The sequence below is a fragment of the Muntiacus reevesi genome, chromosome 1, assembly GCF_963930625.1.
Source record: "Muntiacus reevesi chromosome 1, mMunRee1.1, whole genome shotgun sequence".
In the NCBI taxonomy this organism is placed as follows: domain Eukaryota; kingdom Metazoa; phylum Chordata; class Mammalia; order Artiodactyla; family Cervidae; genus Muntiacus; species Muntiacus reevesi.
In genome coordinates this window covers 53,288,850-53,406,776 of record NC_089249.1, presented here as the reverse complement: position 1 = coordinate 53,406,776, position 117,927 = coordinate 53,288,850, and the positions used below count along the sequence as shown (strand labels likewise).

The 117,927-nt window shown below is 54.7% G+C and overlaps 4 protein-coding genes across 7 annotated transcripts; 2 read left to right on the top strand and 2 right to left on the bottom strand.

Annotated features, from left to right (window-relative positions):
- Positions 1-56,381: 56,381 nt before the first annotated feature.
- On the top strand, positions 56,382-66,956 carry SOX10 (SRY-box transcription factor 10). Its single transcript, XM_065943727.1, has 4 exons — positions 56,382-56,606; positions 57,132-57,640; positions 62,445-62,713; positions 65,150-66,956. Exons 2-4 carry the CDS (start codon positions 57,210-57,212, stop codon positions 65,851-65,853), a joined length of 1,404 nt encoding a protein of 467 aa, XP_065799799.1. The 5' UTR covers positions 56,382-56,606; positions 57,132-57,209; the 3' UTR covers positions 65,854-66,956.
- Positions 66,957-70,626: 3,670 nt separating this feature from the next.
- POLR2F (RNA polymerase II, I and III subunit F) lies at positions 70,627-79,185 on the bottom strand. The gene is made up of 5 exons (XM_065943729.1): positions 79,035-79,185; positions 78,465-78,534; positions 75,604-75,734; positions 71,311-71,382; positions 70,627-70,815 (listed from the first exon to the last, which is right to left on the bottom strand). Exons 1-5 carry the CDS (start codon positions 79,052-79,054, stop codon positions 70,725-70,727), a joined length of 384 nt encoding a protein of 127 aa, XP_065799801.1. The 5' UTR covers positions 79,055-79,185; the 3' UTR covers positions 70,627-70,724.
- A 44-nt stretch (positions 79,186-79,229) lies between these two features.
- Positions 79,230-88,158, top strand: C1H22orf23 (chromosome 1 C22orf23 homolog). Of its 2 annotated transcripts, none has more exons than XR_010664335.1 (7): positions 79,230-79,409; positions 79,709-79,820; positions 80,738-80,800; positions 84,690-84,872; positions 86,051-86,182; positions 86,355-86,507; positions 86,656-88,158. XR_010664335.1 is itself a non-coding variant. In XM_065943728.1 (7 exons), exons 2-7 carry the CDS (start codon positions 79,718-79,720, stop codon positions 86,725-86,727), a joined length of 654 nt encoding a protein of 217 aa, XP_065799800.1. In that variant the 5' UTR covers positions 79,230-79,409; positions 79,709-79,717; the 3' UTR covers positions 86,728-88,158. The 2 variants fall into 2 exon arrangements, 1 of the variants encoding a protein (XP_065799800.1); XM_065943728.1 differs by having other exon boundaries at positions 86,407-86,507.
- A 1,136-nt stretch (positions 88,159-89,294) lies between these two features.
- Positions 89,295-116,032, bottom strand: MICALL1 (MICAL like 1). Of its 3 annotated transcripts, none has more exons than XM_065943723.1 (16): positions 115,526-116,032; positions 111,246-111,294; positions 110,633-110,774; positions 106,240-106,331; positions 105,033-105,175; positions 103,347-103,792; positions 101,130-101,187; positions 100,087-100,445; positions 98,276-98,691; positions 95,019-95,153; positions 94,340-94,466; positions 94,109-94,199; positions 93,881-93,954; positions 91,403-91,517; positions 91,183-91,229; positions 89,295-89,936 (listed from the first exon to the last, which is right to left on the bottom strand). In XM_065943723.1, the coding sequence occupies exons 1-16, from the start codon at positions 115,669-115,671 to the stop codon at positions 89,815-89,817; spliced, it is 2,562 nt and encodes an 853-aa protein (XP_065799795.1). In that variant the 5' UTR covers positions 115,672-116,032; the 3' UTR covers positions 89,295-89,814. The 3 variants fall into 3 exon arrangements, with proteins under 3 accessions (XP_065799795.1, XP_065799797.1, XP_065799796.1); XM_065943725.1 differs by having other exon boundaries at positions 94,109-94,196; XM_065943724.1 differs by having other exon boundaries at positions 106,240-106,328.
- Positions 116,033-117,927: the final 1,895 nt, after the last annotated feature.

The window sequence follows — 117,927 nt, the reverse complement described above, 5'->3', positions numbered from 1 at the left end:
ATTCACCATTTTAAAGTGTATAATTCAGTATATCGTCACAGGTTTGCACAACCATCACCTCTGTCAAATTCCTGAATATTTTCATTACCCCAGAAAGAAACCTGTATCTGTTAGCAGTCACTCCTCATATCCCATCCCTGGCAACTTAATCTACTTTCTGTTGCTATGGGTGTGCTTACTCCAGGCATTTCACATCAATGGAATCATTGGCCTTTTGTGTCTGGCTTCTTTCATTTAGCATCATGTTTTCAGGGTTCATCCATTCAAATGTGTAGCTGCAATTGTTTTTTTATATTGATTTGATATAGGAATACCCTATCTCTAGCTCTGTGACATTTTCTTCATAGTTCTAATAATTTGCCTCTGGATTATTTTGGATTCTCTATATAGACAATCATATCACCTGAAATAATGCCAGTTTTACTTTTCTTATCCAATCCTTATAGTTTGTTGTGTTTTTTTTCTTGTCTTACTGCCCCAGCTAGGACCTCAAGTACAATGTTGAATAGATGTATGGATGAGGGCCAACTTGTCCCTGATTTAGCGAATTTGTATCTGTTGCCCCTTTAAGAACTATGCTTGTGCTGCTTTTTGTAGGTAATTTTTTATCAGTTTAAGGAAGTTCCTTTCTATCCTGAGTTTGCAAAGACGTTTTTATTGAAAGTCGATGTTGAGATTTAGTGCCAGTGCTGAGATGATCATGAGTTTTCTCCCTTAATTTATTAGTGTGATGAATGAAATTATAGACTTTAAAACGTAAAACCAGCATTACCTTTCTAGGATAAACCAAATTCTGTTACGGGGTGTATTTCCTTTTTATTCCATGCTGGATTTGTTTTGCTAACATCTTACTTAGGGCTCTCGCATTGAATTTCACAAGCGGGACTGGTCTGTAACGTTTCCTTGGAATGTTCTGTGTAAATAGAAAGGAACCATCCCTGAGTGTAATGTGTGTCTCTCAGAATCTCTTGGACTCTGTCCCTCGCTCTCTCAGGATCCCCCTCTGTCTGTCCCCAGACACACCCGCGGGGAGTGCTCCCGCGGGTTGCAGAAAGCAGAGGCGCCACTCAAGTCTCACTTCCAGCCCGGAAGACAGAGCTGGCAACCTGGGGCCTCAAGCTTTGGGAGGGACACGGAGCTGAGGTTCCCCAAACCAGCTGAGGGGTCTGTGTGCCTGGGCCCCTCATTGAAGAGAAAGGCTTAAGAGAAATCTTCCATGCCTTTCTCCATTGGGAGGGAGAAAGCCCTCCAGAGGAAGTGGCTGGAAGGGGGCAGGGGGCAGGGGTTAATGGTGGCATTGTGCTCAGGGCTGACGGATGGCTGGCTTGTCAGTGGCAGTGGTCCAGCCTTAGCAGCCCCAGGGAGATCCCCTCCCCCTCCCAGTCATCCTCTGAAGGAGGGGGCCCTGCTGGCCTTTGATAATGGCTGGGGGCCGCCCTCCCTGCTGTGGGGTCACCGGGCCCTTCTCTTTGGTGGGGCCTGGTCTGCGGAGGCCCAGAGTGCACCCTCCACTCTGGCCCGACCATCAGGCGCTGCAGGTGGCATGAGTGGGCGTCCTGCCCCAGGGCCCCTTGCCCTGCTGGGTCTCGGGCACCCAACACAGGCCATCCCGTGCCAACCCTGCCTGTCTTGTGGATGACTGGGTTTCAGAAGGGATCTGGTGAAGTCCAACTCCTTGACATCTGGGACAGGGAAATGGGGCTATGACTTGTCAAGGCTCTCACGGGAGCAGGGGGATAACCAGTCCTAGGACTTTCTGCTCAAATGTCCCTGGATTGGGGCCAGGCTGATGCTGAGATGAATGAGACACAGTCTGCCCTCAAGGGGCTCAGAGGCTGGGAAGAAGGGAATCATGACGGGAACAGAGAAGTATAAGTGTGGTAAACGCAGCAAGCACCCTCTGGGTGCAGAAAATGGACCACTAGCCTAGCCAGGCGGTGAGGAAGGCCTCCAGGAAGAAATGATGCTGGAGGCTGATTTTCAAAGAGTGAGTAGAAGTTACACCAAAGAAGGCGGCAACAGCAGGGAAAGGCATCCCAGGCAGAGGGAACAGCATGAGCAAAAGCACAGAGTAAACTGGGGGGTACGTGTGAGCCACAGCAGTTCAGCGCTAAGTAGATAAGTCAGCAGGGCCAGGTTTTCTGGGGCCTCACGTGCCGCCTCAGATGGTTAGACTTGGCAGTGTGGGGAAGAGTTAAGAGCCAGGTTCTAATCCTGCCTTCTTTGCAACCACCTATCCTATGGTCATTCAACTCACTGAGCAGCAGTGTGACCTTGGGCAGATCTCTTCCTCTGGCATAGCCTCCCACAAACACACTCTGCCCTGGGCTGCCTGGTCCCCCTGAGGTTATCCAGCATCAATTTCAGGGTGGACCACAGGATGTCTGCTTCTGCCACAGCATCACTTGTCCACATCAGCCCTAGCTGGCCTGACAGGGACTTCCTGTTACGGGAAAAAAGCAACCCTCTCTCTGTTAGTGGGATTTTCTGTTACTTGTTCTCAAATGCTCCCTTGATTCAAGCTCATTTTGTTGTTCAGTCACTAAGTTGTGTACGACTCTTTGTGACCCCTTGAACTGCAGCATGCCAGGCTTCCCTGTCCTTCACTATCTCCCTGAGTTTGCTCAAACTCATGTCCGTTGAGTCGGTGATGCCATCCAACCATCTCATCCTCTGTTTCCTCTTTTTCTCCTGCCTTCAACCTTTCCCAGCATCAGAATCTTTTCCAAAAAGTCGTTTCTTCATATCAGGTACCCAACATATTGGAGCATCAATCCTTCCAATGAATATTCAGGGTTGATTTCCTTCAGGATTGACTGGTTTGATCTCCTTGCTGGCCAAGGGACTCTTCAGCACCACTTTTTTGACGTTCAAAAGCATCAATTTTTCGGTACTAAATTTTCCTTATGGTCCAAGTCTCACATCCATACATGACTACTGGAAAAACCATAGCTTTGACTATACAGACCACTGTTGGCAAAATGATGTCTCTGCTTTTTGATGCCTCAGACTGAAGAATAGAGAATATAAAATACACTCCAAGAACTTACACATCCACATAAACATTTTTCCAGAGAAATGAGACTTTTTCTTAAATTCAGGATACACTCTTTGTCTTTATTTCAAATAACTTTAAAACTTGAAAGTATTTAGTGTAGAAATTTGGAAAGACAATAAAAGACAAGGTATTAAAAAATTTTTAATAACTCAAAATCCCACCAGCCAGAAATAAATAAGGCTAGAATTTTTGGGTGTTTTCTTTCCACTTTTTCCTTATATGTCTTTAAATGAAGACGAGCTCACAGAATTTAGTTTTTCCTTTCTTCTTTTTATTGATGTAACATACATGCACATATTGTTTGATATTCTAATTTTATATTACACCAAAAGCGTTTCCTATGTCATTAGAATTTTTTGCTAAGCATCATATTTACTGGCTGCATCATATTCTGTCACAGGAAGTGCTACGATTTGTTTCAACAAGCCCCAAGGGACTGCTGAACACTGAGTTGGTGGCCAGTTGCAATAGACATCTGTGGGCAAAAGTCCTTATTTATACTTAGTTTGCTTTAACAAAATGCCCTTGAAATGCAGCCTCCCCCGTGTCCCGAGGTATTCAGCAGTGACAGCCAAAGCAGCATCCACAGGTCCGGGGATCAGCCACCTGGCAGTACCCTCAGCTGACCTGTGGTTACACGGTGGCTCTGGGTCCTCCCTTAGCGCATGCGTGCATGCTCAGTTGTCCGACTCTGTGACCCTATAGACTGTAACCTGCCAGGCTCCTCTGTCCATGGGGATTCTCCAGGCAAGAATACTGGAGTGAGTTGCCATGCCATCCTCCAGGGGATCTTCCCAACCTAGGGATTGAACCCGTGTCTCTTGCATCTCCTGCATTGACAGGTGGGTTCTTTACCACAGACCCTCTTAACGAATGTTTAGATTTTTTCAACTGTTTCCCTTTCTTCCTCTATGCATATTTCTTCTCCTTTTTTAATATTTATTTATGTGACTGCGCCGGGTCTTAGTTGTGGCATGCAGGATCTTTGATCTTCATTGCAGCATGCAGGATCTTTAGTTGTTGCATATGGTATCTAGTTCCTTGACCAGGGATTGAACCTGGGCCCCCCTGCATTGGGAGCACAGAGTCTTAGCCACCAGGCCACTAGGGAATTCCTGCCCCTGCATGTTTCTAATGATCTTCTTTTATTCTGCTCTGATCTAGGAAATCAAAGCACTAAGGTATCACAACTGCATCAAAAAGGAGAAGAAATAGACACTGAGTGGGCCCATGAAGGGCTCCCCAAGGAGAAGTGCCTGATGGGGGTGGGAGGACTCCAGCAAGACCCCTCTGAGCCTCCGCCTCCCTCATGGGAGCCAGGCCCCACAGAGGTCCAGAGCCTAGGACTGAACCAGTCTCCCTGCATTGCAGACACAAGGCCTGAGGTCTAGGATAGGGGGCGAGGGGATACAGCAGTACTGAATGGACCCCTGCACAGAAGGGGCATGCTGGCCTGCCCACAGCCACCACCTCTCCCGCTCTTCAGATACCGCATGCCCCGCTCACACCCAGGGGACCCCTGGAGCCTCTCCACACATCTCCACCCGTGGCTGGGACCACGGGTCAGTCACAGCCCTGGGCACTGGGGCAGTCTGGATCACCCCTTCTCAGTCGGGAGGCCTGGGCATCTTCCTACTGGTGACTGCCATCAGTGTCAGGAGGGAGGGGCACCGCAGCACCCCAGTCTTCACTTCGCATCCTCTCGTCCTCCTGGTCTCCCAGCAGACATCAGAGCCCCCTTGTGGGAAAGGCTGAGGTGTGAGGCTTCCGGGTGAGCTGTTGACTGGGGCTCTCACTCCTCCAGGAAGACCCACCGAGGCATTTTCCTACCCCCAGCCCTCCGCAACCTCCACCCCAAAGTCAAGGGCAGCAAGCCTCCAAAAACTGCTGATGGAAGGTCAGCTGCTTCCTAAGGTGGAGAAATCTCCATCCAGGGGCCTGGATGTCCAGGTCTAAAAGGATGCCGTGCTCCTATGGGATCTCCGCTCCCAGAAGGGCCTGTCCACCCGCAGGGCTGGGTCCCCCGCCAGTGTGGACCAGGTCACCTGGGAACCTGGACTAACACCAGAGAATGTCCAGGTGTCACCCCCGGACCAGCTGGGAGCAAATCAGCGCTGCAGACAGCATCCTTCCCCAGCTTCTCACCCTAACTGCCTCTGCCCCATGCCCGGGCTTCCCAGCACCTCTGTCCTCCTTCCAGCTCCCAAAGCTCCCCTGCCCCCCACGTCCTGCCTCCCCCTCTGCTGAGTGCCTTTTTCTCTCTCAACTTTTTTTTGTATGTCACCGGATTTTCCTTTTGGAGTATAATTGCTTTGCAGTGTTATGTGAGTTTCTGCTGCATAACAAAGTGAATCAGCTCTATGTATACATATATCCCCTCCCTTTTGGGCCTCCCTCCCACACCAAGCTGAGGTCTCTGTGCTATTCAGCCAGTTCTCTCAGCTTTGGTGGTGGTTTTGTCGCTCAGCCGTGTCCTACTCTTGCGGCCCCATGGACTGTAGCCCTCCAGGCTCCTCTGTCCATGGGGCGTCCCAGGCAAGCATACTGGGGTCGGTTGCCATTTCCTTCTCCAGGGGATCTTCCCAACCCCGGAATCGAACCTAGGTCTCCTGCATTGCAGGCGGATTCTTTACTGACTGAGCCACCAAAGAAGCCCGCTTTATTAACATGTAATTCATGTACTGTATAATTCACATATTTAAAGTACACAATTCAATGTTTTTTAGTGTATTTATAGAGTTGTACAACCATCATCAGCACAGTCATTTCAGAACATTTTCATCACCCCCCAGAAATAAACCCTGTACTCTTCAGCCATCATTTTTCAATTCCCTAGCCCTAGGTAACCATAGTCTACTTTCTGTCTCTACAGATGTACCTGCTCTGGACAGTCTAGACTGAATTCTTACCTGTTCCCCCTCTATAAAACAGGGCTCGTGATGGTTCCTCCTCACAGGGTTTGGTGAGAGAATTAAATAACACCTGGACTTAGGATCATGTCTGGTGTAGAGTAAACGCTATATTAAGTCTACTGTCGACATCATCTCCAGGGCCTGGGCTCCTCCGCCCACCCACATGCCTTCCACTTGCCCTGTGAGCTCATTTCACCCTCATCCAGACCCCCAGCCTAGACACCAGACCTCCCTGGCATCCCCACCCAGACACCCCGACAGCCTCTCAGACTGAGCGTTTCCTGCCTCCCCAAGCCTGCCTGGCCTTCCCATACTGTGTCCCTCACTCAGGAAATGGAATGACAGTCCACCTGACCGTCCAGACCAGACACGAGGGGTCCCCTCCCCCATGCCTGCCCCCCGCCCCCCGCCACCTGGTCCATCAGTCTGACGTCCCCACTCTCCCTCCCCTGGAGGTCACCCCGACCTGCCTCCATCACCAGTTTAGTGGTCACGAGCTGGGCTCTGATGTCTAATGCTGGGCTTTGGTGTCCAATGCAGTTCTGTCTATCACTCACCAGCCGAGGAGCCCCAGGCAAGTCACCTCGCCTGCTGAGTGTCAGATTCCTGGACAATAAAATTGTTGTTGTTCAGTTGCCAAGCTGTGTCTCACTCTTCGCGACCCTGTAGACTGTAGCACGCCAGGCCTCCGTGTCCCTCGGTAGATGATAAAATAAAAATGTCCTATAAAAGAATGTCCTATAAAAGAATGCTTTCTTCATTCGCTTGTGTTGAGGACTATATGAATAAAATACATGAAGAGCTTAAGTCCTTGATAAGCATTATTGTTGCTGTTACTATTACTCTCTCACCTAGGTGACCCCACTGCTCCTGACCCCTGTCCCCACCTGCATCTTGCCCACAGCACCTCCTGTGCTGGTCATGGCAGGCTGACCACATGCGGACACTAAGGAAGGCCTTGCATGTGCTGCTTTCTTTAACCATCACAACATTCCCAGGAGACAGATGCTGTTACCCTCATTTTACAAATAAGGAAACTGAGGCTCAAGGTCCCAAAGCTGGAGTCAACCACTGCCTCCAGTGGTAAACATGTTGGTAATCATGTATTGATGGAAAACATTTATCGAGACCCTACTGTGGGCCAGTTACTGAGCTGAGTCCTTGCTAAGCCGCTTCAGTCGTGTCCGACTTTTACTACCCTATGGACTGTAGCCCTCCAGGCTCCTCTGTCCATTGGACTCTCCAGACAAGAATACTGGAGTGGGTTGCCATGCCCTCCTCCAGGGGATCTTCCCAACCCAGGGATCAAACCTGTGTCTCTTACGTCTCCTACATTGGCAGATGGGTTCTTTACCACTAGCACCACCTGGGAAGCCCATTACTGACCTGGGTGCTGGGAAAACAGTAATAAACCCAGCATAGACCCAGCCTATAAGATCTTCCTAGAACACAAATTGGACCCCTCTAAAATCCTTCAGTGACCACCCACTGCCCTCAGGATGCAGTCCTTGTACCTTATCAGGGCACCTGGGTCTTCAGGAGCACTTCCTGCCTGCCCTCTGCAGCCTGCACTGCCCCTCCCTTCTATCTAGCTCTCCCACTGTTCCTGCCCCCACCCTGACCCAGTGCACCGGCCTGGTGGGGCCTCCCCACCCTGACACCCACCACTCACCTTCTTCCCAGAATCACCTCCAACACCAGCTCCTTTCCCACCTTCTCCCTCAATTTCTTTGCCTGGTGAACTTTTATTCATCTGTTGAGGCTCCATGCACGGTCACCTTCTCCAGGAACCCTTCCGTCCCCAACCTTCCAGCCTGGTGATGAGTTCCCAGGCTGGCTGTCTCCAGCATGCTGACTCTTTACTGATTTGTCTCTCCTCCTGGATTGTGGTTTCTGGAGGGCAAACCTGGGGGCCTCCGTCATGCCCCATCTATCACCAAGTCAACTGATTTTACCAGTCTCACCATGACCCAGAGGCCCCAGCCCAGCCCCGAGGTTACATCTGAGGGCACGCTGCTGGCGTCGTATGCATGCTCCATGCGGAGTCACTTTACTCTGTTTCATGTCACTATAAATGCTGGGACAGCGTGAAATGGAAGAATTGTTGAATGGAGCATCTGAGCACAATCTCCCCAGGGTTCTGGCTTCTGTGATTCCAGACAAGAGGACCAGAGCTGTCGGGATCCCCCAGCAAGCCTCCAGGCCTCTCAAGGGGTGGTGGGTGGGTTGCAGCCTTGGAGAGAGATGACCAGGGCTGGAATCACCTGGGTGAGCCCCAAGTCCTGGCTGGGCAGCCTCTCTGTGTCTCAGTTTCCTCATCTGAAAAATAGCGACTTCAGCTCATCCCAGCCTGCCTTGCGGGACTCTCAGGAGGAGAGAGAGACTGTGTTCCCTGAAGGCAGGCTCTCCAGTACCGACTGGCTTCCTGACACTCCCATCTCAGACACATTCTGTTTCATTAAAAAAAAAAAAAAAAAAAAATCCAGGAAACTTGGTTCTAGGCATTCTCTGGAGGCCCACACCCGTCTCAATATTTCCCGACATGCGGGCTCTTTCTCAAGGAGGTTTTGGGAAGCGGGGCACATAGCTGGGTCCAGCTGAGCACCTGGTTGGGACACTCACCTGCGGAGCCTCAGTCTCCACCTCCGAAAGATGGGCCGTCCCTCCCATCCCGAGGTTGCTGTGCTGATGAAGTGGGATGGTCCACGAGAAGGCGACTTGTCTCAGCGCAGGAAGGTGGCCTGGGGTGGAGGGCGGAGGGTCCCCCTCTCTGGGGACCGGACGCGCACCGCAGCATATTACCTCGCACGCCGGCCACCCCACGTCCCGCCGCCGGCGGCCTCCCCGAGGCCGCATGGCCGCCCACAATATGGCCGCCGTGGCCACCAGGCCCCGCGCCGCTGGCGGGACGCCGGGGGACGGAGGGCGCCACGGCCAGGCCACGGTCACTCCTGGTGGCCCCGGGGGTGCCGCGCGGGGCGGGAGGCGTGGTCGGGGGGAGTGGGGTGGGTGGCTGGATGGGTGGGGGGCCGGGAAGAGCCAGGGAGAGGGGCAGGGAGGCGAACAAAAGGTCCCTTTGTGGAGCGGCCGGGAGAAGAGGAGCGCATTACCCAATGCCCAGAAGCCATGTTGGTAACAAGAGAGCCATTCTCTGCCTCGCTTGGAAAACAACTCGGAGCAGAGAGAGACCGAGAGCGAGTTAACCCCATGGGCGCGGGGCACAGGGGCCCGAGGCCACCGTGGGAGGCGGGAGGGCGCAAGCGCCCACCGGGGGCCTTGCGGCCCAGAGCCCGTGATTTCCTGTCTCCCAGGCCTGGTCTGCGGTCGGAGGATCCAGAGCCCCAACACGGCCGCTTGGCCGCGGCCCAGCAGCCTTCGGACAGGGGACTGGAGCCCTGGCCTCTGCTGCCTGGGCCTGGCCAGACGTGTGACCTCCGCCTGCTCCCCGCTCCTGGGCCTGGCCCACCCCGAGGGCGCCCCCCTGCCCCCCAGCCCCCCAACTCCCAGTCCAGACTCTACGACTGCGGGTCCTAGGACTGGCCCTGCTTCCAGGGCCCCACGGCCTCCACAAGCCTCTCTTGGCTGACAGGCGGCAGAGTTGCTCCTCAGCAAGTCCCTTCCATCTTTGCACAGTTTGGTTGTTGAAGTTTTTCCTGAAACTTCGTTAAATCTCTTTCATCCCTGTGCAGCCTCTACCCACCAGCCCTGGTTCTCAGGCTCCTAGAGACCACGTCTGATAGGAAGGGGAAGGATACCCGAAGAAGCAGCTGCTGTGTTTTCGGCCCCTCACACGCATTCGGGGCCAGCCTGGCGGGAGTGAGCTGTGACCCTGTCTGCCGACGCCACTTGTTCTAAAAGCAGCTGACACAGGGCCACACGGAGGAGGCACCCCATGAATAAGCAGAAGAAAGAGGTCCTTCCTTCCTTCCATCCTTCCTTCCAGAAATACAGGCGGAGCCGTGTGCCCGGCTCTGTCTTAGCTCTGGGACTCAGCAGTGGACCAAATAGACCACCCTGCCCCCAGGGAGCGGGCAATAAAAAAGCAAAGACACAAACTAATGGCAGGTGGCCACAAGCTTGATGGTGACAAATCTGGGCAAAGAGAGTGACAAGAGGGGTAACTTTAGCAATGGTGGTCGGCAGAGGCCCCCCCAAGGCTCTGCTCTTTCACAAAGATCTGAATGGAGAGAGGAGAACATTTGGGCAGAGAATTTCCAGGCAGGGGCACAGCGTGTGCAACAGTCCTGAGGGGGACTGTCCTGGGGAGTCTGGGAAGAGCCAGGAGGTCAGAGTGGCTGCAGCAGAGACATCAGGGGGTCAGGTCGTGGGGAAGGGTGGAGGAGCCCAGGCGTGTGGGTGCCTGCAGGAGCTTGGAGCAAGGTTTGTGTGGTCAGAATTCCATTTCCACAAGGACTCTGGCTGTCTTGTGGGGAATAAACTGCAGGGGTCAAGGGTGAGAACTGGAGACCTAACAGGACTTTTGTCATACCCCCCAACCCCTGTGTGCTCCCCTCCCTAGCATGCCTCCTCCCCAGCTTTCCCCCACCCTCCCATTGTAGGCGCACCATTCTCCGAGTAAATGTTGGCGTAGCACCTTCTAGTTGCTAAGAATGGTGTTTAGTCTTTGGGCCAGGCAGGACCCTAAAGGGAGCAAGGCTGCCCTGCGGGGGTGGGGCGGTTCACAGTTGGAGGGGTTCCAGACACCCAAAGGGGACCCACTGAAGGACAAGCCTTGCCTGTGGACCCCTGGTTAAAGGATGAAGCCTGGGCAGATTTTCAACTTCACAAAGGGCTCTCAGGACCCTCCTCCCCCAGCCCCACTGGGTTGTGACATCAGAAAACAGCCCAGAAACGCAGGGGCTCAGTGCCCTGCCTCCCACCTCAGGCAGATCCCTGGCCTTCCAGAGCCTCAGTTTCCTCATCTGTAACACCGCATGGGCCTCGCAGGTCTGCTGAGTACAGCTTAGCCCTCAGGGGGCAGAGACAGGCTCTAAGAGGTGAGTGACGGCCTTGGTCACCAGCTGGAAGGGGCAGTACCTGCTGACCCCTAATGCCAGCCCCTTCTCTGCGTGTTCCCGACACACCTGTGGGGCCTCAGCTCCGCCCCCTCTAAGGCCCGGAGCTGCGTGCTAGAGCAGGGCAGATGCTTCGGAAAGTAGTGACAGTATCGAGGGGCTTCAGATGGCAGAGGGGCCAGTGGGTAGGAGTGAAAGTGTGAGTCGCTCAGTTGTGTCCAACTCTTTGTGACCTCATGGACTGTAACCCACCAGGCTCCTCTGTCCACGTGATTCTCCAGGCAAGAATACTGGAGTGGGTTGTCATTTCCTTCTCCAGGAAATCTTCCCGACCTAGGGATCGAACCCAGGTCTTCTGCATTGCAGGCAGATTCTTCACCGTCTGAACCATCAGTGGGTAGGACAGGGAGGCTGTGAGGCTCAGGAAGATGAAGCAGGACAGACTTGGGCGTTCCAACCTAACAGGAAGCACCCCAGCCCTGGCAGGGACCCTGGAAGGGTGAGAGAGAGGCCCCTTGTGATCCTGACTTCCCCCCACCCCCACCCCGACCGGCTGTAAGCAGCCTGGCCTCTCAAGCCTCTGCATCTTAATTTGTCAAACGGGCCACCTCCTCTCTGGTCCCAGAGGGTGGTGACGAGGATCAGATGAGTGGGAAGCTGGGCATGCAGGGAGCCGGCGGGGCTTTATACTGGGTTCCTGCTGGCTTCCAGGCTTGTACACCCCTGACAGAATGATCTAACACAGTCGATTCGTGCAACAGGCAGGGCTGCAGAGGAGAGAGGGTAAACAGGGGCAGGAGAGAGACGGAACAGGAGAGGAAGGGGGGAGGGCCATGGCATGGAGCAGGAAGGGCTTCCTGGAGGAAGCAAGTTGTACGTATCATGGGGGATGGGAGGGTTTGCACAGGCCAGGAGGCGAGGGAGGGCTTGTAGCAGAAGGGCTAGCACAAGTAAAGGCACAGAGAAGGGAACCAGCAGGGAGACAGAAAAGAGAAGGGCAGAGCCCTTGTTAGCAAGGTGGCGTGAGGAGGCTGGGGTTGGGATCCTGAGAAGCCCAGAGCCTCCTATGCCAGAGCTCTGAGATTCACCTCCACCCCTTCCAGCCTTGAGCTTAAAGCGCCTGATTTCCATCTCCAGCCTCTGCTGGAATCTTACTCTTCCTATGGGGCACGTTCCCCATGTCTTTGCTGGCTGTTGAGAGCTATATGGCAAAAAGACTCCCTCTGGGAAGTCCTCCCTGAGCCCCAAGCCAGGTTGAGAATCCCTCCCCTGGAAGTAGTTCTTGCTGTCCCAATGGGAAGGAACTATTAATATATCCATTTTACAGAGGAGAAAACTCGGGCTCAGAGAGATATCCTCATGGCTCAGGGGTGAACGACTGGTGTCAGAGTTGAGATCCTAACGCTGCGAGAGGCCTGGCATCTGTGAACTCTTATGTTACCTCCCCCGCCCCACCCTGTGCTGGGCACCTTTTTCTCCTTGGATCCAGAGAAGGGCTGATATTCAAGTGCTACCATGCCGCCAGGAGGTGGCGGGGCGGATCCTGAAGCCGGGAGTGGCTGACCCCAGTACTCTCACAACAGGTCTGAGAAGGTGCAGAGAGGCCCAGGACGTAGGGGTGAGTGAAAGGGGAGAAACCGGGCCTGAGGCCAGGGACCACGGGCAGCCCTGGAAGGCAGGGAAGACAACCTATGGGGCCAGAGCCCAGGTGGCAGGGGGCCGATGGCCCGTGGCAAGGCAGCAAGAAGAGGGGGAGCTGGCCACAGGAGGAGGAGGAGAACTGGGAGATCTGGGGTCCCCGGTGCCCGGCCCTAGGCTGGTGCTGGGAGCAGGGGTCAGGCGGCGGTCGCGGGCACTCGCAGGCTGAGTGGAAACAGCACTGGAGACGCTGCGGGTCACGCGGGAAGTCACCCAGCGCGGGCGCCGTGCCCGGGGCCCACGTCACACCCTCGCCGGGGCGGAAGCCTCGAGGCCCTTCCACGCGGCACTGTCGTCAGCCAGCGGAGTCACATGGGGGGCGGGCCGCGGGCCGTGGCGCCTTCCGGTGGCCTCTCCGCCCCCGCCCCGCCCCTGGGGATCCTGCCACCACTCTTGGAAAACAACTGAGGAAATCAAGTGGAAACACAAATCCGCCACCCCAGTCCCTCCCGCTCCCTTGGGCCAGGCCCCTGCCCCCCTGCGCACCCTGGAATGGGGCTCAACACAAGAGGCCAGCCAGCCCAGCAAGGTTTGCCCTGGCAAGACCCAGTGGGCACGATCCTTGGCCCCGGGGCTCCCAGCATTCGGGCCTGTCTGCCCATCTGGTCCCGCAGAGGCTAGCCCTCCCCAGGAGGACCTGGGGCACCGAGCTTGAGCCCCCTCCCTCCCTCTCTCCCTCTCTCCCAACTTCCTCTAGACTCTGGGATCGAGGGCCAAGGAAATCCCAGGCCTGACTCTGCCCTGGAGAAGCTGGTCACCTGGGCAAGTCCTTACCCGCTGTGGGCCTCAGTGGCCTCATCTGTCAAATGGGAGCAACAAGGCCTGCCCAGACCCACCTCACGGGCTGGAGAGAGAGACCCGGCCTAGAGAAGGACAGTATGTGTGAGCTATAAAGGGCCAGGCCCATGGATGGTCACTTTGATGTTTTACAGAGAGGACTTGCCTCCCCGGCTTGGGAGTCAGCTCCATGCAGGGGGACATGAATTATAGGTGATGATAAGGGGTCCCTGCAGTTGCTTACCCCTGAACAGAGAAGAGCCCGGCCCTGGCCCACCCGGTCCCTCTCAGCACCAGCCACTCCCAAACGCCTCTGTCCCCTCCACAGACAGGGTGCTCGCCCCGTGGGACACGGTCTTTGCTCAGCAGAAGTCCTCCTCGTCCTCCAAGACCCAGCTCAACGGTCCCTGCTCTTGGAAGCGTCCTGACTCCAGGGGGTCGAGCAGCACCCACTTCCCCGGTACAGGATGAACACGTCAGGTGTGGCGTTAGCCATCTTAGCATCCCAGCAAGTGGGTGAACTCCGTCCGGGTGGGGCCTGTGTCTTTACCACCCTGGAGTCCCTGCCCCATGCTCAATGCTGGGCCTAACAGCGTCAACAGGTGTGAGTGAGCCGATGTGTGTGTGCAACGTGTGCGTGAGTGCCGGGAGAGCTGGTCAGGAGGTGACCTGTTCAGGAGAGGACAGGGAGGGGTCAAAGTTTACTGCGTGCATCTCCAGCCTCCACTCAGGGCCCCCTCTACTCCCAAGACCATGACCCCCCCAGCCTCCCCTGTGCCCACTCAGCCCGAGGGAGCATCTGGCTCCTTGCCGACTGAGTCAAGGTCAGCTCATCCCCTGACGGGTCACAGGGGCGCGCTTCTAGGAGGAGCGTACTGGTGGTATTTCCGGAGCTCTGCTGGGCGTGATGGAAGGTGAGGGGACACTGGCCTGTTAGAAAGTGTTCGGAATCATCCAGACTTCAGACAGAGGGGACTAGACTACCAGGGAGGGGACGACGGATGTGAGCCGCGTCCTGAAGGAAAAACTGTCGTGGTTGATGATTAGCTGCGGGGGGGATGAAGGGGCGGATGAGTCAAAAATGACTCTGAAGTTTCACGCCGGGTCACTGGAGAACAGTGGGGCCATTGATGGGGGCGGGGAAGCAGGGCGGGGGGGCGCTGGTTTGGGGGCAGGATGGTGACTTGGGTCTGGGACAGAGACGCACAGCATTTGGGGCTGGAAGCAGCCTCAGAGACCATACAGGTCACACGTGAGGAGACGGAGGCTCTGGGAGGAGCAGCCACTTGGCCGGAACACCGCAGGGGTCGATGTCATGACCGAAGCAGGGGACCTGGTCAGTCCCGGAGGCAAGTCAGGCCCAGTCCTCACCTTGGGAGACTGAGACCAGAGTCATTGTCCCCTGGGAGAGACAGACATGGGCCTCACTGCAACCTGATTGATGGGGTGTCCATGAGGCAATGTGGAGACGCAGGGGGTGTGAGGGAAGGGGGAGTAACCAAGGAATAGTCATAGCAGGGTTATCAGAAGTGGGGCCCCTGCCCAAAGTGCATCTCCTGTAATCCTAGCAACTGTCCCACAAGCTATGCAGACATATTGTTCCCATTTCACAGATAAAGTTGAGAAAACTAAGTGGCTGGTCCAGGGCCTCATGGGTCCGATGCTGCCCAAACTAGCACCTTTAAGGCCTGCTTCTTGGATGCAGTATTCTGGAACTGAGGCCTGATGGATGAGTGGGAGTTTTCCAAATGATAAGGAGGGAGGGGTGACATGGGGCAGAGGAATCAACATGCATCAAGGCCTGGAAGACTATCCATCCAAGAGGGCTTGAGGTGTTGGTATGGAGCCCACCTTCATACCTCTCACCCAGGCCTCCTACCCTGATCCCACCCTGTTCCCAGGCCCCTCATTTTACAAGGCCCCACTTACCTTACCCCACCCTTTGCCGGTGATTTGTCAGATGAATGAGCCGGGGGTGGAGGGGTGGGGGTGTGGACTGTCCCCTCTCCCCTGCTCCCAGGGCTTCACAGCTCAGTCCTGCCCTTTCCCCTCTTCCCCACGGCACCATTTTCTCATCCCAGGAGTGATCCCACAAAAAATGAGTCAGCCCCATGGAGGCAGAGGTTGGCCTGAACCACTCAGCACGTGAGCAGCTGAGCTAAGGCTCAAACCCGCAGGGCCTGGGGTCTCAGACCCTGGAAGAGCCCTCTGAGGTCTGGACAAACCAGGTCGCTCTCCACACTTCTCCATTCTTGGGGCCCCCTCTGCGGTCACCCTGGTAGTGAACCAGGGAGGACTGAGTGCCAGAACCTATAAGGACAGCTTATAACTCAGGGTGCAGTCACGTGCTGGTGTCGGCTCGTGAGAGCCAATTGCTAAATCTTCTGGAATTTTCCAAGCCTGTTATGTCACCTTGGAAGCTTGAAATTGGCCCCAATGAGAGTTTTACAATGTGAACATTGGCAGTCCACCCCGCTAGGGCCACCCCCTCCCTGACAGAGCTGGTTGTTAAGCACTTACCAGCATACCACTGCCCAGGAGTCCCACCTCCTGACTCCCCCGGAGGTTTCTGGGTTCTCCCAAGCACCCAGCCCAGGCTTGGGCTCTTGTGCTAAATCCAGTGGCATCTCCTGCTCACCACAGGGCTCTCCAGTCCCAGCATCAGCCAGTCTTTCCTGCTGCATCTTGGACTGCTCCCTTCCTGCCCCCGTGCTCCAGTGGCAGAAAAAAAAGGTGCTTCTTCCTGAACAGGCCTTTGCTCACGCCATTCCCCACTCCTGGAATACACTTCCCTCATCTCTGCTTCTTGAAATCTTCCCTGCTCCATCAGGTTTATTCTTCATTGGTGGTCAGTAAATATTCCTTGACTAAATAGAAAGGGGTGGATTGAAGCCTCTACGTCCAAGACTGAACTGGGGTCTTGGCAGAGCCTGGGGCTCTGGGAAACCCTGAATCCATTCCCCTGCATCAAGATGGAAACACACCAAAATCCTCCTGCCAATCCCAGCCATCTTGTGGTCTCCAGGGTGATGGGGTATTAATGGAGGACAGACTGAGAGCTGCCCTCAGGGGCGGCAAAAGCAGGAATCAACTGAAATCACCCACGTTACCTGGAAACGAGTCCCTTCATTCCGTGTTCAGCCTTTTGAACTCCTCTTCATCCTTCAAAGCCCAACTCACGCGCTACCTCTGCCAAGAGGTCTTGCCCAGATCACGGTCCTCCATTACCCCCTCGCCCCTTTGCCGTTATGACTGCACCCATGGTGCTGGGCAGTGCTTCTCTGTCTGTATGTCCATCATCCCCTAGACCATAGCCAGTTGAAGCAGGATAGGCCTTCGGTGGCTCAGATGGTAAAGAATTTGCCTGCAATGCAGGTCTGATCCCTGGGTTGGGAAGATCCCTTAGAGAAGGGAATGGCAACCCACTCCAGTATTCTTGTCTGGGAAACCCCAGGGGCAGAGGAGCCTGGCGGACTCCAGTCCATGGGGTTGCAAAGAGTCGGACACAGCTGAACGACTAACCCTTTCAGGCTTTATTTAAGGCTGAATCCTCAGCCCGGAGCTCCACAGACCTACGGTCTGCTTGGGAGATTTTTTGGCCCCACTGAGCAGCACACAGGATCTTCCCACCAAGGATCAAACCCTTGCCCCTGGCAATGGAAGCGTGAAGGCCTAACCACTGGACCACCAGGGAAGTCTAGGAACTGCACACTGGATTGACTCCATCACTATTTTGGGCAAATCACCTCTTTTCCCCCAGGCCTCTGCTCCCCTGCCCCCAGTATGAATTCAACTTGAACGAGGTTAATCGCCAAGAACCCACCTCTCACATTCCAGGACTCTGAGACTATGCACCCCTCCCCAGGAGTCTCTCCCCTTCTAGTCTCCTTCTCTAACTCCCCAGTGGGTGACACCCCTTCCCCAGCCGCCTTCACCTCTCCCCCAAACACCCCACAGCAGATGCACTGCTCGGGCCTGAGACCCCTGCACTCCATTTTTCCGGGTGCCCATTCCCTCTGACTAGAGGTTCCTTGAAAAGAGTAGAGGTCTCGCGCATCCGCAGGCCAGAGGGGCAGCATCCATAAGTACCCGTCAATGGACCGTGAGGGAGCAGCCGGGACTTGCAGGGCCCTTTGGCAAGCCTCAACATCCCTGTTCAGACTCGCCCAGAGCAGCCGGCCCCTCACAGCCTAGCTCTCCCTTGAGCCCCGGGGGCTAACAGCCACATCCCAATCTCTGCCTGTTTTGCTCCGACTTTCATAGGGGGTGTGTGTACAGTAGTGTGTTGGGGGGGCAGGTAGATGGCAGCCCTTCCCTCCCCACCCCACGCAGAGGACGCAGGTGGCTGTGAAACTACTGTCCCCTCTCACTCTCTGCCCTGTCCTCACCTCCTGAGCACACCCAGAGGCAGATGCAAGAGCACACACGTGCACACACACAAATGCACTCAGGAGAGTTGTGAAGCTGCAGATCTGTCTCCCTGTGCCGGTGTTTGGAGAGGTGTCACTCGTGCCATCGGGCATGGTGACCGAGAGGGGACCTGATGGGATTGTTAGAAGGGGCTCTGAATCCCTTGTTGGTCCTGAAATCCAAGGACCAAAGGCTGTCTCTGCCCCCAGGCAGCCTTGTGCAGCCACCGCCCCCCACCTCCACCCATCCCGGTCCTGACTCTTTGTCTAAGTCACCAAGCCACTCGCAGCTCTTTTGAGCCAACCCCCTGCAGCAGGACTCAGAGTCTCACCATCTCTCACAGGCTCCTGGAACAGACTCGGCCCAGGGATGGAGTTGGACGTGAAGGGAAAAGGCAGTGTGGGCCTGTCAGTCCAGAAAGCTCTAGGGAGCAGTGGCTCTCGGGTGATGCAGATGTGACAATTTGCAGCCCAGACTCTGATGTCTCCTCTCCCAGGAGCTGCATGATCTTTAGCTAAATCCTAAACCTCTCCGGATCTCAGTTTCCCCATCTGTGAACAGTGCTAGGTCACAGCTCCGGCCTTACTAAGTTGTCACGGCTGAACGAGTTCACAGATGTGTCCACATCGGGTGTCTGGCGAGCAGTAAGTGCTCAGGAAATATTAGTGATGCTGCTAGAAGTGGGGGGGTGGAGGGGTGGGCAGCCCTCCTTGCTCCTTTCCTGAGCACGGCCCCTGTGTGGGGTGCTGCGAAGACACCCACGGTCCTGCCTGCTGTGACCTCTTGAAGGTGGGGGAGGGTGCGGAGTGGGAGAGAGCAGCTCCCAGGCCTCCGTGTGAACACACGGGCATCTGGCTCCGCGTGTGCTGGGGAGACAGCCGAGTCAGTTGATGTGCCAGCCCTGATGGCAGAGGGTCAGGGGGCCAGGAGGAGAGGTGGGGCCTCAGCAGAGAGTGAGAAGAGGGAGTTCCAGGTGGAGGAGTGGCCTGAGCAAAGGTGATCCTGAAATCCAAGGACCGAAGGCCTTGGTGATGAGGAACAGTGGTCCAGAGCGGGGAGGGTCATGCCGCAGAACCCACCAGCTCCAGGACCATCACCACCAGCACACGGCAGGGGGCTGCTCTCCGTCCTCTGTGCCCCCTTATGCACGAGGTCCCAGCCTCACGCAGGACGACGCGCCTGCTTTTCAAGCCTCTGCACCTTTGTTCGTGAAGCCCCCTGCCCATCGGCTCACCTCCTCCAGACAGCATGTAAACTTAACCTGCTTTCCGGTAGTCACTGGGGTCTCTCTATCCCTCCCAGACAGGAACGCCCGAGACCTGCCCGCGGCGGGGATTCGGTAGCAATCAGTTGCTACTGAATGAATGAATGAACAAATGAACGAGTGAACAAAGGCGGTGACTGCCGCATCCCCCACACCCTGGCGATTCACGGATGATGGACCCCATCACGCACCCTGTGACCACAGGGCCCAAGCCGCGGGAACTCTGACACACACTGCGCCAGGCCCTCACCACCCCAGCGAGCCACGTGGAAAGCTGCTCTCTCTCCTCCGGGCCCCCTCCCCATCCATCCTCCCACCCACGCACACTTTCCCTCTTGCCTGGGGCAGCTGGTGGGAGGGTGGGGGCTGGGGCGGGGCAGGGCCAGAGGGGCCTCGGTGGCGGCAGTGGGGGCAGGGGACTGGGGGAGGCTGGGAAAGTCCAGGCTCTCTCCTGGGGGGCGGTGGGCGGCGTGGTGAGGCGCTCGAAGGGATGAGGGAGGAGGGTCTCGGCCCGGTACAGCTGCGGTCCCCTCCCTAGCAGCCTGCACGGGTGCAGAAAGGCCTCTTTGTTCTCCGCCTTTAAAGGGTAAGAGAAACACTTATGCATGGCAAATTAGCCCAAAAATGTATTTCTCTAAAACACCCAATTGTCTCACCAGGCCTGCAGCTGCAGGGAAGTTCCAGGGAGCCGGGGAGGGGGTGTCTTTGGGGTGACCCTGAGGGACAGGGAGAGGTGGTGGGGAGAGGGGCCATCACTCCTTCCCGCCTCTGCTCTCAGAATCTCACAGTCGCAGGAGGACACAGCTGGGGAGGGCCCGAGGGTCAGGGAGCCCTCCCCCCTTCAGTGGTACAGAGACAGACACTGAGGCCCAGGGAGGTGGCAGAGAAAGGGCTGATCCAGGACCCTGGGCTCTCGCATCTGTACCTACTGCTTGTCTGTGCTGGAGAGAAGGGGCTTCAGGGAAGGAACCCCAGGTCCCCAAGATCAACCAAGCTAGCTGGCCTAGGAATGAAAGAGAGAGAAAGAAACTGGGTGGTTCTGCTCGCAAGCTGCCCGCTTGGGGCTTCAGTACCCAGGAGGATGGCCAAGGGCACCCACCGAGCCCGCCTGTTCCCCATCCTAGTGCATCTGAAGGTAGCATGCATGGGGCAATGGGAGATTCAGACAGTGGCGCCAGTCGGGAGTCCTCCAGCAAAGCCTTCCCAGGAGCAGGCAGGAGACCTCGCTTCATCTGAACCAAATGCGCGTTTGGAAAAGGTTTGGGATCCCGCATTGATACCCCACTCAAGGCACATTCTTCAGGAGTCGGTTCTGTGTGGACCCTGGGAGCATCTGGGCCCCCAAAGGTGAATGAGAGACAGCTCTGTCCCCAAGGAGCTCCTGGCACCCCAGGGGAGACTAATGAGTAAACAAGCAACTAGCATGAAAGAGTCCTGAGCGGAGGTAAGGTCCAAACCAAACCCTGAGAACAAGGAGGAATGGGATTTTCAGGGCAATCTCCCAAAAATGGCCCTAGGGCTGGGCCCTGAAAGATGACTTTGAGGCTGGGATGGGTGGACATTCCAGGCAGCAGAGACAGCACAAGGGCACAACTGCGACTCCTGAGACCACCACTTGTCCTTGGAGTCATTGATTTAAGAGAACTTATTGAGGACTTCCCTGGTGGTCTAGTGGCTAAGAATCCACCTGCCAACACAGAAGATATGGGTTCGATCCCTAGTCCAGGAAGATCCCACATGACGCAGTGCAACTAAGCCTGTGAAACTATTGAGCCCGCGCGTCTTGGAGCCTGTGCTCCTCAACAAGAAAAGCCAATGTAAAGAGAAACTGCACACAAGCAAGAGTAGCTCCAGCCTGTCACAACCGAGGAAAGCCCAGAAGCAATGGAGGCCCAGCACAGCCAATAAAGAATTTTTTAAAAAAAGAGAGAGAATTTATTGAGCATCTCCTGAGTTCTAGCCCATGTAATTGGCACAGAGGAGAGAACATGATTCTGACCCTGGGGTTGGGGATCTTGCCAACTAGACAAAGTGAGTTTATGACAGACGAAAAAAACCCTGAGCTGGCCATGAAAAGCGCATGAGGGTGCAGAGTTAGGGCCCAGCAGCTCCCGTGAGACTGCCAGCTCCCCAGCTGTTTGTGCATCTGTGGGATGCAGGGATGGTAACCACCCAGGAATACTGCCCTGAGGACATGGGGGAAGAGCCAAACCCAGTGACTGACACCCCAGAGTTTCTCAAAAAATATCAGTTCTGCTGCCCCACTCCACGCCACCCCTGAGGAGTCTGGAAATGAGAGAGATGGGAGCAGGGTTGGGGAGGGGAGATTGTGTGTGTGAGAGAGTGTTGTGCTCACATATGTGCGTGTGTATGAACAAGTGTGTTGATGTGCAAGTGTGCAAGTGTGTGTGTGACTGTGCACGTGTGCGCATAGGAGTGAGGGGTGTTGTGAGTGTGTGCATGCACGTGAAAGGGTAAGTTGTGCATGTGGGGGGGGGGCTGTGGTTGTGTGCAAATGCACATGTGAGTGAGAGCGGGAACAAGAGTGTGTGTGCGTTTGTGTGTGTGTATGGACACAGGATCATACCCAGGATGCTTCTTGGGGAAGGGAACGGAGCTAAGACTGAAAGGTCAGATGTTCAAAGTGGCCAAGCAGCTGGAAAACATTCTCTCATCATGGCTGGAGGGACCAGAAAGGAGACCGGGCCCCTTGGGTGAGCAAGAGGCCACGAGGCACCAAGAAGGGAGAGACTGTCTGTGAGCTGAGGCCTCTTCTCCACCAGGCCTCCCCAGTTCAAGGAGGCACCAGCAGTCTTGGGTGGAGCTGTCTTACCTAGGCCTCCCTCCCATGCTTATCCAAGACTCTCCCCGGCTTCCTCTTCCCTCCAGGAGAAACCTAGGTTCTTCAAAGTGTCGACCACACCGTCCATGGTCTGATCCCCACCTTGCTCTTCCCATTTTTCAGCCGGGTCGATTCACCTGCCCTGTGCACTGGTTTCCTTTCTGGTCCCTCCAGCCACCCTCCTGCCACACTCTGAGCTTTGCCATCCCCCGGGGATCTGACTGAAGACTCCTAGTCACTCAGCAGCCAAGTGCTGGTCCTCCCCCGAGTCACCCCTTTCCCCGCCTTCCTACATCCCTATAACTTTGCCTTGTGCTCGCACATACATCTGAGACCATCCTCATGGCATGCCGTAATTTACAAAACTGTGGTCCCTGGACTCAGAATCATGGGAAAACTTGTCCAAGAATCCTCTCTGTAAAAGGCACCAGGAGTTGAAAACAGGGATTCAAATAGGCATAGGTACCCCTGTGTCCATAGCAGCATTATTCACTATAGCCAAAAGATGGAAACAACCAAAGTGTCCATTGACAGATGAATGGATAAACAAAATGTTGTCTATACATACGATGGAATATCATTCAGTCTTAAAAACGAAGGAAATTCTCAAATGCTAGAACATGGTGAACTTTGAAGATGGGGGGCTAAGTGAAAGAAGTCAGGCCCCAAATGGAAAGTAGTGTTAAAGTCCACTCATATAAGATACATAGAATAGTTAAACTCATAGAGATAGAAAATAGAACAACTGTTATCAGGGGCTATGGGGTGAGTGGAGAATGGGAAATTATTGTCTAATGGGCAGAGTTTCTGTTTAGAAGATGAAAAAGTTCTGGAGGTGGGTGGTGGTGATAGCTGTACAATAATATAGACATACTTCATGTACTTAAAGTGTACTTAAATATACTTAAAAATGATTAGCATGGTAAATTTTATACCGTGTATAGTTTACCAATGAGGGGAAAAAGCACCAGGCAAAGAGTTTTTCGAGGAAGTTCTTTTTAGATTTTAAGTAATAGTTTTCTTAAAGGGAATGCCCCTACACTGTTGGTGGAAATGTAAATTGGTGCAGCCACTATGAAAAACAGTATGGAGTTTTCTTTAAAAAGTAAAAAAAAAAAAAAAAGTAAAAATAGAATACTGCAATCTGGCTCCTGGGTTTATATCTGGAGAAAACCATAAGTTAAAAAGATACATGCACCCCAATGTTCATTGCAGCACTATTTACAGTAGCCAAGACATGGAAGCAACCTAGATGTCCATAGACAGATGAATGGTTAAAGAAGATGTGGTACATGTAGGCAATGGAACATTACTCAGCCATAAAAAAGAATGAAATAATGCCATTTGCAGCAACATGATTGGACCTGGAGATTATCATCATCACTAAGATTTCATCATTACTAGATGAAATAAGTCAGACAGAGAAAGACAAGTATCATATGATACCACCCATATGTGGAATCTAAAGGAAATGATATAAATGAACTTGTTTACAAAATAGAAACAGACTCACAGAAATAGAAAACAAATTTACGGTTACCAAAGGGGAAAGGTGGGAGGGAGGGGTAGATGAGGAATTTGGGAGTAACAGATACACACTACTGTATGTAAAATAGATAATAACAAGGACCTACTGTACAGTACAGGGAGCTATACTCAATATTTTGTAATAACATATATGGGGAAAGAATCTGAAAAAGAATATGTATATATGCACATATATATCTGAATCACTTTGCTGACCTAAAACTAACACAACATTGTAAATCAACTATACTTCAATAAAAAAATAAATATTTTTTTTTAAATAGAAGGAAACAGTTTTCTTTTTGTGTAACTTGATAGGAATAATAGAAAAAGATGAATGGACATCACCCACTCCCTTCAGGCAGACGTGTCTCCTCCTTGGTGCCTCTGGCCCAGCACAGGGTGTGGATGGCTCCGATGCACAGTGAAGTGTGTTGATGACCAATGACTTTGCTGACTATGTTCCCTTGACCCTCTGGGGTAACCACTCTGGATGCATCCTTCCCTCCCCACACCCCTCATTTCAGCCCAGGAATCTTCTGAGAGGGGTAGGGCACCTAAGGGAAACCCAAAATGACCCAGTGGCGTGCAGAAAGGTTAGCATTTCTTTCCATTTATATGTTTACTCTTATTCTTTGGAAACTTCTACTTTGTGTATGTTTCTATAGTAGTTGTTGTTTAGTCGCTAAGTTCTGTCCGACCCTCTGGGAGCCTGTGGACTATAGCCCGCCAGATTCCTGTCTGTGGGATCTTCCAGGCAAGAATCCTGGAGTGGGTTGCCGTTTCCTCCTCCAGGGGACCTTCCCGACCCAGGGAGTGAATGCAGGTCTCCTGCAATGGCAGGTGGGTTCTTCACCACTGAGCCACCACAGACTTTCTACAGTAGTATATGTACATAATTTGTAAATAAATAAACAAACAATGCCTTTAGATCTGACTCAGGAACTGAACAGATTCTGAAAAAGTCTTTGTGATATCTTTCACACCCCAAACCCAGGAACCATATGTATTTCAATAATGTCCTCAGTAATCAAACTTGGCCTCTGATTTTTGCCATGCAAACTCAGGACCCAAACAAATTTTGATAGTGAGGAGTATTTGTCCAAATTTGGGACATTGTGCCCCTACATTCTTACTGAAAAGGATATACAATCAAAAGCACCAGGGGCATCCCTGGAGGCCCAGGGGCTAAGACTCTACACCGTCAAAGCAGGGGGCTCAGGTTCCATCCCTGGTCAGGGAACTACATCCTACATGCTACAACTAGCGATTTGAATGCCATAACTAAAAAAGATCCCATGGGCCACAACTAAGACCTGGCGCAGGCAAACAAATAAATAATATTAAAAAAAAATTTTTTTTTAATCAGAGAGAGCTGCTTGGACCATTGGAGGAGTGAAGTCTCATGGCCCCATTAAAAGGATGGAAGAGGTGAGATTATAATTTTCCTAGGAGACATCGATCCCAGGAGACAAATGCCATTATGCCCTTTTATAGATAATGAAACTGAGACTCAGGTTCATTCTTCAAGGTTACAAGGCTAGAAAACGTCAGTCAAGGCTCAACCCACCTGGATCTAATCCTTAGACTATACTATTCCGGTCGCAAAGAGTCGGACACAGCTGAGCGACTGAACAACAGCATACTGTTCCAGAGTGCCTCCCAGCGCACCACGAGGAGGAGCTTGGCAAGCCCAGTTCCCTCTTTATCAGCAAGTTCTGGGCTTCTTCTCCACAACACACACACCCTGCCTGGCCAACTCCTTATCTACACACCTGAATCAGGGTCAAGGTTGCCTCTCCCCAGGTGGGCCTTCCCTTTGCTGGCTGTAGTCCCCCGAGGTGGCAGTGGGCTCCCTGAGGACCCTCCACTGTGCCCTGGATGCTTGGCCAGGGGCCTGGCACTTCTGGTACACGATGGGGCTCAGTGAATAGTTGAGCGAAGGGGTAGGAGTGACACACGCAAGCAGCCTTCTTGCTCAGCCACACGTGCGGGTGTGGGACTTGGGTCCCTTCGGACAACACCACTCTGCAGGGACCCTGACCCCGAGGAAGGTCATGTGTAGATGATCTTCGGATCAGAAAGAGACCCCAGAGGAATGGGGGGAAGTAGTGGGAAAGAGGGGCTAAGAAAAGGAGAAAACAAGAGTACGAGGGGGCAGAGACGTCCAGGGGCCATCTTCCATTTGTTCCGCCTCTGGACATTGACAGCAAAACAGAACCAAGAGAACAGTGGGGGAGGGGGAGGGACAAGCAGGAAATCTTCAGAACCACCCGACCTTCTCAAAAGGCACTGAAGGGACTTCCATGGTGGTCCAGTGGCTAAGACTCTGCACTCCCAATGAAGGGGGCCTGGGTTCGATCCCTGGTCAGCTAACTAGATCCCACATGCCACAACCTGACACAGTCAAATAATTTTTTTTTAAAGACCCTGATGGTAGTGGGCCACATCCATATAGCAAGGGAAGGCCATCCTGCTCCCTGACAATGGCCAGAGCTCAGCAGGTGCCCCCACTCTCTGCCCACCCCTGTCCTCCCACAGCACCCCCTCTGCCTGCCTTGGACTGGTCTATTTCGCTCAGCAGATTCTTGTAAATGGTGCCAGTTTTAGGCTATTCCTGAGTGACCTGGGAGCTGTGTGGTCCACAGGGTGATAACCATGACCTGAGTCTCACTCCCCCACCAGCTCCTGAGGATGTTCTTAGCAAGGTCATGACTGTCTGAGAGGTCTGCGCCCAGAGTACCTCCTGCTACTAGGCAGTGGGTCACGGGCTCTCAGCTGATGGGTTGTCAAGGGTTCAGATGCCAGTCATGAGGGATGGCCAGGGCCCTCGGGGCATGCAGAGGCTGGGGGCTGAAGAAAGGGCGCCAGCAGCTTGGGGACAGAGCGGGTGGAGAGGGTAGAGGACAATGTCAACTGACTCTTCGTGGATGCCACCCACAGCCATACCTGTGTGCTAAGGACTGATGCTGAAATTGAAACTCCAATACTTTGACCACCTGATTTGAAGAACTGACTCATTGGAAAAGACCCTGATGCTGGGAAAGATCAAAGGTGGAGGAGAAGGGGACGACAGAGGATGAGATGGTTGGATGGCATCACCGACTCAATGGACATGAGTTTGAGTAAACTCTGGGAGTTGGTGATGGACAGGGAGGCCTGGCATGCTGCAGTCCATGGGGTCACAAAGAGTCAGACACGACTAAGTTACTGAACTGAAGTCGCTTCAGTCATGCCCAACTCTTTGTAACCCCATGCACTATAGCCCATCAGGCTCCTCTGTCCATGGGGATGCTCCAGGCAAGAATATAATATTGGAGTGGGTTGCTATGCCTGCCTCCAAGGGATCTTTCTGACCCAGGAATTGAACCTGAGTCTCTTACGTCTCCCACATTGGCAGATGGGTTCTTTACCATCTGGGAAGCCCACACAGCCATACTTGTGCACCCAAACACATGTGTGTTGTCACCATCACACTTTCAGACATAGGTACATCCACACACTCAGGCTCACAGGCACAAGTGTTTCCCCATCAAAGCCTTCCCAGCCCACACACAGACACACAAGCCTACGCACGCATTCACAAATCATCAAGCAAGAAAGAAGGGCCAGATGCCCTTGAAATCATTCTTTCTCTCCTGTTCCACCCTCTTCCACCTACACCCCACCCTGGTCATTCTTCTCCACATTAGCCAGGTTTCCCAACCACGATACCACCCCCAAGAATCTGTTGGTAATCCTGAGGGTAGTAGCCTGGTTCTCACACACCTGGTGAGTCAGGATTTTACGTGCCCAGGCCATCTTGACCCTGACCCTGTATCTGACCCCCAGCCTCCTCTGCTCACATGCACCACACCCTGGGTTGCATGGAGAGATGTGTCTCCCTGCTGGGCTCTCATGGCACACCCTGGTGCCTCCAGCTCTGGTGACGGCTCCTGGAGATTGGAGTTTGCCATGAAAACCTTGGTGAGCTGAGCCATAGGGAGTAAGATGCAAAACATGCATGTACAGGGGACTTCCCTGGTGGACTCGTGGTTAAGACTTCACCCTTCTACTGCAGGGAGTGTGGGTTAGATCCCTGGTCCGGGAACTAAGATCCCACAAACTGTGCTGTGCAACCCCAAAAAATTTAAATTAAAAAAATGCATATTCAGGAGTTCAACCCCAAAGAATGTCACCTAGTAGTTAAAACACAGCCTCCAACCAAGTCCTGACCCATATCACAGTGGAGCCTTGACCTCAAACCAGCCACAGGTGGAGCCTTGACTCCAGTTAGAGACTGGCCATCAAATCTGGCTGATACCCTGAAACTTGACCCTGGTCTCCTGTGCCTACGGCCTGACCCTGCCTCTGACCACAACCTGAGGCCAGACCCTAAACCAAAAATGAATGCTAAAAAGCCTTGATCTTGGCCGCAGTCTGGATCCTGATCCTGACACCCAACACAAACACTTTCCTAGCTCACAACCTGAGCCGTAATGGCAGACTGAGCCATGACTCTAACTCCAAAATCAACTATTTCACTGTCTATAAACTGAGCGCTGTTCCAAAGCACAATGACCCTGATCTTGACCCCAGTGAACCCTTATCTTGGCCCAAGGTCGAGTTCTGATCTTGACCCCAGATGGAGCCCTTACCCTCTCCCAGAATGAACTCTTACCCCAGTGACAGCTGCAGCCTTGACCCTGGCCCCAGACTGAGTGCTAACCCTGACTGCAGCCTGGCTCTGATCCTGACTGAAGCCCGAGGCCTTCTCCTGAGCCAGTCCTCTCAGAAAACTCGGCCTCTGTTCACAGAGGACTGGCCCCACCTTCCTCTGCCAAATTCAGGACACCTTAGCTGAAGCCTAGGAAGACCTGCAGAACTTTCCACGAGAGCCACATGACAGCCTTTGCCACATGGCAGGAGGTGGGGTCTATCCTCATTTCACAGGTGAGGAAACCGATTCTCACGGAGGCTTAACTTGGTCCACGTGGCTCCAATGAATAGACAGGAAGTGAAAGGCAGACACTATAGGGAGACATTTCAGAAAGCATTTCCCAAACTTCTGGGCTGGGCAAGGAGAGAATGAGCCGCATGCGGAGGCCTGAGCGCCATGTCACTGGAGGCGTGCCAACAGAGGCGGGGGACTTGTTGGCTGGTGCTACAAGAGGCCTACAGGAAGTGGAGGGCCCCGCAGCCCCGAGATGTCAAGGAGGCTTCACGCCTCATTCAAGAGCTTCCTCCCAACCGTGATGGCCACACCTGGAAGGCCTCTAGAATCCTATCATCTCAGGAGGGAGAGACCCAGCCCCACCAGGTGGGACCAGAGCCCCACCCTCCCCTGCTCAACTCCTCTGACCAGGCCTTTACGCTGTCTGGATCAGGCATAGATGGGAGACAAGGCCCACCTCGCCAAGCTGGCCATCGGGCATGGTCACTCCGTCCCAGACAGGCTCTCTGTCCCAGTGTGAGTCCCTGCTCCGCCCCAGGCTCAGAAATACACACCCAGGACTGGGAGGACACATGCCACCGTTTTCAAAATGCCCGAGCAGCCTTGCCCTCCGCTCATCCTCATTTTGTCGACTCGGGACACAAAGACCAGAGAGGCTGAGCAGCCCGGCTTGGGTGGCACAGCCAGGAAGGGGCACGTCAGGATGCGGACCCCAGACCCTGGCACCTGCCCCACTCACACGGCCCCACAGCTGCCCCAGCGGGATTGGAGGATGGTAGGGGGACCTGGTGCCAGGCGGCAGAGGCTGGGATGGGGGGCTGGATGGCCCCTTGTGCCGCCGCCCCCCCAGGCGTCCCGGCCTGGCTCCATCCACCGGCCGCCCAGCTGCCCGCACATCCGCCCAAGCCCAGACATCAATCCACACCAGGGCCCTCGCTCCCTCTTTCTTTTCTGCCCTCCTCTTCCCTCCCCAACTCGCATCTTTTTTTTTTTTTCCCTCCTCTCTCTCTTCCAACATGTCATTACAGTAGAAACAAAAAGTGTCGGGACAATGCGGGCATTGACGAAGGCCCCCTCGCAGCCCCCTCCCCCCACGGTGCGTGCCAGCACTCTTTCCACCCGCCCAGGGCTGGAACCGCTGCCAAAGGAGCCCTGCTAATAAACAAGAGGAACCAGATAAACCAGGAACACAATAGAGGGATTTGTTGCACTTAGAATGGTGGGAACAATGTCAACGTCGCGCGCAGCTGCTTCTAAGCCCCCACCCCACCAAGTCCTGCCAAGCAGCCCCCTTGTCCCCCATCCCCTCTGATTTATGAAAGGTCAGAGGGCATCATGGCTAAAGGGCCCCTTCCTCGCATCCCTCATTAACCCTTCGGACACAATGATCCCTTCTCTGGGAGGTGGTGAGTGGGGGGCGTGTGTCATGCACAACACTTCCTGGAGCTGCCTGGCCATGGTGCAGAGGGAGGAGGAGCAGGCTCCAAGATGCCTTCAGGCCACGGGCTTCATCTGGAGTCACAGCCTTATTGATGGAGGCCTTCTTCTTAGTGACCCCCAGAGGTGTGACCAGAGCTGCAGCTGGATCTACAAGATGGTGACACAGGCTGCTTCCTGAGCCGTGCTTCAGGGCAAAAGATTTGTTCTCCAATGTCCTAGTGGGTGCTGAGTCCCTCCCTAGATGTTGGGGTGTGAGGATAAGCCAGACATAGTTCCTAATTTGGGAAAGCACAGGTTGATGGGTGTGGGGGAGCCCAGGGAAGTGGGGCTCACTGCTGGTCACAGCAGGTAGTAGGGAAGAAAATCAGGGGAGATTTCTGCAACGAGGTAATGTTTGAGCTGAGGAGGCAGCACCAGCAAGACAGACAGTCCCCGAGAGGGGTCAGGAATCACATATCCTGCTCCATCACTTGACCACAATGTCTTCATTAGCAACTTGGAGACAAGAAAAATACCTACCTCAAAGGATACTTGGAAAGACAAACTGATACAAATAAGGTACTTAGAAAAGAGCCTGGCATGTAGTTAAATTTCAATAGGTGTGGCCATTATTATTACAGTTGATGGTGGTGATGGTGTGGTGCTCCCAGACACCCTGAGCTTCATAACATGGTCCCATAGATGGGCAGATGAGGCTGGGACTCCCCTTGGATCACAGCTGGTACTTACAGACTCAGGATTCCAACCCAGATTTCCAATCCCAGGAATCCTGCTTACTCAACAGTTTTGGGATGGACACCCAAATTAGGAATCTGGGATTATGGGACAGAAAAGTGCTTAATGACCTAGTTGGGAGTTAATCTCAAAATGAACTTCAGCCTGTCTTCCCTCAATAAAAAGAAAAAATTACATGGAATCCTCTTAGTCCCTTCACATTTAAGCCCAAACTGGAAGAAAGAAGCTGCATAGGAAAGTCTCCTGTTCAACCACCTCTCACCTCTGCTAAGCAGGGGTCTCTTGATAACACTCTGATCATTCCTGTCTCCCCCCCCACAAACCATCCCCACCACCCCTGCTGGGGCCCCAGGCTACTTCTGTGGGCGTTGACTATTCCTCCAGCAGAAGAAAGCCTTATTCATAATAATCACTAAACACCAATCCTTTGGGAAATCACATTAGCTCTACCTTCAAAACATATCCAGAATGCCTGTTCTCACTTCTATTCTACATTGTACTGGAAGAGCTAGCCAGTGCAATAAAGCAAGAAAATGAAGTAAAAAGCATATAGCTTGGAAGAAGCAACACTATCTTTTTCATAGGCTACAGAATCATCTCTATAGAAAATCCTAAATAATCTACAGAAAAAGCCTACTATAAGAAGTTATTGAGTTAAGCAAGGTTGCAAAATACATCAATATACAAAAAAAATCACCTGTATTTTTATATACCATTTAAACAGTAGAAGTTTTAAGATTTTCCATTTAAAATAAAACTATAAAATATGAAATAGGGATAAATTCATATTATAAATTCATGATATAATAACACTTAAGAAGTAGAGAAGACCTGACCTAAGGAACTTCATACAATGATGTTTTCACTAGACACTGTAAAGTGAGAGACAAAAGGAGCTGTTTATAAATACCATATATTAATTGGTAAATTTGCTTTTTACAAGGCATGGGTTAGTAATTCTGAGGCTGTTTTATATGTACACTGTTTGAACAAATAGGTAACTTTGCTCTAGATAATAAGAGCTCTATTTCTCTCTGTTAGAGAAACAAATTACAAATAAGTAATAGGGAAAGTCTAGAACAAACTCTGCTGTGCTGGAAAGTGAAAGTGAAAGTCTCTCAGTAGTGTCTGACTCTTTGCAACCCCATAGACTATACAGTCCATGGAATTCTCCAGGCCAGAATACTGGAGTGGGTAGCCTTTTCCTTCTCCAGAGGATCTTCCCAACCCAGGGATCGACTCCAGGTCTCCCATCCAGGTCATGCTGGAAGTAGAGCTTAATTTCCATCTCCTAACTGTCAGTCGGACTTACTGACTCACTTCTAATAGAGTATGAAAAGAGAAAACAGTATCCTTATAATGGAAGAGCCTGGCAAACACAACCTAAACCAAGGAGTCAAAGTTAACATCACCATTAACAAGCCATATCAATATCATGTTATCCCTAATATGAGGGGCTTTTCAGATGGCGCTAGTGGTAAAGAAATTACCTGCCAATGCAAGAGATATAAGAGATGAGGGTTTAATCATTGGGTCAGGAAGATCCTCTGGAGAAGGACATGGAAACCCACTCCAGTATTCTTGCCTGGAGAATGCCACGGACAGAGGAGTCTGGGGGGCTACAGTCCATGGGGTCACAAAGAGTTGGACACAACAGAAGTGACTTAGCATGCACATACACCTAATATGATATGATGAGAAGGGGACTGCCCCATGTAGTGTTTTTCCCCAAAATTCATACTTTCAGATTAATAACAAGAAAATATCAGAAATAGCCAAATTGAGGGACATTCTACAGAATGTCTGACCAGTATTGTTCAAAAATGTTGAGGTCATGAAAGGAAAGATTCCTGAGAAATTGTCACAGATGGGAGAAGACTAAGGAGACATGACAATTAAATGTGATGTGGGATCCTGACCTGGATCTTGGAACAAAAACAGGCATTAGAGGAAACCGGATGAAAGATATACAGGGGCTCTTTGTACTGTCTTTACAACTCTTCTGTAAGTCTAGAATTATTTCAAACTAAAAAGTTTTTTAATCATATCATTTAATACAGCATAAAATACAAAGTACTTAGGGATAAATTGGACAAAATGTAAAATCTATAAAACATTGTCAAGAGAAATTAGAGAAGACATAGATGGAGAAATATAACACATTCATGGATTAAAAGTCTCAATATTATTGTGATATCATTTCCCCCCAAAACTGCTCTATAGATTTAATCAAATCCTAGCAAAAATCCCAACAAGCTATTTTGGAGAAATTAACAAGCTGATTCTAAAATTTATATGGAAATTCAAAGAATCTAGAATAGTCAAAACAATTTATAAAAGAACAAAGTCAGAAGAATTATACTGCCTGATCTCAAGACTTATTATAAGGCTACAATAGTCAAGACACTGTGGTATTAGCATAAAGAAAAACATGAACAGGAAAACTAGAAAGCTCAAGAACAGACCACACATATGGTCAATTGATTTTCAACAAAGGTGCACAATCAAGACAAATCATCAGGGAAAGAAGAATCTTTTCTACAAATGGTACTGAAACAATTGAATAGCCATTTGCAGAAGAAAAACAAAAACCTCAATACCTCCAAACAGATCACTGTAAAACTTCTAGAAGAGAATATAGGAGAAAATCTTGGGGACCCTAGTCAGGCAAAGATTTCCTAGATACAATGCTAAATGCACAACCCATAAGAAAAAAAAATGATAAATTGGATTTCTTCAAAACTTAAAAATTTTGTTCTTCTAAAGACATCTTTACAGGCCAAAAACTTGGAGAAAAATATTTGCAAGTTTTATAACTAACAAAGAACTGTAATCAGAATAAATGAAGAGCACTCCAAACTCAATAATAAGAAAATAAACTCCATTTTTAAAACGGGCAAAGATTTGAAGAGACACTTCACCAAAGAAGATATGCAGGTGGCAAATAAGTACATGAAAAGAAGGTCATGATTCCTCACTAGGGAAATGCAAATTAAAGTCACTACACATTTACTAGATGGTTAAAATCTTCATTTGAAAAACTGACCAGAGGACTTCCCTGGTGGTCTAGCGGCTAAGACTCCCATGCTCCCAGTGCAGGGAGCCCAGGTTCAATTCTTGGGCAAGGAACTAGATCTGAAATGCCTCAACTAAGACCTGACGTGGCCAATAAATAAATACTTTTTTCAAAAAAACTGACCAGGGACTTCCCTGTTGGTCCAGTGGTTAAGAATCTGCCTTCCAAGGCAGGGGACGCAGGTTTGATCCAAAGCAGAGGAGCAAGTCAGGAAATTAAGATCCCACATGTCTCAGAGCAACTAAGCTTCATGCCACAACCAAAGTGCCCAGGCACTCTAGAGCCTGTGATCTGCAACTAGAGAAACCCCACCTGCATTGCAATGAAGACCCGGAGCAGCCAACTTTTTTAAATTTTTTAATTAAAAAAAAAATCATACCAAGTCTGTGGAGGAAGTCAAACTCTCATACTCTGCCAGGGAGAATGTAAAATGGTAAAACCACCTTGGAAAATGGTTTGCTGGCTGCTTAAAAAGTTAAATATACACCTTGTACACAACCTAGACATTCTACTCCTAGTATTTACCTACTAGAAATGGAAACATATGTACACAATGACTTTACATGAATGTTCACAGTAGCTTTATTTGTAATAGACAAAATCTGGAAACAGCTCAAACGTCCATCAACAGGTGAACGGATAAACAAATTGTGGTCTATCCATACAATGGAATATTCTTCAGTAATAAAAAGGATAAGCTGTCGATATACACAGTGACATGGATAAACTCAAAACAATTAAGTTGAGTGAATGAAGCCAAGCCAAAAAAAAAAAAAAAAAAAGAGTACATACTGTATGATTCCATTTACATACAACTCTAAAAAATAAAAATTAATCTACAGGTACAGAAGCAGATCAGGGTTGCCTGGGGATGGGGTGGAAGTGGAGGAAAGGATGACCAAGGGACAGGAGGAAAGTTTTGTGGGTGATAAATATATTATTTTCTTTCTTTAAAAGGACAGGACAAAATTTTATTTTGCTACGTCAGGCCTTTACAGCACGAGGGCTCCTCCCTGAAGCACTGGGGCTTAGTTACTGGGCAGCAGGAGCAGTCAGGACACAGGCCCTAAGGTGGGGAGTGCGCCTGAGCCCTGGAGGGACAGGAGCAGTGAGTGAGGAGGTCTGAGACCCGCCTGAGGAGCCAGGCAGAAGCAGGAGACCAGTGAGGAAGCCGCTGAGGTAAGTCAGAGGACATGTGGTGGACCCAGTGAGGCTGACCAGGGATCAGACCTAGGCACACTGCATTGGAAGGCAAGACCCCAAATATGTTATTTTCTTGACCATGGTGATGGTTTGACGTGTGTATACGGATGTGTCAAAACTCATCAAAGTGCACATTTCAAACACCTGCAGTTTATTGTATGTTAGTCGCTCAGCAGTGTCTGACTCTTTGCAGTCCCATGGACTGTAGCCCACCAGGCTTCTCTGTCTATGAGATTCTCCAGGCAAGAATACTGGAGTGGGTTGCCATGCCCTCCTCCAGGGGATCTTTCCAACCCAGGGATCGAACCCAGGTGTCTCATTGCAGGTGGATTCTTTACCATCTGAGCCACCAAGGAAGTCCATTGTATGTTAACTACACCTCAATAAAGATGTTAAAACATAGCAATTTTTAAAAAGGAAAAACAAACACAGCCAGGAATCTGCCTGTCCTCTGAATTACCTGTGCCCTGACTGCTCCTTCTGTCTGGAATGTTCTTTCCAGAGACCCCTATGCTCAACTACCCTGGAAACCTCAGTTCTTCACTCAGTGAGGCCTGCCTTAACGGCCCTGCTTAAAGCTGTGGCCATCCTTCCCCCTACTTGTGACACCCCTTTCGCCTTATCACACCATATAGAATTTACTTATTTGGGGCTTTGTTTCCCTCAATTGGAGTTTATATTTTTGTGACAGTTCCCTGATTTAATCTGAGGATCCAGAGTCGGTGTTCCATAGACGTCTGTTAAAGGAATGTTTATTGCATTCCAGGAGTTCTAAGTGATTTTCATAGATCATAGTGACCTCCAGAAGTGGTGCTATATATATTTCCCATTTTGCAGATGGGAAAACTGAGGCACAGGGAGGTGAAGCATGCCCAGAGTTTCTCCAGAGCCTCGCGGTTAAGCCGGTGCTCTGCCGCCTCCTCCCCAGCGGCCGGCTCACCAGGTCACAGCTGTCCTGACAGCTACAACCCGATTCCTCCCAACCACGGCAGTCCAGGCCCTGCCCCCACCCCAGTTCCAGAGGTTGAACCAGATCTTATCACAACAATCAGAACCCTTCCTGGTTTCCTCTTGGTGTTCTCTCTGCCTCGGTCCAAGAGGAACGTGAGGGAGAGTAGGAGGGTCCAGAAAATATAAACCACTTGGGACTTCCCTGCTGGTCTAGGAGTCAAGATTTTGTGCTTCTACTGCAGTGGGCGGGAGTTTGATCCCTGGTCGGGGAATGAAGATCCCGTATGCCTCGTGGTATGGCAAACAAATAAGGAAATAAATAATTTCAGGCTCTTTATAAGATTAAAACAACAACAACAAATGTCTTCGATAGAAGGGGGGCAGGACCATGCAGGTAAGTGGGCAGCACGCAGGCCACACTCCGAGTGGGGCTCCATCCTGCCCACGGGTCAGGGTCAGGGACCCGACAGGGCTGTAATTCTCCAAGTCCTCAGGACAGAAGCTGGCCTTGGCTAGAACTGGTTTCCCTCTGCCCCTCATTCAGGCAGTCGTGTGTTCACGCTTCGCTATTCAGCAAGTATTTACAGGCACTGTGCGCACAGTCCCTGGAAGGAGCAGAGGGCCTCGGGCCCACCTTCCTGGGAACCAGAGGACCCACGGAGGCAGCTCTGCCTTTTGCCCCCCAGCCGGACCCCCGGGAGGCATCGCCCCACCCTCATCTTGCGGTTGTGGGAGCAGGGCTGGGAGGCTCCAGGGCTGCCCCAGTTTGAGCTGGGTCTGACCCCCTCCTCTGACCACCAGGTTCTCCGGCTTCCTCCTTCTCTGCTAGCCTGGCTCCTGCACCGCTCCCACCTCGTCTGAGCCCCGGGCCTTCCTCTTTCCGGCTCATCCTCACGGGTCAGGACTCCAGTCCCTGCAGCTGGGTGCCTCTCCTGCCCGGCAGCCACCCTGCCCGCTTCTCAGGGTCTGCCCTGTCCCGGCACCTGCTCCCCTCTACCTGCCACCCCCTCAGGAGGTGCCCCCCACCCAGGTGCAGTCCAGGACAGGTGCTGTCGGGGACCCTGTGAGGAAGGGGTCGGTGGGGGGTGGACTGCTGAGGACAAGGCCCCTGCTGTGATATTGCTCCGAGCGGGGTCCCGGGGTGCCTGGCGCTGGGTGCTGGACCTCATGTCAGGAGTCAAGTTCAAGGACTCAAGTTGCTGCTCCCCACTGGTGACCTCAGACATATCCTTGACCCTCTCTGAACTGCTCTGTTTAATTCACTGAGAAATGGAGCGTTGTGACTGGTAAAATCCAAGTTCCTTCCAGATTTTTCGAGTCCTCGGTCTTCCCCTAAGACCTTTGGGCTGCTTGCCTCCATTCTCAGCGCTCCAGCAGCCCTTCCCCCAGCCACTCCTGTAGAAACTGGGTGCCCCACCTGGCACCATGATCAGTTCTGCGTGTGAATATGCTCGTGCCCCAGGGGCCCTGGAAGTGGCTGCATAGAAATTCCCAAACTGCCCTCAGTATAAGGCCCTGAGACAGCGGATGCCCACTCATGACAATCTTTTATTTTTAATGCTGGACTTTTCTCCTTCAGTCACAACAACCCTGTGTAGTTCTTATGAGTCTCTTTCATTAAAACTGAAGATTTGGGGACTTCCCTGGTGGTCCAGTGGCTAAGGCTGTGCACTCCCAATGCAGGCGGCCGGGTTTGATCCCTGGTCTGGGAACTAGATCCTGCATACCGCAACTAAGACCCAACAGCGATATAAATAAATTACTTAAAAAAAAATTTTTTTAAATGAAGATTTAGGGACTTCCCTGGTGGTCCAGTGGTTAAGAATCTGCCTTCCAATGCAGGGGACACAGGTTCTATCCCTGGGCAGGGAGCTAAGATCCTACATGCCACAGTGCAGCTAAACCAGCCCACCACGACTAGAGAGAAGCCCAGGCCCCGCAGCCACTGCGCCCATGCACTGCAGTGAAAGATCCTGACTGATGCAACTAAGATCATTGAAGTCAAGTAAGTAAATAAATTTTTTAAATGAAGATTTGAAACTTTAAAGGACTCGGTTACACATCCAACAAGTATCAGAATCAGGATTCCAACTCAGTTCTATTGGCCTCTGGAGTTCAAACGTTTAAATATCTATAGTACGTATTTGTTTGCTGATGGTGAAGGCATACCAAGAAAACACAGATGACCAGGGCTTGCAACCTTATGATCTGACAAAGCTAAATTTAGGTCAAAGACCATTAAAAAATGATGAGAAAGTAGACTTTAAAAAGCTAAAACTAAACACAAAGATATAAAAATATAAATATTTATGCATCAAATAACATAGTGTCAACATCTATAAAGTGGAAACTATAGAAGATTCAAGGAGAAATTGAAGTATGCTAAGAATAAGGGGGAATTCCCTGGCAGATCCAATTAAGACTCCATACTTCCATTGCAGTGGGCACAAGTTTGACCCCTGGCAGGGGAATTAAAATCCCAAGTGCCATGCAGCCAAAAAATAATTTACAAATTAAATTAAAAAATAAAGTGACAGGGTAAATGTGTGTTAAAAAAACAAACAAACAAAAAGTATAGGGAACTTGACCCAGCTTCTCTCAGTTCCTGACAGATGCAGTGAGTAAAAAGTTGTTTTTCTAGAACAGCTTGCTGTCCATGAAGCTGATGGAAACCCAAACACTCAGAGCCACAGGGTACAGAGATGAACCCCAAACATCGACCTTGTCTTCCACCTAGAGACAAGCCCATCTACTGTGCACTGAACTGCTCAGGCAGACAGACACACAGGAACATTCAGATGTACACTCAGTTGCACACACACAGGGATAAAAGTTTAGAAACATTTATACCAAATTGTTACCACTCTCCAAAGGATGGAATTAAGAGTAAGTTTTACTTTCTTGTTTTTGCTTCTCTATATTTTCTAATTTGTCTGTATATCATTTACATATGGGCTTTTTTTTTGATATTTTAAAAAATGCAGGGCACATAAGACTATGGTTAGTTGAAGGATCACACAATGCAGATTTCCATTAAGAGAAGCCCGCCTCCTCTTAAGGGGATTCAGCCAGGAGATACACCATGAAAATGTCAGACCCACAGAAGTCTCAGCAGATGTTGGTATACCACCTGTTTCCAGCATCTTTCACTCCAATCACTGCCTGATTACTTCCCAAATCTCTCCTCCTCTTCTCTCCCCATCTTGACCCTGCCCAGCACAAGTCCTCAGCTCTCACTGGGATTAACACCTCAGCTTTCCAACTGGTCTTCCTGCCTCTATTCTCTTCTAGCACCTCCCTCGCCTCCACACAGCATGCATCTTTCATGATGCTTTGACAGTGAACTTTAAAAAACACTCTGGGGACTTCTCTGATGGTCTGGTGGTTAAGAATCTGCCTGCCAATGTAGGGGACATGGGTTTGATCCCTGGTCCAGGAACTGAGATCCCATATGCTGCAGGGCAACTAAACCCATGGGCCACAATTATTTAGCCCAAGCACTGCAACTATTGAGGCTGCATACGCCAACTACTGAAGCCCATGTGCCTTAGAGCCCGTGCTCTGTAACGAGAGAAGCCACCGCAATAAGAAGCCCACGCACCATAACTAGAGAAGGCCTGTGCACAGCAACAAAGACCCAACACAGCCAAAAAAAGAAGTCTGACCATGTCACCACCCCCTCTCCTTCCTAAACATTCTCCTTGGCTCCCCACTGTCCTCAAGATAGTGTCCTGCCAACCTTCCTGGTGTCACTCTGGACCTTCACTTGTTCTCCATACCCTAAAACCAAAACATCTTGCTCTTCTCCCAAATTCTTCACATGCTTTCCTTTGTACCTTTGCTTATGCAACTCCTTCAATTACCATCAGGCTGCCTTTCCCTCTGTTCAACCCCTCCTCTCTCTTTCAGGTTTGCCCCAAATATCACTTCCACTGAGAAGCCCTCCTTGATTGCCCCCAGACAATCAGACAGCCTTGCACCCTCAATTCCTGGTGTGTAGAATCATTTCATCAGACCCTCAATAGGTACCAGACTGATCCCACAGCATAATCAAACACATTAAAATGTATTCATGTTACATACTAAATATCATCATTTGGCTTTAAACAAGTTTTTAAAGGATGTTTGTAATTCTTCATTTGAAATTTTGATTCATTTCCCCATTTTTTGTTTCTTTACATACTTCGAAGCTAGTGATTTTCTCTTTAGCTCTCAAACATTTTATGGGTCAATAAAAAGCCTGCCAGGGCCTTCCCTGGCCATCCAGGGGTTAAGCCTCCGCACTGCCAGTGCAGGGGGTGTGGGTTTGAGCCCTGGTCAGGGAACTAGGATGCCAACACTGCAGAGTGCAGAAAAAAAAAAACTGGAAAGAAAAAAGCCTTTCCTACCGAAAGTTAAGATGATTCCCTTGGTGCTGTTACCCCGCCCAGTGCTGCCCATGTATTGGGTGCAGTGAATTAGGTGTTTATCTACCTATCTCCTCCTCAGGACCATGAACCTCAGTGTCAACACAGTGCCTAATTTTTCTCTGTATGGCCCGCAGCCAGACAGTACAGAGCAGGCACTCAGGCACTGTCCATAGAATGGGTAAATTCATGAAGTCCCCTAAAAATCTGTCTTTCGTCTCTACGAGTCTAAGACAACGCAACTTGCATTTACTTCTGCACCTGTCAGCTGTGTTTTTATAATTACATATTTCTGTAATTTATATCCATTCTCCCCAAAGACCTCTGTTCACATCACACCGTGTGAGTGTCCAGCATGCATGCCCTTGAAAGCCTGCACATGTTACCTCTCTGGAACCTCAGGACAACTCCATGACATAGATCCTATTAACCCCATCTGACAGATAAACTGAGGCTCAGAGCAGGGAGCTAGTTTGCAAGTAGGAGCTCGCAGAGTGAGGTCATGAACTCAGGACTGTCTGACTCGCTGCCCTCAACCTCCCTCCCCACCCCTCCCTTGCTGGCCACAGGGTCCACTGTCACTCCTCACTCACTCCACGTCCATCACTGTGCTTCCAGGCAAGCTGCAGACCTTGCCTCCACCTATATACTCCATCACCCGCTTCAATCCCATAGACCTTCCCTGAGTACCATGAGCTGAGCACCAGGCTGAGAACTAGAACTAAAATAATGAATGCCATTAGTACTCAGCACCATGCCTAGTGCTCAGGAAAGGTTTATGGGATTGAATGAGTGATGGTCAAGGAGCTGTGAGCTCCTCAAGGGCAGGGACTGAGCCCAGAGCAGAGAGATCTCGTCTGCCTGCCCTTTCCTTTGAGGATGTTGGAGAATGTCACCTTCAAACACCGGGCCCACCTCCCAGGCTGGGCAGGGAATGCCTGGGCTGCCCCACCTGCTCTACCAGTCTGTTCCTCTGGGAGGGGCCTCAGTGCAGCAGCCTCTGGACCCTAGACCACTACACGGGGTTTGCAGAAGAGCACAGAGACAGGCCTGGCCACCTGCTGCCCTCCTCCCTGGACCTCTAGGCCAGCGGGGCCCCAAAGGGGCCCTCCTGAGGACCTCCCAAATATGGAGCACTTTACAGTTTGCAAAAGGCTTCCCCTCCTTTCTCTCAGTTGACCCTCTCTCCATCCCAGCTAGGGGTAAAGGAATTTTCCAGGTCCCCTTGGCTCCTCAAGGCAGAGTTGGGGCCAGGATCCAGGAGTCCAGACTCCAGCCCAACACAGAGGGGCCTGGGAGCTCAGTTCAACTCTCAGTCCCTCAGAAAGACCTTTTTCTTGAACCTCCATTTCCCACCTCTACCATAAGAGGATCCAACCGGACAACTTCTAAGATCCCTTCAGCTTCAACATGCCCAGAGGCTACCACAGTGAGGAGGCTGGCCCTGTTACAGAGGAGAGACAGAGGCCCAGAGCTTTCCAGAGCTCCCAGGGCGGCCGCACACTCTGTCCCCGCACCTGGCTATCAGGCGGAGGGGAACCAAGTCCCAGCAGGACCCGCGGGGTGAGTCACCAGGTGTGGAAATGATGCTGGCACCAGGAGGCTCGGGGGCTGGGAATCTCACCCCCACTGAAACCACAGCCCAGGAGCGGCGACCATGGGACTCCTAAGACTCACCCGAGAAGATGCACGCAGCCTGCCTGGACTGGATTTCAGCCAAGGGCAGTGGATGTCACCCAGACCGCCAAAAACAATGATAATCACAATAGAAACAGCAACAGCTCTCAGCAGCCTCCATTGTGTCAGGCACTATACGCCTGTCATCTCCTCTCACTTCACAACAAAGCTTTCAGGTGAGTGTTCCAGGACCCCATTTACAGACGAGACCCCCAGGCTCAAGAGACTAAGGAACTCTGCCCCGTCACACAAGGAGGAAGCAGATCCCCTGCTCTGACGGCCCCAAAGCCCACAGCCGCTGCCCAGTGGCCTGGGAGGCCCTCAGTGGGGTGGGGTCAGGGCACTGGGCTGAGAGGGACATGACCCAGGGGGCAGGCGGTGTCTTCTTGGGCCTCAGCCTGCAGGTCTGCAAACCGGGGGTCTGACCTGGAGCTTCCCCAAGGCTCTTCCTCGGGCCGTGACATTCAGGACATCTCAGAGGCCTGCAGGCCCACGGGCCATGGGCCACGGGCTGAGGCTGACACAGAGCAGGGAGGCTGTGGCCTTGTGGTGACTTAAGTGCCCCGGTGCCCGCCACAAGCACGCGGCCAAAGGTGCCTGCTGTCACCAGGCAGGAATGTGTCCGAACGGGACCCGGAGCCGGGCCACAGGACCCCGGGACAGAGGGGACCACTCGGGAGCCCAGACCGGCACTCCACGGCACCGGCCTCGGGGCTGTTCCCAGACAGAATGCCACACCAGGGACCCTCAGGCGGACGCGGGCGTGGACCAGGGACGCCCAGAGAGCAGGCCCGAAGGCCCGCCCCGACAGGCCCACGGCCCGGGCTGAGCTCCAGGGCTCGAGGGAGACAGTCACGTGGGGGTATGGGGTACAGCCATTCTGGGAGAGAGGGAAGACAGAAGGAGGAGACCCTTGGTGAGGGAAGGTGGAGCGGGGTGGAGGGGCGGGGAGGTCTCCAGGCTGAGGGGCACATCTGTGACGAAAAGCAGGACTTCATCTTAGGGCGGTGGACCCTCCCGCCAGGACTGGCTCCGGTTCCCAGCCGGACCCTGCTGCCCTTCCTCTGACATCTCTGCCTCAGGCCTCATCTCCACCACCCCCCCACCCACCCACCCCAACTCCTTTACTCTCTCTCTCCCTTGCATTCCTCTGGGAGCCGATCAGGGCTTGAATGACACCCCAGATGACTCTTTGCTATTAATTCCCACACACAGAAAGGGCCCCTTGTTCTCCTCTCCCGGAGGAATCGCCGTGGCCAAAGCCATCCCAAGAGTCTGACTTAACCCTTCTCCTGGCCGCTCCTCTCTGCATGTCCCCACACTCAGGGCCAGAGGGCTGGCAGGGGGTGCGGTGCAGAGAGGATGTCGAGGAGAAACAGGGGCTCCTACAGCCCACAGCTCCTGGAGAGACATCCCCATGATGGGAGAGCAGGGCCACCTCAACCTTCCTGGGGGAGATTGACCTCAGCCCCTCGCCTGAGAGCTCTTGCCAGATCCTGGTAGCCAGAAGGCCTTTCCACCGAAGTGTGGGAGGTCCAGGGTCTACAGTCTCCCCTCCTCCGCCGGGGCCAGCCTGATGTCCCTGGTCCCCAGAGAGGCTCCTTCAAGGGGCAGCTGGAAGGCATGGGCCCTTGGCCCCGCCCCGGCCTCGAGGGGGTTAACAGGACTGGAGGCCAGACGCCACCTGTCCTGGCAGGTCACTGAGGAGAGACAAGAGGTGCCCGTGGCCTCTTTTGATCCTCCGAGCCTGGAGGACAGGGAGGAACTGGTCTGTTGAGTCAAAACCCACCATCTCTTCCTTCCCTGTTCCTACCCTTCCCCCACACCTACCAGTTTAGACAATGAGAGTGGGAAACACTGCACCAGCTATCGAGCCCAGCCCTCACTGCTCAGATGGGGAAACTAAGGCCCAGAGGGAAGAGAGCATGGTCCTGTCCCTAGGCAAGTCCATGGCATAGCCTTGTCCCCAAGTTCCTGGCTTCTGGACCAAGACACTGTTCCCTTCCCCATTCCCCTCCATTTCCACCTTCCACCATCCCACTGCCATTGTCCCAATTCCATGGGCCTGCTGCGTGACTTTGAGCAAATCAGCTTGACTCTCTGGGCACTGGAAAACTAACACACAAAGGGATCCAAACACCAGCTCTGCCACAAGTATCTGCAACCTTCGCCTCTTGCCCCAGGATCAGGTACAAATCCTTGGGTCTGACTCAATGAGGATGGCTCCAGGAAGGCCTGAACTCATCTACTCATCCTCCAGCCCCATCCAGACTCAGTGTGGTAGGGGGAAGGGAGAAGGGCCCTAGAGGCAGCGGCGGTGACTCTGGAAACAAGAAGAGGGAGACGGTCCTAGCATAGGCCTGAGGGAGCAGCGAGGGGCCCAGGGCATGGCGGTGAACCGGGCAAGGTGGCGTGGAGCCAGGTGGGGAGGACCCTGAAGGTCGGGACAGGAAACCCCACGCCCTCAGCCTCAAGAGCTGCTCTGTACAAATCTCGGCCTCTCTAAGTCACTTCTCCCCATCTTTCTCATTTTCCCAGGGACCTCCACCCACTGGCAGCACCCCTTCCCCCTCCCCACACACACTTCCTGGTACACAGGGACAGAGCAGGTGAAGGATGGTGGGGGAAGACGAGAAATAGAGAGACAGAGACAGAGAAAGATGAGAGTCTGAGAGCCAGGCTGGGTGCTGGAGAAAGAGAGTCGTCCAACTGAGGTCAGACAAGATGCCAGCAGGGCAGAGAGAGCCAGAAATGCAAGGACACTGAGACAGAACCACTAACTTCGGGGTCAAAATGGCGGAGCCTCCCAGAGATGGGGCCTGCAGATGGAAAAAAGAAAAAACGGAAGTAATGGAGGGAAAGAAGGAAACCCAGGCAGACTGTGGTGTTAGAGAAGACTCTGGAGAGTCGCTTGGACAGCTAGGAGATCCAGCCAGTCCATCCTAAAGAAAATTAGTCCTGAATATTCATTGGAAGGACTGATGCTGAAGCTGAAACTCCAATACTTTGGCCACCTGATGCGAAGAACTGACTCATTGGAAAAGATCCTGATGCTTGGAAAGATGAAAGTCAGGAGAAGGGGACGACAGAGGATGAGATGGTTGGATGGCATCACCTACTCAATGGACGTAAGTTTGAGTAAGCTCTGGGAGTTGGTGATGGATAGGCAGCCTGGTGTGCTGCAGTCCATTGGGTCTATAAGAGGTGAACACGACTGAGCTACTGAACTGAACTGAAATGAATGGAGGGAGAGAAGGAAATCCAGGCAGACAGAAAAACAGGGTCGTGGATGAGGCAGTAACAGAAGAGAAAAAGGGAAAAAGCTAAGGTCAGGAGGAAACAGAGGGGCTGGGGGGTGGGGAGATGGGTGCACTGCTCAGGCCCCTCCCAGGCTCCTCTGCATTTCCCGCAGGTCTACCTCCAGTGCTCCAGCGCCACGCAGGAGGACTCAGCCCTTTGCTTCAGTGGGCCCAAGCCATGCCTGCTCAGGACACAGCAGGGAGGAGGGCACCATGGAAGTCCAGGGGCCCAGCCTGCCCAAGAGGCAGGAGCTTTGAGGCTGAGGATGGGGGCCTCCGAGACCCTCTATTCTAATAGTTCTTCCACCAGCCGCAGCACAATCACAGTGGTGCTTTGAAAAAGAAATCCCACCCAAATCTATGGCTCAAATTAGGACCTGGGAGTCAGTATCTAGAACAAGCTCGCCGATGCGCTTTGGGCCACACTGACAGATGTGGGCGAGGCTGGTGGTCGGAGCTGGGCTGCGCCCCACCCAAGGTCACACCGCAGTTCCCTGCAGAGCCGGGCCTCACAGTGAGGCCACTCAGGTCCCAGCCCAGGGGCCGGAGGGTGGTCCACACGGTGCCAGGCACGCAGGAAGGGCTCCCTTTCCCTCTGTCCTTCTACTCTCAGGGCCCTGGATCCAGCTTTCCAGGGGCAGCCAGGGCAGTCGAAGAGCTCGAAATCAAATGGGGAGGGGGGAAGGAAGGCTTTGGGCCAGAATGGGGTTTCTCTCCCCCATTTCCCCACCCCCATCTCCCTAGTGCCAAGGCCTGGGGCTGCCAGCTCCAGCCAGAGATGGGGGTGGAGGGTGGGGCAGGAGGGAGGAGGGGAAGACCCGGGGCTTCCTGTCCCCCCTCACACACACACACCCCTGGTTTTTTCCCTCAGCCTCCTTGGGCTCAGGGCTGGGTCCCCTGGGGCGGTGGTGTCTGAAGCTGACAGAGCTGCCCTGTCCTTCCTGCCTGCTGGGGGAAGGGGTGGAGCTGGCGGGGGAACTGGCTCAGATGCCCCGTCCCCTCCTCCCATGCCCTAGGTCCTCAGGGGCTTGGTGTCTGACTATCCCTCATAGTCTATCCCTGATAGATCCATCCCTGATAGATAGGTGTCTAGACTATCCAGCCTACCCCTCCAGGTGCCCTGCATTCTGAAAGGAGGAAGAACACTGGACTGGAATCAAGACACCTGCCTGCATCACTCGAGAGACCCTGGGCAAGTCTCCAGCTCTGATCCTCAGCCTCCCTCCTCTCCTCTAATCCTCCCTGCTTCCTGTCTTCTCCATGAGGCTGTGTGCGTTCATTCATTCATTCACTCATCAGGCACCTCTGGTGTGCCTGGCACTCAGCTGATCCCCAGAAGTTCCTGAAGCTGACATCCTGGTGGGAGGAGAAACAATACTGGGGATTTCCTGGAGATCTGGTGGTTAGGGCTCCTTGCTCTCACTGCAGAGGGCCCAGGTTCGATCCCTGGTTGGAGAACTAAAAATCTCACAAGCCACACAGGGCAGACAATAAAAAAAAAAAAAAAAAAAAAAGACTCATCCCACAATAAATATATAATTGCAAGTTGCCGTGAATGGTATAAAGGAAAAGGCCGAGGGGTTGTCAGGGAGAAGAACAGACTCTGGAGGATCGGGGAGGGGACTCTGCAGACTTTAGGTTGAGCCCAAAGGAGAAACCAGCAAGGTGACCGTGGAAGTGAGTTCAGTGGAGGAAGAGCATTTGTGGGGACTTGGAGGCCCAAGTTGAGGGAGGTAGAGGGTGGACACTCTGGCTGGAGTCTCGGGGTGAGAGTGGGGCAGATCATACTGGACCAGGCTAAAGATTTGGGATTTTGACTCTAAGAGCCATGAGAAAAAAATGCTCATTTGACCTGTCTGTAATCTGAGATTTTATTTCCCTGTGTGCATGTGTGTCTGCAGCATTTGTGTGTTTTAGAACAAATGAGTGAGGGACTCCCCTGGTGGTCCGGTGGCTAAGACTCCAGGCTCCCAATGCAGGGGGCCCAGGTTTGCACCTTGATCAGGGAATTAGATCCAACATGCTGCAACTAAGGGTTTGAATGCTACAACGAAAGATCCCAAGGGCCGAAACTAAGACCCAGCACAGCCTAATAAATACATTAAAATAAACATTTTTAAAAAACAATTAGTCATAAAAGAAAAATAAGTAAATTGGGATTCCTCAAAATTAAAAAAAAAAAAATTAAACAGAACAAATGAATGAACTGCTGACTGTGGAGAGTGAACCATGGGTCCTGCCCCCAAAGGGCTAACAGGATGCTGTGACTAGACCAGTGGACCGGTTCTCTGGGGAAAGGAGAAGCAGGGCAGGGCTCTCAGTGAATTCTCTCCCTGGTCGATGAGATTCAACTAGCACACTCTGAGCACCCACTGTGAGCTCACATGGCCAGCCCTTAGCAGCTGCCTCAGGGGAAAAAAAAACCAGATGTGGGCATTTTCCTATACAACCCCCATATCCCTGAATGTAAATCTGAAAGTCCCCCCAGAGATCTTAGAGGCCAGCTCTCTCATTGGACAGATGAAGCAATGAGAGTGCCCAGAGAGAGTGACTGACCTGCCCCCGGTCACACTGGGCGGAGTTGGGAGCAGCTTCTCCCACAGCACCTGCCAAAGGTGTTGAGGTACTAAGACTTCTGCTCAGGGTTCTAGCCCCAAACAGGAGACTTTCAAACTCTGAATTCTCAACCTGCCAGATACAAAATCCCCATGCCTGGCAGCCTTAAGGATATACTATACTTCCTGCTTGAATCAATGCACCCCAGGGCTGTGCCAAGCCCTTTGGTCTTATTGCAGTAATTGCAACTCTTGACCCTAGGAAGGGAAGAGATTTTCCTCAGTGCATTATATCCAAGGCATTATTCCACCCAGCATGACTGTGAAACTTCTGGACATGAACTGACAGTGGAGATAGGACCAGAGAAGGCAAGGACCATGTCTGCCTTTGGTCCCAAGCGCTGCTCAAAGCACCTGCCATTCCTCGTTTCTCTCGTTTTTCCATTCCCATGAGGCAGGTAGTGCTATGCTCCTTTGGAGGCTTCCCTGGTGGCTCAGATGGTAAAGAGTCTGCCTGCAATGCAGGAGACCTGAGTTCGATCCCAGATTTGGGAAGATCCCCTGGTTTACAGAAGTACAAATTGAGGCACAGGAAGATCATGTGACTGGCCTGATCCCACTGCTGGTTATCAGTGGATTTGAACTCTGATCTCTTTGGTTCTGAGTCTCAATCTCACTGGGCTTTCCTGGTAGCTCAGCAGTAAAGACTCCGCCTGCAATGCAGGAGACATAGGAGATGCGGGTTTGATCCCTGGGTCAAGAAGATCTCCTGGTTAGAAAATAGCAACCTGCTCCAGTATTCTTGCCTGGGAAATCCCATGGACAGAGGAGCCTGGTGGGCTACAGTCCATGGGGTTGCAAAGAATTGGACGCGACTAAGAATTGTGAGTGACTAAGCACACACGTATGCTCACACTCATCATCACTCAGCTCCCTTTCTCATTACAAAGTGACATCAACAAAGAAGAAGGCAATCTTATCACAGGGAGGCCCCTTCGAGCGCATACACAAACACTAAAATCCTACTGGCTCACCCATTTTCACTTCCAGGGGACAGAGATAAACTCGCCAGATGAGGGATGGATTCACAGCGCCGACCTCCAATGGGCATCTGGCTCCATTCACACCCAGTCCAGTCCCCTGCTCTTTGGCAGCCACAGCCCTGGACCTGGCCAATGCCCTGGATGACAGAGTGAAACAACAGGGACTCCGCAATGGGAAGACCTAGTTATTCCAGTCACCTCCTAAACTGGGAAACCTGGATAAGCCCCTCCCTTCAAGCTGTCCAGAGCGGCAGCCCCCTCCAGGACCAAGGGTCCCACGTGATAAGACCACCCTCGGTGCCCCCCACACGTGTCCTTTCTTTCCTCTATCATCACTACTCTCTTCAGCCTCACGCAAACCTGCACCACATCTTCTAATAGGTGTGTGGGAAAGTCCACACGAGTGAACAACTCCCAGCTTGTTCACAAGCTCCCTGAACACAGGCTGAGTGCTCACCCCACTTTATCACGCCACCGACAGCAGAGGGTGGGTCTTCAGGAAACCTGGGGCCAGAAGTCCTGAGAGAGTCATCAAGTTCCAAGACCAAACAGTCTTGTGATCTCGGCCAACCACTTCCCTTTCTGCTTTCATTCAATGGGATGACGATCCTGCCGATGGGAGGACATCTGACAACTGCACTCGGGCAGGACAAGAAGCAGTGACTCCTAGCAAACCCAAGGTCAACCGACAGCCACCCTCTGAGGCAGAGCCCGAGATGCTAATAACAATAGCGGCCATTTACTGAGCCCCGTCATGTGCCAGGCACTGTCCTAAGTGTTTACATACATTAACTGGTTTAATCCTCACCCTGACCTGGAAGGAAACCGATTCAGAGACAGTAAGTCATTTGCCAAGGACACACCGCTAGTAAGAGGGGGCGGGGAGGGACAGGATTTGAACTCACAGCTGCCTGACTCAAGAGCCCCACACCAGTGCTCCCGTGTCTGTTCATCAAGTCATCACTTGCATCACTCTGCACCTCTGTCACCAGGCATCCTGGAGGAAAGTGAGAAAGCCTCAGCCCACAGGTCCACACCCCGCAGGAACGATGTCCTGCTGGCAAGGTGGCCAAGGCAGGACACGGGGAGGTTCCGGGCCTCAGCCAACAGGCAAGGGGCTCTGTGCGCAGGACTTGGCCTGCTGGGTCCGGGTCACACGGGGGGACGGCGGGGGGCGGAGAGTAGATACAGCTGCAGCTTAGGTCACGTGCAGGGGCAGGGAGACAGGGGGTGGTGGACCTCTGTGGGATTGAGGACTGTGCTCTAAGAGGTGCCCAGGCTCCTCAAGGGGCATCTCCACCTTCTTCTCGACTCTTAGGAGAAACGAAGGAAGAGAGAAAAGGCCCAGAGTCAGAGGAAAGGACTTAGGAGAATGAATGAATGAATCAATCTCCATCTCCTCCGCAAGGAGAAGGGTGAGGAGGAAGAGGAGCTGGGGTGAGCATTTTAAACAAAGTTCCAACTCTTTATTATAGCAATTAGAGCTTTTCACACCCTCAAGGGCCCTGCCTCTCTACAAAGAAAAAGTGGAAAGCAGTGTTTCCCCAACTCAGTTGCCCACAAAACTTGTCATTTCAAGAGAAGTTGATCAATGCCTGAGGAACACAGAGCGCCCTGAGGCACCACCTTGGAAACGCTGGGTCAGGCATTGGCCTCTGGTTTTGAAATATAATTCATGGGTTACTGAATCTGGAAATGGCCTCGGAGATAAGCTAGCTGCCCCCACATTCTGTAGGTGGGGAAACTGAGGCCTGGAGGGGGAAGAAAGTGGCCGAGGCAACCGCGCGCCCCCCAGCCCTGCTGGGATTTGACTGCCCCACCCCGGCTTGGCCGTGGAGGACCTCGGCCTTGCCCGGGTTCCGGGATTCTGTGCAGGTCTCGCTCATCAGACTCTGAGCTCCTCAAAGCCGGGTCTGGCCTCCACCACCACCTCCCTACCCCAGCTCCTGGCCCAGCGCCCTGCACAGAGGGTACGTTCACAAAAGTTCACCGCAGCGTGAGAGGTTCGGGGAGGCATCAGGAAGGGCTTTCCGGCAGCTGGGTTTGGATGACAGGAACGAGAAGCTCCGAGGGCTTCTAAGAAGAGGGCAGAGGCCAGCTGCCCCGAGGCAACCCTGGGCACTGGCCCCAGCTTCCTTGTTCCCGGAGTGGGCGGGCTTGGGAGGGCAAGGAGGACACAGGCCCCAGGAGCTGCCTTCCTGGCCCAGGTCCGCGACCCTCAGCTTGGACCAAAAACAGGGACCAGCGAGAACCCTTGTCAGGACAGGCCTGGAATGCCGTCCTCCCCTCCGCCACCCCCGCCCGCACTTAGGCCTCCACCTCCAGGTAGCCGCTCCGGTCCACCCCAGCCTTCCCCATCTTTTTCTCCCAACTTGGGTGACACGTCCACTCAGGGAAGATTCCCTGAAGTTATGCCGGGGCCTGGAGGGGCCGAGACCAAGAGGAAGGCATGGCCCTGCCCTCGGGGGTCCTCCCAGGAGGAGGTGGAGACCGGCCTGGATGCCAGGCTGTGCAGTGAGGGGGTGAGACAGCCATGGAGCCATTACCCTCTCCTCCACGGGAAAGCAATACAGGAAAAGAATTCCAAGCGAGGCGTGTCCCAAAGAGAGGGCCTCTGAGCTGGGCTGCCGGCAGCGACGAGGGGGAGGGAAAGTACAGAGCCAGTGCAAAGGCCTCGGGGAGGGGTGGAGGGTGCAGGCGGCAGGAAGCTATGCCTGGGGTCTGGTGGTGGCAGAGCAGAGTGGTCAGAGGCTGGGCTGGGAGGAAAACTGCGGATACTAGTCTGGGCCCTCCCATCATTAGCTGCGTGAGCTCGGGCTCATCACTGAACGTCTTTGAGCCTGTTTCCTTCCCAGAGGAGAATAAGGATGGCACCTGAGTAGGGAGAGCTGTTGAGACTCCCAGGACAGGGGTACCCAGGATGGGGCCAGCCCAGGGGTCTCTGGAAGTGTGGTCTTCACTGTCCAGGGGCCACCGGCAGGGGAAGCCCACCCATGAAGCACTTGTCACACCGCCCTGGTCTGACTCTGGGACTCAACAGGCAGATTACAAACTTCTGACTCTAATCTGCGGTTGCTGCTCTGTAAACACCTGTGCACCTGAATTGAAGTCAGCAGAACCCCACCTCCCAGTCTCTAAACTATTTTTTCTAATTATCATTTATTGAGCACTTACTCTGCACCTTGGACAGCAAGGAGATCAAACCAGCCAATCCTAAATGATTAACCCTGAATATTCATTGGGAGGACTGATGCTGAAGCTGTAACTCCAATACTTTGGCCACCTGATGTGAAGAGCTGACTCATTGGAAAAGACCCTGATGCTGGGAAAGACTGAAAGCAGGAGGAAAAGGGGATGACAGAGGATGAGACAGTTGGATGGCATCACAGAGTTGACATGAGTTTGAGCAAGCTCCAGGAGATGGTGATGGACAGGGAAGCCCGGTGTGCTGCAGTTCATGGGGTCACAAAGAGTCGGACATGATTGAGCGACTCAACAACTCTGCACCAAACATTCAGAGTGTGTGTATTCTTTTTGTTTGTTTTTTATTTTGGCCGCGCAGCGTGGCTTATGGGATCTTAGTTCCCCGAAAAGGGTTCGAACCCAAGACTTCAGCCGTGAAATAGCAAGTTCTAACCACTGGACCACCAGGGAATTCCTGCGTACCTTTTTTTAAAACACTTTTTCTATTTCTTTAATTTTGTATCTATAAAAGATGAACATTCACAAAGCCTAACTGTAACAATCATTTCCTGATGTATGTAAGTCAAATCATTATGCTACACACCTTAAACTTATACAGTGCTGTATATCAATTAGATCTCAGTAAATCTAGAAGAAAAATTCAAAAAAAAAAATGAACATTTAACCTATTCAAAAACTTCTGTGCCTGTGTATTCTTATTTAATTCTCCCAACCACTTGGGATATAGTGATACATAAAATGCTCAACATCTTATACAAGCAAAAACCAAGTCTGAGAGGTTGACAACATAATCTGCCCAAGGCCATATGGATACGAGTGGCAGGGTTTCCTGACTCCAACACCAGTGTTCTTTCCACTGTACCCGAACCCGGAAGAACATGTCTGACCAGAGGTAGGGGACCTCCCACCTCCCGCCTCCCTCCCCACCATACACTCTCCCAGACTAAGCTTCTGTCTGTGAGTATTGTACCCTTGACCCTGACCTGTGCCCCTCAGCCCTCCCCCTTCCCAATGCACAGCCCCTCCCCCACCACACCCGACAACTCCGCGAACACCCCAGGGTCACCGGGGCTCTGGCCTCCAGCTCGAGTGTCCAGAGCCCAGCCCCCTCCCTTCTCCCAGGAGATCTTGGGTTCTGCAGGGGATCACCACAGCCTCAGGGTTCCAGAGACCCCAGTCAGGGAGAGCAAGGCCTCCCAGGGCGCTGCAAAAAGCAAACACGTCTGGACCCCATGCCCAGAAATTCAGAATTAGCCAGTCTGTAGGGGACCCAGGTTTCAGTGTTTCTTTAAGACGCCACAGTGACCCTAAAGTGCAGCAAGATTTAGAAGCGATGCTTGATGCTCCAGGCGATGGCTGGGAGCTGGTCAGAAAGTGAAAGTAGGGCCCAGGCCTGAGGAAGGAGTGAGAGGACAACCTGAACCCCGCGGGTCTCATCCTCATGGTGCCTGGAGGTGCTGAAGGGCCTTCCTGCCTGGCCCTGGCTCAGCTGAACAGCAGATTTCCCCATCACATCTCACCTGGGGATCTGGGAGGCGGGTGGGGGGATGTAACCAATGCCCCAGGGGACAGATGAGGGACTGGGACCTTCCACAAAACTGAAACAGTGCCCGCCAGAAGATGGCTCGGGAGCTAAGGGGTTAAGGGTCACGGCCGACCCAAAGCAGCTGCACCAGGCAGAGTCATCAGTGGGCTTTAAGTCTGATGGACATTATTTCATTTGCTCTCTTCCTCTCACGGGCCCATCTCAGGATTAAATCTGGGACCAGCTCCACAGAACCCAGGTTGGATCCCAGAAAAACCCTGCCAGTACCGAAAGGCCTCCGCCCAGGGCAGGCATCCTGAACCTTACCATTATACCTTCCCTTCTGGGGAGAGAGAATAGGTCCAAGAGTTCCCCAGCACCACACCTCTCCCAGGATGGGTATATGTGGGATTGGGGGGCGGGGTGTGGTAAGGGGTCACCAGCATTCCTGGGGTAGGGTCAGGAATGAGAGGGCAAGGACCCCTCCCATCCCCAGCGGGGAAAGGAGCAGAAGGGGGCGCTGACCACCAGGCTGGTTCTGCCAAGGACAGAGGCCCCGTGTCCTCATCGTCCTCCTCCAGGAACCCTCCCCCTCTTCAAAACCCCTGCTCTCCAGGGATGAATACGAGGCCTGCACCTTCCCCTGCAGGGGCCTGCAACAGATGGAGGGGATCAAGAGTTGCCAGCATGGTGGGCAGTGTGTTCACAGCACAGTGTACCCCCCCCATCCACAGCCCTGGGCATCTGACAGCACTTCCCCCCCGCCCCGCACCCCTGCAAGCCCACCTTCCTCACCCGGCACCTCTCAGCAGAGAGCCCAGCACAGCACTTGGAAACAGGAAGAGAGGGAGAGAGACAGAGACAGAGGGAGGGGAAGAGAGAAGACTCTTCTGTCCAGCCTGGCTTCTCTGCAGACCCAGGGCACCCACCGCCACCCCCACCCCCATCCTGGCACAGCTGGGCCGAGGGGTGGGGGGGTAAGGGAGGAGGCAGGGAGTCGAAAGGGGAGTCGTGGGACCCCACACCTGCTTCTTACCCTCTGTAACCACCCCTCCCCGCCCCAGAGGGGGTCTCAGGCCGAGTCACGGATGCCACAGACACCACACCTCCTCAAGAGGAGGAACCAAGGGCTGGAAGGATGAGCAGGGACCCACCGGGATCGAGCGATGCCAGGCAGGCGGGCGGCGGGCGGGCCGCAGCGGGTGTCGGAGACTGCCGCGGGCAGCCGGACACGACCGACTGGATGCTCGTCCCTCCGTCCCTCTGTCCATCCAGGGCGGCTCCTCTCTGGGCGGCTCTGAGGCCGGGCGGGCGCTGTTAAAAAGCTTTTTATGTGTGTGTGTGTTAATCACATGATTGCCGTTCACCTGTATTTCGAACAAAGACAGCTCACTGTTTCAAGGCCCCGAACAAGAGTCTGGGCACAGGGAAGAGAAGGGAGGCGGGGGGAGGAGGGTTGGCAGCGCCGGGGGTGGCGTCGAGGAAAACTGGGGGGAGATTGTCCAAGGCCGGCGAGCGAGAGAAAGAGAAAACCCTTATCAAACTCCTAATTCACTGGGCTCCGAGGCCCCAGACACACTGGCCCGATTGTCTGGCTGGTTGTGTGTGCGAGCATGTGTGTGTGTGTGTGTTCCAGTGTCCGCTCCCCCCACCCCCAACATGCCTTCGCCTCGTGTGACTACCTCATTGTGTCCCATTACCCACCCCCTCCAACACCCTTGGCCTTTCCCAAGCATGAGGCCTTGCCTGGACCCCTTTTCCAGCCCTGCTCCAGACGCAACTCTCCCAGGCTGGGCCCGGGGCCTCGCCCAGCCGCTGAGGAACTCAGAACCGTCCGTGGTCATCATCGCGGCCCCAGCTCCATCCGTCCTCCTCACACACCCTCACCTCTGCCTCAGCACCCACCTTTTGAGAAGAGAGGGGCTGCGGTCTTAGAGGCCTGAGAAAGCCTTAGATGATGGGCAGGACAGAAAAATGAAGGAGTCACCCTGCTGGCGGGAGTGGGGTTGAGGGGAGAAGCAGGCAGAGAGGAAGAAGAGGCAGGGCGACTCCTCACCCTTTCTCGGGGTGGGAGAGTGTGGGGTGTCTTGACAACCAGGACTGGGACTCCCCCTACCAGGGTGGAGGGAGTTGGGCCCCAGGAAATGGGGCCCCTAGGAGATTTTCAGACCTACTTGAAGAGGACCCCAGCCCAGCGCGGGCCCAGCCTCCCGCACACTTCAGTCGGTCTCTCTTGAGCCAGCCCAGGCCTTGCAGTGCTGGGTGTCCGGTGAGAGGAGACTGGGGGTGAAGCCTGGGCATCTGCACTGGGCAGGGGGCATCCGGCTGTGCCCCGCTTCACCAGGTATGGACCTGTAATCTTCCTCTCCTGCTGTCCAGGAAAGAGGACAGCCTGGGTGGGGGGTAGGAGGCGGGGTGACACAGGCTGGCACTCAATAAGAGGTCTTAAGTGAAGCAACCAGTGCCACCCCCCCCATGTGACAGAACCGTCACTGCCTTCTCCTCTGCCAGCTGCCCATTCCGACACCTGAGACAGAGGTTGGGGGTCCCAGGTGGGCCCAATTTTCCCCCAAGGGATACGCTGTGACCCTGCCCACCTGCCTCCACAGGCTTTCCCGGCCTGACCACCCCCACTCCCACACCTTCCCAGGATGGGCCTGGGGGCAGCCTGCAGCGCAGGGAGCTGGGGTGGGGGTGCCTGGCGGAGGAGCCCAGAGTGTTGGGGATGAAGGAAAGCGCTGGAGGCTCCACCTTCTGCCCTTCCCTCCCTCCCTCCCTCCCCTCCCCCTCCCCCTCTCCCCCCTCCTTCCTTCCCCAGCCCTCGGCAGCAGCTCAGCGCTCAGTCAGTCTCAGGCTGTCCGGCCAGGGTGGTTGGTGGTGAGGATTCAGGCTCCGTCCTGACGAGGCCCGTGGCCTGAGCCTTGGGGGCCCCCAGCCCCTCCCAATCAGCCCACCAGCGTCCCCCACCCCCAGCCCCCGAGCTGGACCGCACACCTTGGGAAACGGTTTTCCACTTCCTCAGGACGAGCCCTAGACTGGAGGAGAGGTCCGAGGAGGTGAGTGAGTGCGCAGCCCGCTCCTCCCTTCCCGGGGCCCAGGCCTGGGACCCTGCGGTGGGGCGTGGGGCGGAGAGAAGCTGACACCGGCGTCTGCCCCCAGCCCAGTTCCTCTTCTAGTCCCCCCGTCGGGGGTCAGGCGGAAGGGAAAAAGGAAAGGTGAGAGAAAAGGTGGGAAATTCCAGGAGCCAGGATTAGAGCAGAAGAAAGAGTCCGTTTTTCTTCCTTTCCATCAACAAACCTCCACCCAAGAGGAGGTTTTTTAAAAAAAAAAGAAAGAAAGAAAAAAAAACCAAACCCGAACCCACCCACAGCAAGAGGCGGTTGGGACCAGGTGGGGGGAAGACATGGAGGCGGGAGCTAAGAGGCCGAGCCCAGGTCTGGCATGTGCGCGGGCCCCAGGGGCTGCGGTGGGTTTAGGGGCAGCCGGCCGGCCCCACCTTAGGGCTGTGCCTGAGTCGCGTGCCGGGCCGCCGTCGGGGCTGCGCGCACGCCGCCCATTGCGCCCTCCTTCCCGTCGTCCAGGTGAGCGTTGGACTCTTCGCCAGGACCCCGGCGGCGGGCCCCGGGGAGGCGGCGGCGGCGGCGGCGGCCGGGGGCGACATGGCAGAGGAGCAGGACCTGTCCGAGGTGGAGCTGAGCCCCGTGGGCTCCGAGGAGCCGCGCTGCCTGTCCCCGGGGAGCGCGCCCTCGCTGGGACCCGACGGCGGCGGCGGCGGCGGCTCGGGCCTGCGAGCGAGCCCGGGGCCCGGCGAGCTGGGCAAGGTCAAGAAGGAACAGCAGGACGGCGAGGCGGACGATGACAAGTTCCCCGTGTGCATCCGCGAGGCCGTCAGCCAGGTGCTCAGCGGCTACGACTGGACTCTGGTGCCCATGCCGGTGCGCGTCAACGGCGCCAGCAAGAGCAAGCCGCACGTCAAGCGGCCCATGAACGCCTTCATGGTGTGGGCGCAGGCGGCGCGCAGGAAGCTGGCCGACCAGTACCCGCACCTGCACAACGCCGAGCTCAGCAAGACGCTGGGCAAGCTCTGGAGGTGAGCGCCCCCGACCCGCCTCCGGGGAGCTCCCGCCAGGCCCTCTACCCGCGGGTGGAATGGGGCGAGGCGCTCACGGCCTGGGCCCTTCTCCTGGGGCAGCCGCCTCCTCGATGGGACTGGACGGCCAGCTGAGGGATCGGGCCCGCCCTTCCCCCAGTACCCCCTTGGGGTTGCGCTCCCGCCGATCTCCAGCGGCCTAGGCCCCGCTCCCCAGCCAGGGCACCGAGCTGGAAGGCGCCCCCTCGCGGTTGGAATTCTGCCGGTGGCAGGAGCTGGGGCCTGGGCTTCTGAGGAGTGGGCAAGAGTGAAGGTGGAAGGGAGAGAAGGCTGGTGGAGGCATCCACACCATAGTCGTGCACTAACCCCATTCCCGCAGGTGCCACTCAAGGGTGCCACTGCCCCCGGGTCAAAGGGGATGCGAGGGAAACGTCTGGGAAAGAACTGAAGGCCTGGCTGGAGAGGCAGGGAAACTGAGGCAGCCAGCTGGAGAACTGCAGGGCTGAGATGGGGGCAGACAAGGAATTCAGGTCCGGGTCTTTGAAAGGGTGAGGGATGGAGGCCAAGCAGGCCGCTGCCAGTCCCTGTCCTACCCCAGCCTCCTCCTCTGCACCCTTCTGAGCACCGCTCCTTCAGGCCCGGGGCTTCTTCATCCCCCCAGGGAAGGGCATGTATGGAGAGGAGACTCCCCCTCCCACCGGGTCCCAGAGCTGCCAGGCTGGTCTCTTCCCCTCCCTCCCTCTCCCAGTCCAGGCGCCATCTTCCTTTCCAGGGCCCCACCCAGGATTGAGTAACCTCCTACCCCTCTAGCCCTGGAGCTGAGAGCCCTGGCCAGGAGGAACGGCTGGCCCCTTTCCTACCCCGGGTCCCTCAGAGTCCCAGGTTCTCTGGAAGCAGCTCAAACTTTGGGGGAAGAACATGCCCCTGAGAAGGAAGTCAGCCTCACCTCTGGTCTGGGGTTTAGGCTGTTCCCTTGGGAATACGGTGTTGACCAAGGCAACGCCACCCCCTCAAGAAGTCCTGGGCAGCTCAGAAAGAGAACAGGGGTTCCAGAAGGTGAAAGTCTGCAGAGGTTATCTGATTCCCCACTGGACTGTCCAGGAGATAGGCCCAGGAAGGCAGAGGGACTGCCCAGGCCATGTAACAGCTGGTGGCGGAGCTAGGGCCAGAACCAGTTCCCCTGACGCTTCAGCCAGTGGTCTTCCCACACACCATCCTCGGTGACAGAAGTGGGTCACCCCTCCCCTCTACGACACGGTCCGGAGGTTGTGGGGTGAGGGCAGAGGAGAGCAGGAATGAGGAGCATCCTAGCTGCAGAGAGTGTCAGGGGAGCCTGCCACCCCTCCCCTTGCTGGCCCCAACACAGTGGAGCTTGGCCTAGAAGGCCAAAGGCTTAAGGTGGTGGAAGGAGCAGGAAAACCCCCAAGAGGCCCAGAGGAATTCACATCCAGCCCCCTGGGCCTGGCCCTGGCCATGTGTTTGCTAAAGGCCTGGTGCTTCTTCCCCTCCCCCCTCAGCTCTCGGCTCACCCCAGCAGGCCCTGGGCTCAGTGGTCCAACTGCTGCATGGACTCAGAGGGTCTAGCCTTGCCCAGGAGCAGAGGTCGAAGCCAGCTCCTCTGCCCAAGGTCCATCCACATCATGGCAGGGTTTAGCCCAAGCCAGGACCCTTGGTGCCATGGGGCAGAGACGAGCAAGTCAGAGACAGACAACCAGGAGGGAGGCAGACAGGCAGACAGAACAGGCCTTGGGGACCATGAGCAGACCACAGTGTAAGCCCAGTGAGAGCATCAAAGCAAGGATGGACAGCCTCCCACTCACCGCTCCCCGACGCTGTTGCCCAGGATTTAAGGTTGGACCCTCCATCGTCCCTATCTGTCCCTGTTTCCCCAGCCCAGAATCCCAGGTTGGGCTCCTCAAAGGGACTTGTTCCTGACCACCCCTCACCTCAGACTGTGTGCACAGGGGCCCAAGGTGACCCCCAGGGGCCAACCTGAGTGGGGGGCGGGGGGGCAGGCGGAAAACCAGGAAAGCAGGCACTGCTTACTCAGGACCCAACCCCAGCGGTGGGAGGGTGACCAGACAGTGACAAGGATCAAAGACTACGCCAACAGGGGGTGGGCTACCTGGATCCTGGGTGGGGACCCCGGGAGACCTCTGAACTGGGTTAGGCTAGCCCGCCTCTCCAGGGACTTCTCCTGAATTCTGCACCCCCCCACCCCCCATACCGGCTCATGAATCTCAGGCTATCAAGAAGGGGGATGGCTAGCTGGGCAGAACTGGCAATCAGGGGCCCCATACATGAAAAGAGAAAGACATGCAGATAGATTGTGTGGGACGCTGGAAGGGGGTCGATCAGACACACCAGCATCCAGGTCCTGGCTCGCAAGTGGCTAGGGGAGTGTGCCAACCACTAACCTTCAGTGCCCGCCCAGGAAAGGCCTGTTAGATGTTGATCTCATGGTACTGGGGGAGGCGGTGTATTGATTGACCCACCTGGGGAGAATAATTAGAACCAAGAGACAGGAAAGGTGGGGTCACAGGCTGGAACCTCCCCGGACCCTTAGGTGAGCTCCCACGGGAGCAGGTAGAGCAGAGCCAGCGTGCCTCACCATGGAGGCGCCCCCCCACTCAGTTGGGGATTCCAGTTTGGGTGGGGAATCAGCCCACCGCCCCCCCTCCCCATTCCAGACCTTGGAGACCCAGAGGTGAAGAACAAACAAGGTTTGTAGTTAGAGCTGTGGTGACCAAGGGCTGGCACTGGAGTCAAGATGAAATTTGGGATTGGGTTTCTGTGGTAGGGGAGGACGGATTTGGGGTCAGGAAAGAGCCTGAACAGAGCTGAAACTGAAGGTCTGGGTGCAACTGGGGTTGGGTTTGGGGGTGAGATTGGTGTTGGGCTCAAGTTAGGACTGGGGTTGGGGCTGGCAGACCCCACCCTCACCACCTCCCCTGGGTAGGTTTCTCTCCAAGTTAGGGCGCTGCTGGGAACTAGCGCTGGGAGGCGCCAGTGAGGGCAAGTTGGAGTCTTCCCTCTCTTCTAGCCTGTACCCCCCACTCGCACCCCCTGCCCCCTGCCATTTTCTTGTGGATTCACATCTGGTTGCCAGTGGGCAGAGGGCACAGGGAAGGTTTGGGGTGGTAGAGGGAGTGCAGGGTCCCCTGCCATCCTGGGAGCCTCTGTGCCGGGGCCACGGCTGGTTGAGGTGCCCCCATGTGTCACCTCCCCTCCTCACCAGGCACCCACCTTTGGGCCTGCCCCACCCACCCTGGGCTGGCTGCGGCAGGGGAGAGGGTGCAGCTGGGGTCAGAAAGGCTGCATCCGACTCCCAACCCTTGATGGTCTGGGGTCCCCATCCCATCACTCAGCTAGAGGGGCCCTTGGAGAGAGCTGGGCTGGGCTGGACTGGGCTGGGCCGCGGCCTGGGGGGAGGGCAGCCGAGCAGGCTAAGCTGGAGAGGAATGCCGCTGCCCGCTAGGAGGTGCCTGGTATGACCACCCCCTCCCATCCTGGGCAAGGAGGGCCCCACCTTCTCCTGACTGGGTGAAGAGGGCACCCACGGGGGAGGGGGTGCAGCTGGAGAGAGAGGCCCTTTGGGCTAAAGGACAGAGCTGCTCCTGGAGAGTCCCTTATGTCTGGGGGTCCGGGAATCTGTTTCTTCCCCTGAGCCCCTCTTCGAGGCATCCTTCCTGCCCTCCTCACCAGGGGCACCCCAGCCCTGAACTCCCCTGGCCCCACCCCAGGCTGGAATCAGGTGGATGGAGGTACGGTCTGCAGGGGCTGCATTTCACTGGCTGGGCTCAGAGTGGGGAGAGGGTCTCACTGCCCCCGTCCAGGGTCTTGGAAGACAAGAGCTTCCTTTACCTTCTGTCCCTTCCTGGACAAGGAGATACGATCGCCCCGTGAGGTGGGGGTCTGTACGTAGTGAGGGGCACACGCAGCCTGCCCGCCTCGGCCCCACCATGCTGGAATTCACAAAAATGACTCCAGAGTTGAGGGGTTCCACCACAGGTCCTCTTGCCCACCACCTCACAGGCAGCATTAGAGTTGTACATTATCACAGGCAGCATTAGAGTTGGCCATTATCTTGGCCACTCCCACACCTAGAAGTAGGTGTTATCCTCGTTCTGTAGGTGAAGAAACTAAAGCTCAGAGAAGTGACTTGCCCACGGTCACATAGCTGGGAAGTAGCAGACACTGGGCTCTTCCTCCTGTTTGCACACCTCCAGTCCCAGGGAGCTCACCCCCTAACGAGGCAGCCAGCTCCACTTGCAGACGGCTTTGAAGAAAGAGTCTTTGGTGGCTCAGAGGGTAAGGCGTCTGCCTACAATGCGGGAGAGCCGGGTGCAATCCCTGGGTCGAGAAGATCTCCTGGAGAAGGAAATGGCAACCCACTCCAGTATTCTGGCCTGGAAAATCCTGTGGATGGAGGAGCCTGGTAGGCTACAGTCCATGAGGTCGCAAAGAGTTGGTCACGACTGAGCGACTTCACTTTTCAAACTGAAGGAAGCTCTGTGCCTCTTGTAAGCTCTATTCTAACCCCATCCTCAGGGACTGCCTGGAGCGGCAGGGTGGTTCTTCTCTCACATGCCAGTCCCTGAGAGGTTTGGGGGCAGAGATGGCTGCCCTCTGAGGCTGCGGTGCTTTGGGCTCACATCCTCCAGTCCCTAGATCAGACAGCGCGACTCCCACCCGGGACCCTGCCCTCCAGTCTCCCCCAGCCCCCCCAGGGCTTCATTTCTTCCAGGGCAGGCACTCATGGTGGCCCCTCTGCTGTCTCCCCACCCCAACCACCCCACCCCAGGCTGCTGAACGAGAGCGACAAGCGCCCCTTCATTGAGGAGGCCGAGCGGCTGCGGATGCAGCACAAGAAGGACCACCCAGACTACAAGTACCAGCCGCGGAGACGGAAGAACGGGAAGGCGGCCCAGGGAGAGGCGGAGTGCCCAGGCGGGGAGGCTGAGCAGGGCGGAGCGGCCGCCATTCAGGCCCACTACAAGAGCGCCCACCTGGACCACCGGCACCCGGGCGAGGGCTCCCCGATGTCAGACGGAAACCCCGAGCACCCCTCGGGTGAGCCTGGGGCTGGGAGGAGGCTGTGGGCGGCGGGGAGAGGCAAAGGCTGGAGCAGGACTTGAGACCCGAGGCTCTGGAAAGGGCTGGCCAGGCTGTCGTGGCCCAGCTGGGCTGCAGGGGCCCACTGGCAGTTCAGAGCAGGCTCAGGTGTCGGGGGAGGCGGCTGGGCAAGGGGGCTCTGGCCAGGACTGCTAGGAGGGGGCACTGGTTCGGGGTGAAGAGACCCGTGAAGGAGGCCAATGGAGGCCAGTGGGCGAGTTACACCAGAGAAAGGTGGGACAGGACGATTCTGAGACGGGAGGGCAGAGCACATTGCCTCTCCCCCACCTCCCAGTCTGACAGGGGAGACACAGCATGTGATGTTGCACGGAGGAGCCAGACGCAGGGCCTCCTGTTTCATTCTCATTGGTGATGAGCGCAGCTAGCGTTAATTGAGCACTTACTGTGTGCCAGGTACTGTGCTTCTTGCTTTCTGTATGTTCACTCATTCAGTCTGTCTAAACTGTGATGAGACAGCCACACTGCCGCTCAGACCTCAACTGTGTGGCAAATCACTCTCATGCTACAGAGTAGACTCTACAGGAAGCTGAGGGTAACTTGCCATGTAGCTGAGGGCTCCAGGGCCTCTGCGGGCACTTGTGTTTGTAGCATACAGAACACCATGCTTGGGGCCAGGCACATGGCAAGTGTCAGTGAGCAGAGCTCTGCCTTCAGAAGACGCACTCCGAGTCCTCCTCTGTGCCAGACCTGGAAGCAGACACCAGGCGTCCAAATGAGACACCACGGTCCCTGGAGCCTCCTGTCGCTTCCCATGGTCCGTGGTCCCTCAGGAGCCCACATCCCTTCTATAGAGGGATGAGCAGTGATGAAAACACGTGAATTAAGTACAGGAAGAATCAAGGGCACGTGAAGCCCATGCAAGACCCAGAAGGGGCATGACCTGTAGGGAGGAGTCACCCCCCGTCCACCCAGTCAGTCTCCAAAAATATCCAGCTGCCCACCAGACTCTGGTCAAGAAAGCTTCCAGAAGGAGGCTATGTCCTCAGCTGCTTGGTATCATCTCTGTTTTACTGATAAGGAAACTGATAAGAGAAGATAGGGGGTCAGCCCAGGGTCACACAGTAAGTGACAGAGCAAGAATTCAAACTCAGAGTCCAGATCTTTTCAGCACAGGATTCAGCACTGCCTCTGGTCTGATGGAGGAGGCACAGGCCTGCCCTCAAGGAGCGCCTAGCTTGCTAGACCATGAACACGTTCTCTGTCCGAAGGGATGTCCCGTCCAGCCATCCCTCCCTCACACTCCTTTGGAGATTCGGGGGGTATACACACACCAGAAGACCCTGGTCCATGTATAGAACCAGCTCACTCTATTACTGTGGGTCTGGCTTTCTCTTCCCCATAAACGGCCCAGCTACTCCTCCTGCCTGAGCTCTTCCCCACGTCCCCAGGGCAGGGCGAGCGGCGTCCTCCACTGGTCTTCTGAGCCCCTCACCCATCCTCACCACAGCACCTGTGATGCTGCCCTCCAGCCCTGGGTGGGTCCCTGGATCCCCCCCCCAAGACCAGGAGCTTGTGCAGACAGGAACCATTTGACTTGTTTTGTATTCCCCTATGCCTGGCAACCGTGCCTGGCACTTAGTGGTGCCCCCTAAGTGTTTGCTGAATGAACCTGGGAAGGGGCTAATGGGCAGATGAAGGAATGGGGTAGCACAGGTCACTCACCTCAGTACTTTCCTGGGCGGGCAGGGAGAAGGCAACTGGAGGGATAGTGGGCCGCGTGGTGCGTGATGGGAGCTGAGAGCGCGATTGGGGGCGCTGGGTGGGAGGGAAGGTTTCCTTAAATAAAGGGCACTTGAGGTGGCCTTGGGCAGAGGGATGGGGTTGGAGGTGACACATCACCCTTCAGGCCCCAGGGTGGCAGAGGTGTACAGATGACCCAGCCAACGTGATAAGGGCCAGAGAGGTGAGCAGGGCGGGCGACCAGCAGAGGCCGAGTGTGCTTAAGAGAGAGCGGGCGAGTCAGGCCTACGGGCCAGACCCCATCGGGCTACACAGCTGAGGGGCGCCGGGAGGGCAGCCGACTTCAGCTGGTGTGAGGAAGCACCTTCCAACGCGGAAAACGGAAACTTGCTCAAAATGAAGCAGGCCTCTCTGGGAGGGGGTGGGGGCGAGATAGGGGAGTCCTATCCTGGTAGGAGAAAAGACGCATTCCTAGGACTGGGGAATTTCATAAATGATTGGACATCAACCCAAGATCATTACATAGCCAAATGCCACCGCAGGCCGCCCTGAACATGTTAAAATGAACAAGGCCATGCCGTGATGGATCCTCAGCCTCCTGGAGGCATCGCGTCTGAAAGTGAACCATCAGCTGCTGACCTCTGTTCCTGCTTCCTCTCTCTTTCTCTCTCTCTGTCTCCCTTCACCCTCTAGGCCAGAGCCATGGCCCGCCCACCCCTCCGACCACCCCAAAGACAGAGCTGCAGTCAGGCAAGGCAGACCCCAAGCGGGATGGGCGCTCCCTGGGGGAGGGCGGGAAGCCTCACATCGACTTCGGCAACGTGGACATCGGTGAGATCAGCCATGAGGTAATGTCCAACATGGAGACCTTCGACGTGGCCGAGTTGGACCAGTACCTGCCGCCCAACGGGCACCCGGGCCACGTGGGCAGCTACTCGGCAGCTGGCTATGGGCTGGGCAGCGCCCTGGCTGTGGCCAGTGGACACTCGGCCTGGATCTCCAAGCCTCCAGGCGTGGCTCTGCCCACGGTCTCGCCGCCTGGCGTGGACGCCAAAGCTCAGGTGAAGACGGAGACCGCGGGGCCCCAGGGGCCCCCGCACTACACCGACCAGCCGTCCACCTCGCAGATCGCCTACACCTCCCTCAGTCTGCCCCACTACGGCTCCGCCTTCCCCTCCATCTCCCGCCCCCAGTTTGACTACTCTGACCATCAGCCCTCAGGACCCTATTATGGCCACTCGGGCCAGACCTCTGGCCTCTACTCGGCCTTCTCCTACATGGGGCCCTCGCAGCGGCCCCTCTACACGGCCATCTCTGACCCCAGCCCCTCGGGGCCCCAGTCCCACAGCCCCACACACTGGGAGCAGCCAGTATATACGACGCTGTCCCGGCCATAGAAGGGGGCCTCACACCCCTGTCACCACCCGGCTCGCCCTGCCCTTTCCCCCAGCCCTCGCGCCCTCTTCCTCGCCCATCTCAGGCCTGGTGGCGGCAGAGGAGGAGGCTGCAGAGGCTGACAGCTGAGGGGAAGGCCTTCTGTTTGGCTCACTGCCTTTGATGACCCCACCCCGTCCTACCCAGGCTCCGGCCCAGGCACAGCCCTGGGCTACTCGGCTGGGCAGAGGAGAAGGAGGTAGCTTGTTGCCCCTAAACTGAAAAATGAGGGGCTGTACCTTCCCCCCCAGGAATGACCCTCGATCCCAGGATCTGAGCAGGCTCCGCCTACCCTCCTCTGGGAGGGTGAAGCACCCAGGGTCGGTCGGATGGGAATCGGAGGCCTGGCTACCCTGTCCTGTGTTTCCTCTTATGCGAGGAATAGGGGGTCTGACCTAACCCGTGAAGCCAGGCCACGTGTTTGAAGAGCAGGGCCAACCAGAAACCTGCGTCAGGGGCTGGGGCGGGCTCCGTCTGCCCCTCGGGGGGCTGAGGATAGCTTTGAACCGCCTTGAGGGAGTGGGGGTGGGATGGGGGCTCAGAGGGAGGTCTCCTCAACCCTTCAGTGCCCCCCTCCCCTCCTGAACACAGGAAGGAATTGGCACAGAGGCCCTCAGATCCATTTCAGTGCCAATAACCTCATTCTTTGTCTGATGGAGCAAAGGGCCAGGTCCCACTCCAGGACAACCTTCCGACTTTGAGGCACACCCAGGACGTGAGCAGGCCGGGACCCCAGGAAAGGATTCGGAGACAATTCACAGAGCCTTCCTCCCGGCTCCCACCAGCCCCCCGCCCCCCAACCTCACCAGGCTCTGTGGTCCTTGCGTTCTCAGCCCCAACTCCTTGGGCTTCCCAGAGAGTTAGAGCTGCTCAGGCCCAAACCCTCGACTCCAAGGGGAGACCCAGGGCCCAGCACCCTGGTTGCTGGCAGCAGGCTGAAGACACTAAACTCCTGACATGTACATGCTGCCCTGGCCTTTTCCCCTTTGCCTCCCGGTGGTATTTGAATAAAGTATGTAGCTCTCTTCTGCCCCCATTTTCCTATTCTGCAGCCCTCCACCCCCAAGTCCACATGTAACTCATTACTGCCCCCCCCTTATTTATCTCAGTAGCTCCCTCTATCCCCCTCCCCTCTGCTAGGTACTCCAGCCCCTATTAACTCTGCATTAAACATTCCACATAATAAAATTAAAGGTTCCGGTTACCTGCTTGGTGGGCCTGACCTGGTCTCTTATCCCTGCACCCTGCTCCTTCAAATGCTTTCTGAAAGTAGCTAGAGGGTAGAATGCAAAGGACAGATAATCCAAAGCTTCCCCTCTCTCTTGCCCAGTGCAGTAGCTCAGGACAGCTGGCGTCACAGTGGGGTCAGCGGGTGCTCAGAACTAAGGCCTCAGACTGGAGCTCTGCACCCAGCCCACCGGTGTCCACACTGCAGATGGGCCACTCAGCTGGAACTCGGCGTGAGTGCCTTCCAAGCAGCCCATTCTCACCCAGCAGAGAAGGGGCCTTGCAAAGACTTCAAGGAACAAGAATGTGAAAGGTAGATCAGGTCTGAGGTCTTGCTGTCTGCAGTCAGTAGACCTGGTCCTTTAGGACGGGTGAGTGGGCCTTCTCTCACTGTACCTTCCACTTGCCACCTCCCCCAGCAGCACAAACACACACAGGTCCACACCAGGATCTAGCAGCTGCCCATGTCTAAGTATAAACTACGATGGCAGACATACCATCTAATCCTTTGGGGCTTCCCCCCCCAAAAGCTCTTTGCTCAGCAGAATTCCAACCTGCACTCTGGGACCCGGGGCTCCTCCACCTCAGGGACAGGGTAAATCTTTTCTCTACACTCCATCAATGGACAGCTCTGATGGCTAAAGTCTCCCCTTCCACCCAGTTCATAGAGACACTAATAGCTCCCATGTACTGGGTGCTCCCTGGCCGAGTGCTTTACATCCTTCTGGCCTATGAGGGAGTGAGCCCAATCGTTATCCCCATTTCCCAGACACGGACTTGACACTTTGAGAGGTGGGTGCTAAGAAGTGCTGGTACAGAATCTGAAGCCAGCTGACTCCAAACCTTGAACCTTAACCATCGTCTCTTCCACCTACCCTATTTCCGCTTGTAATCTGAGGCTGTGCTTCCTTCACGGCTCCAGACCAGCATCCCTAGATCCAGTATCCATTTCTTCTGTCTGTGGGCTCCAGCCCCTCACCTCCTAGTCAGGACCTCAGGTGGGAGAGGGGGCACCAAGAACTAGCCCAGTCCTCCAGGGTGGCCAGACCACCACTTGGAAGCTGTGTCCTGCAAGCTCTTCAGGCCACTTCGCCAAAACCGCTGACTCCCATGAAACGTAGTGGTAACTACAAATCCTTCCTCTTGATAAAACCTGCAGCCAAGTTGGACCACCCTGAACTGTATGCAAGTGGTTTTCTGCTGCTTGGCTGTCGTTGTATTGTAGATAAATGCGGGATTTTTTTACTGGTCTTAAACAGATTTCATCTTTTTGCATTTGACCATTTCCCCACCTATGTTAGATCCTTCGAATTCTGAATCCAGTTTATAGCTCTCCCGAGCTTCATGTTTGAAACTCAAATATCCTCATTCAGGTTACTAATGAAAAAAGATTGGAATGAGAGGGACAGACCCTGTGACCACCACCGAAAACCTCTCCATTCTATCAGCTATACTTGGAAAGCTGTCCAGACAATTCTCAATCTAATTATGTCACCTTGAGGTACCTTCTTCTCTATCACAACCACAGACTGCCTAATGCCTTGTTCCAATCAAGGTTCCCTCTATCTGTGGCATTCCTCCAACCTACCAGGCTGGTAACCATTGGAAAAAAGAAAATTCGGTTCACTTGGTGATATCCTTAGAAACCCTATGCTAGCTCCAGAATCTTTTTATTATCCAAGTGTTTTCAAATATGCAATAGCCTATTCTGGAATTTCATTAGGGGGTCAATCAGTAATGCGCTCCTACTTCTTACAACCTCCCTTTTCCTCTATTGAGAAGCAGGACATTAGTCCATTTCTAGCCTGTCCAGTGTTTCCTATGTGCTCCTGTGTTCTCTGGGATTGTGGACGTGGAGCGGGCAGGGCAGGTGGGAGGGGCTACATCAAAAAGATGAAATCACCACCTGCATGACCTCAACGAGACTGGAGAGTCACTGGGAACACGGGAGGAGAGGGAATGGCCTGCAGAAGTCAGAAGACATGGCTTGTGCTCATTCCTTAGACCTGAGATTCCGGATGAGCTCGGGCCTCAGTCAAGTAGTGGCTCCGCAGTAAACAGAGAAGGGACAGGTGTATCTGGAGAGGGTCGAGATGGTGCCCTGGCCGGGCCAGCTGAGTGGCGAGGGCCTAACTCCGTGAAAGTGGAGAATGGAGGGGGCAGGTGGGAGGGTAAACACCCCTTTCTCCATCTCTCCTCTACACCCTATCCCCTAAGGGTTAACCCCCTCCCTCCCCCAGTCCCTCTCTCCTCCGCCACCCCAGCCCCATCTCCCTTTAATCACATCTGATACTGAGCGGCCCAGCAGGAACAAAGAGACCATTTAGAGAAACGGGGCCGAGAAAGTGACCCCCGCACTCTGGGGCGGCCGCCTGGATGCCAGCACAAAGGCGGCATTTCAGAGCTGAAATTTCAGCACCCAACTTGATTAAAGGATTCCACAGGCTTGGAGGAGGGTGGAAGGGGGTGCGAAGTCCACTGCTCCCTGAATTAACCCTTCTCCAGAGCAGCCAACACCCCTCCCATGCCTGGGGATGCTCGTCACTTCCACCCTATCCAGGGTGCACCCGCCCCAGGGGCCTCGCCACTTGCAGAGGTCAGGCAGGCCTGGCTCTTCCTCTTCCTGGAAGTGGGGGCTGGCAGCAGACTGAAGGTCAAGGCTGGAATATTCAGGGAGATGGGTTTCCTTCCCATCCCTATTGGTGTCAGTATACATCCTCTCCTTGTTGTCTGCCCCCGCACCCCAAGGGAGGGAGGAGCCAGTGTGATCAACTGGATTTAATGTCATGCCTTGAACCCAGAAGCCCTGCTGCCCTGCCCACCATCACCCCAGCACCCATCCCAGTGAAGGCCCTGGAGGGATCAGGGTCTCCACACAGAAGGGAAAGGAGAGGGTATGGGTGTGGCAGACCAGATGGGTGGGTCATGGAGAACAGACTGGTGTATGGGGAGTGGTCTGACAGGTGGGGAATGGGAGGGGTGGTGCGGCTGGGATGGGCAGGTGTTCAGCCCTTGCTCCAGCTGCTGACTTGCCCAGTAGGGCTCTCTCAGGGAGGGCAGGAGATCACTGCGTCCCCAAGCTTCCTGCTGGGGCCACTGGCTCCTGAAAGGGGATCCGAGCCCATGATAAGAGGCTCGAGGCAGGTCCTTAGGAAAACAATGGGTGGCTTGATGAGACCTGCTCTGTGATACTCCTGAGAAGGGAGAAGCCCCTGCAGCCAGTCCCCACTGGAAAGGAAATTGGGGGTTTCCGTGGCAACCAGTTCCCTGGGCACAAAGGCTCGTCTGTCTGCTGGGAAGGCAGCCGAGGTGTCTCCTGCAGCAGCCTCTGCTCTGGTGGACTGCTAGATGGCGGGGGGGCACACGGGGGAGCCCAGGGGGTCAGGGCCCTGGTGCTTCTTAAAGAGCTGATGGTTCCAGGGCCACTGGGATGGGCACAGCCTCCAGGCAGCAGGGCAGTAACAGTGAAGACGGAGGTGGGCCTCACAGGCAGCAGGAGGCAGAGGGGGTTGAAAGTTGAAGAATTTACTATTTACACGTATAAAGACTATAAAAAGACTATGAGACGAGCCACGGGCGGAGGCCCAGTCCGCAGGCTGACTCCAGCTCAGTCGGTGATGATGAGCTCGTCGACACCCCAGTCTTCGTAGCTCCCATCAGGCAGGTAGCGGCGAATGATGATGGGGATCTTCCGGGCCCTGTGACCGGGGAGAGATAGAGGTACGTGAGGATGTGACCCCAGCTCTGCAGCAGAGGGACAGCAGGTGCAGAAGGCAAGGGAGGAGAAGCCTTAGGAGCATCCTCTTGAGACCATGGATGTACTTTGTAGGAAAGGACTTTCAGCCAAAAAAAAAAAAAGTCCCTGATTCTCTGAGTGTGGGACCAAAATCTACAAGGGGCCTGCCATCCCACGGCTGAAGGGCGAGGCAGAAAGCAGAGGGATGTTGGTAAGACCAACTGCAGCAGGAAAAAGGACGCTGGGACAGACAGGGACGGTCCATGTCTCATCAAGGTCCTCCCCCCCTCCTTTGCCTGTCCCTTCCTCCCCCTTGAAGGGCTGACTCCCAAACTAAGGGTCTACAGGAACAAGACCACATGTCCCCAGCAGGGAAGTGGGGGAGGGTGTGCAGCAGAGCACCCAAGGGATGCCCCCCAGGGCTCTGCAGCCATGAACCAGGATCTGGGTGACTTACTTGAGCTCCTTCATGGCGATCAGTAAGGGATCTGTCTCCCCCTCCAGCTCCACCATCACAGGGGCACACATCCTGCAGGTGTTTAAGGATAGGTGTGGGGAGATTACACACACAAGAAGAGGGCCCAGCATGAAGCTGGGGAGAGTTTCACAAACAGGATCAGATCAGCACCCCAGAGCTCACCTAGAAAGGGCGCCGAGACAGGACACCTCCCAAAAGTGGCAGGTGCGGAGCAGTGGTTCAGGGGCGCTGACAGCGAGGGCACTCGAGTGACAGCCGGTAGACTAGGCTTCGACTGTGCCTGAAAGACCCTGAATCTTTCTCCCAATCTCAGCATCCTCATTTGAAAATGAAGACAAAAAGCCCTGCCACTCCTACACAACAAGAACGCTAAAACAGTACTGGCTAATGAGCAAAGATTCACTAAGTGCCACAGCTGCTCTCCACCCTCCACGCAGACTATTTCATTTGTCGTAAGTACTATCGGAGAAGGCGATGGCACCCCACTCCGGCACTGGCAAACCCCAGGATGGAGGAGCCCGGGAGGCTCCAGTCCACGGGGTCGCAGAGTCGGACACGACTGAAGCGACTGAGCAGCAGCAGTAAGTACTACCGCTACTTCCGTTTTACTGAGGCACAGGGAGGTCAGTCACTTCCCCAAGGCCACACAGCCAGTGAGTAGCAGAACAAGATTTGAACCCCGAAGACTCCTCTCTACTGTGCTGTAACACCTCCCATTAAAAACCTGGTGATCCACAAACTGAAACCAGGTACTGTGAATGGGACAAGCACGCGCTTTCATTAGCGGGTCGTGTGACGTTCATCACGTCCACTCCCCCGGCCAAGGACCTTCCCCAGGACCCATGAGACGCCTGAGCCCACGGCCACAGCAGAATATCCCACACAAAGGACCCACATGTGCAAGAGCTCACCCTCTGACCACCCTACTCAACCCCCAGCCCTGCCTCAGGGCCTAGCTCGCCTCATTTTCCTTCTCTGTCTTGGCAACACCCCCTTCGAGGGTCCTGCTCCTCCAGCCTTGACACAAGGTCTGTGGTCAGGCTCTCACCTGTTTACCTCTCTTCCTTGAGACCCCATGGCCATCAGGCAGGCAGAACCTCATCTGGTCCCCGCTTACCTTTGCAGTACTTTCTCATGCTACCTGCCTCCATTCACCCCACATTCCAGCCACACCAAACCCCTACAGTTTCCTAGACAGGCCCTGTTGTTTTCCTTCTGCATCCTCACGTGAGTGCTTCCTCTTCTTACAGGCCTGGGAGAGGCTCAGACGTCTCCACCCTGAAAAGCACATGCTGAAGCCTCAGGGCCCTGACTCATTTTACACACACTCCTTTCAACACCACTGCTATACTGTGACTACCCATCTGAAGTTTTCCAAATGAGACCTGCTGGTCCAGGACCCGAAGTTCTATTCTAGTGCAACACTTGGCCCACAGCAGAGGGTCTAAAAACAGACAGACCAGTTCCAGGCCCATCTCCTCTAGTAAGTCACCCTTACTGATTCCAACTCAAGTTTACACTAATGGACCCCAAACCTGATGATCATCCAGGAGAGCGTGCCAAAAATACAGGTTCCCAGGTCCTCCCCCAGACCTGCTGAATAAATTCTCTACTGAAGGAGCCTGAGAACCTACATTAGCAAAGCTCCCCTGGTGATTCGGATAACCAGCCAGTCCGAGAGCCACCAGTTTACAATAAATGATCTACTAATTCTATTGCTAAATATTCTGATGTCTGTTACTCCCCAAAGCCTGAAAATTCCCCAAGGGCAGAAACTGAGTCTTTAACTTTTTCTATATCTTCTCTCAATAATTATTTAAACTTCCCTAATATTTAATGTTTTAAAGAATGTGGCAAAATGCTTTCCCTGATATGCATATGCCTTCTTTCTTTCAAGACATGAATAATTCAAGAATAGTCATTCATCCAGCCCTACTACATGCACAGGAAATCTGAGAGTGTGCCCTCAATGTCTCCACCAGAGGTTCCAAGTGGCAACCTTCCTTGGGAAGCAGCCAAGGGGTCGCAAAGAGTCAGCCACGATTCAGCGGCTAAGCAAGGCACAGCAGAGTTGCAACCATTCAGCCACCAGATGGGGCTACTGAGCTGGAGTGAGACTTCGTCCACAAATAGCCAAGAAAACATCTTTCAGCATCTACTCCTAAGTGCAGGATTGCAGGCCCGTAACTCAGGACAAGCTCCCGCCCTGACGGTCCAAGGGTTACAGCAGCTGCAAAACCACCAGACAGCGACTGAGCTCTTAATCTGAAGGAGTGCTGCAGCCCAACAAGGCTGGACAAGAGTCTTACCTCCAAGGAAAGCAGGATGCTGGGCCTTGTATGGAATGCCTGCTCCAGACTGTCCACCAAACGCACACCCATCTTCTAAATGTCACTCAAGGGGCCAATGACATGTTTTCCAGTCTTGTGCCCGAAGCTACTTGCCATTCCTCCACCACAAACCACACATGCCCGCCTCCACTTTCCTAGTGCTGTTTCTGGCACCTAGGATACCTTCAAGACGACATCACTTTATTCCCTTCTCTCCTTTTTTGTTTCTCTTTTAAAGCATCAATCTCGTCTGCCTTGGGTTCTGGGTATTTAGAAGAGATCACTCTTCCCTACTAGTCAGTAAACATCCAGAGGATTAGGGAATTGTGTCTTTAATCCTCTTTACATCTCCAAAAGGCACAAGCACAACATCTTATTTGATGCTGAAAGACTTTAACTTGCATACAGTCTATCTGCTGAAAAAACAGTTTACGAATTATTCTTTTTGCTGGGTCGTGTTCAGCAGACATATTCATGTTCATATTCATATTCATATTCATACCACTCAACCAGCACTCTGCAAAGATGGAAATGTCCTCTAACTGTGTTACCTATCACGGTAGCCACAAGGGCTAATGGGCACATGAAATGTGACTAAGGAGACAGAAACACTGGACTCCTATCTAGTTTTACTTAATTTAAATTTAAATGGCCAAATGTAGCCAGCAGTGACCATACCTGTGGTGCAGCCTAGAGGGTCCTGACCCCAGCAACACTGAAATCACCATACGGAGTGTGGCTCTCAACTCACCCAGACCAGCAAGGGGTGCAACCAGGCTGGCAGGAGGCCTACCGCTGCCGATCGAGTGAAAAACAACGGTTTCCCTCCCCAATAAAACCCTCCACCGAGGGGTCACCTTCACTCCACAGATAAAAGCCCAGTGCAGTTTGAAAACTTGGGCAGGGGTGGGGGCGCACAGATTGAGCAAGATCGCTCCCCTAGCACAGGTATCGCCCCACAACTCCGTGGCCACAACTTTTCTTTCGAGCCTGTTTCCCACTCCTCTCTTCCCGAAGCACCCCTCCTCCAGGTGTCCACCATTTCTCCCAGCAGCTGGCAAGAAGTCTGAGACAGGGCTCCTTTCCTCAGCCTCCTGTTTCCCTGGGGAGGACCTGCCACGAGAGCAACAGTGACACATCTGCTCTCTGCGTCCTCCCACTTAACTCTCACCAGAACAGAGGAGGAGCTCATCTGACAGGCGAGCCTGGTGGGGAAAGCCAGCACCTGTGGCCCAGCCTCTTCAAGAGCCCCCGCTTCCTCAAAGCCACCTGCCCTCGGGGGGGCTGCTTTGGGGTCTGTTCTGCACAAGGCCCCCGCCCCCGCAGACACGGCCTCTGACGCCTGCAATGCCTGTGGCTGACGGGCAGACATGCGGGCATCGCACATTTTGACCTGACTTGCCTTGTCTCCTGGCTGGCTCCTGAATCATGTTGTTCTTCAACAAGTTCCCAACTTGGGAGAGAAAGGAAGGGTTGCTAATTTCAAACCCCCACACCCCCAACCATTGCTCTGTGCTTCCACGTTCCCAGTGTGGCCTCAACGTGGAGGGCTCTCTCACTCCCCTGGGCTGGCCCCAGTCTACTCGAGTCAAGAACCACCTTAAGCCCAGTGAGAGTTGCTGTAGCACCCGCAACTAACGAGCCCACAAGGGTCTGGGTCTGATCTTATTTCATTTATTTTCGCTTCCCCATCTGACAGGCAGTCATCACGCTCTGTATTCTTACTGTTACTCTTCTACTGCTTATGTCCCGTTCCCCCAATGGACCACAAACTCCCTGAGGACAGCGATCTAGCACAGTGCCTGGCACACAGCAGCAGCACCGCCTTTGTTTAGCCTATGAGAAAGGGAAGGGTCTGTTGTCAGGCTGGGCCATTACCAACAGCTTGGAGGCTCCCGGTGGCCTGACCAAAGGACAACATGGTGAGGGAGCTCATACTCACGCAATCTGAAGGGCTCGGGTGCCCAGCACGCGGGCTCGTTCATACTTGGTCATATATGGTGTGGTGATTCGTTTCTGGTTGGCCTGCGGTCGCTCTCCAGAAGGGAGAATCTCAACGTTCTCCTGGCCCTCCTGGGCAGCAAGGCAGAAAAGAGGGAAAAATCTCAGGATGCATTATTGGGGGTGACGGGCAAGATGACGACAACAGTGATTGTAAGCACCTCCACACTACTGCTTGCTACATGCCAGTGACCATGCAACTGCCTTAGTAACACCTCACTCAATCCTCACAAAAACCTTATGAAGTGGGGATTATAATGCTCATTTTAGAGGGTTGGACAGTCAGCTAACTTGGCCAAAGTCTCAGAGCTAGTGAAAGAGGAATCGTGATCAGCAGTCCAAAGCCAGCCGCCCCATCCAGAAGGAAGAGTTGGCCCCATACAAAGAAGTCCTTGAGCATAGACAACCTTACCCGAAGCAGGAAGAGGAACAAGCACCCCATCTTTAAATATGTATATATTTAATAATCACTTATTAGGCATCTGTCATGTGCCAGACATGATAAAGATGCTGAGACGGAAAGAGTTTCTGCTCTCAAAGAATTCACAGTCCGGCAAAAAGACAAGAGTAAACAAAACACGAAGTGGTATGAAAGTGTGCCAGCGTGCCACAAACTACACAAGAAAGTGAGGGACATCTACCTCATCCTGGGGGTTAGGAATACAGTCCAGAGATGAGACCTAGGCTAGTCTAGAAGGATGAGTACAAGCTGCCAAGCTAACAAGGAAGGAAAGACAGGGCATTCCAGGCAGGCTGAATTGCATATGTGCAAAGACACAGGAGGTAGAGAACGTACTCAGCCTGGACGGCTAATTGTGGGGTATGATTAGCACAAAAGGTGCAGACAGGGTTATAGACAGGAGAATAAATTCTGTAATATAAAATTAAGTCAACAAATATTTACTGAGTGCTTACTATATGTCAGATAGCATTCTAAGTGCTTGACACAGAGCAGTAAGACAGATAAAAGTTCTTTCTCCCATAGAGCTTTACTTTATAATACAGTGAAAGTGAAAGTCACTCAATTGTGTCCAACTCCTTGTGAGCCGCCATGGACTATACAGTCAGTGGAATTCTCCAGGCCAGAATACTGGAATGGGCAGCCATTTCGTTCTCCAGGGGATCTTCCCAACCCAGGGATCGAACCCAGGTAGGTCTCCTGCATTGCAGGTGGATTCTTTACCAACTGAGCCAGCAGGGAAGACCAAGAATACTGGAGTGGGTAGCCTATCCATTCTCCAGCGGATCTTCCTGACCCAGGAATACAGTGAGATGAACAATAAATAAAATTAGTAGTAAAATGTGCAGCATGAAAACAGAGAGAAAAGACAGAGAGTGTCTGAGTGCTGATGTTGGAGGAAGGGGCAAATGCAGTGATTTGAGATAGAAAGGTCAGGGAAGGCCTCACTGAGGTGATATTTAACACAGACCTGAAGGACGCTGAGGAGCAGATTGTGTGCATATCTAAGGGAAAAGGAAGAGGGGACAGCACAGTCACAAGTCCTGAGCTGGAACTTCCCTGGCATGACAGGGACACCGAGAAGAGAGAAGGTCACAGAGGGAGCAGGTGGTCGGATCATGGACGACGTCATGCATGTTTTTGGCTTTTATTCAGAATGAGATGAGAAGCGACCAGATGCAGGTTCTGAGCAGAGGAGAGAGAGAGAGCGACTGAAGATTTAAAAGGATCACTCTGGATACCCTGTTGAGAATATTTTGTAGAGGGCAAGGGCCGAAGCAGAGAGAACACCGAGGAAGACCAATAGTAACCAATCATGTGGGTAGGAGAAAAAGTCAACTCTGGCAGCAGAAAAGCAAACAGCAGACTCAAGGCAGGAAAACCAGTAAAAAGTTTCTGCAGTAATGCAGGTGAAAACCAATGAGGATCTAAACCAGGCTCAGGCACTAGGAATAGAGAAACGGGAACAGGACTGAACTACATGGAGGAGGCAGAATCAACAGGAGAGAGATGGAAAGGGATCAGAAGGATAGAGAAGAAGGTTTCTGACTCAGTGAACAGGTAACCTCAGAGTGCCAGGCAGACAGGAAAACCCAAACAAAAAAAGGGCCTTCACCTTACCAACCTAAAAAAACAATCAAGGGATCCCTCTGTCCAGAAGACACAAAGCACTTCCTCCACCAGTCATACAGCACAGAAAACCCTATTTTATCTATGACGCCAGTAACTCGTCCACCAAGCTGCTCAAGCCAGAAACACGGGAGTCATTCCTGTCATGTCCCACTTTCTCAGCTCCACATCCAATCCACCAAAATCTCTCGAATCTGTTTTCTCATCACAGACACTACCAGCACCCAAGGGCAAGCTACAGACGTCACCTGGATTGCACCCTAATTGGGACTGGATCATGCCACTCCCCAGCTCCCCAAAACTTGTCAGCAGCTTCCTGCTACCCCTAGCCTACAAAATCTTGCCTGATCTTGGCCCTCACCTCTCCAGCCTTATCCCAGGTCACTCTCCTCCTTGCTCTTTATTTAGCCTCACCCTGCTGAGCTCCTGGTACATAATAAACATTCAGCATATGTCTGCACAATGAATGAAGGGGCTATTTCGACTCTGAGTCAACTAACTGCCTCAGAAGCCAGGCTCTGTGATCCAAGAGGACAAAAGCCTTTGGGCCAACCCTGTAGGACTCCTCCACTACCCAGGACTAGATCTCTCCTCATTCGAACTGGCAGTACCCTGACCACAAACGGGAGGCAGAGGCATGCAATCGGCCATCACTGGCGGCGCTATCTGGCAGCTTGGGTTGCAGAGAGGGGAGCCCAAGGCTCAGTACTGACCTCCTCGGCATTCTCCAGGTCATCGAGCCCTTCATCCTCCTCGACGTCATCAAAGTCGTCTCCATCAAAACTGCACAAGTGTAAGAAGCCCGTTAGTTAGAGCATCACTTACTAGAATCAAAGTGGGCAGAGATCTGAGTCTCATGTGATACGTAGGAGGCTCTCAATAAATATCCACCTAACCAGTGAATCATCCAATAAGTCAGTCATCTGACTAAGTCCTCATCTTAACTATGGGCCTCTTCTAGAAAGAGACCCCAGCTGAAGAGCACAGACTATACCTAATACATCTCAACATTTGGTACTAACATAGAGCCCGACTCAGTGGAAGTTTGCTGAAAGGTACTTTTTTCACTGATCCTCTCTGGACCCTCGAGCCGGGGCCTTTTCCGCGCCCAGCATCTGGCCGGGTCTATGCTCCCAGTTCCCAGCCTTTCCCTTCTCCGGCTCTGCGGGCGCCCTCAGCACCCCCAGTCCCCTCAACCCCTGGCTCAATTTCCTTCGACCCTGGCTCCCGCTTCATCCGCCCCATCTGAGTCTTCGCAAAAGTCACTTAGCTCCTTCACTCACTTGTCCTCGTTGTCTGACATGACGCCCGCGCAACAGCCACCGGGTTCCGCGACCCAGACCCGCGCGGAGACCGGCGAACAGCGTACCTCCGCCTCGCGCGCTGCCAAGCGTACTCTGCGCCTGCGCCGTGACCTAGAGGTAATCACTTCCGGGAGGCAGGCGGGGGCGAGAAATATGCACATGCGCGGTGCTGTTTGTCTGCGTTACCATGGTAGCCGGAGCCGCTAGCTGCAGGCTCTAGTGGCTGAGATCTCAAAAGTATTTCTGCGAGGGCCCAGGCGCGGCTGCTGCTTCAGAGCCTTGATTACGATCTCCGGAGCCCAGCCGCCGCTCTCTGTGGGGAGAGAGGCCACCCAGCCCGGGTCTTACTTTAGGGTGAGGTTTCCCGTTTGGGCGTATCACACAACGGGCACGGCTACCCTCACGCCCCATTCCTCCCGAGGGGGCTTCCCTGCCACAGGCGCCAGGTCAGGATGAGGTCTCTGTTCGCGTGTGTATATCTGCCAGTGGATCTGTTCAAGGTGGAAGGATCGGGCACTGTCGCGATGTTGACAGGCGGCATCACGATTCTTTTGCAACCCGACACCCGCTCCCAAACTTTGGGTGGTGTTGAGGGTGTGAGAAGAGATTGGATCTGGGAGACGGAGTGTTTCGTTGGGTTTTTCCCTCTTCAGAGCCCTCCCATGGCTTCCCAGGAGAGTGTGGAGACGGTGACTAAAGGACCAGGGTTCTGGCGCTGTCCCAAGCCGACCACTTACACCCCAGGGACCTGCGAGCTGCTCAGAGGTCAGTGCATTAAAGGGCGCGAGAAGAGCGGTGGTCACGGGTACCCTCTGTTTCTCGGTTCTCCCCTACATTATTTATGGCTTAGTAATGGTATTTTCAGTTTACAGATAAGAAGCCTGGAGTTCAGAACGGTTCAGGGGTCCGGGTCCTACAACTTGGAAGTGACTCAAAGTCAAAGAACTAAGAATTTCAGAGTGGTTAACTCCCATGAACCCCTTAGATCACACTTTCAGTTTCCCCAGGGAAGACTTATTTCCTCTCCACCCATCGTCACCACAGTGGAACCAACTGTTATGTGTCTGCACACTACCAAATACCTTTTCCTTCACTGGGCTTAGTGCAACCTGTAATCAGATACCTAGTGTGTTCCATTGAATTAACGTTGAATTAACATTCAGTTCATGAACTCCATCAGGGCATGATGCCTGTTTTGGCTCACATTTGTAGCTCCAGTCCCTGGCACATGCTTCATGAATACTTGTTCACTCATTCATTCACTCAACAAAAAAAGTTTTAAAGCACACTGTGTGCTTGAGACATTGTCCCACGTGCTGGAATAAACAGCAATAAAGAAAAGAAATAAGGAAAAATTCTTGTTCCCTTGGAGTTAATATTCTAGTAGGAAAGTAACAAATAATAAGTAAGGTATATAGAACTTAGATGGTGATGAATGGTATAGGGCAAAAAATTGTAGAAAAGGAAGGGAATTCCCTTGTGGTCCAGTGGTTAGGACTCAGTATTTTTACTGCCTGGAGACCCAGGTTCAATCCCTGTTTATGGAACTCAAATCCCACAAGCCAAGTACTCAGGTAGCGAGAATGGGAGCAGGAGGTGATACAATATTACATTTCAGTGGGGTGAGATGAAGGCATCTGCTTGCAGCCCAGGAAGCCTCACTGAAGTGCTTTGTCTTGCAGTGATGATGAAGGAATCCAAACTGACTAACTTCCAACAGCGCCACATCATGGACACCGTTAAACGTAAGAGGCTGACCAGAGAGGTTTCCAAAGGAAAGGAATTCTGAGTCACATTTTAATGCTTTCTCCATGTTGAGGAGTAGGGGACCTAATTTTAAAAACACACACGCAAAAAAAACAAAATTTGAATAGTATTTCTGACCCTTGTTCCCGAGGAATTGACCTTGCAGGGTCTTGGTCTTTGCTTCTTCCCAAGATATGGGTCCCAGCCCATGAGCCGCTCCTGCAGTCCGGCTCTAGCCAGCCTTCCCAATAGGGCACCAGCCCATTTGAGACTTCCTGCCCAGTCAGACAGTCCAAACGCTGTCAAGTCTGCAATCACTCCTACCCTCTTACACACATACCATATGAGCCCTCCAGACGAGAGGCCTGTGTGTGTCTCATGCATGGTTTTATTCATTCATAGCTTAGCTGGCAGAAACGCGATTAATGGCAGGCTTCCAACATAGAAAAACTATGCAAAACCTTTCCACACTTCACCTCTGATCACACACTATATTATTTGTTTTTAAGGAAAACAAAAAACTGAATATACATGGGCATGGTAACAAGGTGCCCTCTAAGATCTTTTTTTTTTTTTTACAAACAGAACAATCTTTTATTAAACCATTTTTACTTTTATTTTTGCAAGTACAATTATTTAACCTGAAGCATTGAATATGATTTAACTCTAATCACTCGATCTGGCCTCTTGTTACAAAATGGGGTTTTATGTATCTTTTTATTTTACCTTCAAAAATTTACAGTTTAGGGAAACTGCTAATTGTGGAAGAAATAGAGTCAGATATTTGAATAGTACTATGCACATCAGAGTGCTCCCCTGATAGCTCAGCTGGTAAAGAGTCTACCTGCAATTGCAGGAGATCCCAGTTCAATTCCAGGGTTCGAAAGATCTCCTGGAGAAGGGATAGGCTACCCATTCCGGTATTCTTGGGCTTCTCTGGTGGCTCAGCTTGTACCTTCTAAGATCTTGAAAACAACCTTGCTTTCTGAGATTTAACTGAATCAGCTCTTAGGGGATCAGAACAGAGGTCTGTAAAGTTCCCTTTAAGAGGATACCAGAAGGTTCAAGCCTGCCAGGTTTCACTCAAATCTGCCAATAGCTATTGCCTTTCAGGAAAGAAGGTGCCTATCAGGAGGCATCTGGTCAACCACAGAAACTGGGATGGGGGAGTCAGAGAGATAAAGACTGACTGCCCAGCGCTGGCTGGGGGTCAGGTCAGTTCAGAAGTCAGATCTCCTTCCTCTTTGTGGACAAGGACAACTCAGGCTGCCAGAGCCTAACACCACAACGCAGCTGAGTCACATAACTCAATCTCCATACTCAAGTCATCTACTAATCATTTGATGTCCCCTACAGATCCCCTGGAGAAGGGAATGGCAACCCACTCCAGTACTCTTGCCTGGAGAATCCCATGGACAGAGGAGCCTGGTGGGCTAAGTCCATGGGTCCCAAAGAGTCAGACACGACTGAGCAGCTAACCCTTCCTTCCTTCCTTCCAACATGACAATAAAGAGAATGTGCTAGGAATTCCATTAAAAGTAAATACCTAGAGACCAAGGTTTGAGCCTGCCTTGTTCACCACTGTACCTTGACTCCTAGTGAAAGTGAAGTTGCTCAGTTGTGTCTGACTCTTTGCGACCCCATGGACTGTAGCCTATCAGGCTCCTCCATCCATGGGATTTTCCAGGCAAGAGTACTGGAGTGGGTTGCCATTTCCTTCTCCAGGAGATCTTCCTGACCCAGGGATTGAACCCGGGTCTCCCATGTTGTAGGCAGACCCCTTACCATCTGAGCCACCAGGGAAGTCCTTGACTCCGAGGTGTTCAATATTTATTGACAAACTAATTGGATTAGTGGTTAGGTCAACACAAGTCACCAGTTTGCCTGGCAGTTTTTTTCTCCTTAGACATTTTCTCTTTAAAATATTGCCTCCAAGTATTGGTATTGAGTGTACTTTCTTCTCCTAGATTCCCCTCTCTTCTCTCTTCTTAACCAAGTCCTACTTGTTTGTTTGAGGCTTAGTTTAAATTCTTTCACAAACCACAAATTCCTCTCCTTCACCTGAACTCCCAGAATTGCTTGGGCTCTAATTATTTGCTGAGACTGAGCCAAAAGAAAAGGTGGCATTTGGCATTGGACAGGTAGAAATAGCAGACAGAGTATGAGGAACATTCTGGAAAGCATAGCATCTCTTCAGAGAAGAGAGAGAAAAACCATGGTTGGCCCTAGATAGAGGGCATGAGAAAGGAAAGGCAGCGGGAAACAATGGCAGCTCCATCCTTCGGGTTTGTTTGGGCAGAAACATCAGAGTCATCCTGTCCCCTCTTTCCCTTTCTCCGAGACCCCACATCCAACCCACCAGCAGTCCTGTCTGCTTGACCTTCAAACCATATCCTGACTGTGATTATTTCTGCCCTTGATCCCCGTGCGTGCGTGCTCAGTCACTTCAATCTTGTCTGACTTTTTGTGACACCATGGACTGTAGCCTGCCAGGCTCCTCTGTCCATGGGATTCTCCAGGCAAGACTACTGGAGTGGGTAGCCATACTCTCCTCCAGGGGATCTTCCAGACCCAGGGATCAAACCTGTGTCATTTATGTCTCCTGCATTGGCAGGCAGGTTCTTTACCACTAGCACCACCTGGGAAGCCCTTGACCCCCAACTCTGTATTTTCTTTTTTTATCTTGTTTTTTTTTTGCTTGCACATCTTGAGGGATCTTAGTTCCCAGATCAGGGATCAAACCTGTGGTCCCTGCAGTGGAAGCAGGGACCACCAGGAAATTCCCAACGCTGTATTTTCAATGGCAGCTAAAGGGGTGACTCCTCTGCTCAGAACCCTCAATGGCTTCCCACCTCACACACAGTAAAAGCCAGTCTTTCCAGAGGCCTATGAGGCCCCGCCCGTCTCTTGCCCTCCCTGACCTCTCACCTCTACTCCCACTCCACCCCACCCCTGGCTCAGTCCGTTCCTGGCACCCCAGCCTCCTGTCTGTTCTCAGATGCTCTGGGCACATTCCCACCTCAGGACTTGACCCATCCTGCCTAGAATGCTCTTCCCTAAAATATCACCTTGGCTGGCCTCTTACCACTTATGGGTCTTTTCTCAAATGTCACTGTGTCGGTGAGGCCTTCCCTGGCTGCCCTATTTATAACCGTGAATCCTGCTCTGATACGCCCTGGGGCCCAGCCCTGAACTGCAACCATTGCGGTACTGTCAGCGTCACCGCTGTTATCATCACCTAAACCCCAGATGTAAGTACTGTGAGGGCAGTACTCTGACCTCCTTGCCCCGTGTCCCGGGCCTGGCCCATAGAGTGCATGCTCAATACTCCCTGCTGGGTGATGACAGAGAAGGCTGGAAAGGTACGCGAGGTAGACAGGATTCAAATCAAAACAGAGGTCGGAGGGCACTCCCTGGCAGCCCAGTGGTTAGGACTCTGAGCTTTCACTGCCGAGGGCACAGTTTCAATCCCTGGTCAGGGAGCTAAGATCTGCGTGGCACGGCCAAAAGAATAAAGACGTTTTAGATAAATGGGGTGATTTGGAAAGATGTTCATGGTAGATTGTTCATTCAGTTCAGTCGCTCAGCTGTGTCTGACTCCTTGCGACCCCATGGAAGATTGTTGGTCTATTACTGAATAGAATGCAGCGTGATCCAGTCTTTGAAAAATGAATCTTATACATGCCCATACATCTTTGAACACGATTATGTAAGCATCAAAAAGAATGGGCTGAGACCACCAAATTGTTACCACTACTCATTGTAGAGGGGAGGGTATGGAGGGGAGATGGGAAGACTCTTCCGTACCGTTTGACTTATTTTAACAGGTAGGGACCACTTAGGTGGGCCCCCTGACCCTGACCCTGACCCTTCCCCTTCCCTCCCCAGGAGGAGACACTCTCCCCCTGCAGTGCAGCCCAACTTCCAGCCAGAGGGTCTTGCCTTCCAAGCAGCCAAGCTCAGCCATCTACCTGCCTCCCATCCTGGCACCCCGGTCCCACCTCCGGCCTGCCAGGAGGTGCCAAGCCAACGGGGCCTACAGCCGGGAGCAGTTCAAGCCTCAAGCCACCCGTGAGTAAGGGGCCTCGACCACAGCCCCTCTTCTACCCTCCCAGGGGGCTGAGGGGGGCAGGGACACAAACAGCCCACAGGGTGCTGCGTAGGCGGCTAATCAAATTCTCAGGCTGTTTATACCAGTGCTCTGGAACCTCCCCGGTTAGCTTGGAGGCATTCAGGGTGTGCCGGGAAACCGTTTATCTGGTTACTTTGTATACATTTTCCCAGAATTCTAACAGTTAACTGGTTTCCCCCCACCTCTGATGAATCTGTGGAGGTCAGGTGTCACAGCTGTCGCTCTCTCAAGCTCATGTGGGGCCTGGAACCCCGGGTTCCTCTGTGCCCCAGCCTGTTTCAGAGAGGGATTACATCCCCTGCTTTCCACTTGGCACCTGATGTGACTCTTGGCCCCTCCATACAACCTCCCCATCCGGGCTATACTGCACAGTTATTGAGTTTCCTTAGCCTTGCTCTGCACCCAGGCAGTCTTTGGGTTTGTTTGTTTGTTTGTTTTTAATAATTTTATTTATTTATTTTTGGCTGTGCTGGGTCTTCATGCTGGCTTTTCTCTAGTGGAGGCAAGCAGCGGCTAGTCTCTAGCAGCAGCAGGCAGGCTTCTCGTTGTGGTGGCTTCTCCTGAGGAGCACCTGGGCTTCAGGAGTTGCGGCTCCCAGGCTCTGAAGCACAGCTTCAGTAGCTGTGATGCACGGGCTTAGTTGCTCCGTGGCATGTGGGAGCTTCCCAGATCAGGGATAGAACCCCATGGCTCCTGCATTTAAGAATCTGCCTGCAATGCAGGAGTGCTGGGTTCGACTCCTGGGTCAGGAAGATCCCCTGGAGAAGGAAATGGCAATCTACTCCAGTATTCTTGCCTGAAAAATCCTGTGGAGAGAGGAGCCTGGCAGGCTATAGTCCATGGGGTCCCAAGAGTCGGACACGACTTAGCGACTAAACCACCACATTTACCGCTGAGCCAACAGGGAAGCCCAGTGTGTGGGTTTTGATGAAGCTCTCTTCTGGGTTCTTTCAACACCTCCCGGCCTACTGTGATTGACCAGTGCAGAGGCGGCCCAGGGTAGGAGGTGCTGGGTTTGCAGAAGCCCTACCATGTTCCCAGGCACCCTGGAGTGAGCATGCTCCAGGAATCGGGGGTGCCCTGCCCACCTTACCTAGGCCACATCTGGGCCCGACAGGGGATCTAGAGAAGGAGAAGCGAAGACTCCAGAATATCTTTGCCAACGGGAAGAAGCCAAAGGAACGGAAAAGAAAGCCCCCTCCCGTGCGACAGGAGGACCCAGCCCCTGAGCTGGACCGCTTTGAAGAACGTGAGTCCCTGAGGGACCAGTTATGCTGGGGAAGGGACGGGGGAGTGTGTGTGGAAGAGCCCCGGGAGAAGGGGAAGGGGGGAATCCCTGAGGGCCATCGAGTGAGAAACGGACCACAGAACTGCTTCCCGTTCCCAAGAGAGGCAACCTGCCGCCCCACCATCCCTCCCAGGAGCGCGGGGGCCCCTGTTGTCCTATACACGGACGGCCCTCTCCCTGTCCAGTGGTGAAGGAAATTCAGGAGAGGAAAGAATTCCTGGCTGACATGGAGGCCCTGGGGCAGGGCAGACAGTACCGCGGGATCATCCTTACTGAAATCTCCCAGGTAGGAAAAGCACCAGGGAAGGTGGACGGGACGTGGGTGCGGGGGACGAGACGTGAGCTGAAGTGAGGGTCCACTCGGGCCGTCTCGGGGGTCCCGCTCTAGCCTCACATCCCCCCTGACACCCAGCTTTCCCCAATGCCCTCTGCAGAAACTACAGGAAATGGAAGACATTGACCACAAGAGGAGTGAGGAACTTAGGAAAGCTCTTGCCACCACTTAACCTACCACTCGCCCCTGCTCCCCACCCCAAGGAGGCGGGGGAGCCCGCCCCCTTGCCAAGCAGGGTCACCCCCAGGTCAGCCCACCCACTCTGCCCTTCAGCCATGGAAATGGTTGTATAGCACTGCCCCCACCTACGGTACCCTGGACACAGCACCCTAGAAAATGGACCACATCTCAGAAAATGAGCTGATTCTCCTCCAGACTCTGCCCAGGGATCTGGGGTCAGCTGAGCCTCTGAGACCAGTCACACAGATCCAGATACCCACACACACACATACACACACACACGCACGCACGTGCACAGTGAAAGCAGGTCCAGGTCTTAACCACCTTGGGTGTGTGTCTAAGGGTGTCCACCAGGGCCTCTTCCCAACGCTTCGCCCACTGTGTGTCCCTGTGTCCCGCACATTAGGTTTTCTGAACTTAGTAATGAATATGATTCCTTTCTTCCTACCCGTCTTAGGACCTACTTGTTTGACTTCTTACAGCCTTGGACAAATATTTAACCACTATGATTAACTGGCTAATAAAACACATTTACTGTAGGTCATTACACACACCATTTTGTTTTCAGAGGGATAAGGCTTATTTGTTCAAGGAGTCAGAATTTTTCAAGCCCAGTTGGTTTCTAGCTGTTTTTTTCCAGTAAAAATGGAACCAGGGCTCTGGGAGCAGCCCATGGGCGGGTGCTGTGCTAGGCGCTGGTGTCATTCCTGACTGACTCCCTCAGTAAACACTGGCGATGGTTCACCATCCCTGGTGAAAATCAGGGCTCACCCAGAGACTCCAACCAGAGGCATTTAACCAACAAGTGGCCTCCTCGGGATTCAAAGTTAGCTTTCGGTTTTTCCATCACCAAACCCACAACCCATAGAAAGAAACCCAAAGGGGTGGATGCATCCAGACTGAAGGAGCCCTGCTCCAGAGATCCACCCCCAGCCCGTGTGTCTGAGCCCGCCCGCCTTATCTCCAGCAGCCTGCCTTATCTCCAGCAGCTCGCCTGTGAGGCCTGGGTGCTGAGATGTCCACCCACAGGAGCTGCGTCCCAGGCCTGGCACACAGCATGCAGCAGTCCCCACAACTCTGACAACCACAGGCCTTACGCTCTCCAGTATCCTGTCATTTTCACGTCCCCGTAAATCAAAGTATTTCAGAAATTTCAACCAAGCCTCCCACTTGGAGGGATTCATATAATCCTCTCAGGCCACATGATCCCAGTTGGGGTTTGCAGAATAAATATAGTCCTGCAGCCGCAAACAAATAAACAGAGAGGACCAGCTCTAGGGCTGGGGCTCCGGAACATTCCATGGGAAGCCTGCGTCCACACTCCCTCAAGAACGCCAGGGCTCAGGGCGCAACCTGAGGAGGAGGGCCATCCTCTACCTCGAAGGCCGCAGCCTGTGGCCCAGAGGCAGCAAACCAGAGAACCCAGGACCGAGTCAGCGCACTCTGACACAGTAGCACGTACCCTTGATTTCAATTCAAGTCAGTTTTACAAAGTACACACACGCTCCACTGGATTTCCAGTTTCTTTTGAAAAATGCAAAGATCTGGCCCCACGGGGCCCACATCCCACAGGCTACAGTTGACCTGGGTGAGGGACAGCCTCCCCCTCTAGTTGCGGTGTATCCACCCAGTTCACCCCAGTCCCCACCACCCAGGTGTCCTGACGCCAAGGCAGCCTGCCGGGGCCGCGCCCAGCCTGGGTTCACGCGTGTCACCTGCCTGGCCCCCGAAAAGCACTGGAGCTGGTTAGCCCAGCTGCAGATCAACAGGCCCATCAGGAAGGAGATGCTCGGAGGCGGCTTGGTCCCTGCAGAGGAAGGCGTCCTGCCCAGGGGCAGGGAGAGAGGGCCAGGGGCCCCCGGCGGTGGACAGCCCCTCCACGCCTTCCTGGGCCGGCGGAGGCAGGGAAGAAGGTGGGCCTGGCAAGGGGAGGGTGGCCCAGGGCTGCAAGGCACTGGCAGCTGAGGTGGTCTCTGTTTGTTGTCGGTGAGGAAAACCCTCGCAAGTTAATACAGTGTGATCTTTCCCCAGAGGCGTGCTGAGGGAAGGGCCCTAGAGGCACCCCGCAAATAGCTTATAGCAACAGTGCTTTGCCCCAAAAGCTGCCGGGCACGTCCCCTGGGGCGAAGGTGCTGGTCCCCATCGGCTCCTCCTCTCCCACAGCCGTCCCGGGGGGTGAGCGGCCGTCAGTCCTTCGGAGTCGACGAAGTCGGGAGGGAACAGACAACAGGCGTGTGTGAGGAGACAGGCTGGCGCTGACCCCCCAGGAGCGGCTCCGCCGCACCCCAGCCCTGGGGTGGCGGGGAGAGTCTAGAGGAGGGGCCGGGGCCACGGTGTGTGGGGAAGGGCCAGGGTTAGCACCTACGGGCGGCATGCCCGCCTCCCCCGCGGCCCTCCCTCGGGGGGCTCAGCCCTCGGGCACCCCACCGCCCCAGCACCCTGTCCCGGGCAGGGAGACTTCCTGCGGAATGAGCGGAGGTGAGGGAAGCACCTCCTAGGACTTCGAGGAACAAAGGGAGGGGTCTGTCCATCAGGCCCCTTCGGGTCTTGAGGACATAGTAACGAACTCCAACTTTAATTAAGAGACTTCATAAATAGAGCTCCTGAGTGCGGAGAAAGAGAGGCAGGGCCGCCTGCCCCGAAGGAAGACAGGGACTCAGACCCAGGATGGGGAGGGGGCAGGAAGGGGCCGGTGCGGCCGAGCCTGGCTTGCCAGGCTGCCCAGAAGGCAGGAGCCCCAGGCCAGAGGGCCCACCATGAGCAGACCTCCGTGGGTGGACAGACCCTCCACTCGCCTCCGCACGTGGTGCAGGCGCGAAGCGGGACCAAGGGCAGGGAGACCCTGCTCGCTCCTGGGGCCAGGAGAGCCAGGCTGGGGGCTCAGAGGAGAGGGAAAAACTGTTTGGCCCAGACCAGCCAGAGGACCCTGAGGAGGGAGAGGCCATCATCCAGAGGCTCCCTCCCCTAAGTCATCTTTCCTCTCAACTGATTCCGAAGGGACACAGAAGCCACCCCCCCGCCCCCGGCCCCGCAGAGCGCAGCCAGTCGGGGGTGGTGTCCCAGCTGGCAGTCCGTGCCGTTAGCTCCTGTCTCCGGGGCACTTGCTCTTGGTATCACGCTTGTTTCCTAGCAGCTTCAGCACCTTCATGGTCTTAAACTTGCCCTTCTTCTTGCCCTCGGGCTCAGCCTCCTTCTGGAACTCTGCAGAAGGAAAAGGGTGGTCAATTGGGGCGGGCCGGGGGGTGGAAGTGACAGCCGGGGGGTAGCAGTGACGGCAGGGAGCGACAGTGACGGTGGGGGGCGGCAGTGACGGCCAAGGGAGCGACAGTGACGGCGGGGGACGGCAGTGACGGCTGGGGGAGCAGCAGTGACGGCGGGGGGTGGGGGAGGGTGGCAGTGACAGCGAGGAGCAACAGTGACAGCCGGGGGGCAGCAGTGATGGTGGGGAATGGCAGCGACAGCGGGGAGTGGCAGCCAACAGTCTCAGCCCACCACCACCACCACCACGTCGCCTGGGACCGTGGACATGTCCCTTTATCCTTTTGCATCTCCAGTTCTTCACCTCCAGGATAGGACCCCACCCCTTCCCAGCATTTCGGCAGGGATCGGGAGATGAGCACTCATGAAGGCAGTGGGGGAGCCCTAGAGCACGGCTGACATTTTATCTCTAAAAGCTTCGATTCCCCTGCAGCTCTGTGGCTTACAACACAAACACTGACTGTCAGAGCTAGAAGAAACTGCAGAAATCATCTGGCCCAGTCCCTCACTTATTATGGACAAGGAAAATGTGAGTTTGAAACAGATTACCACCAACCGAGCTCTTTGTGGGTGCCAGGCCCTGGCTAAGTGCTTTATACACGTTATCTCAGTCATCCTCAGCACCTACCCAGGAGGTGGGTGCCTCTGTCACCCCCATCCTGCAGACAAGGAGAGTCAGGCCTGGAGGGGTGAGGCGCTGGCGCAAAGCCACCCAGCTGGGACGCGTCAGAGCTGGGACCAGAATCCAGTCTAACTGGAGCCCAGACGGAACCGCAAGGCCACAAAATGAGTCACTGGGGGAACCAAGATTAGGCCCAGGCCTCCTGACTCCCAGTCCAGTGCTCTCTCAACGATTCTGGGCACTATCTTCTCCAAGGGTGAGGAGGACTGCTCTTTGAGCCCACAAGATCCCTCCTGAACCAGCTGTGGATCTCAAGGAGGAACGCACAACTCAAGGCAGACGTGTCCTGGAAAATGGCCCCATATGTCACCAACCTCCCTGTTGGTACCACGGCATCCCACACCCATCTTCCTGGTCAGAGGCTGGCCTGCCTTGCTACACATGGCCTTCTTGGCGAAAGAAAGGCTTGCACACTGTCCCTGTGGGTGCCCCTTCCAACTCTATATTCAACCGGTCCTCCCACCCTGCAGGAGTTCAAACGGGTCAGAGCCCCAGGAAGGGCCTCACCTTTCCTCTTGATCATGGCCTCCAACATCTTATCTTCCTCTTCCTCCCTGAAATGAGACAGGGAAGCTGAGCGTCCCACAGGAGGAAGGGCCCGATCATCTCTCAGGCCCCTCCAGACTCTCTGAGTCCACACAGGCTGAGCACGGGGGAGCTGGGATGGTTGGCAGTGAAGGTCTCTTTCCCAAGAAAGCCCTGGGAACCCTGCCCCCAGCCACGTCACCTCTGCCGGTCCTCGTCCAGGCAGTTGATGATGGCGTTGCGCTGCTCGATGAGGGTCACGAGCTCTTGCATCAGCACCTTCTCTCGGCCCCGGTCCTCCTCTGTCCAGTCCTTTTCTGCTCAAGGAGAAAAGTCGGGGACATGAGGCCCAGGAAGCGAGGAACCAACGCCTAAGTGCTAAGGGTGGCTGCAGACCAGCCCCACGCTGGACACCATGAGGACAAGGAGGAGCCCAGATGGGTGGGGATTACAGTTTTTGGAGGAATGAAGGTTGTTGCAGAAGGGACCAAGAATACCAGCCTGCCTACCAAAGAAACTCTCCCGGGGGGCTCCGAGAGGACCAGTACAATACAGGCTCTGAGAACAGAGACCAGCATGGGCCAAAGAGTTTTCTGTTTATGTTCACGCGTGCATACAACCAGTGTTCACTGGGTGGTTCTTGGGGGAGGCAGGATTCAGGCTGGGCCTGCTGAGAGTTTCCAGTGGCGGGCTGGCCGGAGTCGGGAGATAACAGGGAACCCCAGCGGTCCTCGTAGAGCAGAAGCAATGTGACCTAGAAGCATACTCGGACATCCATCTAATGCCATGAAGGAGGGTGGACTAGAAGGGACCCTGGGGGTTGGGAGACCTGCCAGAAGTGTCCCTGATATCTCAAACACCTGCTGCCCTCCCCCCTCAGTCTCCTGATTTCAAGAACCCAGGCCATCCCACAGAACCACACCCTCAGAGACCCACCTGCTCCTTGGTATTCCTCTGACCCAGCCCACAGACTCCCAGGTGACGAATGCCCCCACATTTGACCTTCCCTCTACAACATCTGCCACTACAGGCCTCCTCATCTCCTAATAACATCCTGAGACCCCTCAGCCATGCCCCAACCCCGCACCGCCGCCTCTTGCCAAAACTGGACCAGTGGCCCAGCATAGTTCCAGGGACAATGTGGGTTTCAGAGTCATCACCCCAGTTCAAAGCCTACTCTGCTGTTTCTCGAGTCTGGGGCCTGGGTAAGTTATGTCCACAACCTACATGGGGGGAAACTGAGGCTCAGGGAAGCTAAGTCTTTGACCAGTGTCACACAGCAAGGGTGGAGCCAGTGCCTCTTTCCTGGCAGCCCCAGGTCCCCAAGCTGCAGCCTTTACAGTGTCTTACAGATCTCCAGCCCACCTGGGGCCTTTAAACAGGTATCACCCTCCAAAGGCGACAGTCAGGACAGGAAGAGAAGCCCAGGATGCACTGCCATCTCACACAGGACTGGAGAATAACATAAAAGACCAGGGCCAGGCTGGCCTGGAGAACAGAGGTGCGGGCCCCTCTCTGGCCACAAGGTGTCGCTGCGGCTCCCTCGGAGTGGTGGCCACGCCCCAGCCTCCGGAGATTTGGGAGTGACTCATAGAGGGCAGTGGAGGGCTGGGATATTCTGTGACTTCCCCAGGGGCATTCCTGACTCTGGGTCTCATCCAGCCTCCCAAGCTACCCGGTCAGTGGGAAAGCAGGGCCACCATCCCAGCCAGGAGGAGGGGCTGCGTGTGTGCAGGCACACGGCCAGGTCAGAGACTCGGAAGGAAGCCCGGCTCCACCACCAAGGGGCAAGACTCAACCTCTCTGGCTCTCCATTTCCTCATCTGTTCAATGGGAAACAACGATTCCTAACCACCTGGGCCAGAGGAAGTGATCAAAAGCCCTGGCTCCTGCCTCTGGACGCACCACAGTCCTGCGGTCTCTCTCAGCCCACAGCTGTGCTTACCCCACGTCATGGAGAGACCCCAGCTCGGTCACATAGTAAGCATCAGCCCCTCAAAGCACACAGCGCATTTCCACATCCCATCTCCTGGTCCTGAGAACACCCACCCAGGTGGGCACCTCTGTTCCTGTGTCACACATGGGGCCAGAGGCTGCGTGCCAAGCCCGGGATGCACAGCTAACACACATCCTAAGGACACCAGCAAGTTCCCGCAGCGCACAGGACGGTGTGGCTCCATGCCCAGCCCCTCCCCCTGCCCTCCTCCATCCTCGGCACACCCCTCCCCTCCCTCCCAGAGTCGCTCTGAGCCACACCGTGCAGGCGGGCCTCCCCGCACCAGCAGAGTCCTGCCACGCTCTATTCATCGAGGCAGCCTGGGGCCCTGGAGACTGACCCCCCCCCCCAACCCTACACCCCAGGACCTACCCACCCACACCTTCCAGGGGAGGAGGGGGCCAAAAAAGGTCAGTCTGCTCCTGGCCTTGGGGAGCTCTCTGCAGGCCTGTCATCCGACACACAGATGTCACAGCCCCACACGGGTCCCCTCTCCCGTCTTGGCTTGAGTCTACTAATCCCCTGTTAGGACCCAGACAGCACCTCCCACCATGTCCTCTGGCCCTGCTCCCACAGTCTGCCCAGGCCTCCCCATCAGGGCTCTGTCCGTCCTTCCCCAGCCCACTCCTCCGTGTCACCAGGCCCCAGGGCTGGTGACCGGGGACGGGGCGTGGCCGCCGTCACCTGGCTTGTTGAGAAGGCACCGGAGCTCATACTCCACGTCGGCCTGCCGCTGCTCCAGGTTCTGCTGCTTGAAGCTGGAAGGTGGAAAGAAGGTGACTGTTAGTTCTGCCCTGGCTGCTTGCCCTGCCCTGAGCTGATGCGGGAAGAAGGTGAAGATTCTCAATCCTGAGTTCTGTGGATTCAGAGTCAGGGGGAGCCAGGCGAGAACAGAGGGGAGACAGGACTCACACGTAGATGAGCTCAGACTCCCGCCGAACCAGCAGATGCTTCTCGTGGATGAGCTTGAACCAGTCCACCAGCATGTCATCCTCACGGCCTTCTGCAAGCCAGATGCTCACTGAGGCCAGGGCTGGTGACAGTCCCCATCCTAGAAGGAGCCATGGCGGCCCCTACCCTGGGGAAGAGGCTTCACCCACCCGAGTCCCCCCACCACCGCCAAGCCCCCCACAGGCCCCACACCATTCACGCCACCACGCAGCTTCTCCTCCAGCAGGACCCCACGGTGTTCCAGGGCATCCAGTTGGCGCTCAATGGTGTCTATTTCTCCGTGGATATCCTCCTCGGGGATGTACTGGTCGGACTGGACCTGCCCAACAGCGCCCAGTCACCTGCGGTCAGCCTGCCCTCCCACCTGTCTGCTGCCAGGAGCTTCCCTTTGGCCAGTGCTGGCCTCCCAGGCTCTGTCCCACACCCCATGCCCTGGGTCCCAGCGCCATCAGGCACGCCCAGAGGGCGACACAACTTTCTGCTTCTCTTGGCAACTTCCTCCACTTCTCTGCCACTCCAGAAAGGACACCATAATATGAGAAAGTGACCCAAAGGAGAGAGAAACCAAGAATACTCTAAGCTGTTTAAGTAGAAGTATGTCATGTGAACGCTTTGATCCTTAAACTATTATTAGTAACAATTTAAATGCATCACCCAGTGCTTTTGGTCAGAGCAGCTGATCTGCTCAAAATTCCCCCTGGCTGCAAGTCAGATCTCCCAGCTGGGCCTCCCAGGCACGCCCCCTCTCCCACATCTCAGGGAAGCTGCCCCAACGGACCACCCTGTTGCAGGGTGCAACAGGAAGCCTGAGGCCGCCAAGGGAAGGGGCCCGAGCCCAGGCAGCCAGGTATCTGGGGCTCCCGGCAGATACCTTGCGTTTGATGAGCGGGAAGCCATGTCCTGGGGCAGGCGGTCTCGCTGGCTTCGAGCCCTTGGTGGCCTTCTTTACACTTGGGGATGCTGTAGGTGATGGCTTCCGGTTAAATGGATTCTCCTTGCAGGAGGACTAAAGGCAGGGAAACATAACAGAAGATATTAATAAGTCAGGAAGGGGCAGTAGGACCCTGGGAGCTTGATCATGTGGGACCATGGAAAGAAGGGCGGGTGGGAATCAGGCAGAGAATCTCCCAGCATCCAGTCTGAGGCACCCAGTCATTCAGCAAAGACTTCTTCCCAGAGCCTCTCATGTGCAGCTGCCACACTGGATACTTGTCTGACATTGTCAGACATGCTTGTCCAATTCTCACAACCACTCCGCAAAGTGGGTCGTGTCTGCCCACTTTACAGATGAGTAAACTCAAGTTTTTAGGGGTTAAGTAACTGGCTCAAGGTCACACTCTTCCCAAGGGCCCAAGCTGGAGTGTGACTTGGTCTGTTTCAGGCTGGGCAGCCCTCCAGCGCTGGGGACAGTGGTCAGGACATGCAGTTTAGGGCAGGATGAAGCAACAGTAAGTCACCCGGGCCTCATAAATACCCCTTTCCCAGCAGGGATTACGGGGCTCAGCGCCTTGCCTGGGGTTGCCCAGCCAGAAAGTGCAAAAGCGGGATCCTGCTTCCAGTACAGGGAGGCAGACCCTGCCCTACCCAGGAAAGGCCCCCATCCTGCGCTGCCCGCCCTGGGAAGATCTCTGTCCTCTCTGAGGCCAGCAGAGCGGGCAGGCCCAGCACGAGAACAGACCCTGCCAGCCACGAGGGCAGTGCCAGCATCTTCCCATCACCTCCCCCAGCTCATAGGAAACAGGGGTCACTGAGGCCATGGAATGCTCCCAGGAGTGCTGACCTGGCTTTCCAAGAGCCAGGGGAGGAGCAGGGAGCGGAGGGCTTCTCACCCCACCTATGCCAGCCACTCAGGTGGGAGAGGGGGAGTTCTTTGAGGCTGGAAGTTGTTCTCGGAGCTGACGCAGGAGTCCAGGTGCGGCCGGGAGACAGTCTGGTCCCCATAGGGCGGCACCCACCCAAGGGCCTTGTCTCTTGCCCTCACTGTCTCAGATTCCCCCCAAATCCTAGGGTGAGGGTAAGGGATGGGGCACCCCAGAAGGAAGCCCCCTAGGGGCTCAACCCTCACCCTCCACAATCACACCTGGAGCGGCTCAACAAGGTCAGAGAGCCCGAAGGCCTTGTGTCCCTCAAGGGTTCTCAGCCATAGAACTCCCTCAAACCAACCTTTCACACACCCCAGGGCAGGAAACGGGCAGTTGCCTGTAGAGGGGACTGGGCGGACTCAAAATCAGCTCTATCCTCCACTTCTACAGCAAGGAACCTGGGACCCCTCAGAGCATCTGCAGGCCCAGAGAAAAGGCGGGACCTTGTCCAGGTCACACTGCAGGTGGTGAGAGTCGGACTGGGGGCAGCCACCCAGGCCAGAGAAGGTTAAATGACATTTGAAAGGTGCACAAGCCAACAGCTCAGACTCCTCTGCAGACTTATCCTCTGTCAGGCGGGTCAGACCAGGACTACAGCCGGCCTGGAGCCACCCTCCACCCCCGGACCCTCAGGGGACTGCAGAGTGAGGGAGAAAGTGCAGGATCAGAACCTGGTGGTGGCCTTCCCCGGTGGTCCAGTGGTTAAGAATCCGTTTACCAATACAGGGGACTCGGGTTCGATCCCTGGTCCAGGAAAATTCCATGTGCCTCGGAGCAACTGAGTCTGTGCACCACAGCTACTGAAGCCCACACTCTCGGGCCCGCGTGCTGCAACTCCTGAAGCCCATGCGCCTACAGCCTGCGCTCGGCCACAAGAGAAGCCACCGCAATGAGAAGCCGGCACATGGCAACAAAGAGTAGCCCCCGTGCCTGCAACCAGAGAAAGACCGCGCGCAGCAAAGAAGACCCAATACAACCAAAAATAATTAATTAGTAATTTTTTTAAAAAAGAACCTGGTGGCTCTGGAACTGCCCTAGTGGTTCAGCGGCTAAGACTCTGCAGGGAGGCCCAGGCATGATCTTTGGTCAGAGAACTCGATCCCACATGAAGCAACTAAAAGTTTGCATGGCACAACTAAGGATCCCACGTGCCACAGCCAAGATCTGGCACAGCCAAAAAAAAAGAAAAAAAGAACCTGGTGGCGCCAAGTGACTCCGGTCCTTTAATATTTAAAAAAAAAAAAAAAGAAAAGAGCCTGGTGGCGCAAAGGAGAGATCTCTTGGTGAACCAGGCGCCCAGAGGAGTGTCCTGCCCCCGGTGACCCCTGGTTCTTGGTGGGGCCCTGAGAAACAAGTGTTCCACCAGCCACAAAGGTCATCTGGAAAACGAGCTGCCGGGGGTGGGTGCACACTGCAGCCCCCAGAGGGGACGGAGTGTGGGGCCGGCCTGGGAGGGGGCCTGGGGAAGGGAGCAGCAGCCGGGGCTGTCTGTACCCCTGCAGTGGCCACAACAGAAGCACCCAGTAAAGCTGTTTCCTGGGCTCTCTACCTGTTGAGAGCTGACCCCTCCTCTACAAGTCCACCCCACAACAAACTCCACACAAGGCAGAGTCATCACCGTACCCCACCCTCCGCTTGGCTGTGAGCACCTGGTGAGAAGGACCACCACAGCCATCTCCCCGGGAGCCCAGGCCAGCCCGTGCACACAGGAGCGACTCAAGGTACACCATCAGCCCTGTTCTACAGGAGGGGAGACTGAGGTCTCTGGAGAAGGAACACGACCCCAAGAAGGGCGTCATCCCCTCCCCTCTGTGCTCTACCCCAGGTGGAAGGACCATCGTCTAGGCCTGTCTCCCTGAGCAGACGGGGAGCCCCTGGAGGGCAAGGACAGGGCCTCAACACTGCTGCGCCAGAGCCTGTCACAAACAGGGCTTCGGTGAATGGAAGGCGGATGGAGGATGTGTGGGTGAGTGGTGGCTGCTGCGTGGTCTCAAACGAGCACGTGCATGGCTCGGCAAGTAAATGAGAGCTGGCTGCCTCAAGACACGGAAGGTCGGGCAAGTGGACAGGTGAACAGATGGATAGGCGGTCCGGCCAGCGGATGAAAGGATGTTGAGAGGGAGCTGTACCTCAGTGCATGGAGTGATGAACGGCCAGATGGGCAGAGTCAAGGTCACCCCACAAGTCAGGGCCAGCAATGATGGAAGGCTCTGGACATTCCTGCCCCAAGACCAGGCCCACGTCCACTAGACAGGACAGCACTCACCTTCACCTGGAGCTGCGGGGACGAGGTTCCAGGGGAAGGCGCAGGGCTCTTGTCTCCACCCAGTGCGAGGGGCGTGGGGGCAGTGCCACTGCAGGGCTTGGCTGGCGGGGGACCTGGGCTGCCCCTGGTATTGGGGGCAAGCCCAGGGCTGGCTTGAGGCGTCTGGTCCACGCTGGGCTCCACCAGCTCCCCGGAGGAGGACAGGGAGGAGTTGGCAGAGAGGCTGGCAGAGGTCCCAGGGGTGCCAGGGGCGTGGACAGCAGGCTCTGAGGAGCTCTTGGGCACTACGGGTGGTTCCAGGAGCTCCCCACTGGGGGGCTGGCTGGAACTCTCGGACGACAGGCTCTCCACGCTGAGGGCTGGTGACGGGGTAGCAGAGGGCGGCTCCGAGCGGGACAGGCGGGAGGCGTGGAGCGCTGCACAAACCAAACCGCCAATGGGTGCCGAGCGAGGGGGCAGAGACAGGCCCTCTGGCCTCGCCTGACACTTCGCTCTCAACAGAACTGCAGGTGGCCCAGGAAACCCAAGTCCTCCACATCCAGGCAGGCAGGCAGGAGCCTCAAGGACAGCAAAGGTGGGACAGGACCAAGGTCACTGGCAGACAGATCACCCAAATTCATCCCGCACACTCTGGGCTCTGGCCTGTGCCTCGTGGTGCAGCTGTAGCCCTGGTATCCTTATGGTTCCTGCTTCCTCCTCTAGTGTGGCTGCAGCCTCCACTTCCCCTCCCATGTCTGATCTGACCCAAAGAAAGCCCAATTGAAAAGGTGAAAAGGCCTCGTACTGAGCAGAGGTGGAGGAAAAACAACAGGGGAGGAGGAGCGGGCAGCTCTAGTGGTGGCCGGCTCCTGGCCAGGCACTGCCCTGCGCCACTTTCAGCCTCATGGATGACGGACGCCATGCTTCAAAGTATCATCTGTGCTTTCCAGGTGAGACGACAGACTCAGAGAAAAGGGCTGAGATTGGACCCAGCTGTGTCCGACTCAGAGCTCATCCCATTGGCTGCCTCCCCCATCCACCCACTACCTCCAATCAGCTGACCCGCCACGCTCAGCTGGAGGGTCCCAGGGCCCTAGCGGGAGTTGGGGGGACCTGGACCACTTGAGCATTGGCCTCCCGTCATCTCTAGCATGCTCTTGGCCCCACTGTCTGAGGGGCTCCCACTGAGGTCTCCGAGGCAGGTGGAGCCCCGCTGTGATGGAAGGGGACCGGGCATTGGGCCCGAGAAGACTGTAGGATGGTGAGAGGGAGGGCCGGGCGGAGGGAGGCACAGCGCCCAGGACCTGGCCCACCACCTCCATCTTCTGGGGAGACTGAGGACGCACACAGGGGACGAACTGCTCAGTCACTAGCGCCCGCGTCACACAGGCGGGTCAGAGCCTCAGGCACCTGGAACTGGAGGACAGTGACTGGACTGGCAGGACTGGAGCTAACCCTGTCACGCGCCTTCCCCAAGCCTGACTCCGTGTTAATAAGCATACCAATGGATCACACATTTAATTCTCACAACCGTCCTGCAGGTGGGTTATGAAGGGTTGAGAGTAGAGTCGAGAGCCTGGGTTCAAATTCTGCCTCCACTGCTTAAGTGCTGGGAGGCTGTGGGCAAATCACTCATCCTCTCTGTGCCTCAGCTTCCTTACCTGCAAAATAGAAGACGCTACCTCCCCACGGCTTTGCGCTGATTACCTGAGAGCACACACGGCACCTGACCTGGCGTGGGGTCCCACGGCAGCCCCTGCCCTTCCCAGGCCCTGGGCTCACCCAACCCCAGGGTCCCAGCTCTCCGGGGAGCCCCCAGGAACAGCACTCACCAAGGGGGGACGTGCTGGGTGCTCGGGGGGCAGGGCGTTTCTTCGTCTTGGGGCTGCTCGTGGGGGTGATGCCGTACCAGGGGTGCAGCGACTTGGGTGTGGACTCCGGTGGGGTCGGGGCAGGGCCGGGGGCTGGGCTGGGTGCAGCGGGGGCCTCCTCCTCCTCCTCAAACGGGTTGTACGGCTTGGGCTCCGGGCCCTGCGGGGCCGCTTCGTCCACACCCCCGTTCTCCACCTGCCTGCCTTCCTGGCCTGGCGGTGGCCCGGGACTGCTGCTCGGGGGCAGGGGGGCTGGCTTCTTCTTTGGCTCTGCCTGCACCAGTGTGATCCACGGCGGGTCTTTCCTGGGGGCTGGCGTCCTGGACGGAGGCCAAGAAGAGGCAGAACACATAAGCAGGCAAGGAGGGGCAGCGTCCTTCTCTCCCCAGACAGTGCGTCCCACAGCGGGTGGGTAAGACACGGCACCCTTCCCCTCTCCCACCCCAGCCCGGGGGGGCCCATCTGGGCCCAAAGCCCAAATGGAAAGCAGGGGGCGCCTCTCTCTTCCCCTCCCTCTGCCTCTCTTTGTCTCTCTCCGCCCTCCGCCCTCAGCCCAGGGACCATATGGGGAAAGCACAGCTCCCAAAGAAGAGCTGGAAATCGAGGTTCCTCGCCTGCGATGTGGGGTTCCAGGGGGTGGAGGCTCTGAGTCTGGCATACAGCGGAGCTTTGCTGGGTCTTTCTATACTCTGCTACTGATTCTTAAAACTACTCTAGGAGGCCTAGGCCTCCCACACTCCAGAGGCAGCGGAGGCTTGGGGAGATTAAGGGACCCCCGAGGCAGCCTGCTACCAGGCCCTGCTGCCCCAGGGAAAGGGGTCCCGGGGGAGCCACACAGAAAGGGGGTGTGGCCACAGGCTCCTGCCCACCAGCTAGGAGCCCCGCCCCTTCTCAGGAGGGGGCGCTGGTAGGTCACATGGCCTTATTGCCAACCCAGACCCCTGGGGGTACTCCCTTCCCCGCCCCCTCATCAGGGCCCTGAAAGCCCCTCGGAGCCGGCATACCTCTCTGACAGCTTGGGGGTCCCTCTGGGCTTGGGGACGGGGGGTTCTTGCAGCTTCCCTAGGTGGGAAAGGAGAGTGAGACAGGCCTTCATGGGCGGCTCTGAGCCAGGCAGTGGAGTGGAGCCGTCAGGGAGTCAACCCCAGGGCCTGCCTCACCTAGGGGTGCCCTTCCATCCCACCCGGCGGGTCGTGGACTCCAGGCGGCCATGGCAACTTGCCCTGCACCCTTGCACTCCCCCAGCCCAGTGCTCAGGGAGATTAGATAAAACTCCAAAGGTAACAGGTGGAGAAGGTCAAAGCCACAAGGCCAGGACACCTGGAGACCACCACTCGCCCACCCCGTGCACTTCAGTTAAGGAGGGGGAACCCAAGTGCCCCTCTGACACTTCCCCAAAGTGGACAGGAAATACTGTCTCAATTCGGCGCGAGGTCACCTCCTCCTGAAAGCCTCCCCTGACTCCCCAGTGTCCTCTGTGAATTCCACAGTAGCCTCTGCTTCTGTTTGTTTGTTTTTTCAGGAATGTTTTGACTCTTTATTCCTTCATGTAAATTTAGAATCAACTTGTCTATTTCCTCAAAAAAAAAAAAAAAAGCCTACCAAAAACCTCAAACTTAAACAAAAGGGTAAAATATAACATGAAGTGGAACAGGATTACACAGTCCATGTTACTTTTTTAAATAAAGTATACAATCTGTGGCATTGAGTACATTCATCTTATACTTTTGTAATTCTTTTAATATTTTCTCATTAGAAAGTGAAGTCGCTCAGTCGTGTCCGACTCTTTGCGACCCCGTGGACTGTAGCCTACCACGCTCCTCCGTCCATGGGATTTTCCAGGCAAGAGTACTGGAGCAGCTTGCCATTTCCTTCTCCAGAGGCTCTGCCCAACACAGGGATCGAACCCGCGTCTCCCACATTGTAGGCAGACGCCTTACCGTCTGAGCCTATGTTACCTGAAAATACTGTTTGACTTCTTTCTCATTCTTTTTCCTGGTGTTTTCCAGCTGACTAGGACCTCCAGTACAACGAGGGACAGAAGTACTGACATTGGGCATTGTCATCCAAGTCCCAGACATTCCTTTCTCCTGTCTCCTGCTCCTTCCTAGTTGCTGGAACCTTCGTCAGTGAAATCACTGCTATCCTGAATGCTCCCTTCACATTCCTGTGCTAACAACCTGACTGTCCCCTGAAGACACAGCTTTCCCTGCAACCGCTCAAGTCAGGCTGTGTTTTCTCCCATGGCCCTAGTATCACTGGGTGTGGGGATGGGGCCAGGGTCCTCCTTGCCACCCCCCATTGCTTCTTTCTGTGCATCCCCCTTTCTCCCCTCAAGTTTCAGCTCTGAATCTCCTGTCATTGGATCATACCACCACCCATTACCCCTTGTTACTGCTGCGGTTTAGTCACTAAGTCGTGTCCGACTCTGCAACACCATGGACTGTAGCCTGCCAGTCTCCTCTGCCCATGGGATTTTCCAGGTGGGAGTACTGGAGTGGGCTGCCATTTCCTTCTCCATGCTCCTCCGTCTTAATAGACTTCTTACATTCTACCGAAATCCTTGTGTCTGCCTGTCTCTCCCTTGAGACCAGCAGCGCCTCCGAGGCACAAACAGGTCTGAACGCCCAGCTCAGGAACCAGTCTCCATGAGCGTGGAATAGAACAAGCCCCAGAGGGAGGAAACCAGGGAGCCTCCCTCCCCCAGGCCTCTCCCGATAAGAGTTGCCCAGCGCGTCTCGGGTTGCAAAGAACCTTGTTCCTATGAGCTCATGAAGCCCAGGGAGGTCACGTGGGAAGATTTTACGGGGTGGGGTGGTGAGGCAGAGATCTCTACTGCAGGGCAGGAGGTCAGGCTGGGGAGCACCCCAGGGTACACCTGACCAGGGACACAGCTTCCCCCACCCCACTGCCCCCCAGCAGTCCCTGCCAGACACCCAGATGTAGACAAACACACAGGCTGGGCGTGGGGGGAGGTCACCTGAGTGTGGACAGAGTCCCAGACACATCCCATTCCCCCAGCATGGAGAACAGAGCGTGTACAGAGGGGCCTCGGTAACAACTTGCTGCATGAATTAATAACCTCAGTGCCACAGCTGTCCCCAGCATATCCACCACACACAGGCACAGACAGCTGCCCCACGGATACTCCCCAGCACAGGTACGTTTAAACGCCAGGCACACCCCAGGGAGCCCCCAGCCCCAACGGGACCCCAGCTCACCGTTCACCAGGCCGCTGCTGCCTCCCTGCTCCACCAAGTTCTCCTGCTGCAGACTGGACCGGGGTCGGGGCGTGGGGGGCGTCGGGGTTGTGCTCTCGGAGGCCTTCCTGGGGGCAGGTGTGGGGCGGCTGGCCGGGGGGCTGGCCAGCTCCTGTGGTCTGCTGGGAACCCGGGGCTTGGCAGGGACCTGGGGTCGGCCCTCGGGGCTGGCCTTGGGCACGTCCGCCTCGGCCCCTGCAGTCACCTTCAGGCTGGGGCTGCCCCCCTCCACTTCCTTGGCTTCTTCTGTAAGTTGCTGCTGCTTTGGCTGTGGCGGGGTTCCAGGCCTGGCCCCTGACCGCCCACTGGCGCCCAGTCTGGCACAGTGCTCTGCACATACGAAGGTGCCCTCCTCTGGCCCATTCCTGTAAGCTCCGGGGAGCAGGGTGCTGGAACACCGCCGACACCTGCCAGGGAGAAGAGGGGTGGGCTCGGGAGGGTCAACTCAGCCAGCCCAGGGTGCTGGCTACCCCTTCTCCAGCAGCCAAAGCTGTACCTTCCCCTCCTCCTGGCTGCCAGCCCAGACCCTGTCTCAATACTCATAACTTGCCAGCAGAAAAGGAAAATGGTAACTGTCAGAATCATCGTAGAACAATAAAACCACGTGAAAGCAACACCATAAGTTGTGAAACATGCCTTCAGTTTCTGCTGCAAGAGGAAGCAAAGGTTCCCCCCTCAAGGTTCCATCCAGTATGCAAGCCACCACTCATTACTGGCTCAAAAAATCAACTTAGTGGTTTGCAACCAACCAGGTTTGTTTTGCTTTTCTATGAAATAGGATAAAGTACTATGTATCAGAGTGTATCACACTTCTTTTATGAACCTAATTCCGGGTGTGTATCTATTTACGCAAATTTGATTTCATGGATGTACCTACAACTGGTCACGGTGTCAAACGTGCCTTACTGGTGGTTACTATAAAAAGATTTTAAAACACTGTCCTGACAGCCAGACATGACAACATCAATGCAGTGGTTCCTTTTCTCCAAGATTTTGGCCCTCATGACACCTCAGTTCTGCAATCAGATGCCTGGGTTTCAGGTCCAGCCACTACACCTGAATGTGCATGCATGTGTGCGTGCATGCGCGCGCGCGCACACACACACACACCCATAGCTGAATACTTGCTATAACTCCCATTCACTGGTTTTCATTGACTATTCAGTTTTCTTCACTGACTTTTTTTTATAACATGTAAAACGTCTCCATATATTCTCTAAGCTATTTATATATTCCCTGCCTCTTACTCAAGTTTCTTTAAACAGTCACTTCCCCGGGGAACCACACATTCAAAGCAAGTTGTTACTATAATTTTTTTAACTGCTTTCTTTTTAGAAAACACAAATGCAAAATAAAAAGGAAGAAAAATCTAAAAGTAAAATAAAATTTTAAAAAGTGCTTTCTTTTCTCCAGGCTTTTAAAGCATATCCTGTACCTTGATCATCATCAGGTGCTTAGTCTCAAAGAGCTCTGGCCCTGTTTCTGTCTCTATTTCTGGGACTGAGCCAATAATGTTCTCCCCTCGCTGGTTCGTTTGTTCATCAGTAAAACGGGGATAAGAAAGATGCTCCAACACGAAGAGCCTGGCAAGGGGCCTGGCACCCCGTGGTGCTGAATCTAGGGGCGCTCCCTCCCCCACCCACTCACCGGAAGCAGTGGCGGTGGTACAGCTTGCCGTCGGCCAGGTACCGTTGCACCAGGTGCACATGCTGCTGGCAGGCGGCGCACGTGCTGCTGGGGGTCCGGTGGGAGCCCTGCTTCGACAGGCTGCCCGGGGAGCACTCCTCACCCTGCAGGGAATGGGGTGGGGTCAGGGTCACCAGCCCTTTGGTTCAAGAACATTCCCCGTTTCCCTGCTCTCTTGTGGCCGTCCCCCAAGCGTGCACAGTGCTAACCGCTCCATCAGAGCCCCGGAGGGGCAGAGGATGAGAGGCTCACGGAGGAAGACCCCTGAGGAAGCCCAGAAAGGGAGAGACTTGCTCAAGCTCAGAGTCAGGATGGAAACAAAAAAATCCTGGCTTCTAGTTTCTGGGGCTCTCTCTGCAAGAAGGCACCTTCTGGTTGTATAAGACTTTCTCCAATCCCTGCAGGTGAACCTTCCCTGACGGGTGACTGTCCTCAGAGGCCCACCTCAACTGCTTTCTGTCTCCCCAGCCAGAGCCAAGTAGATTTAAGTCTGTTTCTCAGCTTCTAAGCACCGTGACCTTGGGCAAGCTGCTTCCATCCCTGGGCCCTGGGTCTGCACCTGCCGGATGGAATTCTATAACCCTCCAGTCTCAGCCCCACGCATACTCACTGGGCACCCACCCTGGGCCAGGCTCCCTGCCCCTCAGGAGCTCCTCCGGCAAGGAGCAGATGGGAGCAGGTGGGGAAAGCCCTTTGCATACTGGGAAGCGCTGTCCAGATGTGAAAGGCTGGGGTCACACCATGAGATCTTGGAACTGACAGCGTGATCCCCACTTCCCAGCTTAGAGATCATGGACAAGTGGCCAAACCTCTCGGGGCTTCAGTTTCCTTCTCAGTACATCAGGACACATAATACCCGCCTCCCAGGGTTGTTGAGAGGAGTAAGCGGAATCAGGTTAGGAGGTCGACAGTTCGGTCTCATAAGAATCAAGGGGAGAGTCTGCTGTATTGTATGTGTGAGTCTTGCCAGTCCCATGATGGAGGGTCAGTGCCCTGGATGCTCTATGCCTCTCCTGGGTCTGCCGTCCCCTGCCCCTGCCCCCTGCCCTGGCCAATGAACCTCTACTTCCAAAGCCAGCGGGAAAGGGACTGAGAACACCCGCTGAAGCCGGCAGTGCAGCTGTCCCCTCGCCTCACCCACCCCCCTACTCCCCCAGAAACTGCCTACCTGAGCCCTGTCTCCCGGGTCCACGGGAGTAGATGCTTCGGATGGCGGGGAAGACAGCGCCAGGCCCTTTCTGGGTGATGAGACACCGGCTGCTGAGAGACCAGAAAGGGGCCCTGAGGGAGCTGGAGACTGGAGGCCCAACCTGGCCTGAGCTTTGGGCTCCCCGGCCATCACCTGAGGGTGAACCACCCGAGGCAGTGGGACCAGGCTCCCACTCCACACAGACACGGGGAATGCCTCCACTGCCAAGCTAAGTGTGGAGGGCAAGGTACCCAACCGCGCCGGGCCTCCAGAGAGTGGGATGGTGACTCCCACCACCCAGAGCAGTGTGAACAGCAAGGCACGAGGACAATCACAGGGCCAACGGCGCCCAGTACATGAAAGGGCGGGTGGTTTCCTTCCCACCAAGCTTAGTGGGTGAAGAAAAGGAGGAGAGGAACCACATGATGCCAGCCCGAAGCTTCAGGAAGATGGGTCGGCTCCCTGGGCGCTCCTGAGGAGCTGCCCTGCCCGTGTCCTGGGTGGCCATTCGCAGCCCTGCGCCCTGCCTGCGTGCCCTCCAACCAGAAGAAACCCAGCCCTTACCCCACCCGCCTCCTCCAAGGCTGCCCGGTCATTACTTCAGCAAACCTCCACTGAGCACCTACTCTGCACCCAGGGATTAAAATAACCCCCCCCCCCAAATTCAGAGAACTGTATACAAAAAGAAAAAAAAAGTCAATGCTGCTATATGATAATTCTTAAAAATAAAACCCAGGGAATTTCCTGGTGGTCCCGTGGTTAGGACTCTGCACTTCCACTGCACAGGGCACAAAATCCATCCCTGGTTGGGGAGCTAAGATCCCACAAGCTGTCAACCAAAAACAAAGTCCAAATTCCTTACTGGGGTCACAATCCATTAACAGACCCTGAAATCAACTGAGTGGACTGCAACCAGCATATTGTGAAGATGAATTAGAAGAAAATATCCGCAGGCATCTCGTATTGTAAGGGGAGAATCATTTCCTGAAACTTGTTTCAGTGACATATGTGTACATGAACATGGATTATAATGGGAAACACATTTCTCACCATGAGTCATGGTCAAAAATTTGGGGCCCACTCTATACCCCACTGTACCCCCTACTGTCCTCACCTCCTCCTTCCCCCTCTCTCCCCTGGAGCACGCAGGCCCCTTGCTGCCCCCTTGCCCGGAATATTCCTCTCCAGATCTTCACACAGCCTCCTTCTCCTCCTTATTCAAGGCTTAACTCAACTGTCACCTCCTCAGAGAGGCCCTCCCTGACTACTCACCAAAAATAGCCACTTCCTCCTCTCATTGCTTTTTATACCATTACCTTATTTTGTTTCCTTATCCGGCTCATCTGAAATTACATTCACTACTTTGTTCTCTCTCTCCCTCGCCCATCCTTCAGACTGCAAGCTCTGAGTCTGTGTCATTCTCAGCTCTCTCCCTAGCACCTTGCACGGGGCCTGGCACACAGTAGAAGCGAAAGAAATATGTATTAAATGAATGAATAAGTGCCACGTGCTGGAGTCAGGCAGCTGTGGACTCAACAGAGATGGTCTACAGCGGAAAGAAGACTGATCGAGATACTGTGACCAGAGTCTCATATGTTCACCCCGGGGAATGGAGCCACAAGAGCACCTGGAGTACATCAAGGCGGGCTGCTTGGAGGAGGCAACATGTGGAGATGAGAAGATGAGTAGGAAAGAATGTGCCAGGGCCTGGGAGGCGGGGAACAGGGACTAGAGGATCACCAAGAGGAAAGACTTCAGCAGTAAAGGAATGTGATCTATTCAGAGAATAAGAAACTCAGTATGACTACAACCTGGCGCAGTGAGTGGCCTAAGCTAACTGGGGAGAGGCCCTCAGGAGCCCAGCTAAGAAACTGGGCTTCATCCTGATGACACCACCCTGGTCACCCTGGGGTGGGGTGGCGGTGGGTACCCCTCCTCTGATTCCCTCAGCCACTGGGCTTCCTTCCCTCACACACTGGTTCCAGATTCCACGGCGGCTCCTGGAGGTCAGGGGTCAGCTGATGTGCCCAAGGTCACCAGCCCCCAGAGAGCTCCGGCATGAGATGAACAGGCAGCATGGCACGGTGGTATCTCAGCCACGGCCAGCTTCCCAAGGTACCCAGTGCAGAGACAGTCAAGCCTGGGCAAAATTACCCTTGAAGTCCCTCCCCTGGGCCAGAGAGTACAGAACGCGGCTATCTGGGGGAGGCTAAATGCCAGCTTCGCCTCCAGGGCTGGAACACCTCCCTGCGCCTCCTCTGGCTGAGCAGCAGGTGGGATAAAAATGGTCTGCATTTAGGGGCCAAGTTGCATGGAAAGCACAAGCTGTGCCTTTAGTAACGAGAAATCCCCGCAGGCCTACAGGGTGCTCTCGCCAGGCACAGCACGGGAGCGGGGTCACCTGAGTGACCTCACCCCAGGATGCCTGCTGAGGACCCGGGAACAAGGTGGGCACCATCAAAACAGTACTACCAAGGGTCCTCCCCACCCGCCCACCCGCTCCACAGTCCCAGGAGGTGGCCCTTCAGAGAAAAGCTTAGTAGAGGGAGACTGGGGTTCCGCCACCAGAAACACTCCAGAAGAAAAGACTGAACTGTGATTCTAGGTAAGCGAGCTAAACTCTAACCAATGGATAAAAATAATAATAATAATAATAGTAACCTTGGGTCCTAAAGAAGGGCCTGACACAGGTTCAAGCTTCCTCACTTACTCCCAACAACCCTGTGAGATGGGCGCTGTTCTTTTCTTTTTTTTTAATTTATTATTTACTTATTTGTCTGTGCCAGGTCCCAGGTGGCTCAGTGGATAAGGAATCTACCTGCAATGCAGGAGACATGAGTTTCATCCCTGGATCAGGAAGATCCCCTGGAGGAGGAAATGGCAACCCATTCCAATATTCTTGTCTGGAGGATTCCATGAACAGAGGAGCCTGGTAGGCTACAGTCCATGGGGTCGCAAAGAACTGGACACGACTAAAGCAACTGAGCACATACACATGGATCTTAGCTGCGGTACGCGGGATCTTTAGTTGGTGACATGCAAACTCTTAGTTGTGGAATCTAGTTTCCTGCCCAGGGATTGAACCCAGGCCCCCTGCATTGGGAGTATAGAGTCGTAGCCACTGAATCACCAGGGAAGTCCCCTGGGCGCTATTCTGTCCTCACTGCAAAGGGGACCCTAAGCTGAAAGGTGACCCCGTGACCCATGGTCACCCAGACAGTAAAAGGCACCATGCTGCCTCTCATCAAAGACTCAGCAGTTGAGAAATACTTTCATTTTGATTTCTAGTCAAATACACATAATGTTATTTGTTCAATTATAATATTAATCCCGAGCATTACGGGAAAGATGTCGAGTAAGAGAGTATTTTAATTTTTAAATTGTTACGCTTTTTTCTATGTTCTAAATTTTCTACAGTAAGCAAGTGTTACTCCAAACAAACAACAAAAAAAAAAACCCTGACTTTTTTTTTTTAAGAGATGGGATAAGATTGTCCACATGGAGAGCAGAGGCAGGAGGAAGGAATGACATGGCAGGGCCCACAGGACCCGTGACAGCCGTGACGCAGCGCAGGAGTCAGGACACCAGGACTCGGTTTTCCGGCTGTGTGACCTTGATTTCCTTGCTTCCCCTCTCTGAGCCCATGTCCTCTCGATGGAAGGTTAGGGTGCATGGGGACTCTCTAGGCAGAAGGTTCAGTAGCCACCTGACTCAAGGCAGAGAGACACCCTTGTATCCCCCACCCCTATTCCCTTACCCCACCTCCCACAATCCCCCAGCTTCTCAGTTCCCAGGCCTTGAAGGTGACTGCTGGGAAAGATGAAGCCAAATAGCCCCACAGGATCACTGCCTGGCTGGAGAGAAAAAAACCCAGGGAAGTGTCTGTAAACAGGAAGTGAGGCTAGGAGCCAGAGAGGTGAACTCCCAGACAGCGGATAAACTCACCCTGCCATTGTCTCCTCTGACACTATAGTTTTGTTTTGGTTTTTACTTTTTTGCCAAGACCACATGGCTTGCAGGATCTTAATTCCCTGACCCGGGATCAAACATAAGCCTCCAGCAGTGGAAACTTGGGGTCCTAACCACTGGCCCGCCAGGGAAGTCCCTCTTCTGCCATTATTTTGCTCAGTGACTAGTTCACGTGTTTGTGGTCTGTCTCCCCCACCAGACTGTGAGCTCCTTGAGGGCAATAACCTTCACAGCTGTAATCCCTGGGGTCCCAGCCCAGTGTTATTTTACTCATAAATATCTTAGCGAGTGGATGAATGATGTGGTGAATGAATGATGGGCTGCCTGCCTGCACCCTGTCTGCAGCTCAGAAAACAGGTGACACACCCCCAGGGCCCCGCCCCTAAGGATGGCACCCTCTCACCTGGGCCGGAGCCGGCAAAGTGGTTGTAATACTGGGACACGTAGGTCATGATGCTGAGGCAATCGGGGACACTCATGGAGACCATGTCACTGGGATCCAGGAGGGCAGGGATGCCCAGCTCCTTCTCGGCCACTTCAAAGGCCTGGGGTGGGGGCAGATGTCAGGGTGGGGGAAGGTTTGGGGTGGGGGTGGGGGGAAAGGGGTGGGGATGGGGGCAGGTGTAGGGGAGGGAGAAGGTTGGGCAGGGAGGGTTGGGCACAGAAGCAGCCACAGCAGGAAGAGGAAGAGAAGGCAGTGTCAGGGGGTGCCATGCTGCATAGGCCCAGCCTCATTCTGCGGGATGAGGGGGCCAGGGCAGGGGTGACTGGGCTCCCCGCAGCTCTGGCCCCACACTGTGACCTGGAGGTGGGAAAGGGCTGGTGTTCCAGGCACAAGCCGGCCAGAGGGGAGCAGGGGGTGGGGAGAGGAGCAGTCAGGGCCCCAGGGCAGGACAGTTGCTTCAGAAGCCCCTCCACTGGTTCCTGTCCTGCAAGACCCCTGCTCTCCCATACACACACCCCCCACCCACAGCACACAGCTTCATCGTGGGCTCCCATCTGTCTGGGGGACTCACCAAACGGTTATTCTCGAAGACATTGTCCTTGGAAAGTGAATCAAAATCTCTGCAAGAGGCAAGGGGTTGGGGGGAGGGGGGAGCATTGAGCAGTGGGCAGGGCCATGGGGTGTAGAGTAACCAGTGGAGATGATCTTATCCCAACCAGCCTGGGCCTTAGCAGGGTTCGGGGAGGCATCCGTGGGCTGTCAAGGAGGAAACTGAGGTAGCAAGCACAGGCTAAAAGAGTTGGGGTGGTCAGGTGGGAGAGACTAAGAGCTCATTGTCCCAGGAGGCCTCCAAATAGAGACTGGAAACCCACGCAGAAGGGGCGGGGCTGAAAAAATCCCAGCTTCAAGTTTATCCCCCAAGAAGGCATGTCCTGATTCAGTGGCAAACATAAAATCTAAGACCAAGTCCAAGGCTGGTCACGAGAGGCACATCCATGGATTGCTGACCTCACTCTGGGCACTGGGCTGAGCTCCCACCTTCGATTTGTTTTCAGCTCTACTTGGCAGGTATTTGTCCCACTTTACAGATGGGGATACTGAGGTCCAGAGAGAGGAAGCCACTGTGGGAAACTCCATTTCTCGTCCTTCCACTGCAGGTCACAAACCTGGAGAAGCCACCCCAGCTTCCTGAATCCCTAACCCAGCCCGAAGAGGAATGTTGTTTTAATGGGGCCAGGAATAGAACAAGTCTGAACCAGCCTGGAAATGGTACATTCTCCAGAGCTGCCGGCACTAAACGGCTGGCTGACCCAGCTGGGCCACTCCTGGGGGCACCATCCTTAGGAGAGCAGAGAAGGGTGTCCTAGTTTCTTAGCTGGGACAGGTAAGAAGTGGCAGGGCCTGCCAGGGGACCCTGGCTGTGGGTGTACCCCCTCCCCACCTGCCCGCTCCAGCTGCTGGAGCGGCTGAAACCAGCGGAGGAGGCCCAGCCTGCTTGCTCAGCAGCCTCCTGGGTCTTGTCCTTCTATGGCTGAAAACTGCAGCCTGACTGCTTGAGAGATGTGGGCCCAGAGGCCGCAGCAGACCAGCGTGGCCTCCCAAGTCTGGGTCCCAGACCCTGCTCTTCCAGGCCAGGCCTTGTGACCTGGGGTGAGTCAGAGACCTGCGGCCTTTGTGTTCCCATCTGCAAATTGGGGGAAGCTTCATACCACCTCCCAGGTTAGTGGGGAGGACCGAGCTGGGTGAAGGCAGGCCTTGCAGACACAAGAGAGCCCTCCTCCTCCTGCTCACCTGCAGGCAGAGTCCAAGGTGCCGTGAACCCTGGGCCGAGACAGGAGGGGGTCGCTTGCAAACTGTCCCAAGGCCCCAGGGTCAGGTGGACTGGGGAGGCAGAGGGGGCCGTGTATGTACTTCAGCTCCGTTTCCCACCTCTGGCCAGGCTGCTTCCTCCTCCCCTCAACCGGGTCCCTAATTCCGCCCCCTGCTCTGCCACTGACTCAGAGTGTGACCCTGAGCAAGCTACACACAACCTCTCCAAACCTTGAGGTGAGGGTTACGGTTAGGATTGTGACACCACCCCAGCTCCCAACAAAAGCCTGTTCTGGGACCAAATGAGACAAAAGCAACTTGTCTGGGCCTGGACTGCAGTCTCCCCAGCGGTGTTCCTACAAGGTTGGGGTCACGTTTTTGTTCACCCCGTGCACCCAACACCTTCCACACTGCCTGGAACTTAGTAGGCGCTCCATAAATGTCTACTGAATGCATACATACTGGCAACAGTGTGAAAACTGTAAAGGTCCCCACGATGCTACAATTTTTCCTCTGCTTCTTCTCCCTCCCCAACCTTGGTCCCTAATCAGCGCCTAGGGTTGGGAAGTCTGTTTTCTGAGAATTTTCAAAGGCCTGGGAAGTTCTATTTGACCATGGGGGAGATGAGGAACACAAAAATGAAACCCACATGGTCCTTTAAGCCCGCAAGGGAGCTTAAAGATACCTGAATTGGGAAAGGGGGAATGGGCCAGCCCCCTCGACCACCCCCAGTAAAAGCCTGGGCCCACCACTCCAGCAGCCTGAACCACTTAAGAAGATAGTGCCTGCCCTCACCCCTACCCCAGCCCTATTCTCACGGAGATCTTCCCCTACCCATCACTGAGGTCCTCTCTATGCCTCACGTAGGACCTGGGCCTCAAATTTTTATCCTATGCAATGGGTTGGCAGACCAGATGCTGGCCTGCCTTGCAAATGAATGATCGGACCTGATTCCAGATCTCTTCTCAAGAGGGAAGCCCCCCTCTGCTCCACACCAACGCCACGTCCCTCCCTGTGGCCCCACCCACCCTCCTTGGCCTGCAGGAGGCCTTAAGCACTCTGGCCCAGCCACATGTCCTGGTTTTCCCCGGCCTGTGCTATCAGCTCCAACAGCGCTGCCTGTATCTCTGCTCACGATATCCTCTGCCTGGAAGGCCCTTCCCTGACCCGGCTCCTGTGATCTCCTTGAAGATGAGGTGACCAGGCCGCCCCAGCCTGGCCCTCTGACACAGCACTTCCCACGTGGAGTTCTCAGCACTGCTTGCTTATACATCTATCACCCCCACAGGCCATAGGAGGTGGTGTAGGGTTTGTCTCTTGGTTGATTGGAAGCTATTTCCATTACCAGGTTCGGTGCCCAGCACAGAGTATAACTCTGCAGACACTTTTGGGAATAAATGAAGGAATAAGACACTTGCATCATCCCTTCCTGCCTAATAACACTACTTACAATCACTAATGTTAAGTGAATGTTCGTCATCTTATTTAATCCTCACAACAATCCTGGGAGGTTAGATCTTATTGTCAAACCCACTTTATAGGTGAGGAAACTGATGCCCAATGGGATCAACTAGTTTTCCCCACCTAGGACACAGAGGAGCTGACCGCAAACCAAGCAGCCTGCATTTTGTGGCTGGCAGGCTCAGGTCCATGATGTAGCTTAGCTTGACACTTGAGTCCTTTCACACACTGGCCCTGCCTCACCACCTACCCTCCAGCCAAAACGGAAGACCCCTGCAGGCCTGCACACCAATTTGTGGGTCCAGTCCGGGTGCTCTTTTCCATCCTTCAAGCCCTGGCTCCTAAGCCCCCTTATCCCATGTAACTTGCTCCATGGCAGACAGTGGCCCACCTCCATCTCCACCCCATCTCGTTCACTTCTGCACCCACACCCTCTCCTCCAGGGCCCACCCCAGGGCCTGACCACCACCCACAGACACCGTACCACACGGTACAGAATAAACTAAGTGCATCTACACTATCGAATCCTTGAGGCCATCCTTCCCTTCCCTCTCTCCTTCATCAAAGCCTCCCGAGTGTTGTCTTTGGGGAGCACAGGTCTGAAGGTGGAACAGACACACCAAAGGTTCTAGACCCTGCCGGGGAAGCCCCATCCGAGGGCTGTAAGCACGACAGGCAAGGACCATGACTCTTGTCCCCAGTTTGCAGATGAGACCAGAAGTACCAGGAACAGCAGGTGCCAGATAAGCATGCTCTATGAATGAATGAATGGAAGAGGTTCTAGGGACCCAGAGGGAGCTGAAACCCCAAGTCAATGCCCTGGGGGGTCTGGATAAAATCTCCTATGGAGCCTGGGAACTGGGCAGCCGGGAGCAAGAAGGGGCCATTTCACACCCTGAAGCAGCCATTTAGGCCTGTAGGTCCAACCTTAGGAGACTTTATTCAGCCTCCCTGCCCCACGGAGGACACCGGGGTCATGGGGCACACACCTGGGAGGCAGGGCTGTGTCCTACTGGGGGGAGGGGTGTTCCATCCATTCATCTGACCTCTGCTAAGGTAGGGACTCCTCTGGGCCAGGCACTGTGCTAGTGCCCTGGAGAAGAGAGGGCCCAGGAGAATCAACGCAAGGGGGCCCCACAAAGAGAACGGGAACCTCAATGCCGAATGGCTAGTGGGCTGCTCAGGGCTCCTGTTTGAGAGCTTAGTGTAAGAAAGGCCCAGGGTCCCGGAGGAGGGCGCGGGTGCCTTTTCAAAGAGTCAAAGCCTCGGGGGCTTCGGCGTCCCGTGGGCGGAAATCAGTGCCCTGTGGGCGGGGCCAGGCCCCCGGGAGAGAGACCAGCACGCGGGGCGGGCTCAGTGTTCCAGTGGGCGGGTCAGGGGCCAAGTGGGGGAGGGGTGTCTTGGATCCGAGGGTCTCAGCGCCCCGCGAGGCGCGGGGGGCCCGCCGAAGGGTGGGCGTCTCGGCCTCTGGGGGCGGCGTCTGCCACCGCCCCGGCTCCGCGTCACTGAGGGGGGCGGGGGGTCCCCAGCAACAAGCCCGCGCCGCCCTGCGCCCCGGCCGCCCGCCCTCCCGGCACTCACAGCAGGTCGGGCCGGTGCCGGTGCAGGATGGCGCAGAAGGCCAGGCCGTCCCGGAAGGAGCTGCTAAGGTCGCGGATGTCCACGCCGCGGTAGCCCTCGCACTGGCGGCGGCACCAGGCCAGCAGCGCGCCCCGCGGCCCCGCCATGAGCCGCGCGGGGCTCGGGCCCGGGGACTTCACCCGCAGGCTCGGCTCGGGCCGGTTTCCGGCTGCGGCTGCGGCTCGGCTCTGCCCCGGCGCCGCTAGGAGCTCGGGGCGCGACCCGCGGGCGGCGGGCACTAAGGCGGGGAGGAGGCGGGGCCGCGGCCTGAGAGTCCTCGCTCGGGCTCCCGGCGCAGGGTCCTGGCTCGGCTGCCAGCTGCCCGCCCGGACCTGCCCGAGCAGCCGCCGCCCGCGTGGCCCGGCCCGGCCGGCCGCCGCCGCCGCCTACTCACCGCCGTCCGCTCCCCTCGCTGTGGGCCGGCCCCCGGCGTCCCGCTGATCTCGGTCCCCGCCCGCCAGCCGCCGCCGCCCGGGAGCGGGGAGGGGGCGGTGGCCTGGCGCCCCACCCAGCGGCGGCTCCGCCCTCCAGACGCGGACCCCCCCCCGCCCCCCACCACACACACACGGGCCAGCACCCCGCCGCCCCTCTCCTTGGCGATCCCGGTCACCCACCCCCTCACCGTAGATTCCCCCCAACCCCGCGCTTAAAGAGCTCTGAGATGGCCCCTGAACCCCTCACCCACCGCAAAGTAGCCCCTCCCCACAATGACTTCTTCCACCTCCACCACGCTGCCCACTGGGAACTCTCTTCCTCCCATCCTGAGTGCTTCCCACTCTTTGGCCTAACAACCTGCAAATCCCTCACATTCCCCTGGCCTGAAATTTGGGGGAAGGCATTTCCCCCACCTCAAGTCAATCTGGCAGTTCCCCTGCAGACCCCAAAGCACCCCCAGATGACCACCAGCCTCGTTCACTGTGTCCCACCACTACAAAGCACCCTTGACTTGGAGGTAGTTCTACCACCTCCCCCTCCTCCCCAGAGCCTGAGTGGGAGACTCCGTCCCCCCCCCACCCCCACCCTCATCACTGCTGTCAATCCAGTTGTCTACTCAGTGATGATGTACTGAGCCTCACAATGGGTCCTGCAGAGTTTTCCTCGCCCCCTGTGTAGGCTCAGGGGTCTCACCCCTCCCCAATGGGGCATCCTGATTGGAGTGGTGGAGGATTGGGGTCCCATGGGAAGGACCTATGGGAAGCAGGCCCTTGTCTGGTGGGGCCTTGGGTGTCTGGCCTTGAAACCTCCGAAGCCTCATTCTCCTGCTCCCCCATCAAGACCTGGGTCCACCCTCCCCAAAAGCCTCTAATGACCTCCAGGAGAGATGAATCAGCTTCCACTAGGCTGCCGTGGCGGTGACATCACTGAAGCCGGGATGAGTCTGTCACACCGCTCCCCAAAGGAAGAAGCAAGGGCCCTAGTCATCACTGTCAGCTATCGGCCCTCAGAAGAATGGAGAGAACAGGGGCTTGGGAGTCATATCCACTCAGGCTTGAATCCTGGCTTTCTCTGCTCACTCAGCCATGTGATTTTGTGTCTCCATGAACCTTAGCTTCCACATCTTAAAAATGGGGGTAATTCCTGCTTTACGCAGTGTCCGAGAGGAGTAAGAGGTGCTTCACCATTAGTCATCACTCCTAAATTCTAGCTTGATACCTGGTGCCTGATAACAATGGGGTCAAATGGTTTGAAACGTTTGTCCAGCTGTCCCTTGGACCTCTTTGAGTAAACTACGGAGGAAAGAGGCTGATTTGGGGAATCCCACCTCCTCAGAGGTTCACTGAGTTCCAGCCCAGAATACAATTATGACTCAGGGTAGGGCACCCCTGGTTACCCACCTGGGGGAACCTCACACCCTGGATCTGTAACAAGACTGGAAGGCCACCATCTTGGCCCAGAACACAGATCCTCAGGTTACCTAGGAAAGGGCCACCGTGAGCCAGGCTGCCTGGCCAGACCTCTTGACCTTTCACCACCTCTTCGTTGCCACCTCTGGCCCTGTCACTATGGGAAAGCAATTCTGTGAAAGGAGGGTTCCAGGTGTTCTCACTAAATCAGAGACTGGTATCAGGACTCTGATACCAGCACCCACCTTGGCCTTCAAAGACCACCAATATTCTTCATTAAAATCCAGAAGGGACTATATCCTGTCCTCACCGGCCTAAAGGGCTCCCTTCAGGTCCCTGAAGACAGCTTCAAAGCTAACCTTGATCCTATTGCCATGATGATAGCTCACCCAGCCCAGACTCTGGGCCCAAATCAGCCTTTGTAGGGTTTATAAACTCATTATCTGAGTCAGCTCACCATGATAGGAAGTAAGAGCCTGCATGACCACAGCCCAGACAACTCACCCCTCTGAACCCCAA

Bases quoted from the DNA above. Each gene is read 5' to 3' on its own strand.
- SOX10 (XM_065943727.1), top strand. From the start codon at position 57,210: ATGGCAGAGGAGCAGGACCTGTCCGAGGTGGAGCTGAGCCCCGTGGGC. The intron at 57,641-62,444 runs GTGAGCGCCCCC...ACCCCACCCCAG, and splicing joins ACGCTGGGCAAGCTCTGGAG to GCTGCTGAACGAGAGCGACA. The intron at 62,714-65,149 runs GTGAGCCTGGGG...TTCACCCTCTAG, and splicing joins AAACCCCGAGCACCCCTCGG to GCCAGAGCCATGGCCCGCCC.
- POLR2F (XM_065943729.1), bottom strand. From the start codon at position 79,054: ATGTCAGACAACGAGGACAA. The intron at 78,535-79,034 runs GTGAGTGAAGGA...ACACTTGTGCAG, and splicing joins ATGTCAGACAACGAGGACAA to TTTTGATGGAGACGACTTTG. The intron at 75,735-78,464 runs GTCAGTACTGAG...CTTGCTGCCCAG, and splicing joins ACCTGGAGAATGCCGAGGAG to GAGGGCCAGGAGAACGTTGA.
- C1H22orf23 (XM_065943728.1), top strand. From the start codon at position 79,718: ATGGCTTCCCAGGAGAGTGTGGAGACGGTGACTAAAGGACCAGGGTTC. The intron at 84,873-86,050 runs GTGAGTAAGGGG...TGGGCCCGACAG, and splicing joins GTTCAAGCCTCAAGCCACCC to GGGATCTAGAGAAGGAGAAG. The intron at 86,508-86,655 runs GTAGGAAAAGCA...TGCCCTCTGCAG, and splicing joins TCCTTACTGAAATCTCCCAG to AAACTACAGGAAATGGAAGA.
- MICALL1 (XM_065943723.1), bottom strand. From the start codon at position 115,671: ATGGCGGGGCCGCGGGGCGCGCTGCTGGCCTGGTGCCGCCGCCAGTGC. The intron at 106,332-110,632 runs GTGAGAGGGTGC...CTGGTCTCTCAG, and splicing joins CTTTGCCGGCTCCGGCCCAG to CAGCCGGTGTCTCATCACCC. The intron at 103,793-105,032 runs GTGAGTGGGTGG...TCTCCCTGGCAG, and splicing joins TACCACCGCCACTGCTTCCG to GTGTCGGCGGTGTTCCAGCA.